The sequence below is a fragment of the Panthera uncia genome, chromosome F2 (assembly GCF_023721935.1).
Source record: "Panthera uncia isolate 11264 chromosome F2, Puncia_PCG_1.0, whole genome shotgun sequence".
NCBI lineage: Eukaryota > Metazoa > Chordata > Mammalia > Carnivora > Felidae > Panthera > Panthera uncia.
The window spans coordinates 41,830,261-41,974,439 of record NC_064812.1 but is presented as its reverse complement, the minus strand read 5'-3'; the positions used below and the strand labels follow the sequence as shown (position 1 = coordinate 41,974,439).

Sequence of the window (144,179 nt, the reverse complement as noted above, 5' to 3'; positions counted from 1 at the left end):
AATAAGTCATAGGCAAGATGAATGCTTCTGAACTCCAGGAGTTCACAGTCTAGGAAGGGAAAGAGACAAGTAAACTGACCTCCTGAACTACAGAGGGGTAAAGTGAGGATACTGCATAAAAGGCTGAAAAATGGCCACCAAAATGTGTCCACAATCATGGAGCACCTGGTTGGCTCAGTCGGTTGAGCGTCCGACTTCGGCTCAGGGCATGATCTCGCGGTCTGTGAGTTTGAGCCCTGCGTGGGCTCTGTGCTGACAGCTCAGAGCCTGGAGCCTGTTTCAGATTCTGTGTCTCCCTCTCTCTCTGCCCCCCACCCCGCTCATGCTCTGTCTCTCTCTCTCTCTGTCAAAAATAAATAAACATTAAAAAAATTTTTTTAATAAATATGTATATTTATATATATTTATATTTATATATAAATATATTTATATTTATATTTAATTTATATATATATTTATTTTATATATATTTTATATATTTATATATATTTATATATTATTTATATATATTATTTATATATTATTTATATTTATATATTATTTTATATATATAAAATAATATTTTATATATATTTAATTAATAAATAATTAATTTATTAATTTATATTTATATTTATATATATAAATATATATATATATATATATATCCACAACCCAATCCCTGGAACCTCCGAATGTTAACTTATATAACAACAACAACAACAAAATGTCTTTGCAGATATAATTAAGGATCTTGAGATGGGGAGTTTATTGTGGATGATGTGTGTGGGTCTTAAATGCATTCACATGGATCCTTATAAAAAGGGAGGCGGAGGGAGATTTAACACACAGAGAAGAGGAGAAGACAATGTGACCAAGAAGCAGAGCCTGGAGTGATGCAGCCACAAGCCATAAGCTGAGGGATGATGGCAGCCATGAGAAGCTGGGAGCCGAAGAAAGAGAAGGAAGGGATTCTCCCTTCCTGGAGGCAGCATGGCCCCGCCAACACTTTGATTTTGGCCCGGTGATACTGACTTTGGACTTCTGGCCTCTAGAACTGTGGGAAACTAAATGTCTGTTGTTTTAATCTACAAAATTCATAATAATTTGTCAGGAAAGCCTTACAAAACTAATAGAGATACCCTGGGAGCTCATGAGAGAGTGGCTCATCCAAGTGTCCCAGGGCAAGCCTGGAAACTACTTCTGGCTGATTTAGGCAAAGAAAAATGCTTGTCTCTGTGTCAGTCACTCACAATCCAAAATTCCAGAAAATAGAATCAGATTGGATGAGACTTGGACTGTCAGAGGGTGAGAGAGAAATCTGCCCTCATTCAGCTTCTTCCATGAGAAGAGGAAGGGATCCCACAAATACTACACATAAGGGAACTCTTCCCCACATTCAGTAGAGGTTTTGGATGTTAACAACCAGAAACAACAACAAATATCCATACCGGGAGACACCTAATCCACTCTTGGGGGGGTTTTAGGGAAAAGTGATATTTAAGCCGAAACCTAAAGAACCAATAGAAGTTAGCCATGGGTTTTGGTAGAGTTAAATTATTTCTCGATACCCACCCCGCCACCCCACCCTAGCCCGGATACATTGATATTTCAGCTAAAGGACATACTAAGCACTAAACAGCTCATCAGTGCCCTCTCCCATTCTTACACATTCTATTTCACTCCTGATTACATAGGGTGAAACCAATCCAAAGGGATTTGGGAAGGAGAAAGGAGAACATGGGGTTCAAACCAAACGATACCCACGTCTGAGCCTTCCAGACCTCACTGTACCCGTGTCATCAGGACCTTAGCTTGGAATCCCCCACTTATCACGTCACTAAGAGCAAACAATTTCACTGCTGCAACTAACGAAGTGTGTATTACATTGCTTAGCAACTCCTCACTGTTTGTGTGACGAACTCCTTGCCTGGACACACATGAATAAAAGTTTCACTCTCTGGAGAATGTAACTGAGTCACAATTCTACTTTTATGAGATCAGGAAAGAATAAAAACATTATTTACCTACGTGGTTCACCACAGCGCCTGAAACGAAGCACAGCTCTAAGATCTTCAGGTAAGATGACTCAGAAGGGTGCGGGAAGGATAATGAGGATGAATGTGGATGGCAAGCTTTAAGAACAGGCTAGAAATAAATGTGATTAACATCAGCCTTCTGAGGAAGCAGAATAAATCCAGTCTGGAGGTCTCTGTCAGCCAAGGCATCAATGATTAGGGCACGAGGGCTGAGACGGTCAGTAGAGTCAGTAAAATTTATGTCAGACACAATCTCCTGCCATTGTTCTTAAATTGGGCCTTTATACCTAGAAGTGTCTTGGGAAGATGTAATACTCATGACCAATGGGTAAGATTAAACGCAGATTTACTGATATTTAGCTAAAGCACACCCAACCATTTATGTGCATCCTATATTGCTATGGCTACAAATGAGCCTAAAAGCAACCAATTCCCATTTAGAGCGCTGGAAGCAGCCCTTCACACCACAGGCTACTCCTTGGCCCCCTGGTCTGTCTCGCCCTTGCCCTGACACCTGTTTCATCATTGAGAGAAGAAAATCAGAGAGCCACTTGGTGCTTGTACACCACGAGCAGCTCTCCAAATCCCAGATTCCTTATCTGTAAACTGGGCAAAATGACAGCAGGTCATAGGGTTGTTCTGGCGACCTAATAAGAGAAAATAAATGAAGCACTCATCACTGCCCAAAACATTCAATAAATGGTAACTATTTACATCAGGTTGGAATCCTAGCTATATGATTTATTGGCTGTTGACCTTGTACAAACTACTTCATCTATATGAGCTTGCATTTTCTCCTCTGTAAAATAGTGATAGCAATGCCTATCTCACAGAATTCCTGAGAATATCCAATGATGTAACATATATAAAAGAGCCTGGCACAGAATGGATAGTCAACTAATATGCAATAACCTGTGGTAACAACTTTTCTGTTTCTACCCATTGTTCCCTTTCATGTGAATTTAGCTAATGCTTGCATAGGTGTGGTTATCTGGCTTTTTCCTCCAAAAAGATAAATTTCTCTAAGTCTCTAAGGCTTTTATAAGCAACTTGAAGAGACCACTTCTTCTATAGCTTGGTGTTCCTGATGCCTGACACAAAGTAGGTACACAATAAAATTAAATTTAAATTTGTCCTCTGTTCCTGACTTTTTGCCCTGCACCATCTCCCAACAGAAAGAATCCCTTACTCCACGTCACTGTTTCTTGAGATTTTATTTACTGCTTTTATGCGATCAAGGGTAGGCTCAGAAAGCACAATACTGATAACAAAGATTAAATTCCAAAAATTATAGATCATTTCTTCTCCCATGATTAGGATTAAAAAAATATTTTTTTTAGTGGCGCCTGGGTGGCTCAATCGGTTAAGCATCCAACTTCGGCTCAGGTCACGATCTTGCGGTTCCTGAGTTGGAGCCCTGCATCAGGCTCTGCGCTGACAGCTCAGAGCCTAGAGCCTGCTTTGGATTCTGTGTCTCCCTCTCTCTCTCTCTGTCCCTCCCCCACTTGTCCTCTCTCTCTCTCTCTCTAAAAAAATAAACATTAAAAGAAATTTTAAAGAAAATATTTTTTTAAAACCTCTTTTTTTTAACTACTTAACTGTTTCAACTATTATGTGAAGTTGTTGGGATCAGTGGGGGAGGGGATTCGTGTATCCCCAAAATATGTAAGTTGAACTATTGAGGTAGTGGGGAAAATATGAGAAGTTTAATTTAATTAGTACAGTAGTAAATGTATACAGTGCATAAATAAATAAACTCCATATATTAGGAGTGCATACTCAAAAGCTGTGATGGAATGGGGCACCTTGGTGGCTCATTCGGCTGAGTCTCTGACTTCAGCTCAGGTCATGATCTCTAGGTTCATGAGTTCAAGCCCCACGTTGGGCTCGCTGCTGTCAGACCAGAGCCTGCTTCAAATCCTCTGTCCTTGCTCTGCGCCCCTCCCCCACATGTGCTCTCTCAAAAATAAATAAAACATTTTTTAAAAATTGGATAGAGTTACAACCTACATAATCAAAAGTGTTTAGAGATCACTGACTTAAATTGTGCATTGAATGTCACAGTTTGCCATTAATCATATACCCAAAACTTATCATGACATTTTAACTTCATTACTTGGGATGTGTAATTAAAAATACCCACATGAAAGCTACATATACAGCTTTAAAAGTCCAATATCTCTCAGTCAAAAAGAATTAAATCTTGCCATTTGTAACAATGTGGTAGCAACTAGAGTGTATTATGCAAAACAAAATAAGTCAGAGAAAGACAAATATATGATTTCACTCCTGTGTGGAATTTGAAGAAACACAACAGATGAACATAGGGGAAAGGAAGGAAAAATGAGATAAAAACAGAGAGGGAGGCAAACCATAAGAGACTTACATACAGAGAACAAACTGAGGGTTGCTGGAGGAGAGGTAGGGATGGGCTAAATGGGTGATGGGCATTAAGGAGGACACTTGTTGGGATGAGCACTGGGTGTTACATGTAAGTGATGAATCACCGGGTTCTATTCCTGAAATCAACAATACACTGTATGTTAACGAACTTGAATTTAAATTAATTAATTAATTAATTAATAGATCCAATATCTTTATTACACATATGGTAGGGGGAGAGAAAGGAAGGGAAGGGAAAGCAAGGGAGGGGAGGAGAAGAGACGGGAAGGGAAAGAAAGAAAGGAAAGAGAGGGGAAAGAGAAGAGGAGTGAAGGGGAGGGAAGGGAAGGGACCAGGGGCTTTAAAATTTTTTTATTTCAAGAGAATAACTTAAGTACTTCATGTGTCCTGCTAACATTTCTACAACTAACACCCAAGTGTTAGCCATTGTAGAATAATATACAAACAAAACCTAAGTTTCGTCAACCAAGGTTGAACAACTCACAAACACTTGGTCCACATGGAGTCACCAGAGATGAGATTTCTCCCACAGTAACACAAAGCTCAATGGATCCTCACCAGATGTCTGATTTGCCATACTCTTTGCCTGCTGGCCTCTCCTGGACTCTAACCTACTCAAGGTCCTTGGCTCTTGGTTCTGAGGTTGTTTGTAATGATCTGCCTCGCTGCCCTCTGCTTGTTCATTCTTTAAAAGGGTGTTAAATCATGGCTGCCCCAAGGTTGCCCCAAGCTTATGTTGGGCAGGAGGCCATTAATTCAAATTGCCTAAACAGAGCAGTTACACAAAACTCTCTTCTTAGAGGAATGTTTTTTGTTCAATATTAAATATTTTTAAAGCTTCCTCCACTTGATTATTGAAGCTTCTCATTCCTCTGTCTAGCCACACAGGTACCAATTTCAGTGCAGTATCTACTGTCTACAACTGCTTAGAGTATGGTAGACACCCCCACTCCCGTGGGCAGTTCTTGCCCCAACATTCAGAGCTACCCAAAGCCTATTAAGTTGGTTTCTAGACATACTCATCATCTGGGAAGTATTCCCTGTTAGTTGAATAATGGTTATTAATAAAACAGGCCACTAATGAATCACCCCAGTCTCAATTGTTTGGGCAAGTCATGACTGACTAAGTCACTTCTCAGACTTGTGACCCAAGGTTTCAGTGCCAACATGGAATAACTGTTTTCTCTATTTTGTCACTTTAAAGTCAAGGGTTTAGCCAGCTGTAATATAAAGTTAACTACTAACAGAGACAAAATTTAAAATCATTTTTCAATTCAAATAAGGTTTTTCATTTAAATGAAATTTCACATTTTGTGTTATTGTTAAAATGCTCTTATAACTCTTTGACACTTCTTTAATGTTCTTCTTAAGGACCTCCAAATTTTCCCCTACCCAACTTCTTACACTTGGGATTCTCACTCTTCTAGAACATTTCTCCTCTCCTCTGATGCCCTGAATCTTGAGCCATCTAATCCACTTGTCCAAAACAACCCAATCACTGACGTCTAATTCACATCACACATCCTCCTGAAGCTTTCTTTCACTGATGTTTGCAGCCCACACTGTTCTTCATATTTGTAACAGCCTCATGCGCAGCCTGTCATTTATGTCACCCTGGGCTGTTCTCCAATGACACTGGGAAATCTGGGATGAATTGAATAATTATGAGCACATTTGCTTTCATCACACTATGAAACTCAACATTCAATACCATACTAAGTGTTTATAAAGCTGCATTTAATCATCATATTTAAAACTCTGACCTTGAGGTTGCCTGTTTCTGTGTGAATCAGAGGAGATGTGCTACCATGCAAAGAGCTGTGGTACGAAGACAATGTTCCTAAACACAAAGCATGCCAGATTATTGGGTTATTAACCTAAACCTTCCTATATGTATATTTTAAGTTTTTATTTTAATTCCAGTTAACATAAAGTGTTATATTACTTTCAGGTGTATGATTCAGCACTTGCATACATCACCCTGTGCTCATCACAACAAGTGCAGTCCATAATCACCACCTATTTAAACCAATCCCCCACCCCACCCCTCCCCCCACTAGTAGCCATCAGTTTGTTCTCTATAATTAAGAGTCTCTGTAATTAAGAGTCTCTATAATTAAGTCTCTATAATTCATTGTTTCTTGCTTTGTCCCCCTCTCTCTCTCTTTCATCCCTTTGCTTTGTTGTTTGTTTTTAAATTCCACATGTGTGAAATCATATTTGTCTTTCTCTGACTGGCTTATTTCGCTTAGCATTATACTCTCTAGCTCCATCCATGTCATTGAAAATGGCAAGACTTCATTCTTTTTTATGGCTGAGTAATATTCCATTGTATATATACACACCACATCTTCTTTACCCATTCATCAGTTGATGGACACTGGAGCTTCTTCCATATATTGGCCATTGTAAATAATGCTGTTATACACATAGGGGTGCACGTATCCCCTTGAATTAGTGTACCTGTATTCTTTGGGTAAATACCCAGTGGTGTGATTGCTGGGTTATAAGGAAGTTCTATTTTTAAATTTCTGAGGAATCTCCATATTGTTTTCCCCAGTGGCTGCACCAGTTTGCATTCCCACCAACAGTACATGAGGGTTCCTTTTTCTCCACATCCTCGCCAACACCTGTTGTTTCTAGTGTTGTGTTTCTAGCCGTTCTGACAGGCGTGAGGTGATATCTCATTGTAGTTTTGATTTGCATTTCCCTGATAATAAGTGATGATGAGCATCTTTTCATGTGTCTGTTGGCCATCTGCATATCTTCTTTGGAGAAAAGTCTGTTCATGTCTTCTGCCGATTTTTAAGTTGGATTATTTGGTTTTGGTTGTTGAGTTGTATCAGTTCTTTATATATTTTGGACACTAACCCTTCATTGGATATGTCACTTGCAAATATCTTCTACCATTCCATAGATTGCCTTTTAGTCTTATTGAATGTTTCCTTTGTTGTGCGGAAGCTTTTTATTTTGATGTAATCTCAATAGTTTATTTTTGCTTTTGTCTCCCTTGCTTCAGGGGACCTATCTAGAAACAAGTTGCTACAGCTGATGTCAAAGAAATTACTGCCTGTGCTCTCTTCTAGGATTTTTATGGTTTCAGGTCTCACATTTAGGTCTTTAACCCATTTTGAATTTATTTTTGTGTATGGCATAATAAAGTGGTCCAGTTTCATTCTTTTGCATGTTGCTCTCCAGTTTTCCCAACACCATTTTTTGAAGAGAGTATCTTTTTCCCATTGGATATTCCTTCCCACTTTGTCAAAGAATAATTGACCTTATGGTTGTGGTTTTATTTCTTGATATTCTATTCTGTTCCATTGATCTACATGTCTATTTTTGTGCCAGTATCATGCTGTTTTGATTATTATAGCTTTGTAATATAACTTGAAGTCCAGAATTGTGATGCCTCTAGCATTGCTTTTCTTTTTCGAAATTGCTTTGGCTATTCATGGTCTTTTGTGATTCCATATAAATTTTAGAACTGTTTGTTCCAGTTCTGTGAAAAATGCTGTTGGTATTTTGATAGAGATTGCATTAAAAGTGTAGATTGTTGGGGCGCCTGGGTGGCTTGGTTGGTTAAGCGTCCGACTTCGGCTCAGGTCATGATCTCACGGTCCGTGAGTTTGAGCCCCGCGTCGGGCTCTGTGCTGACAGCTCAGAGCCTGGAGCCTGTTTCAGATTCTGTGTCTCCCTCTCTCTCTGCCCCTCCCCTGTTCATGCTCTCTCTCTGTCTCAAAACTAAATAAATGTTAAAATAAAAATTTTTTAAAGTGTAGATTGTTTTGGGTAGTATAGATATTTTAACAATATTTGTTGTTCTAATCCATGAGCATGGAATGTCTTTCCATTTCTTTGTGTCACCTTCAATTTCTTTCATCAGTGTTTTATAGTTCTCAGAGCACAGGTCTTTGACCTCTTTGGTTAAGTTTATTCTTAGGTATCTTATTATTTGGGGTACAATTGTAAAAGGGATTGTTTTCTTAATTTCTCCTCCTACTGCTTCATTATTGGTGTATAGAAATGCAACCGATTTCTGTACATTTATTTTGTATCATGCAACTTTACCGAATTCACCAAACCTCCCTACATACTAATAACTATTGTTTAATCAACTTTTTAATTTTTAAAAAAAGTGTGAAGGGTAATGTTTACTTCAGATTTAGTTTTTAGAGAAACACAATGTTATAGGTGTACTGAAAATTCTTTTTTTCCCAGTCCCATACCTCTCCCTTCCTAGCCATTGGCAACTAGTATCATAAATTTGTGTGTATTCTGACTACAATGTGTAGATTCATTACACACACACACACACACACACACACATACACACACACACTGTGGTGCTCTGTTACATTAGCTGCCTCCAATGAGCCACGCCTCCTGGAATTCACACCATTCAGTAGACCCCCTTCCTAGATCCTGAGCTGGTCTGTGAATGATAGGAATGATACTGGGCCAATTCCATAACTAGGCTTTAATAATTCTTGGCTTCTTCTACTTTTGCACTCTTGGGAGCCGTGACCCACCATGTAAGAATACAGCCTATGTGAGAGACTACACATAGGGTCCACAGGTAAATGGGACCACACATGATGACTAAATGGGATTACATGGGAATGAGAAGTCCCAAAACTATACGGAGAAAGAGAAAATTTCAGCTGTCCCAGGTGCCACTGACCCCAGCTCCAGATGACCTTCCAGCCACCAAGTGAGTGACTGACTAGTAAAACCAGCAGAACTGCCCAGCTGAGTTGAGCCCAGAATGCAGAATTTTAGGCCAAAAAAAAAAAAATTGTTGATTTAAGCCATAAGTTTTAGGGTGGTTTATTATGAAGCAATGGATAATTAAATCACATATACTCATAAACAATATATGGTAATATTTTATGTGATATTTTTATTTAACATGAGTGTTATCAGTATATATACATTCTATAATTTGCTTTTTCTTAGCATTATGCTTTTAGGTTTATTACTATTAAAACCATAGATCTAGTTCATTCATTTTAATTCCTATATTTTCCATTGTATGAATAAGCATTGTATGACTTGGATTGTTTCGGGGCACCTGAGTGGCTCAGTCAGTTGAGTGCCTGACTTGGGCTCAGGTCATGATCTCACGGTTTGTGGGTTCAGGCCTCATGTCGGGCTTTTTGCTGACAGCTCAGAGCCTGGAGCCTGCGTTGGATTCTGTGTCTCCCTCTCTCTTTCTCTGCCCCTCCCCCACATGTGCTCTCTCTCTCTCCTCGAAAATAAATGTTAAAAAAATTTTTTTTCTTAAAAAATAAAATAAAAATTGAATTGTTTCCAATTTTTCTCCATTGTAAACAAAGAAGCAATGGACATTCTCATGAAGGTCTCCTGTGCTTATGTGAGAGAATTTCTCTAGTTTAAATACCTTGATATTATTAAAGATTTGCCGTGCACTGACAAGATATTGCCCCCATTCTACCAATGAGGAACCTGAGACTCAGAATTTAAGTGACTGCCTTAAGGTCACACAGCAAATAAGTCACAGAACAAGGATTTAAATAGGCTTATCTGACTCCAGAGCCTACATTTTAAACCTCCATACTGTCCTGTATACAAGTGTCCTATAAAATTATGTCTGCTGATTTTGTTTCTCCACGAGAATTATAAATCCTTTGAGGGTTTATAATTATAACATAATTTATAATAGTAATAGCTTATTATTATAACTTAATAGTTTAATAACCACTTATTATGTAACCTCTTACTATGTGTCAGATGCTGTGCATAACATTTAAAATATTATTTAATTTCATTTAATTCTCACACAATCTGATGATCAGGGCACTATTCCCATTTTACAAAAGAGGAAACTAAAGCACAGTGAATTTTAATACTCTACCCAGAGTCATACAAATAGACAAAGGCCAAGATAGGAATGAACCCAAGTTTTGCAGGGCTTGAAGCTTATCCAAGTTAGATTAGGGAGGCTCTCAAAGAAATAGAATTCAAATGTACACATACAAAACTAGGTATGAAAGTGAATATTCAGAATGAAAACAGAAACTACCACTAATTACTTGACTCTTAGATATGCAAGTCCCTTAGAACAAACAATCCTAAAATTTTGTAAAAACAAAAGACCCCGAATAGCCAAAGTAATATTGAAGAAGAAAACCAAAGCGGAGGCATCACAATCCCAGACTTCAGCCTCTACTACAAGTCTGTAATCATCAAGACAGTATGGTATTGGCACAAAAACAGACACATAGACCAATGGAATAGAATAGAAACCCCAGAATTGGACCCACAAATGTATGGCCAACTAATCTTTGACAAAGCAGTCAAGAGTACCCAATGGAAAAAAAAGTCTCTTTAACAAATGGTGCTGGGAGAACTGGACAACAAAATGCAGAAGAATGAAACTGACCATTTTCTTACACCATTCACAAAAATAAACTCAAAATGGATGAAGGACCTGAATGTGAGACAGGAAACCATCAAAACCCTAGAGGAGAAAGCAGGAAAAAACCTCTCTGACCTCAGCTGCAGCAATTTCTTACTTGACACATCTCCAAAGGCAAGGGAATCAGAAGCAAAAATGAACTATTGGGACCTCATCAAGATAAAAATCTTCTGCACTGCAAAGGAAACAATCAACAAAATTAAAAGGCAACCAACGGAATAGGAAAAGATATTTGCAAATGACATATCGGGTAAAGGGCTAGTACCCAAAATCTATAAAGAACTCATCAAACTCCACAGCGAAAAACAAATAATCCAGTGAAGAAATGGGCAGAAGACATAAATAGACACTTTTCTAAAGAAGACATCCAGATGGCTAACAGACACATGAAAAGATGCTCAAAGTCACTCCTCATCAGGGAAGTACAAATCAAATCTACAATGAGATACCACCTCACACTGGTCAGAGTGGCTAAAATGAACAAATCAGGAGACTATATAGATGCTGGTGAGGATGTGGAGAAATGGGAACCCTCTTGCACTATTGGGAATGCAAACTGGTGCAGCCGCTCTGGAAAACAATGTGGAGGTTCCTTAAAAAATTAAAAATAGATCTACCCTATGACTCAGCAATAGCACTGCTAGGAATCTACCCAAGGGATGCAGAAGTGCTGATGCATAGGGGCACTTGTACCCCAGTGTTTACAGCAGCACTTTCAACAATAGCCAAATTATGGAAACAGTCTAAATGTCCATCAACTGATGAATGGATAAACAAGATGTGGTTTATATATACAATGGAATACTACTTGGCAATGAGAAAGAATGAAATCTGGCCAATTGCAGCAACATGGATGGAACTGGAGGGTATTATGTTAAGTGAAAAAAGTCGGGCAGAGAAAGACAGATACCATATGTTTTCACTCTTATGTGGATCCTGAGAAACTTAACAGAAGGCCATGGGGGAGGGGAAGGAAAAAAAAAATAAGTTAGAGAGGGAGGGAGCCAAAACATAAGAGACTCTTAAAAACTGAGAACAAACTGAGGGTTGATGGGGGTGGGGGGAGAGGGGAAAGTGGGTGATGGGCATTGAGGAGGGCACCTGTTGGGATGAGCACTGGGTGTTGTGTGGAAACCAATTTGACAATAAATTATATTTAATATAAAAAAATAAACATTTAAAAAAAAAGAAAAAAAAGATATGCAAGTCCTTTTCTTCTGGCATAGATTTAAACAATTCACCTGGAATGCTTCCTGGTTGCTACCTGGCTCTCACCACCTAGAACACTCTGCAACTCCCTTCATTCACAAGGGATATGCAAGGGAGGAACTCTGAGTCTGAAGCAATGAACTCATGAGGCTGAAGCTCATGATAAATCTGCTTGCGTCCAGGCAGAGCTATGGATTTAATCCAGGTCTGCTCTTCTCCAAAGCCTGTCGTAGGTGCCATTTTGGATTCACATCCAGAGGGCTCGGCACCGATCCTCAGTATGTATTAGTGAGCCAGGCTCTCGTCTGCTGCCCACTTCAGTCATTCTCTCTCATATTACACAGTTAGTTTTCTTCACAGTATCTGCTATTACCTACAATTATCTCATTTGTGTATGTGTGTGTTCATTGTCTGTTTATTTCACTAGAATAGAACACACAGCCCATGAGTTGAGAGACCTTGCCTTTGTTCCACACTGCATCCTCAACATCTACAACAGTACCTAGGCTTCATTTATAGTGTCAGTGAACATCTGTTGAATAAAGGAGTAGCCAAATGTTAGCTGAGTGAATAAATTAAAATGCTTTTGGATTAAGATAGCTGAAAGCTTAGAGAAGTTATACAGAAAAAAAATTATAACAGAGTTTGCAGTATTTGAAACAAGTTCATGTAATCTTCTTAAAAGCAAATTTATATTTTGCACAAATCATGCATTATATTAAACTCATTTTCTTATGAAAATGTTAAATATCTAAATCCCAGGTGCAATCCACAGTTCTTGAGCAAGAGCTATGCCTCCTCTATAGTAATTATAATAAGGTTGCAATGTAAAATAATAAAATTCAAGAATTATCTTTATTAACATGGTAATCAAAAAGTTCACACCACATACACTGGAAATCAAATCTAAAAGAACTAAGAGTAGCAGCTTCTTTTTCCAGTGGGGAAATGCAAATTTTGCCACTTCATGCATGATTTATCTTAACTTGGGAAGGAGAAATGTTTGTTTCTAAACTATGAATCATATAAGAGAATTGTAGCAAGTCTGTGTTTTATACATTTTCACACTGGTCTACTTGAAAGACTATTTCATTTCTTATCCTCATTTCACATCTAACTAACATGATTAAAATTCAAAATAACAACTTTGTTTTCTTAAATTTCATAATTGTTACTGAGGAAAAAGTACGGACTACATAAAGTTATTGTCTGAGATAAATATTTGAGGTTAAAATGTCTTTTGTTGTCTGTTCTTCTGTTAAGTATGGCAAAAAATATCCTCAAAATAACCATAATTAATGTTTCACTTGGGAATTGTTCACTTCCCTGTTGCCTTTCCAAGCATCCCACAAATCTCTGTTTCTGTTTATTTCAATTAACAAGATTTCCAAATCTTCTTCCAGTATTCTGATGCGTTTCCAAAGTACACTTTAAGTATCAATTTATTTACATTACTGCCAAATGTATGGGATTAATAGTGTTGGGACAATTGATTAACCATATGGAGAAAAATAAGTTAAGATACCTCATTCCATACACCAAAAGAAATTCCAGTGGAATCAGAAACTTAAATAGAAAAAGAAAAAGAAAACAAGGGGTGCCTGGGTAACTCAATTGGTTGAGCGTCCAACTCTTGATTTTGGTTCAGGTCATGATCTCATGGTTCATGATGTCGAGCCCAACATTGGGCTCTGCACTGACAGCGTGGAGCCTGCTTGGGATTCTTTCTCTCCCTCTCTCTCTGTCCCTCCCCTGCTCATGTTCTCTCTCTCTCTCCCTCTCTCTCTCTCTCTCAAAAGAAATAAATACATTTTAAAAAAAGAAAAAGAAAACAAAAAATAGAAACCACAAACATACAAGAAAAACATATAGGGAACTTCTACTTCTTATAATAGTAACTTAAGTAATTCAATTGACAATCCTGGCTGAGACAACAAGGTAAAATATTTTTAAACGCACTCATGCCACTGGACCCAACTATCCCATGCCTAGATATTTGTCTGAGAGAAATAAAAGTATATGTCCACACAAAAGACTTTTAGGTAAATGTTTGTAGCAGGTTTATTTGTAAGAGCCCCAAACTGGAAACAATCCTCCAATGCCTATCAACAGATGAATGTATAAACAAATTGTGGTTACATATACATACCCAGTCTTAAGAAGGAATGAATGATTAGTATATGCAACAACACAGACAAATCTTAATTATGCTGAGTGAAAGAATCCAGACCAAAAAAAAAGGTAAATACTTTCATGCTTTCATTAACATAAAGTTCTAGAAAATGCAAACTAGTTTACCATGACAGAAGGTAGATCAGATCAGTGGTTGCCTGAAGAGGGGGAGTTGGGATGGGCAGAGGGTAGGGAAGGAAGGATTACCAAGGAACACAAGGAAACTTTGGGGAGGGATAAATATGTTCATTATTTTTATTGTGGTAATGGTTTCATGGTTATATACATATACCAAAACTCACCAGGGGTGGCTGGGTGGCTCAGTCAGCTAAGCATCTGACTTCGGCTCATGTCACGGTTCGTCGGTTCCAGCCCCGAATTGGGCTCTGTGCTGACAGCTGAGAGCCTTGGAGCTCGCTTCAGATTCTGTATCTCCTTCTCTCTCTGTCCCTCCCCCTCTTGCATTCTCTCTCTCTCTTTCTCAAATAAATGAGTAAATATTTAAAAATTACCAAATTGTACATTTTACATATAGACCGTTTACTGTATATAGATTATACCTCAATAATTACCTTAGCGATATTTACAACAATGACTTCAACAATATACCTCAACAAAGTAAGTCTACTTGAATGTATTGGGATCTTAAAGAGGCCATGAAGAACGACAAAGCCAAGATTCAGGAGAAGGAACTCCAGAAGGTAAGCCTGGTATTTGGGGTCATTTCTTCCTTTGGGAAGCACTATAAATGTTTGCCTTAAAAAGAAGAAATAGTGAAAATGAATGGACAAAACATTCAACTTAAAAGATTAGAAAAAGAACAGCAGAGCAAGTCCAAAGAAACATAAAGAATAAAAAGTAAAATAAGAAGAGAAATTAATGAATCAGAAAACAAGAAGTTAATAGCATAACCAACAAAACCAAATGTTGGGTTTTTTAAAGACTAATAAAATAGACTGTGGCAAGGTTTATTAGGAAAAAAGAAAAAAGCAAACATACAAGGAATGAAAAAGGGAGCACAACTACAGAGAAAGTAGATGCTAAAAGCACAAGAAATATTCGACTTTATGCCAATATACTTGAAAATGATTTGTAGAAAAATATTACTTATCAAAACTGACTTAAGGACAAAATTTTTAAACCTAAATAAACCAATAACCATTAAAGAAAATGTTTCAACATTTTAAAAATCTACCCCTCTCCAGGCACCTGAATGGCTCAGTCACTTAAGTGTCTGACTCTTGATCTCAGCTCAGGTCATGACCTCTCAGTTTGTGAGATCAAGTCCTGCACTGACAGTGCAGAGGCTGCTTGGGATTCTCTCTCTTTTTTTCTCTCTCTCTCTCTTTCTCTGCTCCTCCCGTGCTTGTGCTTTCTCTCTCTCTCAAAAAAAAAATCTACCCCTCTTGAATACGCGTATACAAAAACTCAAAGAATAGGCAATCTCAATCTTATGTTCCAGAGCATAGAAAACTAAGACAAATTCTACAGTTCATTTAATTAAGCTAATGTAACCATTATGGCAAAACCAACAGAGACTATGACAGAGGAAAACTATAGGCTAATCTCATTTACGAATATAAATGCAAAAGTATTAAAAAATTTTTCTTAAAATGCAAATACATAAAAAATTTCCTTTAAACTGTGTTTACTCTAGGGATACAACCATGGTATAATATTAGAAAATTTATTAATGTAATTTACCTCATTAACAAAGCAAAGAAAGTTATGTAATTCTTTTAATACTTGCAGAAAATGCATTTGCTATAAATGAAAACACATTCATAGTTTTTTTAAATCATCTTAATAAGTATATAAAAGAATACCCTTAACCTGAGGGTGGGAATCAACCAAATACCTACAGCAAATATCTTATTCAATGGTAACTGTTAAAGTAGAAGAAGTGGGAATGCAAACTGGTGCAGCCACTCTGGAAAACAGTATGGAGGTTCCTCAAAAACTAAAAATAGAACTACCTCACGACCCAGCCATTGCACTACTAGGCATTTATCCACGGGATACAGGTGTGCTGTTTCGAAGGGACACATGCACCCCCATGTTTATAGCAGCACTATCAACAATAGCCAAAGTATGGAAGGAGCCCAAATGTCCATCAATGGATGAATGGATACAGAAGATGTGGTATATATATACACACACACACACACACACACACACACTCACACACAATGGAGTATTATTCGGCAATCAAAAAGAATGAAATCTTGCCATTTGCAACTATGTGGATGGAACTAGAGGGTACTATGCTAAATGAAATTAGAGAAAGACAAATATCATATGACTTCACTCATATGAGGACTTTAAGATACAAAACAGATGAACATAAGGGAAGGGAAGCAAAAATAATATAAAAAGCAGGGAGGGGGACAAAACATAAGAGATTCTTAAATATGGAGAATAGGGGCGCCTGGGTGGCTCAGTCGGTTAAGCGGCCGACTTCGGCTCAGGTCATGATCTCACGGTCTGTGAGTTCGAGCCCCGCATAGGGCTCTGTGCTGACAGCTCAGAGCCCGGGGCCTGTTTCGGATTCTGTGTCTCCCTCTCTCTCTGACCCTCCCCTGCATGCTCTGTCTCTCTCTGTCTCAAAAATAAATAAACATTAAAAAAAAATTTTTTTTTAAATATGGAGAACAAGCAGGGGGTTGCTAGAGGGATTGTGGGAGGGGGGGATGGGCTAAATGGGTAAGGGGCATTAAGGAATCTACTCCTGAAATCATTGTTGCACTATATGCTAACTTGGATGTTAATTAAAAAAAATTTTTTTAATAAAATTAAAAAAGAAAGAAAGAAAGAAAAATAAATAAAATAAATAAATAAATAAATAACATAGAAAAAGTAAGGGCACCTGGGTGGCTCAGTCCATTAAGCATCTGACATTGGCTCAGGTCACAATCTCAGTCAGGGTTAGTGAGTTTGAGCCCCACGTCGGGCTCTGCACTGACAGTGTGGACGGAGTCTGCTTGGGATTATCTCCCTCCTTCTCTCTCTCTGCCCCTCCCCTGTTCATGCTCTCTCTCTCAAAAATAAACAGTTTAAAAAAATAATAATTAGCTAAGCAAAAAAAGTAAACGATGCCCGCTATCATTGATTCTATCCAACACTGTACTGGAGGACCTTGCTAACATGGTACAACAAGAAAAAAGTGATGTAAGAGTTACAAATGAGGGGTGCCTGGGTGATTCAGTCAGTTAGCATCCAACTTTCGCTCAGGTCATGATCTCACGGTTTGAGCGTTCAAGTCCCACACTGGGCTCTGTGCTGACAGCTCAGATTCTGTGTCTCCCTCTCTCTCTGCCTCTCTATCTCTCTCTCTCTCTCTCTCTCTCTCAAAAATAAACATTAAAAAAAAAAGAGTTAGAAATGAGTAACAAGACTGTCATTTCTCATGGATGTTATGTCAACATAGACAATCCCAGAGAATTATAAACTATTAGAATTCAACAAGTTGGGGCGCCTGGATGGCTCAGTCGGTTGGGCGTCTGACTTCAGCTCAGGTCATGATCTCACAATCCGTGAGTTTGAGCCCCGCGTCAGGCTCTGTGCTGACAGCTCAGAGCCTGGAGCCTGCTTTGAATTCTGTGTCTCCATCTGTCTCTGCCCCTCCCCTGCTCATGCTCTGTCTCTCTCTGTCTCAGAAATAAATAAAAACATTTAAAAAAAAAAAAAAAAAAGAATTCAACAAGTTATTGGACTACAAGAGCAATAGGCACAAACCAATTACTTTTCTGTGCACCAGCACACCACCTGGAACTGAGGACTAAATCTACAATTTATGTGCAACATTTTTGTGGATTAAAAGTCACAAAACATTATTGAAGGAGTAAATAAATGAAGAAGTAGGTGATGTTCACAGATGGGAAGTCCCAGTATTACCAAGACAGCAAGTCTCCCAAAATGAATCCAGAAAAGTCAGAGAAACGGTAAAATACCAGGAATGTTCTTTGTGCAACTTGACAAGCTAATTCTCAAATTTATATATAAAGGCAAAAAGCCAAGAATAGCCAATACATTTTGAAGAAGAACACATTTGGCTATTAAGCTATAGCCTATTAAACAGCATATATATGAAAAATAATTTCAGGTAGATTAAATACTTAAATGAAAAAGGAAAACATTAAAGCTTTTAAACTAAAATATAGAAAAATGTATTTATGACTTTAGGGTAGGAAAGGACTTTATTTTTTTAACCAAAATACAAGAAGTAAAACCATAGGGAAAGTTTAAATTTAAAAACCTCTGTACACCAAAAGATACTAATAACAAAGTGAAAATACAAGTCACTTGAAAGAAGATACTTGCCATGACAAAAGATTAGTATCCAGAATACATAAAGAATTCAGACCAAAACAAGTTTTAAAAGGAGAAACTTCAATTTAAAGTTTAAGGTTTAAGTGGATTTAAAGTTTAAAGTGAATAATTCTCAGACGAAGAAGTTCTGCCCCTCCCCTGCTCATGCAGTCATTTTTTAATAGTCAATTAAAAAATAATATACTCAGTTCCACTTGTAGCTAAGGGAATGCAAAATTAAATAACAGTAAGAACAATTTCACTCCCATCTAAGTTGACAAAAACCACTTTGGAGAGTAATTTTCCCATAAGGATGGACATATCTTAGGGCTGAGCAATTCCATTAAAAAAATTTTTTTAATGCTTACACCTGTCAGAATGGCTAACATTAACAACTCAGGCAGCAACAGATGTTGGCAAGGATGTGGAGAAAGAGGATCTCTTTTGCGCTGCTGGTGGGAATACAAACTGGTGCAGCCACTCTAGAAAACAGTATGGAGGTTCCTTGAAAAACTAAAAATAGAACTACCCTAGGATCCAGAAATTGCACTACTAGGCATTTATCCACGGGATACAGGTATGCTGTTTTGAAGGGACACATGCACCCCCATGTTTATACCAGCACTATCAACAATAGCCAAAGTATGGAAAGAGCCCAAATGTCCATCGATGGATGAATGGATAAATAAGATATGGTATATATATGCAATGGAGTATTACTTGGCAATCAAAAAGAATGAAATCTTGCCGTTTGCGACTACATGGATGGAACTGGAGGGTATTATGCTAAGTGAAATTAGTCAGAGAAAGACAAAAATCATATGACTTCACTCATATGAGGACTTCAAGAGACAAAACAGATGAACATAAGGGAAGGGCTTAACAAAAATAATATAAAACAGGGAGGGGGACAAAACAGAAGAGACTCATAAATATGGAGAACAAACTGAGGGTTACTGGAGAGGTTGTGGGAGGGGGGATGGGCTAAATGGGTAAGGGGAATTAAGGAATCTACTCCTGAAATCATTGTTTCACTATATGCTAACTAATTTGTATGTAAATTTTAAAAAATAAAAAATTAACTTAAATTAAAAAAATTTTTTTAATGTTTATTTTTGAGAGAGAGAGAGCATGAGCCCATGTGCGCAAGTGGGGGAGGGGCAGGGAGAGAGGGAGACAGAATCTGAAGCAGGCTCCAAGCTCTGAGCTGTCAGGAAAGAGCTCGATGCCAGGCTCAAACTCATGAACCGCAAGATCATGACCTGAGCCCAAGTCGGAGGCCTAACCGACTGAGCCACCCAGGTGCCCCAGAATGATTCCATTTTGAAAGACAGTCTTGTTAATGAGTCAAAGAGACATGTACAAAAATAAATCTGGGAGCATTGTATATATATATGTATCCATATATATATGTATCCATATATATATGTATCCATATATATATGTGTGTGTGTATATATATATATGGATACAACCATATGTATATGTATATGTATGGATACAACCTGAATGTTCACCAATAGGAGAAATAATGAATTGTGGTATATTCACATAATTGAATACTACTCAGCAATTAAAATGAAAAACTAATGCTATTTGTGTCCCCATGGATAATTTTTTTATATGTAGAGCATACAGATTAGGTCGACATAAAGTTATACAAAGTTTTCAGCCTGGAAAACAACACTATAAAAACTTTATGAACAAATATATATATAATCAAAGTCTAAAAATATATATGGGTATGGTAAGTACCAAATTCAGGATATTAATTTTTCTGGGGAGAGGAATGAGGTCAAAATATGGTTTACCACATTTGTTGGGTTTTATTTCTTTTTTTTTTAATTAATCAATTAATTAATTAATTAATTAATTATTTTTGAGAGAGAGTGAGCATGAGTGAGGGAGGTACAGAGAGAGACAGAGACAGAGAATCCCAAGCAGGCTCCATGCTGTCAGCACAAAGCCCGATGTGGGGCTCGAACTCACAAACTGTGAGATTATTACCTCAGTAGAAGTCAGATGTTCAACAAATGAACATTCAGGCACCCCTACGTTTTATTTCTTAATGAAAAAAGATGTAAGCAAACACAGCAAGATGTTATGACTGTGTAAAGTTGTATGAGATGTACAGAGGTAGCTATTACAAGGTTGTGCTATATACCTTTTTGTACATTTAAAGTATTTCACAATTTTAAAAAGAAATAGTTGTATACACAGATGCTGAATATTAGTCTCATGACAGAAACAGTGTTACATTTAAATCCCATTCTTTTGGGGTGTCTGTGTGGCTCAGTCAGTTAAGCATCTGACTTTGGCTGATCATGATCTCATGGTTCATGAGTTCAAGCCCTGTGTGGGGTTCTGTGCTGACAGCTAAGAGCCTGGAGCCTGCTTCAGATTCTGTGTCTCCCTCTCTCTCTGCCCCTTCCCCACTCACACTCTATCTGTCTCTTTCTCTCTCTCAAAAATAAACAAACATTAAAAAAATTGTTTAAATAAAAAATCAATTCCATTCTTTTTATTCATAGGAGAGGTCTCTCCAGTCCTGGAACCATCAAAGGTCTTTACACAGGTATAGTTCATCAGCTTTGCTAGCTTGGAACCCAGATAAAAAGTCTCTGTTGACCGAAATTTTTGCTCATGGCCATGGGGCATGGCGGTGTTTCTCACAATGGGTTTGATAGCACAGAACTCTGAAATTTCCGACCTGAGTCAGTGGTGAAGAAACACAATGTGGCAATGCCAGGAGAAGAAGAAAACTGGATTCTGTTCTGGAAACGAAGGAATTTATTCCAAGGGAGTCACTGAAATCCTCTCTGCGAGGGAATGAAACTTAGCCGATCTGATGATCAGAGCACTGAGAGTTCTCAGAAGAGACAAGTGAAGCTGAGTACCAGCAGAGCACCATCACCCCCCAAATTTGAATTTGGTATCTGTCTAGAAACATCTAGCCACTACTTGTTTATGTGTCCAGATTTCCATGGATTTTATCAACATTATAAAGTATACTCCAAACATCAGTTAAAATTGCATTTTGTATTTACTGGAGAAAAAATACTAACACTGACCTGGACAGAAACTCCTGGAACACAAAATGACCCCATCAGCACTTAAAGCAAAGTAGAAGTTTTAAGCTTTTCGGCATTTTATGGGTGTGTCCAGTTAGCAGGCTTACTAACAGCCAAAGAGACAATAGAATTATAGCATCTTAGAGTATGGAGAAATTCACCTTACTTTCCAGAGAAAACAAATGAACATTCATCCTAAATGTTAGGTTTGTCAGAACCACAAACACTGTTTTACTCAAGATTAAAAAAAAAAAAAAAATTAACGTTTATTCATTTTTGAAGACCGAGAGAGACAAAGCATGAGTGGGGAAGGGGCAGAGAGAGAGGGAGACACAGAATCTGAAGCAGGCTCCAGGCTCTGAGCTGTCAGCACAGAGTTCAACGCAGGGCTTGAACTCATGAACCGTGAGATCATGACCTGAGCCGAAGTCAGACACTCAACCTACTGAGCCACCCAGGAGCCCGTTTTACTCAAGATTTAAAAAAGACTTAGGCTAGACAACAACTAGGTGGAAAGATTATGTCATATGTCAGCTCACAGGAATAAAACATCACAACATGATTTCAACTACTAAGATTTGGGGATGAAGATCACTGTGGGCTATTTTGAGAAAATCTGCATTTAAATAGCTCTACACTGGGATTATAATGTATAACTTGTAGTGGGGCTGAGTTGTTAGAAGATGTTCAAAGACTGACTGAAGCAGAAAGAAGAAAAGAAATAGGGTCATGGATGAAAGTGGAGGAAGGGGAGCAGGGAGAAGAGATTGTCCCAGCCAAGAACAGATGACCAGGCTTATCATTAGGGTAAGCATACAAAATAGAATCCAAGAAAATATACAACTGTATAGTGGTTTTCTGGGGTGATAAGATATTCTTTTCAAATTTTTCTTAATACATTTGTATTACTATTAAAATGGACTAAATAGAGAATGAGTAACCAAAGAAAAATGTCAGTACCTCTGTATAGCTTTATAAGCTGAAACAAATTTATGGAAAAGAGCAAAACGTGAAGAACAAGTTAGTACAGATTTTCAGCCTAATAGGTGAGGCTTTCATTTCATATGTCAAGACTTATTACAAACTTATGATAAGAGAATGGGGTATTTCATCAGGGTTAGGCTAACAAACCAATCTAAAAGAATACAAAATGCAGGGGCGCCTGGGTGGCTCAGTCAGTTCAGCATCTGACTTTGGCTCAGGTCATGATCTCACGGTTTGTGAGTTCGAGCCCCATGTCGGGCTCTGTGCTGACAGCTCAGGGCCTGGACCCTGCTTCGGATTCTGTGTCTCCCTCTTTCTCTGCCCCTCTCCTGCTCATGCTCTCTCTCTGTCTCAAAAATGAAAAAATATTAAAAAAAAAAAAAAGAATACAAAATGTAGAACTTAGGCATGCAACTATGGAAACTTGAACTATGTGTGACATTATATTCCAGTTGGAAGGGACAAATTTGTACACATTTATTGGGGCAATTAATTATGCAAGCAGAAAAAAACACATATAATTCCCATCTCATAGCACTTGGAAAAATAAATTCCAGATGAATTAAAGGCTTAAATACTGAAACTTAAAACTTAACACTTTTAGAAGAAATTATAAAACCTCTTTATGACTTCAGGGCAAGAAAGAATTTCCTCAATAAATGAGCAAATAAGCAAACAAAAAAAAATCACATACTCAAAAAGAAAATATAGATACACTTGGTTACATTAAAATTCAAGAATTCTATATATATAGAAATACACATTGCTGGAAGAAGATACATTTGTAACTCATAAAACTGACAAAGGATTAGTAACCAACTGAAATATTAAATATTATTAAATAAATATTAAATTATTAAATCAACCTAAATATTTAAAGTCTTATATATCAGTAACAGAAAGAAAAACAAGGAAATAGACAACATAAATGAACAGGCAATTCACAGAAGAGGAAATCCAAACATCCTACTTAACACATGAAAATACTTACCCGATTGGTAATCAGGAAAATTAAAAAAAAAAAAAAAAAGATTTCAGTTAAAACCATTAAAACGGAAACTTCAGTCTATGCTATGAACAGAATGTTTGTATCCCCGCAAATTAATATGGTGAAATGCTTTTTAAATTTTTTTTTATGTTTATTCATTTTTGAGAGACAGAGCATGAGCAAGGGAGGGGCAGAGGGAGCGGGAGACACAGAATTCCAAAGCAGGCTCCAGGCTCCCAGCTGTCAGCACAGAGCCCAAAGAGGGGCTGACATTCACGAACTGGAAGATCATGACTTGAGCTGAAGTTGGATACTCAACTGACTGAGCCACCAAGATGCTCCTCATATACTGAAATCCTAACCCCCATATTAGGAGGTAGAGTCTTTGTGAGGTGATTAGGTCATGAGGGTGGAGCCCTCATAAATGGCATTAGTGCCCTTATCAAAGAGACTTCAGAGAGTTCTCTGCCTTCTACCACGTAAGGAGGATACAATGAGAAGTCAGTAGTCCACAACCCCAAGGAGGACCTTCGCCAGCAACTGACCGTGCTCGTACCCTGATCTCAGACTTCCAGCCTCCAGAACAGTGAGAAATAAATTTGTTGTTTATAAGCCAACCAGTCTATGGTACCTTGTTATACAGCAGCCTAAACAGACTAAGACAGTCTATCAGCACTAAGTGTTGGCAAGGATGGGGAGTAAGAAAAGCTCTCATATCTTGTTGGGGTACACCTACTCTACAGATCAGTTTGGCAACGTGTAATAAAGAGGAAGGGACATAGCCAGTTCACTACCAGTATGTACTAGTATCTTCAGTAATTGCAGAATAATTATTCTAAATGTTCACCAATAGGAGAATAAACAAATTGTGTTTCATTAACCTGGTGTTGAAATGAAAGAACTAGAGATCTATATGTCAGCATGGGTAAGTCCCTAAAACATAATGCTGGGGCGCCTGGGTGGCTCAGTCGGTTGGGCGTCTGACTTCGGCTCAGGTCATGATCTCACAGTTCGTGGGTTCAAGCCCCACATCGGGCTCTGTGCTGACAGCTTGGAGCCTGGAGCCTGCTTCAGATTCTGTGTCTCCCTCTCTTTCTCTGCCCCTTCCCCACTCATGCTCTGTCTCTGTCTCTCAAGAATGAATAAATGTTAAAAAAAAATTTTTTTTAATAAAAATAAAAATAAACAAATAAAGCGTAATGCTGACTGAAAAAAAGACAATTAATAAACATATATATGCGTACATACTCACACATATATACATTTACTTACATACATATTTTCCATGAAATGAAAAACTAAGAGCAAACACACCTGAAACCAATGTAACATTGTTTCAACTATACGTCAATAAAAAACAATAAAATAAAAATAAAAGCAAATAGTTGTATATAGTGTTTATATTATGTAAATTTGAAGCAAAAGCACATGAACATTTATTTTAAAAAACTAAATTGTGACTCAAAGAGAGAAGAGGAAGAATAGGATTGGAGATAAATACAAAGCAGCCTTCAACTAGCCTTTTATTTTTTCAAAAACGAATCTGTAACAAATATGGCAAAATGCTAATATTTGAAAAGAATGGGTGGTAAGTACAATTTAGCCAACAAATATTCACAGTAGAATGTGTCAGGCACTTTTGGGAGCTGAAGACACAGCAGTGAGTAGGACATCCAATCTCCTCCCACACAAAGCTTACAACCTACCGGGGAGAAAGACCATATACAACATAAAACAAATATTTATGTCATCTAGAAAGTGCTATAAATAAAAATAAAGCAAAATAAAAAGTTATAGGGGTGGGGGCAATGCTACTTAATGGCAAGGTTAGGAAGGCCTAAGGGGGTGAAGACTGAGCAGACATATGAACTGCTAAGGGAGCCAACAATGTTTTGTGTTTTCTTCCACATAATGAAAACAACACAACATTTCCTAGGAATATAAAAGAAGATCTAGAAATATCTAGAGAGACATCTTACATTCCCAAATGAATACTGTAAACATATCATCTTCCCCCAAAAATCAATTGACAAAATAATTTTAGCCTATCCAGAAAAATAATTGGTATAGAACAACCAATGAAGTATTGAAAAAGAAGAATACTAGGGGCACTTGGATGGCTCAGTCAGTTCAGCATCCGGCTTCGGCTCAGGTCATGATCTTACGGTTTGTGAGTTCGAACCCCGCGTGAGGCTCTGTGCTGATAGCTCAGAGCCTGCAGCCTGTTTCGGATTCTGTGTCTCCCTCTCTCTCTGCTCCTCCCCTGCTCATACTCTGTCTCTCTCTCTCTCTCTCTCTCAAAAATAAATAAAACATTTAAAAAAATTTAAAAAAAAAAGAATACTAAAGATAAATTTGGTCTATGAAATACTAATAAATTTTGTAAACACATGTTAATTTAAAAGACATCATAAAAAGTCCAGAAATAAACCTGTAGGATATGGGTGACATATCATATCAATGGAGAAAGAACGGATTATTTAAGTGTTGTCATTACAACTGGCCAACTATTTTCTAAAACTTAGATCCCAGACTAATTCCTCACACCAAAATGACATATGATAAAACCTGCAGAAATGAAAATAAGCATCCCTGAATCTAAGTGTTTAACAAAAAACCTAGACTATCAAAAGTTTTCAAACAATGTATGACACATGAATGAATAAGTGAATGAGACATAGAGCACCTTACTGAAGAAATGGAAAAAGTTCTCTTGCATTATATTATTTGCCTTATTCATTCATTTCTTCATTTCATTCACATGCATTGAGCACCTGCCTGGTGCCATCAACATCTCAGGGTGTAGGAATGATTGAAGGCTCTACTCGTCCTTCCAGGTCGAGTTCCTTCCAGGAACATTTTTCCTGTCAAATGGCTCCATCCAGATCCAATTCATGCAGATCCCTTTCACCTACAAGGCACTCACATCTCTAAGCCTCAGTGTGTTTGTTCCTTCCACTAGAGGGGCCTAGATGAGATCTGCTGCCTCAGAAAAGGTGGCCCTTCCATGTCTTCTTCCTCGGCAGCACTGTAGTATCAGAAACCAGGCTCAGAGGTAGGGAAGCCTCCGGGGCTAAGTCACACAGAGACCAAGTAACGCCCGGGTCAAAGCATCACTTTCTGACCATGAGAACCTTCCACACTTGGGTGTCTGAGGACACTGAAAAGAGACGGCTCCTGCTGCTGACCTGAGGCTGGCCTTCATCAAAGCTCAGAAGCTGCAAAATTTTCAGTTTCTCTTTAGGAGCACTTCCCCGGGCATAAATAGAAAAACCAAAACATTCATTTATCATCTAGTACTTATGGAATAAACATTAATGTTTCCATGTTTTCAAAGCCATCTGAAAGTCAAAGAATTCCTTAATGATGTTTACAGAAGAAAACTGAATAATCATTATTGGAGATCTCTCAAAACATTCTCAATAAAACAGCAAATCTTTCATCCTGTGCAAGTCAGTTTATGAAACCCATCTTCACCTTACAACAAAATCAGAAGTTAAACTAAGGTGGTGTTACCGATTTCAATGGTCTATTCCATCAGTTTTTTAAAGGCTTGCTCACTTCTCCTTTAATTAATCATTTAATACCCACCCTTTTCGACCCCTTCTATCCAACCCCTTCTAACAACCCATGGGGGGGAAACATGAATCTAAAACTCTGGTAATATAAAATGTTCTGGAAAATAATCCTGTCAGTCATATGGATAGCTAGAATGATTTGCCAATTTTTATAGCTATCATAACAGCAGCCTGTGATTTGGAATCTTATAAAAACAGGAAGCTCTGTGCTTTAAGACGTGCCTGTAATTCCATAATGCAATGAGGGACAAGTGCTGTGAACTGTTGCTGCCACCAGCAGGACATGCTCACAGAATGACATTTTTTCCTTTGTTTTGTTTTCTTTCCAACTCATCTATAGGTATTCCTTGACCACCAAATGCTTTAATAAGGACAAATAATTAGATAAAATAACAAATCTCTTCATGGATATCCTCAGTAACAATTACTTTGCAAAAATCTATGATACACCTTTCTTTTTTTTTCTTTTAGAAATAAGCTTGATCTTTTCTCTTGTCTCCAATTCCTACTTGCATTTTTCTTCATGAACTCCCAAATTCTTGCTTTTTTGAGATCATTTTTCTGGCCAATGTATCTTAATCTGAGAATAAGTAATCCTGGTATGAAAGGCAGAGGCCCACAGTCCATCACATTTGATGACTACTACAAGATAGTCCTTAAATTTCCATTTAGTTTGCAAGTTTAAGGCTGGTGCATACAAGTGAGTTCTAAAGCCACATGGACCTGGGATCAGATCCAGCTTCTACCACTAACCAGCATTTGCTCTTGGAAAGTATTTAAGTTTTCTAGGCCTATGTCTCTCCCCTCTTGCCATAAAATGGGGATTATATATTCATTTTAGGATTGTCAAGGGGAACAAATGAAGGGGAAATGCATACGAAGCATTTAGTAAAATGTCTGGCACATAGTAAGCAATCAATAAATGATTCATCATTATTATTACCAGAAAGTGCAAAAATTAAGTGACTTCCATACAATTGGAAGCCAAATCGATGGGACCATCTGACTAGAATCTCCAGACTGCTGATTCCCACACCAGAGCTCTGACAGTCACACTGCAATGATGCTGACCTTATATTTGTCCAGTTAATATTCAGACTCTGGTTCCCTTGAGATAGGCACAAACATACTGCAAGAATCATTTTTAAAAAGTGAAATCCTTCATAAGCCCAGAATTATACCAGCCATTAGGCCCACTGGACGTCCCTCTAACACCCAACAACAGCTTCCCGATGGATGACAGAAGTGATGTTTCCATGGTGATAGTTCTCATAAGAAGCAACTACATGTGATTTCTCTCTAAGCCTGGAAATTTCCTTCCTTTGTGGAACTTCAGAAAAATAAAACAGCTGTCCACTATTTGTTCCTTCAGATGACACTATTAAATACATCCTTCATGGAGCGTAACCACGAGGGTTGTTCCCCAGTACAATTAGTGGAAATGGTCTCTAATCTAAGCTAAGGCAATAACCAAAAAAGCCATAGTCTCCCTGCTTCCCACTGACTGGGACTGCCTCCTCGGATGGCTCACTGAGGAGTTTCCACGCAGCACAAGACAGGACAATATGAATTCGCATCTAGACTTGCTGCTAAAGATTGGTGGCTTCAGGAGCCAGAGGAAGACCAGAAATGCAAAAGGTTTACTTGGCTACACAGAGAAGGAATGGAGGGTTTTTGTCTCAATAATAGTAAGTCTCATGTAGGTTTCTTTAAAATGTTCTCCTATAATCAGATTTCCATCTTTCCCTTTCTATCTGAATGGTAATCATTCTGGATTCGCCATGTCATCAAATGTTAAATTATTCCTGGGTGCCTGGAATTCCTGGCTCAGTCAGTTAAGCGTCCAACTCTGGCTCAGGTCATGATCTCACGGTTCATGAGTTCAAGCCCTGCATTCGGCTCTGTGCTGACAGCTCAGAGCCTGGAGCTTGCTTCAGATTCTGTGTCTCCCTCTCCCTCTGCCCTCCCCTGGCTCGTGCTCATTCACTCTCTCTCTGCCAAAAATAAATAAACATTAAAAAAAATTTTTTTTAATGTTAAATTATTCCTATATCTGCAGGTACATTCTAACCAAGGATTTCCAAAGGCTTTTCCACACTTTGGAGATTAACTTACTTCATGGAAACTAAATACTGGAGGTGAGTGAGTTCTAGAACTAGGGAGGGAATTTACAAGGTTTGCTTCTCAAACTGACTTCATTAGTTATATAAGTTACATATATAAAACTAGAGAGTTTTATAAAGCATCATGCATCCTTAGCAAGTGGTAGAAAACTCTGGCTATTGATCAATCCCATCTCAGCATACAGGCAACAGGGCTTTCTTGATTGTTCAGTATTTTTTTAAGGCTCTATAGTTAATAGTGGGTCCTAGTGTATAGGGGGAAATGGGTATCAATGTTCTTTGGCATCTCGTCAATGCTCTTTGGCATCTAGTCAACCCTCTGAATCATATAGTTCTTTCTTAATTGCCTTTTAAGAATACAACCAGGGGCTCCTGGGTGGCTCAGTCAGTTAAGCGTCCAACTTCGGCTCAGGTCATGATCTCATAGTCCGTGAGTTCAAGCCCCATGTCAGGCTCTGTGCTGACAGCCCAGAGCCTGGAGCCTGCTTCAGATTCTGTGTCTCCCTCTCTCTCTGACCCTCCCCCATTCATGTTCCTTCTCTCTCTGTCTCAAAAATAAACATTAAAAAATTTAAAAAAAAAAAGGAGTACAACCATACCTGTGAATTTTGTCTCCAGTGACAATATGACAATCTGTGTAACTGACCACAAAAGCCATTTTTCCAGTGCCGTAAGTACAAAGTAAGTCTTAGAACTCATCAAATAGCTTTTTCCTGTCTCACATTTCCCCTTATTTCCATAGAAAATGTTAGGCACCTTTGGCCACTCCTTCCTTCAATTCAATTTCCCAACTAGTTCCTGAGGATCTATAGGCCAGGTCCCAGGGCACCAGGACAGAAGCGTGCCTAGTATTCAAATAACAAGAGGGACAGTGGGAAAAAAATATAGTTGGTAAGGGGGAGATGAGGTCATAAAGATAATGGGGCCAGAGTAGGTCAGACTGTAGGCCATTGTCAGGACTTTGACTTCTATTCTGAGAAGAATGAGGTTTTGAGGGAAAAGATAGTAATTGTTTTTCCTTTGGTGATAAGAGCTAAATTACCAAATGACTAAAAATGGATGCCCCAGGGCACCTGGGTGGCTCAGTTGAGCTTCCACTGTTGATTTTGGCTCAGGTCATGATCTCATGGGTTCACGGGTTGGCTGACAGAGCAGAGCCTGCTTGAGATTCTCTCTCTCCTTCTCTCTCTCTGCCCCTTCCCCACTCATGCATGCTGGCCACACAGTCTCTCTCATTCTCGCTCTCTCTAAATAAATAAACTTACAATTTTTTTTTCTTAAAAAAAAAAAAAAAAAAAGGATGCCCCAGTATTAACTACCATGTCTCCATCACCTTGGGCATTGCCACAGGGCATTGCACAGATACCCTCTAGCACCACAGGATTGAGTCAGAGGTTCGGAGGGGCCCATAGCTTATTCTTATAAATTAGCCCCTAGACTGGAATCTGAACAGGAGCTTTGGCATACCAATCACCTCCTTCTCGCTTTCTTACACTTGCTTAACTCTTCCCTCTTTCCCTAATCTCATCTCCATGAGCTTCTCATAGACTATGAGAGTGAGCACAATGGGGGCTGCTCTGTGGGATGAGCAAAGTCCTTTAGTCCAGTTGGAATGCCAGAGGCATGGGCCCTTCCTCACAGACTATGGATCCTGGTATCCCTGTGAGCTGTCTTAGCTTTGCCTCTGAGTAGAAAGGAGCATAAAGGTCAGGAAGAAGAAAAACATGGTACCCACAGCAACCTCAGTGCTACCTTTTGTTGCTGGCCCATGAATTAGAGAATGATTTCCAAAGCCAATCCTGGGGGGAAACATAGCTACCCCTCCCTCCTGACCATGTTCATTGGGGCCTTACCAAGAAAGCACAAAGCTTCTCCTTAATGGTTTCCTCCTATGGTAGAGGATCTGAAAGAATAAAGGGAGAAAGATGAGAGCAACTGGTTTTGTATAATAAAGCTGGCATTGTCTGCTCTACCAGTGATTGAATTTTAAAATATGAACAGGATTCAGAAGATAAAGGTTAATGTGACACCCTATTGTGATGGTTATTGCTAAGAGTAGAAAATAGTCATTACTGTGTTAACATTTCCAAGTGCTGACATAAGCCACAGGCTATTAGTATTACTGCTGCACTCATTAGGGCAGATTAAATAGCAATCTTATAAATAATCACACTCTCTCCAAAACTTGAAAATTAATTCAACAATGACTAAAAAAAAATCAACCTATACGTACATCAGCCCAAAGTCCTTATATAAGTTACTTTTTCACAGTTTTTTAGATACCACATTTCCCACTCTTCTCAGTTATTTAGAGAACATCTACTTCTGTTGATGTTCATTGAGATTGTGCAAACTGCCCATGATTAGGGGGCTGTGCTTCTTCCCAATCACTCCAGTGAATTAATGTAACCTTTGGCCTTCCTTTGAACCTTCAGTCACCAGAGTCATTGGGAGAAGAAGTGACTTATTTGATTGGTACATTTGTCAGGAATAGCTCCACTTTGGCATGTGACTACTTCCAGCCAATTGGACAGAAGTGAGAGTAGGCATGTAATTTCAAGGACCGGTCCTTAAACAAAGGCCTGCCCATCTCCTTCCTGTCTGCTAAAATGCAGAGAGGATTGCTAGAGCAAGTCTGGACTAGAAGGTGGAAGCTGCATAGTAAGAACAGAGAAGCAGCAGAGAAGTTGAAAGCCTGGGTCCCTGACGACTATTATCACACTAGCCTGAACTGCCAACCCAGACTTATACTTAAGAAATAAAGCTATGCCTCATTTTAGCCCATTATTTTGTATTCTCTGACAATCACAGCCACAGAATGGCAACGGAGAGTCTAGGAATGCAGGGGCATGGGGAGGCACAGCCCAGGAAAAGAACACTCTGGACATTTAGGTCCAAATGAAAGAGTAAAGTAATTTTGGGTGAACAGAAAGTAGATAAATAGGAGAGAAACAACCTTACAAGTCATGAACTAATAGTCATACGCTAAGATTTGTATTCATGTACCCATATAATGGATCCTCATTAGTAAGGATAAGCACATTGAGTTAATGTTTATGAAGCACTTAGAAAAGTCCCTGGCACACAGTAAATACTACACAGGTGCTATTAACTAAAAATAAATAAATAAGAATGAATAGTGCGATGGTTAATTTTGTGTCAACTGGCTAGGCTATGGTGCCTAGCTGTTTTAGTAAAACCCTAGTCTAGAAGTTGCTATGAAGGTATTTTTTTAGATATAAATAATATTTATAGTCAGTTGACTTTAAAATTTTTTTTTTTTCAACGTTTTTTATTTATTTTTGGGACAGAGAGAGACAGAGCATGAACGGGGGAGGGGCAGAGAGAGAGGGAGACACAGAATCTGAAACAGGCTCCAGGCTCCGAGCCATCAGCCCAGAGCCTGACGCGGGGCTCGAACTCACAGACCGCAAGATCGTGACCTGGCTGAAGTCGGACGCTTAACCGACTGCGCCACCCAGGCGCCCCATAGTCAGTTGACTTTAAATAAAGGAGATTACCTTCCAGAGTATGGGTGGACTGATGGCCTTAAGAGCAAAAACTGAGGTTCCCTCAAGAAGGAATTCTGCCTAGGGACGCCTGGGTGGCTTAGTTGGTTTAGCATCCAATGTTGGCTCAGGTCATGATCTCACAGTTTGTGAGTTTGAGCCCCACATTGGACTAGCTGCTGTCAGAGCAGAGCCTGCTTTGGATCCTCTGTCCCCTTCTCTCTCTGCCCCTCTCCTGCCCATGCACACATGTGTGCATGTACACTCTCTCAAAATAAATAATTTTTTTAAAAAATGCAACATAGAAATTTGCCTGCTGTCACAGGTTCTTAGCTTACCCTACAGATTTGACACCTGCCAGCCTCCCTTAATCACATGAGTCAATTTCTTAAAATAGATAGAAACAGAGAGAGGGATCGATTTCCTATTGGTTCTGTTTCTCTGGAGAACCCTAATACAAATGGAAAATTAAACCTGCACTAGAAGTTACTAGAATTTCTGTTCATTGACAACTGGGAAGTGGGATGAAGGACCAGAGTAGAAAGCCTTGTTGAGCATACCATCCCTCCCCATTCCTACCCTTCTCTCATTGTCCTGAGGAAGAACCTCTCCAGGACCCCAAATATTCCATCAGCCTCCTTTCCTTGTCACTGATTTGGAACAGAAGATGAAAAGGACCACCATGATGGTAATAGTCCACCCCAGCACTGAGAACAAATGCTTACAGTGACAGGGCTTTTTTTTTGTGGGGGGGGGGGGGCTGGTGGTGGTGATGAAAATGTTCTAGAATAAGATAGTGGTGATGGCTAAGCAACATTGTGAATACACTGAATGCCACTGAATCGCTCACTTTAAGATGATTAATTTTATGTTATGTGAGTTTCACCACCTCAATAAACTGTTTTAATGGTGAATTTTATGTTTTGGAATGTTATGTTATGTAATGGAATTTTGCCTCAATAAAAAAAATGCAAACACACACAAAAAAACAAAATACATCCACCTCCTTCCTTCTGGGAAGGAGCCTTGAGTCTGCTTATAGAAAGCACAAGCTGTGCTCTGTGCCTCCACATCATGAAGCTTATCCAGGGAAAGCATTTCCTCATGGGCTGGACAGAGTTCTGTATTAAGCCCATCTGGGTAATAGACCTCAAGCCGAGTTCATCAACTAAGCTGTTATCAACAAAGCAAGGGATATGTTGGCCTCCATATTTACTCTTTATTTCCCAACCTTAGCGAGGTACAAAGACTAAAGGGCCCCAAAGCTGTTGGCTTCCAGTAACCGAGGTTGTCCACACCCCCTCGATCCTATCTCACAAGACCACAGATTATCTCAGGGGCAGAGTGACTGGGATATAAAACCTGGCCTAAGTCATGAAACTTCTGCTCTGCTTTTGCAATACATGGTTTCTTGGTACCTGTGTTGTGTGCTTCTCCAAAGAGAAATAAATCTAAAAATGGATGCAGCTTGTTGTATCTTATAAATTTGCTTGTCCATCTGAGCAAAATAGGCAATGTAATCAAATCAAAATCAATTCTAAAATGTCATTTCTATTGTTCTGTGGCAGTATAAATACCAATGGGTACCAAATATTTCTATCAAGATAAAGATAACAACAAAGATGAGGGATAACACTCCTACCCCCTGCTTTTCCCTACCAGTAACATTAAAACGACTCAGAAAACGTCTGCAGGATTTTGCTGAGGATTTTATTTCCTCAAAAAATAAAGGAATTATTTGTTTTGGTCTGCTTTGTTGGCTTTTCATTACTCGAGAAGAGACTTAACAGGATTTTTAATGAATCTAAAAAAAATTCATAAAAATTAAATTATATTTAACGTTTCAGGTTTTCAAGTAGGTGTAACAAACTCCAACAAACCATTCTGTCTGTGTCAATAAGGATTCTTCTTTCACAATTTTTTTTTTAATCATAACAGCTGTATTCTGAATTGGTACTGATTTTGTGGACAACAAAGGATCTCAGGGATGGAAGTTTGTAATGGCTTAAAGCAACAGGCCAGCTATAGAATGCCACAGGAAACTAGTCTAAATCAAAAAGCCCTGTATCATACAAGGTAAGAAGAAAATAATATCCCTTTGTTGAATCCTTCCTTCAATGACAAAAACAGCCAGGTCTACAAACCCCTCTAGAACCCAGTATTAATTTGGGACCAACTCAGAGAAACAGTGCCATCTGCTGATTATACATGCTATTTGCTGCAAATCACAGAATTTCAATTGCCAATATATTATGATACTAAATTGCCCAAGCAATGTGACGTAGGTCAGGACTGCACCAGAGAATGACAGCAGGGTTTTTTGACTTGTTCCTTTATCGTACATCCTGTTAAATGGACAAACAGGCTGTTGGGAAGTTGAATTCTGCTAATCAGAGCTGTTTGCATTTTAATTCATCATTGATTTGGTCTCAATGAGAATGTGATTAATGTATTCATATTATCATTTAGAACTAGAATTCACATGACCATGTGTCAAAGGTGTATTTGTGTAATTAGAAATGACTTAAATGTGACTCAAATCCTACCCATCATACTGAGAACTTTCGTCAGTTCATGCGGCAGATAGTTAGAAATCGTGAAAGCAAAAACGGAAGTCTATTGTTGCCAGAAGGCAAGAAAAAACTGTTGGCTCTGCTTTCTTCAGGGTCCAGCACAGCTCCATGCTCAGCTTAGTAAATACCTTGAAGCTTAGATCTATGAGCAAGGAACCCAATCATGGTGGTTAAGGAAGAAAAAGAATTGAAGTATCTCACTCATTCATTCAATCATTCATTCATTCATTCATTCATCCAATCCCCTACTTTTAAGTAGCCATTTTGTGCCAGAGACCACACAAGGTAATTCAATCCTAGGATGAGTAAAATAAATTCCTATCTTCAAAGAATTCAGCCTGGTGGAAGAAAGAGCCAGGTACACAGTTACAGACCATATGTTAAGTGCTATATCACAGACCTAGGGGCAGGGGAGCACAGAGAAGGGGAAAAGAAGGGAATTCTTATAAACTAAGCATCTGCCACAGGAAAGGTGCTTTATATATGCAACCCATAGGTTAACTGGGTGCCCTTCCACATCTAAATTAAATGAGTTTGAACCCCCACAAACTGGCCTGTCAAAGTCCAAAGCCATCCTCAGTTCCCAAGGGCTTACCATCACCTGTGCTTCTCAGCCTCTGGGGTCCCATGTCACACTTGTCGCCTTTGTCCCGTGTCAAAAGGTTTCCCTGACAAAACTCAGCCTCTTCCAACATTCCATCGAGATTTCATGGTGGGAAAGAGATAAAGGGAGGGCTACTTCCAGAACTATGCAGCAAACAACTACATGGAAAACAACTGTTATTCAAATATCCTCCAGTTCTGTCACTGGGAATTTTTATCTAACCCAGTCCCAGCCTCCCCTCCATATTCTCATTTTTCTTTCTCTTCACCCTTCCTCAGATTGCCTTTAAAATTCCAAATTTTTCTCCTTCATTACACTTTGACAGCAACCAACACCCAAGGCTTACTCTCTCCCACCCAAGTTTTAATAAGGTGTTTTTCCAAATAAAGACTAAGAGAAATTTTGATGCAAGCAGCCAAGATAATATTTCTCTCACTAACCATACATTATTTCACTTAAGTCTCACGACTACCCTTAGACATGTAATTGAACAGTTTAGAAAACTCAGTTCATCTAAGACAATATTAACCCTATCTCATAGGTTGCAAAGCTCTTAGCATTTAGAACACAGCAATAAGTACTTAATAAGTGCTAGCTATCATTATATTTATCCCTACATGTAGCTGCTTTATCTCTTTTCTACCTACACTTACTACCTAAGTAATGGCATCCAATCTCATGACTTTATTAAATACCATACATATACAGACAAAATCCCAAATTTATCTCTAGCTTTGACCAAGGCTCTGAACTCATTTATGAATCTTATTGGACATCTTCCCTGGCCTATCAAACTTGACATAATGAAAACTGAACTTCAGATCTCCCACAAACCTCTTTTCTCAGTCTTCCCATCACACTAACTAGCAATACAATTCCTCCTTCGGCTCAGGCCAAAAATCTTGGGAGTCATTCTTGATTTTCCTCTTTTTCAATCCATTCATAAATCTTGTTGGCTCTGCCTTCAAAAATATTAAGAATCCAACTGTTCCTTAACACTTCACAGCTACCACCTGGTCTAAATCACCATTATCTCTTAACTAGATTATTGCAATAATCTTGTAACTCATCTTGCTTCCACCCCATGTTCCACCATTCCGTTCCATCACCAGAGCAATTCAGATCATGTCTTTCCTTGGCTCAAATCCTGGTGGTTTTCCATCTCCCTCAAGAGTAAAAGCTAAAGCTCTCAAGACCATCTTCAGTGCTCTCTACCATTTGAATTGCCCCCCACCATCACCTCTTTGACCTCATTTTTTACTACTCTTACTCTCTCCACAATGACCTCTGGCTGTTTCTCAAACATGTCATACACTCCTTCATCTGTCTCAAGGCCTTTGCACGAGGTTCCTTCTGTCTGGAACATTTTTCCAACAGAAAGTCATGGTTCTTTCAGGTCTCTGCATAAATTAATCCTATATAAATAGCAATCCACAGCCCCACTTTAATATCTTTCCTTTATTCCACTTATTTTTCTTCATAGCACTTATCATGTGCTGTATTACATATGTGCACTGTTTTCTGTGTGCTAGAATGAAAGTGTCAGGATGGAGACTGCCTGTGGTATTCATTGTTGTATGCACAACCCCAAGGACAATGTCCAACATGTTGCTACCTACTCAATATTTGTGGAGGGACACCTGGGTGGTTCAGTCCGTTGAGCGTCTGGCTCTTGATTTTGGCTCAGGTCAAGATCTCACGACTTCATGAATTTGAGCCCCAAGTCAGGCTCTGTGCTGACAGTGTGGAGCCTGCTTGGGCTTCTCTCTCTCCCTCCCTCTCTGCCCCTCCCCACTCTCTTTCTCTCTCAGAATAAATAAATAAACTTTAAAATTAGGGGTGCCTGGGTGGCTCAGTTGGTTGGCATCTTTAGGCTTAGGTCATGGTCTCATGGTCCATGGATTTGAGACCCACATCGGGCTCTGCATTGATGGCGTGCAGCCTGCTTGGGATTCTCTGTCTCCCTCTCTCTGCCCCTCCCCTGCTTGCTCTCTATATCTATTTCTCAAAATAAATAAACGTTAAAATTTTTTTTAATTTAAAAACTATTTGTGGAATGACAAATGAATATACTCATTTAATCAAAATTAAGGAAGGCAAGAGTTTCAAGAAGAAAGTGTTCGCCAGTATTTAATGTGAAAAAAAGCTGAGATAAAGACTGAAAAGAGTTCACCACATCTATCAGTTAGGATGGAGGCCAACAGCTTTGGGTTGACAGTGCCCAGGAAGAAAGAAAGGAAGACATTAAGAAGAGAACTCTTTTCTGAAAACGGATAGTGGTAGTGACTGCACAACACTGTGAATGTACAAGTGGTAATTCTTTCTGCAGAGTCTAATTTTTCAAATAGTATAAAGCAAAACTTATACTATTTTTTAAACTTTCATATCAGCTCATCCAATTAAATTATTCTGCCTACAAGTATTTACAATTGAATGCCATCAATTATAATTACTAAAATGCTTTTCTTCAGCGATACGTCGTGGATAGTGTCATGGGTCAGCTTCTGCGGAAAACATGCTGAGGCAGATTTGCTTACAGCGAATTTGTTGGGAAGTGCTCTTTGGAACAACATCTGTAAGGGAGTGAGGGAAGCATGACTGAACAGAGAGAGAGGCTGAACTGCACTAAAGCTGCAGCAAAAGCCTCGACTGAGGAGGTCTGGAGCTGGACCGTCCTTTAGACTTGTCCTGAAGAGGTCTGGAGCTGGGCCTTTGCAACCTACATCAACAAATCACTGGATGACAGCTACCCTGCGGAGGGAGCGTAACCTTGGGTGAGGCAGCGCTTTTCAGCTCAGGGCTATACTTAGGCAGGGATTTGGCTAGGAGTGGTGGCAGACACCTAGGGAAACAAACACACTGGCAATCTGGACAGCATGCTCTAGCATCCACTACAGTTTAAGATAGACGATAAAGTTACTAGTCTCTATCATTGTATTTTTTTTAAGGATTTTACACCTGAGAATAACATGATGCAAGATAGATACTGAAAGAAGTTTTATATGGAAAGCCTCATATATGAGGTCTATACATAGGGCCAAGAGACACCATTTTTGCTTATTATTAGTTGACTACTTCCTCACCGACAAATTTGGGCCTATTCATGAATCCTAGATGTACAACTGCCCAGGTATGGCACTAGAAATCTGAAGAACTCAGATTTGCTCATACATAATTATTGGGTCTTTATTCAAGACCTCAAGACAATATTCAGCCTAAAAGAAATTTTCCTAAATGGAAGCAGAAGCTGATTGTAGACGCCCCAGCTGGAGACTGAGAAATTCCTTTCTCCTTGTAGACTTCAGTCTTCTAAAGCTTGCTTTGTACATTAAAATTAAAACTCTCTTTTTAATGTCAAAAATTACTACAGACAACCCTCGACATGAGGGTAGCCGAACCTTTCTTAATTCAGAATACAAACAATGTTTGGTGGACACTGCTTTACAGACTGCTTGTCAGTGCCCCATGTGTCTAAGGTCTCAGATTAGAAGCTGGTGTTCTGAAGTGTCCCATCGTCCTTCATCTCCTGCCCCAACCTACTGACCACGCTCACTCCAACTGCTTTGCAGCAACTATTACATTCAGGATCGTCAGCCTCTGCAGTCCTAGGTGCTGATTCTCTTGCTCCCTAGAGCTATAGTTTAAACTGATCAAGTTTTTCAATGGTCTCACACATCTGTGTCTAATATTCCTAATCAGATCAGATTTCCCAGAGACTGAGACTAGGTATTTTACCTTTTTATAGTCCTTATTAAAATTCTTTAATGGGTATTTAATAAAAGTGCATTAATTATGAAACATTAATTAATAATCTGATGACAGAAGCATGTCTTTAATATTTCAACATTGAAGCATACATACAAAAAATTAAGCAACTCAAATTTTGACCATGTATCAAAATTATATTTTGCAACAAAAAATATAACTTAAATAATTCTATTAGTTTTCAAAAATTACATTTAATTATTATGTTAATTTTTTAAAGAGTTGGCAAGAGAATGTCATGAAGTAATCGCTTTTTATATAACAGTACTTTGGTTGGTTATATTCTGAAAAAAGAATGAGACATTTTCTCTTATTCTTTCAAGAAAAGGATCTGTAAGATTTAAATGATCTCCAGAAAAATGTTTCCATTGCTTCAGCTGTGACATGGAGAGAGGTTTCAGAGAGCTAGACTTCTGGTGATGTGGACCAAGCTGACAATTTCTAGAGATAGGGACTTTTTCCAACGAATCACCTGAAATAAGTAAAACAATGAGAAAATCCTTAGGCCAATCAATACCCTACTATAAATAGTACTTTTTTTATTTTATGACACAATGAGCTTATATAATTTATTACATTTTAGTCTCTGACTTCAAGGGCATCGTGGTCTACATTAAACAAATAATCAAAGAGATGTATTACAGGTATATAATCCCTTACCTAAAACCTTTGGGACAGATATGTTTCCAAATTCAGAATATAATTGGAACGATCTGGGACAGCACTCCATCATCAAACACATTAATATTCTGCAGCAAGTCATATGAATAGTCTTATGAAATTGGTTAATGACTACTTTAAGTCACACTGACTTAAAGTTTTTGCCACCCAATAAGTTTGTTGCAAACTTATAAAGAAAAAAAAAAAAAACAACTTCTGGTCTTTCAATCTTCCTAGATTTCAAAATCGAAGACAAGGCACTGTGCAGCTGTATTACAAACAGTGGTAAGGGTAAGGAATTAAGATACAGGGGACTCTGAGCACATGTAACAAGAACTGACTTGTTTTATTAAGATCTGAAGGATGAGAAGGCAAGAACCAGATGAGGAAAGGAGGTGAAGCACTCTAGGAGAAGGAACGAAAGTGAAGGGAGTCTGGCACAGTCTGACGAACTCACAGGAGCCCAAGGCAACCAGAGAGCCCAGAAAGCAAAGCCAAAGAAAGATGCAAAAAGTTGAGTAATGCAGGGTAAAGTGCATTCAAGGACCAGATGCAAAACACTGTGATCAAATCCTGAATGGCAGAGGCTAGTAGTTACTCATGAAATCCCTATCTCTTTCCTCCAGGCCACTCAGCCACATTTCTCTAGTCTCCCTTACACTTAGATGCAATCATGGAGTCTGGCCTATGGAAGACGGATAGAAGTGCTCTGGTCACTTCCAGGGCTGGCTTAGAAAAATCCCCCATATCACATGGTTTTCTACCTTTCTTCTTCTCTCACCTGCTGGCTGGCAGATGCAGGGATCCCAGCAGCGAACTCTAAGGCCTAAGAGGATGGTAGAATGAAAAGTGGAAGAAGCCTAGATCACTAAATCACCTCCGAGATTTAGTAGTAGTAAATAGCGAGTAATAGTAACTAGCTGTCCACTAGTTAGTTACTATTATGTGCCCTGTGACATGAATGAGAAATACACTTCTATTGTGGTAGGCCACTGTGCTTTCCTGTTACAGCACTACCCTATCCTAACTAACCACTTTAAAGATTTTAGTCTTAAATATATAAACAGGGTATCTGGGTGGCTCAGTCAGTTGAGCATTTGACTCAGGATTTTGGCTCAGGTCACAAGCTCACAGTTTCTGAGATCAAGCCCCGCATCAGGATCTGCACTGGCTACATGGAGCCTGCTTGGGATTCTGTGTCTCCCTCTCTCACTGTCCCCACCCCCCTCACTCTTAAGCTCTCTCTCTCAAAAATAAACATTAAACAAATAATAAAGACTTTTGTCTCAAAAAATCAATTGACTAATTAAAATGAAGGGGTGCCTGAGTGGCTCAGTCAGTTGAGTGTCCAACTTCCGTTTAGGTCATGATCTCACGGTTCATGGGTTTGAGCCCCACACTGGGCTCTGTGCTGACAGATTGGAGCCTGGAGCCTGCTTTGGATTCTGTGTCTCCCTCTCTCTCTGACCTTTCCCTGCTTGCAATCTCTCTCCCTCTCTCAAACATAAATAAATGTTAAAAATTAAAAAAAAAAAAAAAAAAACTTTAATTAAAATGAAGATTTTAGAGGAGGAAGATGGCGGCCACCTTAGAATCCGGTGGAGGAGCGGGGTCTGTCCCAGCCCTGGGTCCCGAGGCTATTGCTCCCGACTGGGAAAGCCAGGAAGTCTCCACAGGGACCACTATTGTGGCCATACAATTTGAAGGGGGCGTGGTTCTCGAAGCCGACTCCAGAACTACCACTGGGTCCTACATTGCCAATCGAGTGACTGACAAGCTGACCCCTATCCATGACCTTATCTTCTGCTGCCACTCACGCTCAGCAGCAGATACCCAGGCAGTAGCTGATGCTGTCACGTATCAGCTTGGTTTCCACAGCATTGAGCTAAATGAGCCTCCGCTGCTGTACACAGCCGCCAGCCTCTTTAAGGAGATGTGTTACCTATACCGGGAAGAATTGATGGCAGGAATCATCACTGCAGGCTGGGACCCCCAAGAAGGAGGCCAGGTGTACTCGGTGCCCCTGGGGGGGTATGATGGTAAGGCAGTCCTTTGCCATTGGGGGCTCTGGGAGCTCCTATATCTAGGACTATGTCGACACTACCTACCGGGAAGGCATGACCAAGGAAGAGTGTCTGCCAATGCCCTCACTTCAGCCATGGAACAGGATGGCTCCAGCAGAGGTGTGATCCGCCTGGCAGCCATCCAGGAGTTAGGGGTGGAGCGGCAGGTACTTTTGGGGGACCAGATTCCCAAATTCACCATTGCCACGTTACTGCCTCCCTGATTCCTAGAATTCTAGGATACAGTAAGAGACACCCCATAGCCACATTAAATTCAATAAACACTTTGTCAAAAAGAAAAAAAAAATGGAGATTTTATAATCTCTATCTTTAAGAGTAATGGAAGCTACTGAAAGGGTTTTTTTTAAACATTTTATTTATGGGGGCACCTGGATGGCTCAGATAGTTGAGCATGTGACTTTGGCTCAGGTCATATTCTCATGGTTCTTGAGTCCAAGCCCCACATCAGGCTCACTGCCATCAGCGTGGAGCCTGTTTTGGATCCTCTGTCCCCTTCTCTCTCTGCCCCCCCCCCCCCCACTCACACTGTCTCAAAACTAAACATTTTTTTTTAAAAAAAAGCATTTTATTTACAGGAAATTTCAAATATATATAAAAGTTGACAAGATAGGGGCGCCTGAGTGGCTCAGTTGGTTAAGCGTCCAACTTCGGCTCAGGTCATGTCTTGCAGTTTATGAGTTCGAGCCCTCCATCGGGCTCTGTGCTGACAGCTTAGAAGCTGGAGCCTGCTTCAGATTCTGTGCCTCACTGTCTCTTTGCCGCTCCCCCCCCCCCCATTCGTTCGCTTTCTCTCTCTCTCTCTCTCTCTCTCTCAAAAATAAACAAACAATAAAAAAGAAAAAGTTGACAAGACAGAAATGAAGAACCTAAAGATTTATTATGCACCCCACCTTCAGTAACCATCAATAGCCAATCCTGTTTTATTTATTAGGCTTTCTCTACTTCCTTATTATTATGAAATCAATACATAGTACATATCATTTCAACTGTACATATCATTTCAACTGTAAATATTTCACTTCACATTTCTAAAAGATAAAGACTTCTTTTAAAATTTCATCACGCTTAAAACTGTCTTTCCTTAATATCTAAATCCTGTCAATGTCAAAAATCATTGAGGTCTTAAGAGATGACAACATTAAGAATCTAGAAGACAGTAGGATAATACCTTCAAAGTACTGACAAAATAAAAACAAAAACACCCTACTGACTAGAATTGTACACCTAGCAAAGACAGCATTTGAGAGAGAGAAAAAAAACAAATATACTTTGAGAAATCAAAGATTGAGAGTTAACCACTAGTAGGCCTTTGTTGGAATAAGCAGAACATGAAAAGACAATAGGGCGCCTGGGTGGTTCAGTTGGTTTAGTGTCTAACTTCAGTTTAGGTCATGATCTCACGGTTTGTGAGTTCAAGCCCCATATTAGGATCTCTGCTGTCAGCACAGAGCCTGCTTTGAATCCTCTGTCTCCCTCTTCTTCTGCTCCTCCTCTGCTGCTTGTGTGCTCTCTCTCTCTCAAAAATAATAAACATTAAAAAAAATAATAATAAAGCAAAATAAAATAAAATTATAAATGTACATATTTTCTGACCCAACAGCACTGATAATTTACCTTATAGATATACTTGAACATATGGAAAAAGATGTATGAATAAAGATATACACTGAGTGGAAAGAACCTAATTGATATACCTAATTATACCCGTAATTATACCTAATGATACCTGTGGGGGACAAGTAAAATGGAGAATTATATAAGGGAAAAAAAGAATAAGGAAACCTTCTGGAATGATATGGAAAGATTTCAAGATATACTATTAAGTGAAAAAGGTACAGACCTATATCTATTTACTATGCTACCCTTTACTGGTAGGAAAACTGGACAAGAATATATATTCAGAGTTATTTGCATGAACATAAAAATATATCTAGAAGGACACACAAAAAGCTAATAATGGTTATGGGATAGGGGCTAGAAATTAGGCAGACAAGGGTATCATAGAGTTTTCATATATACATTTTATATATTTAAATACTTGACCATGTAAATATATTAACAATTTATAAGTTAAAATACTTAACTTTTAAATCTGTAAAACAAGATAAAATTGATTTTAACAGAAAATTTGACTAACATGGCACAACTCTAAACTACGTAATTAAGAGAATATACATGGTTTTCATGCACACAAGAAACATTTACAAAGTGACCACATACCAGGCCACACACATCATTATAGTTACCAAAGAATCATATCTCACAGACCATATATCTATCTGACTACATTGCAGTAGCCGGAACACAATAACAAAAACTAAAATACATTTAAAACATACTTTTATACAACACATGAGTCAAAGCAGAAATCACGGTGGAAAATATGAAACATTTAGAACTGAATAATAAAAAGACTACATATCAAAATTATGAGATTTAGCCGAGAGGAAAATTTACAGCCTTAAATACCCATGTTAGAAAAGAAGACTTAAAATCATCAAGCTAAGCACTCCACTTGAAAAATAAGAAAAAAAAAAAAAAAAACAGAGTAAATACAAGGAAAAATGAAGAGAAAATAAGCAGAAATTATTAAAATAGAAAAAGCATACAAGAGAGAGAATCAAATGTTGACTTACATAAAATATAATTCTTCCATGTCAGTCTTGTACAGTCTAATTTCTTAAACCTTTTCAACACAATTTACCAAGGGACTTCAAACCACTGGATATTACTTGCTCAAGTCCTACTCCTGATCCAGTTCCTATCTGAACAGTGTCAACTCTGAAGGGCTGACATTCTCAGGCTCACTTAAGCAGCACTGGGAGTCTGTCAAGTACTGAGAAGTATGGTGGCCCAAGCTAACTGCCTCAGAAGGTATGACCACATTATAAATAAGCTCTAAACCAAAAAAACACAGTAGGATTATTCTGTCAAGTATGTTTTTTAGGAAATAGAAATAAGGATTAAAAACATTTTTTGTAACTCTGAAGTCATTATACCAGGACTTGAAAGATTTTCCTAAACAAGTTAAACATTTAACAACTAATTCAGAAGACGCTAAATTGAGACAACTAATAAGGTTCTAATTAATATTTTCTCAAATATTCACCTGGCAGGTGCCCTATGACCTGAGAAAAAAAAGAAAAGTAATAAACGCAAATGGTAAATATTTCAGTTATTCTGTATTTAAATGTTTTCAACTGCTAAAGAGAGATAAATTAACTTTACCATCATAACAGAATTAAAATAGAACTAACCTGTATGATCTTTGTCTCCTGTACATTCACAGTCAAGTAGGTCATGGGTAACACAATGTGAACTTTCATGTAATGTAAACAAATTTTTAAGCTCCTCTACTGAGAACTGGATATGTTCAGAGGTCTTGGTTACGTCTACAACTGCCCCTGAAAGATCTTGCTTACTGATTTGTCTCTGATAAATCTTTTCTTCTATTGTACCTGAAGAGAAAACATTGATTAGATTTCCTTCAGATCTTTAAGTCTGTTATTTTTGTAGGGTAAAACATGTTTATTAGCATACTGTTTAACAAAATAACAATATTTCTGATATCAAAGTACAGACTGAGCAAAAAAAAATTGTTTTAACTCTTCAAAAGACTACATTTTTTGTCATACTGAAGGGTTATTACCTGTGGTTAGGAGTCTGTAAATATGTACAGGATGTTTCTGACCATCTCTCCATACTCTAGACATTGCCTATAGAAAACATGAAAATTCTGAGAGTACAGTGGAAACCAGTAGCCCTGTCCACATAAGCATATTGCTTATACTAACAAGATAAGCATATGCTTATCTTAACATATGTAAGATTAGGAATTCTAGATTTCACTTATAGCTTCAGAAAACAAAGCCCAGGCATACCCAAGCATTCTCCACTTCATACTCTTTTCCTGGAAAGAAAGGTAGGGATGAACACTCACTATCGTACTGTAAAAAAGCTGCAGAGTTGTCACACAACAGTGAGGGGATCTATCTGCATCAAAGAACAGGACAGCGAATTTGGACAGCAAGAACTCAAAGAACCAAGTATAGCATGGGCATGGAGGGTTTATTCTCATTCCAAGTAGCTTATGAATCCCTAAGATACCTGCAATCAGTTCAGGCCCTGGGTAGATTCCTGTGGTTTCACAACGTATCAATGATAGTGTAAACAGTTGGTGTTCAAATCCCACACATTCCAAAGAAATGTCTCACTTTCAACCAGCTCCTGGGAGATAAACTCTAAGCCCTTGTCAATTCCTGCCTGATTAGAGCATCTTAGTTTACCTAAGGCCTTGGGCCACAGAAGATAGTTTTTACCAACAATTTGACTCAGGTGTGGGCTATAGACCAGTTTGACCTGTGGTGGGGTTGGAGACTGAGCAACTTAGTCCAGCCACACTGGTACTCCATGCCTACATGTCTGACCTCCAACAAAATCTCTGGACACCAAGACTTGAGCGAACTGCTCTGGATGGCAATACTCCAATATGTGTTGTCACTCATCAGTGCTGGGAGAATTAAGTGTTGTACATACAACGTCAGTGGGAGAGGACAACTGGAGGCTTGTGCCTCATCTCTCCTGAACTCCCCATGTGCCTTTTACCTTTAGTGATTTTAGTCTGTTTCCTCTCACTGTAATAAACCGTAACTATGAGTATAGCTGTTTTTCTGGGTTCTGTGAGTCCTTCTAGTAACCACTGAACCTGAGGGCTGTCTTCGAGTCCCCCAACATAGACACTAAGTGAGTGCAAACTGTAGGTAGAAATCTGAAAATATGTGAAGATAGACTGTATTCCAAAGAAAACAAAAGCTGCTTCTGAAATATTTTCCTAAATCAGTTAACTTAATATCTTTACTACACCCTGCACAAACACTGATCAGAGCATCTATAATACTTTATTTTCCTTCCCTGATGGTCATGAGCATCCTGAAGACCCAACTGTGCAGTAGAGTAGAGAACAGAGAAATACAGGTTTGGGTCTGAATCCTGGCTCTGCCTCTTCTAAGCTATGTGGCCCAGAATAAGCTTCCATATCTTTATCTGTAAAACAGGCTAATAATATCCACATTTGCAGGATTATTGTGAACATTAAACAGATGTAAAGCACCTAGCAGAGTGCCTGATCGAAAGTAAGGGCTCAATATGCAGCAATTATATATCCTCTTCATCTTCATATCCCTGGCAGGCTTTATATCCCCAGTATGCATTCTATAATTTTTTTTTATGTTTATTTATTTGTTTGTTTAGAGAGAAAGAAAGAGTATGTGCATGCACACAAGAGGGGCGGAGAGAGAGAGAATCCCAAGATCCCAAGCAGGCTTCTTGCTGTCAGCGCAGAGCCCAATGCAGGGCTGGAACTCACAAACCATGAGATCATGACCTGAGCCAAAATCAAGAGTCAGATGCTTAACCAACTGAGCCACCAAGCCACCCCATAATGTTTATTTAATTCATAAATAGTCATACCTGGATATCAGTGGCTGGATTCCAATCAATATCATACAGAATTAAGTGAGATCCTCCAATAAGGTTAAGTCCCACACCACCAGCTTTTGAACTTAACAAAAAAATAAAATCAGAAGAGTATTTACTATTAAAGCCATCAACAATTTGCTGTCTTTGAGAGACTGGTGTTTGTCCATCAAGTCTTGTAAAAGCATATCCATGACGCCTGCATACTTCTTGTAGAATATTCAAGGTTTGTGTGTAGTTGGACACCAACACCACCCTGCCAATCAAAAAGAAAGAGTCTTTATATATAATTTTAAAGCAGTATTAGGTTTTTTTAATTGAAAGGAAATACTACAGTGATACTATCAGTGATATTTATAGAACATGCAGCAATGACCTTGTACAACTAAATCACAGGTTCTCCTTAAAATTCAATTTTTAGTTTTTTTTATGTTTATTTTTGAGAGAGAGAGAAACAGAGACAGAGACAGAGTGAAAGCAGGGGAGGGGCAGAGAGAAAGGGACACACAGAATCCAACGCAGGCTCCAGGTTCCAAGCTGTCAGCACAGAGCCCAACACAGGGCTCAAACTCATGAATTGTGAGATCATGACCTGAGCCAAAGTCGGACACTTAACCAACTGAGTCACCCAGGCATCCCTTAAATTCAATTTTTAAATCAATATCTAAGAGATGTCCAGTATTAAGATACTGCTTTCTGCTTTCTTCACCTCTCTGAAGCCACCCTAAAAACATCAGAACAAGAAACAGAAATAACTCTACCTTTGATAAAGCAAGTAGATAGTTATATGTGAAAACAGAGAATGGAATGGTGACCTGCTGAGGAGTGCAGACAATGTAAAACCTAAGTGCCCAAGGAGGTAGATTCTAATAAGAAACAAGCACAAATTTATTCATATCAAGGAATCTTAACATACCTCAGAAGGAAGGTGTTTAGACTGCAGCTATTATAAGAGCACTGGTAAACAGAATCCAAACTCTATTCCCATGACTATTCTTTCTCAGCTAGAATGTTTATATTTTGGAGAAAGTAACGCAAAGAAAACTGAGACCAAGGGACTCTAGAAGGCAAGGTTATAGTGAGAAATCAAAATGAAAGTCTGTATACTGGATGTACGATCCCAGTTCCCTTTTACTGCCAACTCCCAGAACACCAGTAGCCAGGCCTTCTTCTCACATCCCACCTCAAAAAGATAGTATTGGAAGATTCACCTCTGGAATGATTTAAATGACCCTGAAGAAAAGGTCCACAGATAAGGAGTCCCCAAATAAAAAAGCCAGCTCACTGTCTAATTACCCAATGAGGGCCACCAGTCTACCAGCCCTACCCGGGCACATGGAGTGTTCAATTAACGTCTTACTACATCAATCATAAATATGAATGGATCACCAACTATTAGAGGTAAGGTTCCAACATGAAAAATAGAAACTAAAATGAATAAACAACAACAAAAAAAAGAAACCTGTATGAAACAGAGCAATGGAGGAAACAGGAAACAATTTTAAGAACATAATTAATATCCTCAAATAAGAAACACCAGGGGCACCTGGGTGGCTCAGTCAGTTATGAGTCCGACTTCAGGTGAGGTCATGATCTCACAGTTTGTGGGTTCAAGCCTCACGTTGGGCTCTGTGCTGACAGCTCAGAGCCTGGAGCCTGCTTCAGATTCTCTGTTTCTGTCTCTCTCTTCCCCTCCCCTGCTCACACTCTGTCTCTCTCAAAATTAAATAAATATTTAAAACGATTTTTAATAATAATAATAATAATAATAATAATATAAATAAATAAATAAATCCAGAGAGAAATTCTGGAGATGAAAATGTGGATATAACAAGATAGCAGTGACAGCACATGATCTGGCAATACACTAGGGGAGCTGGGGATTGCACTGAGAAACAGGATGCAAAGGCAGAGAGGAAATGGGGGCTGTTGCTTTACAATGAGCTTTTTAACACCTTGAAAAATAAAAATTTTAAAACAATAAAATAATATAAAAAGTAAAAACAGTATTTTTTACAATAGCTAAAGCAAAAAATAAAAATAAGGTAAAGAATCTTTCCTATATATTTATATTATTAGCACTGGAAATCTAAAAACAATAAAGCAAACTTTAACAGTTATAATTTTAAATATCTATGCTAAGAAGGGAAAGATAATCCAACAATATATTTGTATTTCTTATACCAGTTACTTTTTGTTACATAACAAACCATCCCAAAATTCAGTGGCTTAAAACAACAACCATTTATTTTCTACTTAGCTTACAAACTGTAGTATTAAAAAGAAAACCACAGACCGAAAATGGCATCACTTAGGTTAAGACCCCAAGTCAGTAAACAAGACTTGATAACTAACCTAATTGCAATTTCAGTCCCCAAGGAATGTAACCTTTAACCAGTCAACATGGAATTTCCTGATCAATACCAGGAAATTTACTGATAGACCCCTTCAGCTCCCCTTAGGAGGGCAACCCTGCTTAAACAATGCATTCCTTGCTAATAAATTCCTTTCTCCCCACCCCCCAACACTCGGCCTTGAAAACATTTTTGTTAGTTTAGCTCAGGAGAGCTCCTCTGTAGTTACTTGCTAGATGGGATGCTGCCTGATTCAGGAATTGTTTAATAAAGCCAATTAGATCTTAAAATTTACTTGGTTGAATTTTGTTTTTTAACAGTAGATTGGCAATTTAGGCTGGGCTCAGCTAGAAGATTCCTCTGCTGGTCGTGGCTGGGCAAACTCAAGCATCTGCAGTCAGCTGCCAGGTCAACTGGGGACTAGCTGACCTACTCATCAGGCTACCCAAGGTTTATTCACACGGTGACGGAAGGGTTCCAGGAACCCAAAGGAGGAAAAGCCCCAATGCACAAGATCTTTGCAAGTCTCTTTTTTGTGCCATATTTGCCAACACTGCATGGTCCAATGCAAGTCATGTGGCTCAGCTCAGAGTCAGAGTGGGAAATCACTCACAATTACCTAGCAAAGGAACATGGATACATGGAGAAGAACTTAGACCATTTTTGCAATCTACCATAATCCCTATACTACTATTTCAATCATTTTTCCTTCCTCTTTCTCATCTATTATTGTTAGAGTAGGCAGTTAGTCAGGCTTTAACAGGATGCCTGGAAGCCAGCAAAGGGGGAGTCAAGGCCAGTTACCAGGAAAGTTAGCAACCTGTCCCAGCACTATTCCACAAAGTCACAAAAAGCCAGATCAAACCAGACAGGCCCAAAACAAAGAAGGTCAGAGGCCCTGACCAAGTAAGGGGGAAAAGACACAAAATCCTCCTCCCAAAGAAATCCTCTCCCCAAACAATAAATAGCCCACCCCTCAGTTAACAACAGTCAATAGAAGAGAGAGACCCAAACTTCTCCCTTGAGTTCACCCGCTCTCCAGAGTGTACTCTCACTTGAGTAAACTCTTCACTAGCACAACTTAACCACTCTGTCTGGTCTGTCCTTGAATTCTTTTCTTGTGACAAGACTGAGAGACTGCAGTGATGTTTTGGGACAGGCTGGATGGAGGGCCTGGAGGTCTCCCCCAGTTCACCTAGCAACCTTATAGGGATGAATAATATTATCTAAACATAGTTTTTTCTGATCTAACTTCACTAGAAGGAAAAGAAACTCTGGCTTAATATTTTCCCCCAACAAATCCTTACAAGGCTAGGTGCAGATTGATGGGATAGGTGACTGTCTTAGTAAGGACTCTCAGACAAGCCTCTTTTAGAGGTCTCGAGCAGCTCCCCCACACACAAGTACATCCACTTGGAAACAGGCTATTATTTTTATGTTCACTAGACTGTCCCCTAAAGCAACTGAAATGTGTAGGCAAGGCGTCAGGTCTACAGTACAATGCAAGCTGTACCCAGCAGGAGAGTCTCCAACAAAGAGAAGCACGGGTGGGGGGGCGGGGGGGGGGGGGCTGGAATGCAGTATCAAGTCTGCTCACCAAGCCATGAAGCCTAGTGCATGAATGCAACAACCAGGAGGGAAAATAAATGGTTTTAAATTTTGAAGTTTCTTTTTTTTAAATTCCACAAAAGGGTCACCCGGTGGACAAGAGTTCTCAGATATGCCTCCACCCCGTTCTAACACATCTTAACCTACTCAAAAACACCCTATGTGCTAGAAGATGTCTTCCCAGAAGACCTAAAATATAACTATCTGGTTCAAGTCAATGGTAACACAGTAGCCACAGTGAAGACAGTAATACTACTCCTGGAACCAAACACTACAACTTTTTAAAGTTTTGTGCATAGGCAGCCCAGCCTTGGAAAGCCTGGCCTCTACACTCAGTTTTTTATTAAAAAAAAAAAAGGGCCATCACTCAACACCTAAAAAACAACCCAATTAGAAAATGGCAAAGGACTGGAATAAACATTTCTCCAGTGAAAACATAGAAACGGCCAGGGAGTATATGAAAAGGTGCCCAACATCACTAATCATTAGGGAAATGCAAATCAAAACCACAATGAGATATCATTACACATCCAATAGCATGGCTATTATCAAAAAACAGAAAATAACATTGTTGGTGAGAATGTGGAGAAATTAGAAATCTCGTGCACTGTTGGTGGGAATGTAAAATGGTGTAGATGTTATGAAAAGCAGTGTGGGGGAACCTGGGTGGCTCAGTCGTTTAAGCCTCCAACTCTTCTCAGCTCAGGTCATGATCTCACAGTTCGTGAGTTCGAGCCCCGCACTGGGCTCCATGCTAACAGTGCAGAGCCTGCTTGGGATTCTGTCTCCCTCTTTCTCTGCCTCTCCCCTGCTTACACTCTCTCTCTTTCTCTCTCTCTCTCAAAATAAATAAACTTTAAAAAAGAAAAGAAAAACAGTATGGTGATTCCTCAAAAAATTTTTAAAAGAATTCCCAAATGAGCCAACAATTTCACTTCTGGGTATATATCCAAAAGAACTGAAGGCAGGGTATTGAAGGAATATTTGTACACCCATGTTCATAGCAGCATTATTCACAATAGCCAAAAGGTGGAAGCTACCTAAGTGATCTTCAACAGATGAATGGATAAACAAATGTGGAAAATACATACAATGGAATATTATTCAGCCTTAGAAAGAAATTCTAACACATGCTACAACACGGACGAAGCTTGAGAACGTTAAGCTAAGTAAAATAAGCAAGTCACAAAAAGACAATATACTATATGATTTCACTTTTATGAGGTACCTAGAGTAGTCAAATTCACAGAGACAGAAAGTAGAAGGGTAGTTCCCAGGAGCCGAGGGGGAGGCAAGCCTGGGGAGTTGTTATATACTGGGTACAGTCTCAGTTTTGCAAGATGAAAAGAGTTCTGGAGATTGGCTGCACAATAATGTGAATGAACCTACCACTACTGAACAATATACTTAGAAACAGTTAAGATGAGGGGCGCCTGGGTGGCTCAGTCGGTTAAGCATCCGACTTCAGCTCAGGTCACGATCTCACGGTCCGTGAGTTCGAGCCCCGCGTCGGGCTCTGGGCTGATGGCTCAGAGCCTGGAGCCTGCTTCCAATTCTGTGTCTCCCTCTCTCTCTGCCCCTCCCCCATTCATGCTCTGTCTCTCTCTGTCTCAAAAATAAAATAAACGTTAAAAAAAAAAAATTTAAAAGGATCCAGTAACACAACAACAAAAAAAGCAAATAGTTAAGTCTGAGTTGAAGTTTATACTCATAAGATTAAACTAGATCACAATCTGCACATCTATATTATACATGTTCTTTTGTACATATGAAATATTATAAAACATTTTAATCAAACTGTATTAAATACTTTATAGAAAGTTTCCTTATTTTAATTCCTTCATTGTTATGAAAAATAAACCTAAAAATATGCACAAGTCAAATGATAGTATAAATGCTCCAAAGAGGTTATGCCAGATCCCTTGACAATTAAAAGTAATTACTATTTTGCAATCTTTTCTATGTATTTTTGCCTTAATTCACAAACACAGTTTGATACAAAGATAATTAAGACACAGTCCCTGTATTACAAATACTGATATATAAGAGAACTAAAATGAGAACTAATACGATGTGAGAAGAGCTCCAGGAGAGGTAGGTACAGGACACAAAGGGAGTACAGAAGAGGGATATCTAACTCAATCTGAGGCTGGGGGCTTCCAAGAGGAGAAAGCAATGGAGCGGAGTCTTAATGAAGAGAAAAAGCTGGTCAGATGAATGAGAAGTGAAGGCAGCGGAGGCATGAGAGCTTGTAACATGTAAAAGCAGAGGGTGAGAAGCAGAGCAAATGGCAGGTCTGGTAGATGTTTGGTATGACTGAACCACATGTTAAGTGTGAAGAAGTGGTGGCAAATGAGGCTGGAAAAGGAGGCATTAGCCAGTCATGAAGAGCCTTGCCCAATGTGCTACATAGAGTTTAGAAATTCCTGGAAGACAATTAGGAGTCTTTGAAGGACTTTTACGGAAGACAGTGATATGTTAGCATTTGTAGTTTAGAAATATAATTTAGGGCAATGTTGATATGTGATGAGGTTGAAAGAGGGAAGTAGTTTATAAGAGACCATCATACGGGCGCCTGGGTGGCTCAGTCGGTTAGGCGGCCGACTGCGGCTCAGGTCATGATCTTGCGGTCCGTGAGTTCTAGCCCTGTGTCGGGCTCTGTGCTGACAGCTCAGAGCCTGGAGCCTGCTTCATATTCTGTGTCTCCCTCTCTCTGACCCTCCCCTGTTCATGCTCTGTCTCTCCCTGTCTCAAAAATAAATAAATGTTAAAAAAATTAAAAAAAAAAAAAAAGAGAGAGACCATCATAACCCAAATCATTAATTACAAGAGTCAAAACAAAAATCTTGGTACCAGAAAGGAGGTATATTCCAAGATTAAGAGATAACAATCTAGAATTTAGTTACTGACAATGTTGGGTGAGAGAAGAAAAAAAGTGAGTCTAGAATGACTAGATTTTCTGCATGAATCATGGTGCCATTCATCAAGCCAAGGAATGATGAAAAAGGATCAGGTTAAAGGATAAAGCTGTTGGGGATATCTGTACCTTAAAGTCTTACATGACATCAAGAGAGATTTAGATGCCCATTAAACAGTAGGAAATAAGGATGTGGGAATGAGAAGGCAGAGTTGGACCAGAGATAGAAACTTGGAATCAAGACTGTATGAGTGAGAGTTGCAACAATGGAGAGTAGAGGAAACCAAGGAAGGCTGTTTAGAGTAAGAAGAAGGCTATGGAGAAACCCCAAGAAGTATTGACATTTGGGGTGTCTGAGTGGCTCCGTTGGTTGTGTATCTAACTCGTGATTTTAGCTCAGGTCATTGTCTCAATTTTGTGATTTCGAGCCGCACAAGGGCTCTGCTGACAGGGTGGCTCTACTGACAGAGCTGACAGGGTGGAGCTTGTTTGAGATTCTCCCTCTTTCTCTGCCTCTCCCCCACTCGTACTCCCTCTGTCTCTATCAAAGTAAATAAATAAACTTAAAAATTAAAGTATCAACATTTGAGTGACAGAGAAGAAAGGATTCTAAAAGAGAGAGAGGAATAAATTAGTAGGTGTTAGATATCAAAAGATGTCTCCAGGTTTTTGTAAACATATGTATCTACCTTTAGATACAGTTCTTCTTAAATAAAGACCATGATCCCAAAGAAGGAGGGAGAAGAGGAAGTAAGGCTATAGTCTAAACCAAAATTCCACGAGCACTTACAAGCAAGTTTATTAAATTGATCTCTTACTTTTCAGTGGGACGAAGTTCACGGATAACAGCTAAGAGCTTCAACAGCACTTGGAGTTTTCCTGACTCTTCCTCAGTAAACATGAGAGGGTTGTAATCAGCAGGGAACACATTTACCAAGCCTTCATATAGACTCCTTTCTTCATTTTCATCCCACGTTGAGCTACATTCTTTTCCCTATTCAAAAGGATGATTGTTAACTGGCTCATGTTTATTTTGTTAACTGGGAGGGAAAGAAATGCTAAAATTATGGGGGGGAAAGTGAAGATTAATAGCCACCTGAAAAGACCAAGTTAACTATTACGTAAATCTTCATAGGTTACGATGTGATCATTTTTGAAAAAGGTAACATGCATCCTACTGAGTTCATTACAGAGCCATTCAATGCAGTCTCCTAGTGCAAGCGATCTTCACCCTACAAGGGCAGCATCACTGCCCACATGTTCCTTGGGAAGGGGAGGAGGGACAGCAGAGAAATAAGAGAGGAAACTACAGTACAGTGATACAACTGTTCTCTCCAAAACCCTAAGATCTCTCATCACTGATATGTCCTTTCTTCTCTTCTTTCCTTCCCTCTGCTATTACTTCTCTTTCCTGATTTTGGGCTTCACACAGCACCTCCCAGGTTATACTCAGAATCAAGCATAAGAGTTTACTCACTCTTATGAGCAATTTCTCGTAGCCATTTCTTCCACAAGAAGGAATAATTCTGCCATAAGTTAACAGAAATTTATTCTTACTTATATTTTTGTTTACATTACCAATGATTTTTAGAATACTTTTATTCCAAAGTGATTATCAGCACCTTTGAAATTCTTTTTCCAAAAGTGCCTAGATGACATGTGAATACTTAACTAAAAATATACTTATTAATAACTACAGCACTTTTTAGGTTAAATTTCTGAGACTGGCTGGTCTCCTCACTTTGTTCCACATTTACCAGATTTATCACTGTTTTTAAAACTTTGTTCAGTCTACTCCACCTGCCTGGAATGCTTCCTCATTTTTCTGTCCAATTATCCCAATCCTATAGATACTTAAGGACCCAATGTAAATTCCATTTGATTATTTATAGCTCTTTTTTGGGTGGCAAAGGGGGCACTGAGTCTTAACCTTTATGGTTACAAAATACAGTTCAGCTTTGACCTTAGTTAATTGAGAAGTTAACTATATACTTTATTATACTTCCCTATGTTTTCATGGGTGTTGTGTTCCCTCTTTAATAATTCCAGAAACACTTAAAGGCAGTGAATCCTGTAGTGTAAGATGCTAGGCACAAAGTATATTTGGCTTATTTCCAAAATATAATAATAGTTGGGTAAAGTTACTTGATTAAAAATACTTGGAAACCTAAGATACTAATATCACTGGAATATACAAGGGGAAAGAGATGGTTGCTGGCTGCTTCAGCTTAGGTCTGCTAAGATGCCTATACCTTGGAGAGGTCATCAAAAGACCACAGACCCAGGATCTAGTCCACAGCTTTTCACGTTCAGAAACTGAGTAAGTTTAAGCTCTAGGCAAATGAGCCATACTAATCAAATTAAGAAACAAAGTCAGAATATAAATTTATTGACCTTCAAAGGAGACTTGCCTATTTAAACCAAGTGGCCTATACATTCTGTCACATGAAACCACAAGGGAAGCCAAATCATTAGCATAAAGTTGTCTGGTGAATATTAAATAAAAATACAAGGGAAATGGTGATCTTATGGCACAAGTTCTTAGCCAGGAACATGTAATCAGAATCACCTGGGGAGTCACTTTTTCCAAATCCTCATACTTGGGTTCTACTCTCAGAGTTTCTGAATCAGTCCATAGGTGTTGAGGTCTAGACAAATGGAGTTTTAAAAGCTTTCCAGATTGTAATGCATAATACCCCTAATTAAGAATCAACTAATAGATAATATCTTCATTCTGTGACAGCCTGATAAATCACCTCCATCACAGGGGAGTTTACCAGTTAGACTTCTCATATCAGCCTGTCATGGCACTCACTCTTCTGACTCTCTGTAGCCTTTGGTTATCAGTTACACTTCTTTTGGTTATATTCCATTCACATTTCCTGAAAAGAAACCCATCACCTTGACTGAACTTGGGGAAAAAACCTAGTTTCAACAGGAATACCTTTATTAAAAAAAAACTCTGCTTAAAGGTTGTTTATACATGTGGAAGGCTCATTTCAGCCACTTTCTATTGATCCTCATTTGCTATGATGTTAGAGGAAAGGCTTTACCAAACAAGACTCAGATTGTAAGTTATGCACCCTCTTTGAAGCTTGTGGTATCTTGTGCCTATTACTAGTTAACTGGTGCATTCTGGGCTATGATAAAGTCGACCTTTTAAGGAAGAATTTTTGGCTTCTATTTTTGCTGGGCATCATGCCCAAAGGGTTTAATTTTTATCACTGTATATAAAATCTGTTTCTTAAAAAGTTGATTAATAAATTGTTATAATCCTGCTTACTGCAGAGTTACAGAAAGCTGACTTCTCCTATGATAAACTATGTAAATATAACTCATTGAAGGATAAACTTGAAGAATTCTGGTAGAACACTCCATTTTCCAAGTATATAACTAATGACCTCAAGCGTGATGCAGCATCCATGGGTTTTCTTTCGTTTTGTTTGTAAATTATGATTTTACTGTTTAAAGAAAAAAATAAAAGAATAAAAACTGTTCTAAAACAGTGTTAAGAATGAGCTGGGGATAATAGAGTTTTCATAGTTATTGTGTAATTTCTATGGTCAGGCATTCTGCTAGGTTGTTTCCATGCTATTTCATCAAGTTGCCACAGGAACTTGATGAAATAGTATGTTCATAGGAAGTTATTATTGTCTCTTCTTTGGAAATAAGAAAAATAAAGGCCCACAGATGTAACTTGACCATGGTTAAATTTGCCCTTAAAGGGGCACCTGGGTGGCTCAGTCAGTTAAGCATCTGACTTCGGCTCAGGTCATGATCTCACAGTTCATGGCTTCAAGGCCCACATCCAGCTTTGCGCTGACAGCACAAAGCCTGCTTCAGATTCTCTGTCTCCCTCTCTTCCCCTCCCCAGCTCATTAAAAATACAAAAAAAAATTTTTTTAATTTTTAATAAAAATTTGCCCTTAAAGAACTGGTAAGCAGTAGAATAGGAACTGATACCCAGTTCTAACTCCAAAACAGAAAACTCTCACTATACTCTAACTGCCTTATGTTTATTAAATATCCAAATGGTTAGTTCAACTATATAATCATTAAAAATCATACTTGGAGAAGGTATCTAATTGGGAAAATGCTCTCAATTTATTTAGTGGAAAAAAGTAGATTTTAAAATAATAAGCATAACATCATTAAAATTAAGTTTCTCTAGAACTAGATTATATATGCGTATCTTTGAGTCCCTGTTTCCTCACCAATAATGCTAGAAAAACATTTAGTGTTGGGTACATTTATATGCTTAGTAAGTATTGGCTAAGATTATTAATATCGAACTACGGGTTTTTTTTCTGGCTAGAGAGCTTTATTTCTTTATAATAAATTCCTAAAAGTATTGCTAGGCCACAAAATACATACAGTTTTAAAGCTTTGGTACACATTGCCAACTATCTTTCAGTTACACCAATTCACAGTCTAATCAGATGACTTTAATTTTCTTCTGGTTTTCTGAGTTTTATAAATTTCATACAATATGTATCATATATTATTTTTATAATGGGAAAAAATTAAATTATTTTCAATGATAAATTTTCTATTTGTTTGCACCAAACAAAACTGATTGGCTACATATATATAAGATAGGAAGGAGGACCACAGCAAAGTATTAGTTAGACAAGATACCAAAGGGCATGGGGCAAACTCTAGAAGGCAGTGCCTCACATCCATTTCACTCCTTGTTCAGTCCTATATGTATGGACATGTTCTGAACAAATAGAAGCTAGATAAGCTGTACAGATGAAACATATAGGAGAGGCTGGAGAGCTTCTCGAAAACCCACAAATGCAACCCCTGGGGTTGGCCCAATTTGCCCTCTTAGACTCACATGACACAGAACCCTTAGCTCACATCTCTGACACAGTCTCAGATACTACTTACCTTTATAGAGTTGAACAAAAGGCAGGGGTGATTGCACAGCTTTTTAAGAGCTCCTATACATATTAGATGAGGACTATTTCCTAACAACCCTTGAAGGCAGAATCTGACAGCCTGAGAATTCAACAGCTTTCGATAAAGCTCAATCTGTAGTGCTCCTGGTCGGCAAAAGACTACATTCTCTATTTTAGGTGGAAGATACTTATTTATGACTTCTTGGGTTCTTCTAAGGATAAAGAGTCCAGTGAGGCAAGTAAGTTCAGCTGCTCTTTTCTCTCCTAACTCCTTTTCTTCCTATGGAAAAATCGCAGACTTAAAAGTGTTATAAACAAAGAATTATTGCAATTAAAAGGAACATTAAACATTTTATATCAATAAACCATTTACTAATTACATCCCTTCAGATTTTTTTTTTAACAGAATAAATTCAGTTTGAGTTTGGGATAGAAAAACCAATCATATTCTCTTTATTTATTTTTTTTAATTTTAAATGTTTATTTATTTATTTTTGAAAGAGAGAGACAGAGCACAAGCAGGGGAGGGGCAGAGAGAGAGAGAGAGACACGGAATGGGAAGCAGACTCCAGGCTCTGAGCTGTCAGCACAGAGCCCGATGCAGGGCTTGAACCCAAAAAAGATCATGACCTGAGCCCAAGTCAGGCTTAACCAACTGAGCCATCCAGATGACCCATCATCTCTTTAAATGTTCAGCATAACCATTTAACTAAATTAAGCCAGTCTCCTAATCTTTGTTTGGCTATTAGCACCGTTGAGAGCCATCAGCAATCAACAATCTACAAATTAAATTATTCTAAAAGTAAGCTTTTATGTGAAGACTGTCATGGTACACAGTCTTAAAATCATCAACAAAGAACTAACTCAGCAAATTCTTGGAAGCAAATATTTTGACAAGTTATTGACCCTAAAATTAAACCTACAAGAAATTACTGGCACAAAGCACAGCTAATTCTTTCAAAATCATTACAACATTGTTCATTAGAAATGTTTGCTTCCAGTTTGTTTGCTTCTTTTTGTTTGTTTCAAAGTTTTTACCACTGTACTTTTTTAAGTCAAAACACAGTATGATTGAAATATAAGCTTAAATTCTTTTTTGAGCATACATAACTTCACAGTGAAGCTTAAAATAATATCCCATATGTATATATTCATTTCTATATAAATCATAAAAAATTCCCCTCACATTTTAAAACTACTTTCAATTTTTATTACAAAAGAAATAGCTTCACTGAAGAAAAGTCAGAAAACACAGTTATGCAAAACTAAAACTAAAACTGAAACCAAGTTTAATCAATCAGAAACAACCACTACTGTCAACACTTTTATGTGTATCTTCCAAGTCTTTTTCCTTTATATTAACATATAAATGTATTTAACATTTTACTTTTATTTGTAACAAAAACAGGATCTTTATAGTTGAAGCTTCATGGGAACAAGGCGCCATTCAGTTTGGCTTTTCACTGTCTTCCCTAGTATTTAACACTTTACATTTGGCCCACTTTAGATGTTTAACATGTAGGTGTTGGGTAAATAAATGAATGTGATTTTATTTTTAAATAATATATGATTAACATTTTCCATGCTAATAAATATATTCATAAGCTATTATTGTGTATCATTCCTGGTTCATGGGAAATGTTCAATAAATATTTACTAATTATCATTTTATTAATTCTGAGATGTATTTTTTTATACTTTAACTTCTCTCATATAGGATGCTTTTTTAAATTTGTTTTTAATGCTTCTTTTGAGAGAAAGGAAGAGAGAGAGTGGGGAAGGGGCAGAGAGAGATGGAGACAGAGGATCCTAAGTGGGCTCTGTGCTGACAGCAGAGAGCCCAATGCAGGGCTCAAACTGTGAGATCATGACCTGAACCAAAATCGGAACTTAACCAACTGAGCCACCATCAATGACTTCTTAAACTATATTTATTAGCATGTTTTCCTTAGTGGTTCATAAAATAACCATGCACCTTACAATTGGTATTATTTTAGATTCAATGAAATACATTGTGTAAACAACATGCAGACTCTGCTTTAACCATTTTCCTACCTTTAGAAATGTCTGTTTTCAATTAGTTTGTTTCCTTTAGTTTCAGAATTTTCTACCCTTAGAGGTAAATCTTTAAGCACATGTATGATTATTTCTTTATAATAAATTCCTAAAAGTGGTATTGCCGCACCACAAAATATGCACAATTTTAAAGCTTTTGATACATAATACCAAACTATTCTCCAATTATATACCAATTTACATTCCAACCAATAGACAACAGCACTCTCATCTATACTTGCTATTACTATGTAAATCGAACCAACTAAAACACCAATAGAAGAGTGAGACACCTGGGCGGCTCAGTCAGTTGAGCATCCAACTTCGGCTCAGGTCATGATCTCATGAGTTCGTGAGTTCAAGCCTCACATTGGGCTCACTGCTGTTGGCGCAAAGCCTGCTTCGGATCCCTCTCTCTGCCCTTCCCCCACTTTTGCACTCTCAAAAATAAATAAAACATCCTGGGGCGCCTGGGTAGTTCAGTCAATTAAGTGTACGACTTTCGGCTCAGGTCATGATCCGAGTTGGATCAGAGTTGAAGCCCCACATCAGGCTCTCTGCTGTCAGCATGGAACCTGTTTCGGATCCCCCAACCCCACCTCTCTTTGCCCCTCCCCCACTTGTGTGTGCATGTGCACTCCCTCTCTCTCAAAAATAAACATTTAAAAGATAAGTAAATAAAACATTTTAAAAAAATTTTTTAATGTTTTCTTTATTTTTGAGACAGAGAGACAGAGCATGAGTGGGAGAGGAGCAGAGGGTGAGGGAAGCACAGAATCCAAAGCAGGCTCCAGGCTCTGAGCTGTTGGCACAGAGCCCAAGGTGGGGCACAAATCCACAAACTGACAGATCACGACCTGAGCCAAAGTTGGTCACTTAACCAACTGAGCCACCCAGGCACCTCCATAAATAAAACTTTTTTTTTAAGTTATTTTATGGTTACTTTAGTTTACTTTCGTCAATATCAGTAAAAATGAATATTTTTATATGTTTACTGTCAATTACAATTCTTTGTGAAGTGCCTATTTATGATTTTTTTAATGTGATATTATTCTCTAAAATAAAGAATGCAGGAAGAGTTGAAGGATTATGGAAAAATAAAGAATTCACTAATTTAATTTTTCCTGAATTAAAATATTGCCCAAGTTGTGGATGACTTTCCTGAACATAGTCTTTTTTTTTAAACCTATTTATTAACGTAAATTATACCTCAGAAGCAGAAGGTTGTCTCGATAAAATGATGGGTTCTTCATATATTTTTCTATAAGATGACAAAGAGCCTAATATTCCTGGATTTACAAAATCAATTAATGCAAAAAATTCTTGAAGATCATTCTGAACTGGAGTACCTAAGAGAAACAAAAGTGATGAAAGGTCAAGTTTGTGTTTTACAATCACAGGTTATTTGTAGAAATTTGTACTCTCTTCCCTAACAAAGCTAAACTAAAGGCTTTAGAGATGAGAAAGAGCAGCCAACTCCAAGTGAACAAAAAATATTAAGAACCATATAAATTTTTAACTCTGGTTTTAACTTCAGCATAGTGGCTGTGTCCAGGCTCTGCAGTCTGACTTGCCTGGGATCAAATCCCACCTGCATCATTTACTCTCTGAGTGATCCTAAGCAAGTTACATACCTCAGTTTACTTCTAGAAAATGGGGATAATTATAGCAGCTCCTAGGATTGTCAGGATCAAATTAGTTAATCCATATACTAAGAACAGTGCCTAAAGCACAATAAATGTTCCATAACTGTTAATGATTCTTAATATTATAACAGTGTGACTCTGGACAAGATTCTTGAGCTCTTTAAGTTAAATTCAGCATTTTTTCACTTATAAAACTGGGAAGTTAACAATTTCCCAGTGGTATTACAACAAAAAGTAGAGACACTGTATGCACGTTGTAGCACAGTTCCTGACATTTAGTAAATACTCAGTGAATGACACCTGTAATTATTACCTTTCAAAGTTTTCAGATCAAATTGAGATCTTGACTAATCTTAAAGGTTAACACAAATATACCCTGCATAAATTACATACTCAAAAACTTTTGGCTAACTAATTTTCAAAGAAACATTAGCATGTTTCAATAATTATATCAAAAAAACATGTATGGGTGCCTGGGTGTAGCTCAGTCGGTTAGGCATCTGACTTCAGCTCAGATCATGATCTCATGGTTCATGAGTTCGAGACTCGCATCGGGCTCTGTGCTGACAGCTCAGAGCCTGGAGACTGCTTTCAGATTGTGTCTCCCTCTCTGGCCCCTTCCCCACCCATGCTCGCGTGCGCGATCTCTCTCTCACTCTCTCTCTCAAAAACAAACAAAAAAAAAAAACCCATGTAAATCAGCAAAGTCCTACAGTATAATTTCAGATGACATTCAAATGACAGACTAGAAAAGGTTGTCCAAAAATATATGTAAGAGGCATATAAAAATGCACTTATTCATTAACATAGATAACATGAATTTTACAATGCCAGGGAATTTAATGATCATACCCCTCAAATTAAATGGGTCAACCCAAAGGATCAATGCTTATTAATTATATAACACATCTAACTAGTTCTAAATTTTGAGATACATAATAGAATATGATATTTATGTTGGTACGCATTTTGTTAAACTTTTAAATAAATATCCATGACAATGACTAAAAAAGGCAGAATCAAGGGCACCTGGCTGGCTCAGTCGGTAGAGCATTTAACTCTTGATCTCGGGGTCATGAGTTTGAGCCCCATGTTGGGGGCAGAGCTTACTTAATCAAAAACAATTTTTTTTAAGATAGGCAGAATGAGAAAAGCAAGCAAGTAAGAAGGGAAACAAAGGTATAAGGATCCTTGTGGTTGACTTCCAGACATCCAACCCTGGCTAACTAATCCAAGCCATTCATGATAGTCGGATCCCATTTGCCAATGATAGCTGCAGGAAAGGATTTATGTCTTTTGACTGGGTTCTCCAGGAGCAGTGCCCGAGACAGGGATTTGGCTGTACAACATGTATGGAGGGAGTGCTCTGAGGAGAAAGAGAATAATAGAATCAGAGAATAGGAGGGGAAGAAACTAAGCAAGGATGGCCTCCTTGCTTGAGATAAATTATAGCAATCCTCAGAGCATAAATTGCGCTATAAAGCCAGTCCTGAAATTACCCTAAGGCAAGGGCTCTGGCATTTTTCACTTACCTCTATGAGTCAATCATTGACCAAGATGCAGAAGAGAGTGGAGGCTCTCATTCAAACAAGGATAATTCTCCAGAAATTGGAAAGGCCACACAAGGCCAAAATAAGGTGTGGGAGGAAAGCTACATTGAGCTATTCAGGCCTGATTCTAGTCTAGGCTAAAAAGGAATGAGTAGAAAAAGATTCCTGTATTTACATATGGGCCACCCCCTTTCCAGTCTGGGCCAGCAAGTTTGGCCAGCAATAAATTATGCATGCAGCATATACATATATAAACAATGGATACTTAGGCATTAGGCATTTACCATGTGTCAGGTAGTCTTTAAATAACTTTACATTAATTAACTCCTTTGACCTTTACAATAACTCTACAAAGTAGATGGTATTATTATTCCTTATTTCACAGATAAGGAAACTGAGGCACAGAGAAGTTAAATAACTTGCCCAAAGTTGCACAGCTATAAATAGCAGACCTAGGAACCATGAAGAGACAATGCAGACCTATCTCCTACATTCTTTATCATGATAGCATTGTTTATTCTTCAAAAACTCCAAAATCTAAGTGGCGGGAAATTACATAGGGATTTGAAAATTCAGAATCCTACCAAGACTTAATTACCATAGGTTTATTAGTATGAATTCCATCCAGCACCACCAATTCTTTGGATGCCAACATATTACAAATCCTTTATGATAAGAAGACAAAAATTCCATCAAGTCTTCCCCAAAGTAAACACTGACCAGTTAGAATTATTCTTTTCTCACAAGAAAGGCTAATGAGGGCTGTAGTTGTCTTAATGGCACTATTCTTCAAACGATGCCCTTCATCACAGATTAGAAGATCAAATTTAACATTCTTGATTTGATCCAAGGAACGAAGTAACATTTCATAACTGATGATAAGAACAGAATAAAATGGAGATTTGATGAATTCTTCTACTTTGTGGTCCTAAAAAAAAAAAAAAAAAAAAAAAAAAAAAAAAAGACAGTATTTAACAAATCATGGGCTAAAACTGTAAAATCAAATTCAAGCAGCATATTCCTGACAGACATTAATTAGAATATGTGCATTCAAAACCAAATTGTAAGCCAAGATTCCATTTTTCTGCAAAGGAGTTGCAGAGTTACAATACACTTGAAAAACTACCATATAGACAGTGAAAACTTCAGTGCTGATTTGAAAAGCACAGAGATATAATGGGGCACCTGGGTGGCTCAGCTGGTTAAGCGTCCAACTTAAGCTCAGGTCATGATCTCACAGTTAGTGGGTTCAAGCCCCAGGTTAGGATCTGTGCTGACAGCTCAGAGCCTAGAGCCTGCTTTGGATTCTGTGTTCCCTCTTTGTGCTCCTCACCAGCTCACACTGTCTCTTTCTCTCAAAAGTAAATAAACATTTAAAAAAAAATTAAGGGGGTGCCTGGGTGGCTCAGTGAGTTAAGCGTCCAACTTTGGCTCAGGTCATAATCTCATGGTCCGTGAGTTTGAGCCCTGCATCAGGCTCTGCGCTGACAGCTCAGAGCCTGGAGCCTGCTTCAGATTCTGTGTCTCCCTCTCTCTCTGCCCCTCGCCCACTCACACTGTCTCTGTCTCTGTCTCTCTCTCTCTCAAAAATAAATAAATATTTAAAAAAATTTTTTAAACAAAAGAAAAAGAAGAAAAAAAAAAGCACAGAGATTTAGAAAATGACCAAGGCTAAACTGTGTTAAAAATCTCTTACCTGATCAACAGGAAATATCTTGATCCTTTCACTTCCTAGCCATTTTTGAAATTCTTTCCTCCAATTATTCACCAAGCTCCCAGGTGTGACAATAAGTGTCTTCTTTATTACTGGCTTGCCTCCATAGGGTCCCTGACACTGTAGAGTCCAGATGAGTGAAATACATTGCAATGTTTTCCCTAAACCCATTTCATCAGCAAGAATAGCTCCACATCTGCCATTCACTCTGTTAGAAATAATTATACTTCTTTTAGTCACAATAGTTAAATATTTTATGCCCCTAATACTGTCACTTATTAGTCAAAAAATCAGAAACTGATAGTTTTGTAATTAGGACAAACTCTACCCCCTTCTAAATCTTTTTTCTAGGATTTCATGCATGTGATTTACAACATATCTTTTGCATCTTTGATAATTTGTAATTTTTTTCGTGACATATTTACTATCAACTAAATTACTAAAACAAATCTGAAATTTGACAGTTGAATCTAAATCATATGATATTATCATACATATATATTTAGAGAAACTAGAAATGAATCCCAATTTTATATATACATTTGAATAACTATAACTGTGCTTCTTATCACTAACAGTTGAGCAATTTTTATCAGTTTCAGCATCAGTTATCAAAAAAGTTTAAAATATATTATAATCTTAACCAGAAAGACCAATTGAGCTGTATTTATGATTTTCAAGCAGTAAATGAACTCCTCAATCATATAGCTCCCTGCACTATAAGAAAAAACACTAAATATTGATCTAATACATGTAACTTAGTAATAGACTTATCCTACGGACCTACTCAGTTAATACAAATTAAAATTAAATATAATAAAGAATATTAAGTGGCATGTTTATATCACTTCATAGCTTTTAAAGCTCTTCACATATATACGTATATATATACGTATATATGTATATACATGTTATAAAATCAAAAGAATTAAGGATAGTACCAAAATAAGTATGGTTTTGTCTTTCTCTGACTTATTTCACTTATCATAACACTCTAGTTCCAACCATGTCATTGCAAATGGCAAGATTTCATTTTTTTATGGCTAATATTCCATTATATATATATATATATATATATATATATATATATATACACATCTTCTTTATCCATTCACAGTCAATGGACTCTTTCCATAATTTGGCTATTGTAGATAATGCTGCTATAAGCATTGGGGTGCATATATCCCTTTGAATTAGTATTTTTGTATTCTTTGGGTAAATAGCTAGTAATGCAATTGCTAGATCATAGGGTAGATCAATTTTTAGCTTTTTGAGGAATCTCCATACTGTTTGCCAGAGTGCCTGCACCAGTTTGCATTCCCACCAACAGTGTAAGAGGATTCTCCTTTCTGGGGTGCCTGGGTGGCTCAGTTGGTTAAACATCTGACTTCAGCTCAGGTGATCTCATGCTTTGTGGGTTCGAGCCTAACATCGGGCTCTGTGCTGACAGCTTGGAGCCTGGAGCTTACTTTAGATTCTGTGTCTCCCTCTCTCTGCCTCTTCCCCTTTCGCACTGTTTCTCTCTCTCTCTCTCTCTCTCTCTCTCTCTCTCTCTCTCTCTCTCTCAAAAATAAACATTAAAAAAAATTTAGAAAAAGAGAGTTCTCCTTCCTCTGTATCCTCACTGACATCTATTTTGTGTTGTTGATTTTAGCCATTCTGACATGTATGAGGTAATATCTCATTGTAGTTTTGATTTGTATTTCCCTGATGATGAGTGATATTGATTTAACTCATATGTGGAATTTAAGAAACAAAACAAACGAGAAGAGGGGAAAAAAGAGAGAGGGGGACAAACCAAGAAACAGATTTAACTCCAGAGAATAAACTGATGGTCAACAGAGGGAAGGAAGGTGGGGGATGGGTGAAATAGGTGATGGGGATTAAAGAGTATACTTGTGATGAGCAATGAGTGTTGTATGTAATTGTTGAATCACTAAATTGTACACCTGAAACTAATATTACACTGTATGCTAACTAACTGGAACTTAAAATTTTTAAAAAGTGGAGTTTTATTATAGTTTAAATTGTTTTATTTATTTTGAGAGAGAGGGAAAGAGTGCATAGATGCACATGCACGCGAACAGGGAAGGAGCAGAGAGAGAGGGAGAGAGTGCTCAATCTCACAAACCATGAGGTCATGACTTGAGCCAAAATCAAGAGTCAGATATTAACCAACTGGGCCACCCAGAGGCCCCCAGTTTGATTATAGTTTAATTCATTCTATTTCTTATTAGTAAAAATAATAACCAAAATTCAACTATATGTTTTCCATTTCAAAGTACAGAAAAAAGTCACAAACATGAATTACAGTCATTATCATTTTATTTTTTTAAGATTTGTTTTGGGGGTGCCTGGGCGGCTAGGTCGGTTAAGCGTCCGACTTCGGCTCAGATCATGATCTCACGGTTCGAGGGTTTGAGTCTCATGTCGGGCTCTGTGCTGGCAGCTCAGACCCTGGAGCCTGCTTCCCATTCTGTGTCTCCCTCTCTCTCTGCCCCTCTCCCACGCTCACACTCTGTCTCTGTCTCAAAAATAAACATTTTTTTTAAATTAAAGATTTTTAAAAATTTTAATTAAAAATCTTTAATTTTTTAAAAATAATCTCTACACCCAATATGGAGCTCAAACTCACAACCCTGACATCAAGTTGCATGCTTTACCAACTGAGCCAGCCAGCCAGGCACTCCCATTATTACCATTTTAGATCAACAACTTGCCAATGCAAAACCAAATGCCAGCTGAGATATAGAGTGGCAGAGATAAAATAGTGATCCATCCTTCCACAGTGGAGGGAAGAGAACAGGAAGTCTTCACTGAGAAGATGGATCTTGTCAAACAAAGGTAAATAAGATTTCACTATATGAATCAAGTAGTTCAACACAGTGGGAGCTTGAACTGAATTCCAAACAAGGAAATACAAAGGCTATGAACCTGGCAAGATAGCCAGAGACTAAAGATGAGCATACATATCCTTGAAAACTCAGACTGTATCTTGCAAGTCAATGTCTCCCAAACATCAGTCTTTCGTGACTACCATCACAATTTTTGCCATATATGTGATACTATATGTTATTATTTATTTTTCTTTAAGTCAACTCCCTTTTGTACTTAGATTTATTTGAAAAGTCCAAGCATGATTAACGAAACCAAAAATTTTAAATGCTGCTTTTTCTAATAATTCATTAACTAAATATACTACTATCAGAATTAAAAAACAAGGCTTGTCTATGTCCAACTAAAATAATCCCACAAATCACAAGCAGAGTGCATGTTACAGATCAGGTAACACTCCTGTAAGTTCTGAGAGTCTGAAGCATGTTAAGCAAGGGAATGCCATTTTCAGAACTGTTTTTCAGAAAAATCAAGCTGGTGGCAATAAGAGTGAATTTGAGGAGCATCAGAAACAGCTAGATGCCACTGCAAAAATCCAAACGAAACATAATCGTGTAATGTCAATTACTAGCACTGCTGCAGTGTGGTGCCAGAAAAGATTTGGAATCAAAGGATATTTAGGAGTTCAAAATTAAAATTTGAGGTTTGATTAAACTGAGAAAGTGAGAGAGATGAAATTAAAGTTGCTTTCCAGGCCAAATGAGATACGGTCTCCAAAGAAAAGAGCAGATTTGAGAAAGAACAGGAGTCTAGAAAGTTTCTGGGATATAGCATTTCCTTAAGCTGTCATCATGCAAAGGGTTCTTAAGAGTGTGAGGGAATTGGGGCACCTGGGTGGCTCAGTCAGTTGAGTGTCCGACTTCGGCTCAGGTCATGACCTCACAGTTTGTGAGTTCGAGCCCCCCATCAGGCCCCGTGCTGACAGCTCAGAGCCTGGAGCCTGCTTCCGATTCTGTGTCTGCCCCTCCTCTGCTCATGCTCTGTCTCTCTCTCTCTCAAAAATAAATAAACATTAAAAAAAATTTTTTTAATAAAAATTTAAAAACTTAAAAAAAAAAGAGTGTGAGGGAATTTACATTCGCAACTCCCTATTAAATAATCAATTTAAAAATCAAGGGCCTATGCATTAAAAGCAAAACAAAAAGGAAATACATATAGAAATATAACAAGATGTTAGCAGGTTCCTTTGATTCTTTTTTACTTCCTTTATCAAGCTTTTGTGTGCGTGTGTCCTCTAAAATATCTTTAAGAAAGGATGCTACGGGGGCGCCTGGGTGGCTCAGTCGGTTAAGTATCCGACTTCAGCTCAGGTCACAATCTTGTGGTCCGCAAGTTCGAGCCCCGCGTCGGGCTCTGGGCTGATGGCTTGGAGCCTGGAGCCTGCTTCCGATTCTGTGCCTCCCTCTCTCTCTGCCCCCTCCCCCCCCCCCCCCCCCCCCCGTTCATGCTCTGTCTCTCTCTGTCTCAAAAATAAACATTAAAAAAAAAGAAAGAAAGAAAGAAAGGATGCTACAGTTCTTTACCAGAAAACTCCATTTAAAAGGGAATGAGGGAGATTCCTTTTTGGGGGATGGTACCTGGGTGACTCAGATGACTAAAAATCCAGTTCTTCTTTTTCTTTTTTTAGAATACAATTTTTGATGTCTGCTCAGGTCATGATCTTACAGTTCATGAAATCAAGCCCTGAATCTGCATAGGGCTGTGCACTGACAGCACCGAGCCTGCTTGGGATTTTCTCTCTCCCTCTCTCTCTGCCCCTTCCCTGCTTACACTCTCTCTCTCAAAATAAATAAATAAATAAATAAATAAATAAATAAATAAATAAATAAATATTTAAAAGGGAGTAGGGAAGACTCCTTTTTTTTTAAGTAGAAGTGAGATAAGAAGAAAATCTTTTTTCAAAAGTCTCATAAGCAGAATTAACAGCTACTTCAATTTTGCCCTCATAAGCCTTTCTCATACTAGTGAGCTCTTATTGTACCACATTAAGGTTGACTATATTTACCTATTTCTTCAAATACCTTAAAAACTACTTAAGGATAGGACCCATGGTCCTGACTCCTGTATGCCCAGCTCCTAGCAAGATATCTGGCACATGGGATTCCATCAAGAACCACTTTTGGAATAAATGCACACATTAAGCATAATTCATGATATACTGAGACTCATTTTATCAGACTTTTTCTAGAAAACCATTATGTTACAGGTTAAATCAAAAGTCAGAATAAACAAATTATTTTCCTACCTCATTCCCATTACACATTCATATAGGAATAGGATCCCTTCTTTTTGATGTGGTCGAAGATGATATACAAGGTAAGGATCTATCACTACATCCACAATAGGAGAACAGTTCTTATTGAACATCCACTGGTGATTATTGTCTGGTCGTGACATTACAAGAGAATCTTAAGAAAAAGATGATAGTTTACCTATTAATGTATTGCAATTTCACTTTGTCAGCAACTACATTATCTTGCTTTAATTACTCATAACTTAGAACTGTTTGCCATCCTTTGTGGCAAAAAAGTTGAAGTTTAGTAACAGTGATACTAAGCAAGAGTGGAAAATTAAAAAATAAAACCTCATGCCTTATCAATGTAAGATTTCAGGCAGAGAATTTCAAAGGGCTTTCCAAAACCACTGAAATTGGGGCACCTGGGTGGCTCAGCAGGTTATGTGCCTAACTACTCTTAATCTCAGCTCAGGTCATGATCTCATGGTTTATGAACTCCAGCCTGGCCATTGGGCTCTATGCTAACAGTTCAGAGCATACTTGGGATTCTCGCTCTCTCTTTCTCTGCCTCTCCCCTGCTTGCACTCATTCATATATACTCTCTCTCTCTTTCTCACTCTCTCAAAGAGAGACAGAGAGCAGAGCATGAGCATGGAAGGGGCAGAGACAGGGGGAGACACAAAATCCAAAGGAGGATCCAGGTTCCAAGCTGTCAGAACAGAGCCTGGAGCGGGGCTCGAACCCACAAACCATGAGATCATGACTTGAGCCAAAGTCAGATGTCTAACCAACTTAGCCACCCAGGGACCCCACAAACTAAATAAACTTAAAAAAAAAAAAAAGCCACTAAAATTCACTACTGTTTAATAGAGTATTCAGTAAGCCACACATTTAATAGCTCAGTATTCAGAGCAAAGAGAACGATTTCCAACTAAAAGCACAGGTTGGAATTTTGCCAAGTTGCACTTGCGAATGATCACAGCTTCTTATTTTGGAAAGGCACCCCAAATTTAACATAAAGCCTCCCATTATTTTCACTTCTGTACACACTAACAATGACTATTACTTCTTCTATTAACCAGGAGAACTGAGAAAGGATGACAAATTTTCCATTGACTTCACCATCATTATTTCCTTCAAGTTAATTACTACGTTCATGAATGTCAAATGCATTTATCTTTGCAAAGCAGCAAATAAAAGCAACCATTGAATAATAATGTAATTCTTTAGATATATGCTAATACAGTTCAAGATTTATTAAAATATCACCAAAAAATACAAACTCAAATATAACTAGAAAGCAGGTCTCAATTAATCTAAAGTCAGGTAATAAATTCATCAAAATTATTTTTGGGATATATTTATATGTCTGCATCATGGTTAAAAAATGAAATAGATTTTGGGGCGCCTGGGTGGCTCAGTCGGTTGGGTGTCCAGCTTCGGCTCAGGTCATGATCTCACCATCCGTGAGTTCAAGCCCCGCATCAGGTTCTGTGCTGACAGCTCAGAGCTTGGAGCCTGCCTCGGGTTCTGTGTCTCCCTCTCTCTCTGGCCCTCCCCTGTTCATGCTCCATCTCTCTCTGTCTCAAAAATAAACAAACATTAAAAAAAAAATGAAATAGATTTTTTAAATAAACAAAAAGAAAAAAGAGAACAGAAAGGAGAAGGGGAGATAAAGAAAATAGGTTCTAGTAGATTAAAACAATATCCAGCAATGCAGAAATATGCAGTCACAGGAATGAGAGTCTGGTCATGTCTACCATTAGTGATTACCCAGAGGAAAGTTTTCTGTGGATCTTCCTAGATTTCTGAGCAACTAAAAGGAACTCCCATTTCTGAGGTCAATTCCTGGCAGGCAGAGGATTAGGAAGTGAAAATGGAAAACTTAGCTCTTGGCTTTCCTCTATATTCCAGTAGCAGAGCAAGAGTATATTCCTTGTGGATTTCTAACCAAGAAATGGCCCCATTTTTTCTCTTGTGAAAAGCACAAAGGGGAAAAAAGAGAACAGGTGAGGATAATACAAAGGGGAAAAAGAAAAGATAAGAGGGAAGGATAATACACTCAAGCAAGAAGGACCATAGGATCTAAGTCAACTAACAAAGCATCCATCTTCAGGAAAGATAAAACCTAAACCACCACAATAACAGGACACCAGTTCAAATTTTAAGATGCCTCTCTCTATCTTCACAATAATGAGGCACGACTTAATGCTAACAAAATCTTTCATGCTTTCATTTTAAGTCTACAACCTAGTTCTACCCTTGGCAAGATAAATAAATGAGAATCATTAACACAAAGGGCTTTTATTATATTATATACACACACACACATACATACATACATGTACACACATATATATATATGTTATCACAATAAAATTTTTCATTCAGTCAACAAATATTTATTGTACATGGTATATAGCAGACACTCTATGTCTTTATGGTAGTGATTAGAACCCACAATGTAGACTTGAGGAGACATACCCATTTGTGAGACAAGTGACTGCCCCAAGAGGACAAAGAACCAGTTAGTTCAGTGGGAAAATGGGACTCTAACTCAGATCTTTAAATAAGCACATTATTCTTTTTGGTTCCCCACATCCCTCTATTATGTAATAGGAAGGCAGAGAGAAAGAATAAAAGAGAAGGAAGCCTATTGAAAGAGCTGGTGGGACAGATAAAATATTTGGATAAAAGAAAAAACAGAAGCAGAAGCTTCCACTTTCTTTCAATTAAGTCTCAGGTAAGCTCATATAGAGCTAGGAATTTTTAATTTGGGGTTTTATCCCAAAAATGTCAATAGTTCTTTGAATTTAGGCAAGTCGGTTCATCTTTCTGGGCCTTACTTTCTTCAAATGCAAAGGGAAGAGACTGATCTCAACAGTCCCTTTATTTCAAAAATTCTATCTCTATAATACTTGCAAAAAATACTTAATTATGTTGCTTTATGTACTTTTCATTTTACCACTACTATGAAAGCAACCTACTTGATACCCCAAATTCGACATCTACTATTGCTTTACAATCCAAATTTATTTGTCTGTCTTCTCAACAAATGAGAAGATCTCTGATGACAGTTTACACTGCAAAAAAAGGCACTGAAGAAATCCCTGTTAAGTAAACAATCAAAAAACAGGTGAGGTTTTATTTTTAATATTATTTTTAAATTAGACTCATTAATATTAAAATTAAATCATTAAATTTAATGATTATAAGTAAAATTTAAGTTATTTACATGACACCTCATCATTCAATATTTTAATACATTAATGGATGTGATCAAAACATACAGTTGTCAAAAGAGAAGTATAAACATAATCCTGACTCATGCATTGACTAATATTTCTTCTTGCTGAAATATCAGATATTATTCAAAATCATATACATGTATGATGTGTGTATACATCTCCAATTTGTATATTTTTCCTTCAACACAAGTATTCTTCACTACTGTATTCTTAGAATTAGGCATTTATTTATAAAATGATTCCCAAACTATATTGTTATATAGCTTCAACATTATTCCTTATGTCAGTTGTACACCTGAAGAATAATATATACTTTCACCTGAAAACTTTAAACAAAACTTAAATTTTAATTCACATGCCAATATCTTTTGACAGTAAAAACAGAATATTCAAATTATTTTTTACATCTTACTTTGTGCATGTGGGTCATGACGTGGTTTACAATCTTGGAAACCGTTTGGTCTATTTTCCTTTGAACTTGGTTTACAAACACTTTTGAAGGGGTTAGAGAAACACTTCTTGGCAGCCTGAGAAGAACTTGAGATAGCAAGGCTTCCTCCTCCAAGTTGAAAACATCTGCCACTGTTGAAATCATCTGGAGAGATTATGCCCATGACTTCTACTTCTTTTCCACCAATCATCACTCTGTGGCCCTCTTCAATCTTTTCAAGCTCTTTGAATTTATATGCAAGGCCTTTAAATTGAGAAGGGAGTGTGTGAATTTAATTTACTGACCCTCTAAGATGACATAATTAGTGATACCATAGTCACCTTCCCATAACTGTACAGAATGAAAACTGTACTTTGAATGCAAACAGCCTTGTATAACCAAGGAGCAGAATGAAAACATACTTTATCATTTTGGTTAAAAAAAACACAAAACACTAAAAAAATCAGAAGGAATAAATAATAAAACTATAAAAATTAGCCAAGCTTTAGAGAAAGCAAGGCCTTTTTTAATTATCGAAAATATGGCTGGGGTACCTGGGTGACTCCGTTGGTTAAGTGTCCGACTTCGGCTCAGGTCATGATCTCACAGTTAGTGAGTTTGAGCCTCGCATGAGGCTCTGTGCTGACAGCTCAGAGCCTGGAGCCTACTTTGGATTCTCTGTCTCCATTTCTCTCTGTCCCTTCCCCACCCACACTCTGTATTTCTGTCTCTCTCTCTCTCAAAAATAAAAAAAACGTTAAAAAAAAAAAAAATCTAAAGAAAATATAGCCAAGGGTGCCCTAGCTAGCTCAGTCAGTAGAGCATGAGACTCTTGGTCTCAGGGTTGTAAGCTTGAGCCCCTCGATGAGTGTAAAGATTACTTAAAAAAATAAAATATTAGGGGCACCTGTGTGGCTCAGTCGGTTAAGCTTCTGTCTTCGGCTCAGGTCATGATCTCACAGTTCGTGAGTTCAAGCCCAGCATTGGGCTCACTGCTGGTCAGTGCAGTACCTGCTTTGGATCCTCTGTCCCCCTCTCTCTCTGCCCCTCCCCCACTCCTGCTCGCTCAAAAATAAACATTCTTAAAAAATAAAATAAAATTTTTTAAAAAAAAGAAAACATAACTTACTGTACTCACAGTTTTGCCATCTGTTGTCTGTTGAAAATCAAGCCAAGAAGAGTTTTGTAGGCTATATGGGACCTTCCTTTCTTGTGAATAAACTAGAGAAATACCACGGCATCTCTATTTCCACTTAGAAACAAGTGGAAATGTGGAAAACTAGCAATAAAAGCAACTGCTGCCACAATCAGTACTTTACTGTTCCACATGAGATAGCAAAGTAAAAATGCATTTGTGGCAAAAGGTCATTGATAGTCTAAGTTCTAGCTCTTGAATTAAAAAGTGGGGTATTTTATAATATCAAGCTTCTCTGAAGTATTAATTCAACATTTATTAAGTGTTGCCATATGCAAGGTGCTAATGAAATATAAATATGAGTAAGTCAGTCACAGTATGCTCAAAATGAGCTCATTAACCAGATACATAGAGTGGTGGAATCTTTGATTCCTGTGCCTGCCTACATTAAATGTGTAGTTACTGGGCCATTACAAGAGGCAAGAACTGCATACCATAAATGTTTTTAAGTCTCTAAAAATGAAGTAAAAGATTGTCACATTTTAGAAAACATGATAGGACCCTTTTAAATTAGCTATAAAGTGCTACAATTCACCCTATTAAAACTGGGCTAAACCTTACAGTCTGGGCCAAACAGTAGCCAATGTATCTTCTTAAATTATTTATGATAGAACAATTTTTAATTTTAATGCTCTGATATAGGAAGAAATTACTTAGCTGGTGTTCCTAAATGCAAAAGACCCATCCCTCCATTCCCCAAACTATCTCAATTCAACTGCAGTGTTGACCACTCCACATCAATAAAGATTTTCATCTTCATATAGAATCCAATTACTATTCACCTGAGTTACATGTAAATGGGAGACGAGAATAAACTTAATTTTGAGGCATCTTTAGAAGTCTAACTCCAGAATCTCTCCTTTCACTTTGATCTACAGAGATGACTCTCTCAAACATCTCTGAATCTCCAGAAGACTTTCTTAAAAGTCTTGAGCTTTGTTTCCCACAACTCTTTTTTTTCTGGGTATCACGTAATGATGGTCAGATGAACTTAACCAAATTACCATGAGCTATTAGCAACTGCAGCACTCCAGTCTTCGGTTTTTTTCTTGAGGCTCTATCCCTACATTAACAATATATATATATATATATATATATATTTTTTTTTTTTTTTAATGTTTATTTATTTTTGAGAGAGAGAGAGACAGAGTATGAGCAGGGGAAGGGCAGAGAGAGAGGGAGACACAGAATCTAAAACAGGCTCCAGGCTCCGAGCTGTCAGCACAGAGCCCAACGCGGGGCTCGAACTCACAAACTTGAGATCATGACCTGAGCTGACGTTGGACACCTAACCAACTGAGCCAGCCAGGCACCCCCCTACATTAACAATATTTAAATGTTGTACATTCAATTCATTTAAAAGAAAAACTGCCTCCATTAGAGCCAATAACTTACAAAATCAACTCCAAGTTGATACACTTATTGTTATAATTAAGCAATAAAGTCTTATGTTTGGATGTTTTCATTTGGAAAGCCAATAAAATCCTCTTTATTGCTTAAAGCAGTGGTTAGATATTAGATATCACCTGGAAACCAGAGTGCCTAGGTGGCTCAGTCCGTTAAGCATCCAACTTCAGCTCAGGTCATGATCTCACGGTTCATGAGTTCGAGCCCCGGTCAAATCTAGAAACTTAAAATATATTTATGCCAGTGCCTCTCTCCACCATCCAGGCCAAATAAATCACCATCCAGGCCAAATAAATCCTGCCAGGTCAGGACCTGGCACTGGTATTTTTAAAAAACACCTTAGGTGGGGCACCTGGGTGGTTCAGTTGGCTGAGCATCCAACTTCTGCTCAGGTCATGATCTCAGGAGTTCCTGAGTTCCAGCCCCACATCAGGCTTGCTGCTATCAGCACGGAGCCTGCTTCAGATCCTCTGTCTCCTTCTCTCTCTGCCCCTCCTTCACTCGCACTCTCTCTCAAAAATAAACAAACATTTAAAAAATAAATTGGGGCACCTGGGTGGCTCAGTCAGTTAAGCATCCGACTTCGGCTCAGGTCATGATCTCGCAGTTTGTGAGTTTGAGCCCCGCATCAGGCTCTGTGCTGACAGCTCGGAGCCTGGAGCCTGCTCCAGATTCTGTGTCTCCTTCTCTCTCTGCCCCTCCCCCACTTGTGCTCTATCTCTCTCTATCAAAAATAAATAAGTGTATAAAAAAATTAAAATAAAAAATAAATAAAACAGTAGCAGAGACACAGAAATTGGCATTTCCTATGAGCATTATCATTAATAATAATAAATAAAAACACCTTAGGTGATTCTACTTGTGCAGAGTAAAAACCCACTATTTGAAACCTGATTTGCATTTTTTGCTACATGCAACTGAAAGACCATTTTATTATAAACTGCACATACACAAAACCATGTATACTATGCCTTATGGGTAAGGAATATTCCAGGGTAATTTTGATAATTTTACCTCTCTAGCTGGCTTTAGAATGTAATTTCACCATATAGGTATAAACAAGTTCTCCTAAAATCTAGCCCCAATCTACCTTAACCAACAACATGGAATATGAACTGTAATTTTCTTTTTAATTCCTCTAAAAGCTGAGAATAACATATATATAATAGTTGTTCAATATTTTTATAATACAAAAGTTCTGTTGCAGATAATTCAGCTCAGCCTCCACTCATCACTCTGTCCCTGACCTTCACAGACTACATTCCTGAAACACTGAATTAGTTTTACTTCTCTCCTTTCATACCTTTGCATATACTACTCCCTCTTCTGTATGCCCCTTTCTCATACCCTACAAAACTATCCTTCAAATACCACCTTAAGCAATTACTCTTATGAAGCTTTCCCCCAGCCTCCTGGGCAGATCTAAATGGCCTATTTCCTATTGCACTGAGTACAAATTCTCAATGAAACAATTCTATTATTGCCTCCTAATTATCAATTATATTGTCTTGTCCCCACTAAACTATAAATCATATCCATTTTTGAATGTTTACTCCTAGCATAGTGCTTGGCACATAACGGTTACTGAAAACTATTAACTATATTATTGAATGAATGAATGAATGAATGATTGAAGACAATGCCAAAAAGCATGGTTGGTGTTAAGCATTCTGAATTTGTGAGCTAACCTGTATTAGTACAAATCATGCTGGCAACATTTATATCATAACAGAAATGATAACCTCCAATTTATATGTATTAATCTAGGTCATTCCTAGCCATTACCTTTTTTTTTTTCAAAATTTTATTGGATATCATTGAAATTAGATAATATTCCACTCCTGACATCAACATCTTTCTAATTTTAATCATTTAGCATTCTGGGGAGAAAAGTACACTAAGACAAACTGCTTAATCTCAGAAAAATACCAGAATAACTGTATATACCCTGACTAACCATTTCACTTTAGAGAAAATGAATCCATGGAATGGGATTTGCTTCAGTGAGTTAGTATACATAAGACTGTCAGACTGATGAGGCACCTGAGTGGCTCAGTCGGTTGAGCGTATGACTTTGACTCAGGTCATGATCTCACGGTTTGTGGGTTCAAGCCCTGTGTCAGGCTCTGTGCTGACAGCTCAGAGCCTGGAGCCTGTTTCTGAATCTGTGTCTCCCTCTCTCTCTGCACCTCCCCTGCTCATGCTCTGTCTCTCTCTCTCTCTCTCTCTCAAAAATAAACACTAAAAAAATAAAAAGACTGTCAGACTGACTACTATAATTTAGTTAAAGAGCATCTTAAACTAACACTTTATAAAACCCAATCATTTTAATTATGTAACCTCAGATATATACTAATTTTAGGCCAAATCATAAGCATTATGTAATATCACAATACCTCTTCCAATGTCTTTGCCTTCCAAATCCTTTAATGTAAATGACTTTCCTTTTACAATGAGAACAGCATCACCTTCCCACTTTTTGTGTTTTTTCTTTGAAGCCTTACACCAAACAACACTGAAATATTTAACTAGGCTATCAGGTTCTTCCTCTTCTTGTCTCTTAGGCACTGTAATTTCTTTAGGGGCTGAGTGAACTAGAACAAAAAAAATAAAATAAAATAAAACCACATTATTAGAGATGACTTTAAGCAGAAAGATCATTTCAACAAAAATAAGAACATAAGAAAATTAGATGTTACTAAAAAGTATGAAAAAATATTTGGTCATACTCCTGTTAGTATTTTATAAGTTGAGAAATTCAAACATCAGATGCTAGCATTAGCATGAGTACAATGAATACAAATTCTTATCATCTCAAAGTCATACAAACTCAGTTTAAATAGAACAACATGATAATTACCACATTTTATTTTACCGCTAACATTTTAAAGCTCTGGGAACTAAAGATAAATTTTCAACATCCATGGGAAAATATCAACTTCAAATTTTGAATTTTGGTCTTTTCCTGGGCTAGCAATATGTAGTCTAATCCTCTCGTGAAACTGGACAGCAACAGCGAACCACAGCTCCCTGTCTGCCACCAAATCATGAGTGTAAACAACCAATACACTCAAAACCATTGTTTTTCACTCTCACTATTCAATAAATTACAGGAGATAGTCAACACTTTATTACAAAACGGCTTGTGTTACATGATTTTGCCCAGGGCGCCTGGATGGCTCAGTCTTCTAAGCATCTGACTCCTGATTCCGGCTCAGGTCATGATTTCATGAGTTGAAGCCCCATGTCAGGCTCTGTGATGACAGTGCAGAATCTGCTTGGGATTCTCACTCTCTCCTGTTCTCCCTCTCAAAATGAATAAATACAACTTTTTAAAAAAATGATTTTGCCCAACTATAGGCTACTGTAAATGTTCTGAGCATGGTGAAGGTCAGCTGGGCTAAGCTATGATGACTGGTAGGTTAGTTAGGTGTATAAATGCATTTTCAACTTGCAGTATTTTCAACTTATGATGGGTTTATCAGGACATAACCCATCATAAGTCAAGGAAGATCTGTACTCCAATCCGGTTTCCAGTCCAGTCCTCCACCAAAACTATACCGTTAAAGGCTACTGACAAACTCCTTGCCAATAAATCCACAAGATATTTTTTTAGTCCTCATCAGAGTTCTCAAAAGCATTTGACAATGTTGACTACTTCCTACTTGAAATACTAAACCCTATTTTTACTTAGGTTAGCTTCTCTAACACATTTCAATTTTTCCTTACTTCTCTGGTTGCTTCTTCTTGAACATCTTTGCCAGTGCATCAGACTGGAGTTCTACGTCCTCTCAATGTGCCTTTCTCCTTAAGTTGATACTACCACTGCATAAACCTGTATTTTTTTTCTCTAGCCCAGATCATGATTGTAGTTCTGTATATCTGTACATAACTGCCCCTCAGACCAATCTACATGAACATCTCATCAGGCCCACTTGTCTTCTCTCCAAAAATTGCTTCTCCTGCAGTTTTCTCATTTCTCAGTAAGAGTGCCACCACCCTGATTCATGCCAAAAAGTTGGAAATCATCCTTGACATCCTTTATTCTCAGTTCCATAGCCAATCAACCACAAATCCAGGTGATTCTAGATCCCACATAGCTCTCAAAGCTTTGTACTGTTTGCTTTCTCCATAACCTCTACTCTTCAAAGCACCATCTCTGATCTGGACTATTGTAGGATCTTCCCAACAGGTCTCCTGAGATGTCTTGCCACCTCTACTCCCTAAAGCCATTTTCTGTATTTACTGTATTTATCTATTTTTAAATGTAGATCTCATTAAGTATCCTTCTTGCTTAAAATCCATTAGTTTTAATGGTCTCTAAGAAAACATGTTACTTCTAACCTTCTACCTCTTCCTCCAACATGCTATTCCAAATTAACTTCTATTCACCCAGTCATAGACTTTAAATTTCCTGACCACCAAGCTAGATAGATCTTGCTTTATTATTTCAACATTATCTCAGCAATTAATTATGTGACAGATTACTTCCCCACTAAACTATGAAGTCCTGCGAGGAAGGGTCTATTTTGATCTTGCTCATCACCATATGCCCAGAATAATAGGTACTTTTGAAAACTGCCATTTTGAATCAAAGTGCATTTGACTTCATACTTATAAAAATATTGATAGCATTATCTTAAAATTAATTTTCATGTGAAAGTAGCTTTAGGAATTAACTTTGAACTCATCTCCATTATTGACCATTTTAATTTTCATTTTTATTAAGTTGTTACCTTCAGGATTATTTTCCAAGTAAACTTTATAACAAAGATTTGATTCCTTGGTCACTTTTTTATGAATCATATTTTACAGATTACAGCTTTTGCAAACATTAGTTTTTAAAACCATAATTTCTACCAAATGCAGTTTTGCTAAGTCAGATTTTGATTATCTAAATATTACTAAAACTGTATTACTCCATCAATTTTTTAGTCAAGAAAATTTACCAGGTTTTAGATAACTAGTAGTTGTCATTTATTGATTTTTTTTTTTTTTTTAACCAACCTTGATTTTCCCCAGATAAAGTTTGGAGGTTTTTAGGATTAAGAAAAAAGACAGGATACTTGATCAGTTTTTGAACTCCAAAAAATTTTGTGGTGTGCAATTTTAGTTTTGTTTTTGCATTATTTCTACCAGTAGTAGTCAATGTACATTGAATGAAAGACTAATAATACCATTCTGCATTTTTTAAATTTGCTCTTATCTTTTATTACATTATCCAAGAAAAAAATGTGATTCCACAGGATTGCAGTAAAACAAAGGTGAAAAGTATGTCTTCATCCAAATCAAATACCCTGTTGTATTCCCAGAGCCTAAAGAGTTGACTTGTGTCCAAGACCCTTCCTGCACCAAGAAAAAAATGAATAGATAATAAACTGAGAATTCAGAAATTACTTATAATTAACTTTGAAATATCGGAAGATTCTCAGATATACCCTTTCTTTTGCAGAACAGTAGGAGGAAGACAAGAGTATGAACCAATCTGATGGGGTCTGAATTTTGAGACCCTGGACAAGCTATTTCCCATTCTATGCCAGTTCATGAATCTGTAAATGAATGTAATACTAGTACCTACCTCACAGATTTTTTTGTGGGCATTAGATTAGCTAACATATGTAAAACACTTAGAACAGTACTTGACATGTAATACATACTACCTATTAACTACCATCATCATCATCTTGTCTTTGTCCCTTTCCCATTTAGTCCCATTTTAAATATAGGTCATTAAGGCAGGAAAGAGAGAAATTCCAAAAAGAAGAATAAAGATATTGGGAATTAAACACATAAGGAACATAACCTCCTACATCTAGACTATTTGTAATACATAAAATACTAATTTGCTATGTTCCAGACTAATCACCCCCAACAATTCCACTCTAACTATAATTTTTATTTCTTTTTTTTTTGGGACAGAGAGAGACAGAGCATGAACGGGGGAGGGGCAGAGAGAGAGGGAGACACAGAATCGGAAACAGGCTCCAGGCTCCGAGCCATCAGCCCAGAGCCTGACGCGGGGCTCGAACTCACGGACCGCGAGATCGTGACCTGGCTGAAGTCGGACGCTTAACCGACTGCGCCACCCAGGCGCCCCTATAATTTTTATTTCTAAACTTGATCTGATCTATTTCCCCCTTGACCCAATAATGTACTTTACAAATCAAGACCAAAAACAGTCGCATAAACAAAAGACTTAAATGCCTATAAGCCAGATTCACAAGGTAAGCATGATGCTTAAAACCATGCTTTGATAAAAGAGGAAGAGGGAGATATTGTCATTTTAATATTGATAGTGAACATTATCATCTAAATGATTCCTAAGCACAGTTACTCTATAGTTGGATGGCTTAGTTATACATTTCATATACCCAAGTCTCTAATATTCTTCCTTTTCTTTCAAAAATTCCAAATACACAGTTTCAATAGAGCAAATGAAATTTAAAATGTCTCATACAATCAAATTCAACAAAGAATGTAAATACTCTCCCAGATTATATTTTTTGAGTTTTAAAATTACCAAAACCTACCAGAATTTTTAATATAATTAACATATAACTGCAATATAAATTTAAGGTTTGAAACAGTTTTATTACACTAAAAAATTTACAATCATTAATATACAAGTTCCTCCGAACCAGTAATCATCCAGTTTTAATAAGAGAGATTTAATGTCATCTAAATATCATTATGTATAAAATAAACCCAGAAGATATTTCTTTGCATTAAATATCATTTTCAGAATACTTTATGAGCATGACAGGGACTATACATTTCATCACATTTCTCAATACTCTTATCAAAGCATATATGCAGTAGAGGCTAAAATAGAAAAAAAAAAAAAAACTTAAATAAAACTACAATATTCCCAGATATTAAAACTACATGCTCAGCATTTTTCTGCTCAGCATTTTAAATTCATCTAAATATAAGAAAAGTTATGAATTTCAACTCTGACATTCCAATCATTGAGCATGCAAAAAAATTTAAAAAAATAAAAAAAGAAACCCATACACTATTGATGAAAGTGTAAGATGATACAATCACTTTGGGAAAAGGTCTGGCAGTTTCTTAAAAACTTAAACATATAGGTCTTCCCTAATCCAGCATCATGTCTACTAGAAATTTATACAAGAAAACTCAGAATCTTTATACATAATAGCCAAAATCTGGAAATAGGCCAAAAGTCCATCAAAAAATAATGGATACACAAACTGAGGTATACTTCTACAATGGAATACTACTCAACAACAAGAAGTAATGAGCTACTAATAAGAGGATGAATGAACACGGATATTAAAAACATTAAGATAGGTGCAAGAAAACAGAAACAAAGTGAACATAGTATATGAGTCCAATTATATAAAGTTCTAGAACAGGCAAAACTTATCTATGATTTTTGAAAAATTAGAACAATTGCCTGATGTGCCAAGGGACTGATCAGGAAAGGGGAGGAGAGAACTTTCTGGGGTGAGAATAATGTTCTAAATCTTGATAGGGATATAAGCTACACAAGTGGAGTCACCTGTCACAACTCATCATTTAAAACTTGTATATTTCACTGTTTGCAAATCTTACCCAAAACACACACACACACACACACACACACACACACACACACACACAAATACTGAATTCCATTTCACAATACTTATGCTTAATTGTTTAAGGGGAAAGTATTCTAAATAATTATCCAATGTTTTAAATAGCTGTTTTATTTTATAATTGTCTAACATCTTTTTTTAAGGTTATTTATTTTGAGACAGAGAGGGAGGGAGCGCAAGTATGAGCCAGTGGGAGAGGGGCAGAAAGAGAGGGAGAGAATCCCAAGTAGGTTCAGCACTATCAGCGCAGAATTGACACGGGGCTCAATCTCATGAACTGTGAGATCATGACCTGAGCTGAAAAGAGTTGGACGCTTAAACAACTGAGCCACCCAGGCACCCCATCGTTTTATTTTTAAAAATGAACTGATGGATGGATACACGATAAAGCAAATATGGCAAAACAATAATCGCAGAATTTAGGTGGCAGGCATATAAAGGTTTACTGCAAAATGCTTTTAACTTTTCCTATTTGAAGAGTTTCTTAATCTTTTTAACGAGGTGAATTCACACATAATTTAAGACCTTAAAGATCTACTAACAAAGTGTAAGTCTAATGATATATCTCTTTTAATTTAAATTTTGGGGCTAACTTTGGGTGGTAATTTTATTTTAATTTATATGGCTTTCCACTACTTACGAAGCAACTGAACACTAAAAATGATATAAATTCAAATTATACCTACTAGGTTTAATCAATTTAAAAAATATATAAAAATATACTGAGTCAATTTCTCAAAATCATATGCAAACATTTAATATGACTGTTAACATTTAATTAGATTGTATATCTTAAGAACTCACTTTTTTGTATTTAAGTATTACAACCATATTTCATCTAATTATTTTTACATATTTACAATCAAATTCACCATCAAATACTTAACTGATTTTGAGAATTTGTGGATCTTAACATCTAAAAAAAATATATTATGACATTTAGACACGGTACATTTAGTATCCACTATAAACACAATTATTTAAATAAATGTATTTCAATTGCGCCCCATCCAAAAAATTTTCTCAGTAGTACTGAATTCTTTGTCTTATGACACATAAAGAGTACACAAATCAGTACAATGCATCACCCTGTATTTAAAAGATATGTATTAACAAAGCATTTAACCACCATCATCTACAGTATATATTAAATACAATATGTCACACTCTATTTGCATGTCTATTTAAAATTTGACATTACTCTAAAAGAAGGCACGTGGAAATAATTCATAGTCTAAACATTTTCACATAAATAAAGATGCAACAGGGTAGAATGAAATCTTTCAAAAATAACACTCAATGTCTCATACAAAAAAAGCCAAGTACTTAATTTGAAATTTTTAAGAAATCTAATGGTATGTTTAGAAATGAAAAGAGCTTTGTTAAGTTTTTCAGGATGCCATTATAAATCATACCTAGTTTAGAAAAATCAAGTTGTAAAAGTAACAATGTATCATTTAAGTTCATGTGGATAAGATACAAAGGTGGCAAAAATAACCTGTTATCCAAATTACTAATATACTCAATGAAAGGATATTTTGACTTAGCTTATTTTTCAATTTTAGTATGCTTTTACAGAATCAAGTCTACATTTTAAAAATAAAATCACTCTTACCTATGTTTTTCAGCATTACATTTCGTAGGTAAAGTTCATGGCATTTAAATTTTTGCAAATTACAATTAAACAAGATTGACTCAGAAAAATGCTGCAGTAAACTCACTGCAATAAGTACAATTCTGGTGTTTAAATGTATATAAAAATAAAGTTTTTTCTTCTACGCAGTCCCTAAATTCTAAGGAGTCTGTCACCTGACACAACCAAAGAAACAACAATCTTGAACAATGCTGAAGGAAAATATGACTGTAGAAGACTATTACGGGCAGCAAAAAAACTTTCAAGGGCAATTTTGTATATTAATTTGTTACCTACCACAGTGATTTTAGAACCTAACCACACACAAAAATAAATGTGTTGCACTTTTTTGAACACAAAGCTCTCCTAGAAAACATCTCACAAATTTAATGTTGCACAGAGCAGAGTCTGGAAAACTGATCTGGCTGCACAAAGTCAACATTCAAATTGAACATTAACATCAATTCTGAGGAGCAGCATGCTAAGATTATAATATGAATTACATTACATATGGTAATATGCTTCCAATAATTTCAAAAGTTAAAACTGACTACTTCAAGGATGTATTTACTAAAATTATATTGTAAAAACATTAAATTAGAATTATAAGATTCTAATCTCTTGAGTCCAGTTTAGACTTAAAGAAAAATCACAGCATAAAGATGGAAGTACTGAAAAGAGGTATATCATGCATGCAAGGCATTTTCATAATAAAATATTTAGCTCTAATAGCAGACATAAAATGCCAATGAAATTAAGCAATCTACAAACTAAAATAGTACCAGGAGAGGTTTTTTTAATTCTATTTCAATAGCCATAACCTAATTCTGGATTTAATTTCCTCTCACTAAATGCCCAACCCACAAATGCTATTATAATGCTAACTCAGATATCTAATTTATATCCCTCTAATTAAAAGTGTTCAATGACTACTTATTGTACATTCAACTGTGATTATTTAAAAACAGCATTCAGTGTCATCCATAATCTGGATCAATCAACCAATCAACTTCCAAACTAATGTCCCTCAATTCACCTTCACCCACCTCCTCTTTTCAGCAAAATTTTTTGAGAATCTAGTATGATTTAGGCATCAAGCTACATTCCAAATACTCTGTTCTAGTGGTTCTCAAACTTTAGCTTCCATCAGAATCTCTAGAGGGTTTATAACAGATTGCTGGATTCACCTCCAGAGTTTCTGATTCAAAAGGAAATGGATTTACATTTCTAACAAAGTTCTCAAGTGGTGGCGATGTTGCTGGTCAACGCTACTCTTGGTGAACCATTACTCTACTCCAAAGGCAACAAACTGGAAGCCCAGTGGCCGAATGAGGCCCACTCACATGTTTTGTCTATGTAGTTTTTAAAACATTTTGAATTATTTGCAAACATTTTTAAGTTGAAAATCTTCACATAAAAATGCAAATTCCTGGAGTACTGCATGTAAAAATTTTGCTGGAGCTAATAGTAGCTATTCATTTAATCCTAGTCTAGGTAACTAAGTCCTAATTGGCCCTCTCTGTATCCACTTAAAATCACCTGGCCTACCACTGTGCTTGTATTCCCTGATTCACTTCTCCCCATTCTCTAAACCTTTTCCCATGTTGTTCATTCTGACTTAAACATCCTTTTTCCACTGTAATGAAATACTGAAATTCCACCTACCCATTTCTAAAGATTGGCTTAAAAATCCTTCCTCAACAAAGCACCAACAAAAATATACATATTAAAAATTTCACTTAAATTTAAAATGTGCTTTCAGAATTGGGATTTTATTTCTGCAAATACTAAAATAGCAGTATTTACAATAATATATATTAAATCATAACTATTTTTTGCTATTTCTATGTAAAATTTTAATTTTGTTCATTAACTTTTTTACTGTGAAATAAATCTTTTTCAGAATAAGATATGAAAAATGATTACGACATTAAATCTTATAGCCAAAATATATAAGTCCAGACAGAGAACATCTTATTTTGCTGGACAAAAAAGGGAAGAAGGCTAGGGGTAACTGATAGAAGTCCCCTGATTTCATAACTATGAATCTTTAAAAGCAATTTTGATGAAATAAACACTTCTATAATTTTTTCATATGGAATATATTTTAGTGGATTTTTACTTCTATGGAATAGCAGGGGAGAAACCTACAGAGAAATGAAAACTGAATGCTGGTCCTTGCTCTGCCATAAACAGCTCTGTTACATCAAGTCACTGAGTTCTCCAATTGACCTCAGTTTCATATCTCTAAACTGAAGAGGTGGAAAAAAGTGATTTCCAAATACCTTCCCTCTCTAAAATTCTACCACTTCTTCAAAACACAGGGAAGCATAAAAATCAATGTCATACAGACAAGCTTCTCTTATCAGGCCTGTACTGTTTCTAAATTAGACGGACTTAAAAACCTTGAACTACAGTTTTCAAAGCTCTAATTTAAAATGCTGAAGACTCAGAACTTTGAAAGAATATGTTTGTATATCTTTTTCATGTATGTTCTATTTTAATGATCAAAATAAGACATCTTTTGTAAGGCCATCAATTAAACTTCTTAGAAAAAAAAATTGAAGACAAAAAATATATAACCATGCCAACCAATGCATACGTTTTAATATATGTCAAAAGAAAATTAAATAATTGGATAATGTCAAAAAAAAAGGCTTTTTCACAATTGAGACTAACAACACTTTTTAAGAGTATATGTATCCTGCTTAGGATATTACCAAATGAAAGTAATTGGGCCAAAATTAAAATTATCAAATTGCAAGATTAAAAAAAAATATTAGAGACTATTACATTCAGGCAGATCATGCCGTAAGCGAACTGCTTTCAACTTCTCCACTTCAATTTTTGCTCTTAGCAGCTCTTCCTCTAGCTGCTGCCTTCTTTTCAATCCATCCCTCTTCTCCTGAACGTACAATCCAAAATTTTTTTGATTTTCTAAAATTATCTGATGCTCTTCTTTCAGCATTTGCAGAATCTGAGGGTCATACCCTAACTGTGACCTAAAGTGTTCTCCACGCTCATGCCGAAAAAAATCATCTCTCCTTGGGATAGAAGATGGAGACGAGGTCATTCTCATGTCAACAGAGGAAAGTGACGGCGACAAAGATCTTTCCATAACATGTACTAATTCATGGTCTTCTCTTTGCTCTAAAATATCACTCTGTTGAGAATTTAAAACCAGTGGAGGAGGGGGCTTAATGTCTTCTTCTTGCTTCACCTCCACTGTAATAGCAACTGGATGGTGATCCAACATTACCTGTAGTGAACTCGTACCAGCCTGTGCTTCCTCATCCAAGTTTGCACTACAGCACACAAAAAAGCATTAAATGTAAATCAAATGAAGACAAGAGCATATTTATAGCATCATTTCATAATTAGTATACATCAAATTGTCAAGCTTTAGAGCTATAAAGAAAATTGGAAACAAAAAAATTTAATCCTTGAAATTTAAAATGACTAAATTTAAAATTTCAATAATATATATATACAGCTCTCACTGCATCCTTAACTTTAAAATCAAGCTCTTAAAAGGACAAAAAATTGCAAATACTACCTAAGGCCAATGAAGTAAATAAAAAAGAAAGGCCTTTCTTAATGCTCTCAAAGAGATGCCACATGTTCCCACAAGCCCGACATTCTTAAATGGTATAAAGGGACATTTACCGCACTTTGGGCCTTGCTATTCCCACACCTTAGCCCTAGATCCCCTGCTCCTGCTCTCCTGGGCTGATCTAAAAATCACCAAGGTCCATGATTTCTAGGATAGTAGAAGACCATAGATAGGAGGTACTGTCCTCCTATAGGATTTCTATATCTGTCCAAAAAAAACCAAAATCAAGTTCTTGTATGGCTTTGGGTATGCCCAACTATCAGAATGTTATCCTAACTATACAATTTTAGATACCATGGTGTTTATTCTTTACAGATCCTAAACCACATGACTCTGTTGGCCTTTCAGTCTTTCAACCATTGGTCAGGTAAAGTTCACAGGGAAAGGTTTCATATCCACTACTGTATCCCCAGCAGAGCATAATACTGTACTTGGAACCTAGCAGGTATTTATCACATGTTGAATGATTAAACAAAAGGCATTTTTAATGAAGTATTTTTAAATGGCTTATATACTATATACTGAAAGCCTGTTAAATTTACATGTAACTTTCATAAAATACGCACTTCTATCAGAGAAAACTAGTTTTAGCGTAATTTAAACTGTGACATAACAATATTTGTTATGACATAAAACACAATGTATCTAAAAATTCTACTTTTTCAACAAACAAATTTCATGAGTAACATGAAGCTACTGATTAAGAATATGTAATTTTTTTCTTGGGTTTTTTTAAATTTATGCTTCTGCCTAACTTAAAAATAAGTTATAGAGGGGAAAGGGAGTATCGGACCATTAGTGAAAAAAACACTACATTCAACATTAGAGAACACTTTCCAAATGATAAATAAGTAACATAGTTAAGAATGCACTCTATATGGATGATTAAAATGCTGGAATAAGTTCAAGTAGAACATGAGGAACAAAATTAAAACTCTCCATATGTCACTTACTAATGAAATTAAATTGCCAGAAATTATCAGATATTTAAGAGATACAAATGAAATAATAAGATATATAGTATGTTATGAAAAATTTGTAGATTATATAAATTCCTTACTTTTCATTCTTTTTGTCATCTTACAATTTTCAAAAGTAAAACAATACAATATCAATGTAATTCAAAGTAGCAAGTCTTCCCTTTATTAACTCTAAAACCTAGCAAGAAGGAAGGTTAAAACTACAGACAAAAATGAAACTTTTAAAAACCCACATAATTGCTATTCCAAATTAGTATGTATAAAGGAGTATAAGAACCACTATTATATACAGACATTACACTCCCATGTAAATTTTAAAATGCTTTTATCAGAAATATTCATTTTCATTGAAACATTACAAGTAAGCATAACGAAGTAAAAAATAAAAAATGTTTTAGAGAAGGTCACAAAAATTATAAGCAGAAGGACTTCTAAAATTTATGAATTTTGAAGGTCAAATAGACTGCAAAAACACAAAATATAATCTGATATTAGAGAAAAGTAAAAATAAAGACATATATCAATGTGTTATAGAGGTAGCCTTACAAAACAGGTATATATCTTTAAATATGTTAAATATAAGCAGTAATATTTACCTTATTAAGAATGGGAGAGTTTGGTGAGATTAACAGGCATATTTTATACTGAAGCATAACTAAGATTATAGATTATAAACTTCTGAGAATTATGAAGATTCAAGATGATGTCAAATCAAGTAAAAGCACATTAAATATACAAATATGTTAAATAAAAATGCTAATACAGAGAAAATGGCAATGTGCACACTGACACAAGCACTTAAAAGGCTTATTTCTAATAATAAATTCTTCCCTTTAAAATATGAAAAGTTGTTCTTGTTTAAATAGTGGGTTTTGTAATGTATAAATTAACAAATTCATTTATCAGAGCAATGTTGTTATCCCAAAAGATTGACTGTATGTTCACAAAGTCATAATGTAAACAGATACTTGTATATTACTTCTCTTCTATACTCACTGTATTTTTAAAATACACCACTAATTAAAACTACAGTTTATATATGTAGTTTTCAAATTACAAAAGCCTATACTTAATACCCAAAAGGTAGTTTTATACCTGTAACACGAAAGCCACTTTGCGGGGGCAGGGGGGTGGTTAATAAGCAGTACAGTATAAAAGTCTCACTGTGGAGTTTTTTGGACACCCAGCAAATTAGGATTTAATCATTTCTCTTCACAGAGAACATTTTAAGCACTGATGAATTAATACACTGTGTATCCAAGTTCCAGATTCCCCCTGATTTTTTTTTTTTTTTACTATGTTATCTACCAGAAATAAGCAGTGTATGATAAGAAGCTGGTCTCAAAAAAACTACCCTAATAAATTATAAAAATAACAAGTTTGGTTAAAAAAGTTTTTCTCCCCTGTTTCTCTCCTAACTTCAAAAGGATTTCACAGGTAATCAATAATTTAGCTTATATAATGACTCTTCCACCAAGAAGAAAGCACTGTAAATCTTTGTTTGAAATGTCCCTCAACTCACAAGTTTACAATTTGTTTAAATAACCCTAAATGGTTCAGAAGAATGCAGCTGCCATTTTTATCTTTTGTCAGGGGTTAAAATTTGAATTAGTAATAAGATAACAGTTTTGAAGATTCCCAGTTATTCCCAGACCATAAATTTAACCAAACAACTGTTTCTAACCCTGTAAGAACTTAGTTGCTTACTCATATATTAAAATTCATAGTTTATATCTTTGCAAAATAGGAGTGCTTACCCTTCTTTCCTATATGATTCAAGATCAAAGTGAAACTACACCATTAATGAACAAAAACAACAAAAACTTTTAATTTTATTAAGTAATCTGAATCCCTAATTAGGCATTAACTCCTTGTATTTATCTTTCTTATTTTGAATATGTTGGAAAATAATTTAAACTGTCTTAGTATATACAATCATGCCATTAATAAATTTACTTAATTTTTTATTTTAGGCTTTTAGCTCAATTAATATTCACTAAGTGTAGACAGTAATAATTCATTAAAAAACAAGGGTTCTTCCATTTCTCTTGAAACTGCTAACTTTACATAAAATTGAAAATTCCAATGAAATATAATCTTAAATAAGAAAAAGATATCTCTCAGAAGCTAATTAGCAATTTAAATTTTAAGCTTAAAAAGTTTATGAGGTTATGTTACAAATTTCATCCCATTTATTACTCCCTAACCTTTACTTTTAGAAACTATAGAGAGAAGGAAGGGGGAGGGGAAGACAATAAAAAGTGGCTTAAATCAAATGCAGCAGAAAAATTCCTTATAGCCTCACTTTTCTTTTTTAAGAAAGCAAAACAAAGACACTATTCATTGCTCCCGTAGTGGGGATGCTTACTATGCATATCTCTATCACAACTAAGCCAGAGCCCAATAGATAGGAGGCGCCATAATTTTCCACAAGAAAATAAAATAAAGCTTACCTTTGAATGTGGTTCCTGTCTCTTACCAGGCAAAAACTGGAAATCTGGGGAATCATCTCCATAACTTTCTTGGTTGGCTCAGAAATATTGCTTTTAAAATCTGATTGGGTCTCTTTTTGCTGCAATAGCTCCTGTTTGGCATATTCTTTGAGCCTTTTGTAAAGGGTGCGTAGGCCCTGGGCTGTTCGAGGAGGGCGATCTACTCCAATTGCATTATAGTTTACTGCTATGATATCCCAACATCTATTCTTTTCCACTATTACTGAATGTTTATTAGTGTGTTCTTCGAGAATTTTAACATATGGCTTCACAAGCTTTAGCAAATCAAGCTTTTCAGATAAGGTAAAATTGGAAGATCTAGCCTTTCCTACCATTGTTCTTTTCAAATTAAGTAGGCAGTTTCTGAAACCACCATGCAGCCTTCAGCTCTGCCCAGCTCTTTTCACAAACAGAAAAAGATCAGGCTTAACTAGGCTAGCCTCATTTAGGCCCACGCCTACAGGGGAGGGTTTATTAAAATTCCTCCAGCTTAAGCTGACGCAGGTTCAGGAAATCTGCTTAAGCCAAGCCTGACCTACATAAAGCTTCTCACTGAAGAAGACAGGAAGGCACAAGCAAAACACACTTGTGTATAAAGAGAACAGCTCGAGATAGGATTTAATACACAAAGGTCTAGAGATAAACAGGGAACACAGCTAAAAATTAGCTAATTTAGTGAGAATATCGTATTTCCACACATGTATGCCTAGCTGATAGACTGAAACTGCATTGCAGTACCACTTTAATAAAAACAAAAGAGGAACTGTTTTGTGCTATTTGTTTACAAATCCAGTAGACAGGGAAATGAAAAACTAAAGATGAGTGATGAATGTAGTGATTCCTAACAGAGCCCCTAATCACTGTTTTCTGAGCTGCTGTTCTCTTACAAAATCTGCATAATGCTGGTCCTGCTGTCAATCAGGAATTGCATATCCTCTAGCTAGTTAGGTTACACCCAGACTCAGACTTCACAGTAAAGCTAAGCTTCTCCTTCATTTACAGTCTACAGTAGCCACTACATTTTTTTCAGTTACTTATGAAAAAATTTTTGTTGAACATTAAATCTAAAAAACACTTAAAAATTATATGTTTAAAGCAATGGATTATTCTAGCTGGAACGTATGTGAATATGCTAGCCTGCTTTATCATGTGTAAAAAACACCATTCACAGTGAGAACAGAATAATCATGCCTGAAGACCGCACACAACAAAATGGCATTTGCTATTATTACAGAGCAGGATTTTTATTTAGCTATATTCATATAATTTGGACTATTTAAAAACGAGACACCAGGAGGCGCTTTGGGTGGCTCAGACAGTTAAGCGTCTCACTCGATTTAATTTCAGTTCAGGTCATGATCCCACGGTTCGTGGGATCAAGCCCTGAGTCTGACTCTGCACTGGAAGTTCAGAGCCTGCTTGGGATTCTCTCTCTCTGCCCCTCCCCCTCCTGCAGTATCTCTCTCTGGCTCTCAAATAAACATTAAAAAAGAGAGAAAGAGAGAGAGACTTCAGGCTCAAAATAGAGTCACTTATGCTAAGTCCCATGTCACCTAATTGCAACTTAATTACAGTTTTGGCTCTTCCAAAAATGGGATTTTAAACCAATCGAGAACTATGTGATCAGCACTAGTGAAGCAATCTGCCTGACAGACCCCTGCCAGACCCTTAAGGAAAATGAACACAACCAATCCACTTTTTCCTAGGATAATTTCCTTGTTCGCACTCACTTCTGCCTATTAAAGTCATTCATTTTGTATAGTTCCTCAGAGTTCTCTTCTGTCTGTTAAATGGGATGCTACCTAATTCATAAATCATTGAATAAAATCAATAAGACCTTCAAAACTTATTCAATTGAATGTTGTTTTTTAACAAATGTAAACAGCTAGTCTAGCCATTTGCAAGGCCACCAGGTGGAGTTTAGAATGTACTTTCTAATCCCTGTCAGAAAACATAATAAATGTATGCATAACAATTTTAACAATGTAACATAAACAAGGTAAAAAAAAAAAAAAAAGCCTATTTTCCCTTCATATACAAGTATAGGGGCTAAGGGCAAGCTGCTCCAAAAATGGGCCACTTTGGATGAAGACTGTTTTGACCTAAAAGCAATCAAAACTCAGCAGATTCAGGAAAAGCTCTTAACCTCCCCCTCAACTGCCTAAATTTACATTGAAAAGGAGAACCTGTACCAAGAAGAAAAGCTACTAACAGATTGTTCCTTACTTAAGAAAGGTATCTACAGTAACAGGGCAACCTTTGTTTTCCATACATATACTCTTACCTTCCTGCTAAAGGTCTTCCTCCTCTTTGTTTTCCCAGACCACTAAACCCCCTCCTTAGCTCAGGATGTTATGTAAGTCTCAAATTCCCTGTCTTTGAAATCTCATGTCTGTGTGGATTCCCCGTATGCATAAAACTAAATTTGATTTTCTCATGCTAATCTATCTCCTGTCAATTTAATTCTTAGTCCAGTGAAAAAGACCTAAAGGGCAGAAGATACTTATTCCTCCCTAACATAGCCGTTAGGCAGTTTTATTGCTCAGTAAATTGCAGAAAATAGAAATGCAAATAATATTTGTCCACAGAGATGCAAACTAAAAACTGACCCACCTAACAACCTGATCAAAGGAACTCAAAGGAAACCCAAGAATACAGGATATATGCCATCTTTAGATAATAAACTTAGTTAATTTCAGAAGAAATAACTGGTGATGTATTAAAAAATGAAATGCTGGGGCACCCGGGTGGCTCAGTCGGTTAAAGTGTCCGACTTCAGCTCAGGTCATAATCTCACGGTTCGGTTCTTGAGTTCAAGCCCTACATTGGGCTCCCTGCTGTCAGCACAGAGCCCTCTTCAGATCCTCTGTTACCCCTCTCTCTAACCATTCCACACTCATACTCTCTCAAAAATAAACAAACATTAAAAATTTTTAATAAAAAATGAAATACTAATAAAAATATGAAAAATCAATAAATCTCATAAAATTATCTCAAAGAATGTATACTAAAAATAATTTTCATCCACAAGACTGGCAAAATTCTTAAAGATTGAAAATGTCAAGTAGACGATGGTGCAGGGCAAAGGGTTCTCTTTGGTACTATCATGGGAGTGTAAAACAGCATTCTGGATGGCGGTGTGAGAGTATTAATATTTCACATGTGTAAAACCTTCTAAAATTGCAGTAATCTTACTTCTCAGAATCTAACTTAGAAAAAATATTCAAATACAGGGAAGAATAAACCATTCCCTGTAATACTATACTGTTGGAAGCAATCTAAGGGCATTTCAGGTGGGGACAATTAAAATCACTAGAATAGGGGCGCCTGGTGGCATAGTTGGGAAAGCATCCAACTCTTGGTTTAGGCTCAGGTCATGATCTTGCAGTTCGTGCGTTTAGACCCCACATTAGGGTCTGTGCCTGACAGCATGGAGCCTACCTGGTATTCTCTCTCTGCTCCTCCCCACCCACCTCTCTCTCAAAATAAATAAAATTTAAAAAAAAAATTTTTTTTAATCACTAGAATACATCCATAACTCTAGGCAGCACTAAAATAAAAGAGGCAGATTTTTATGTATTGACACAGAATAAGCTCCAAGATATATGGTAGGTGAAATGAGCAAGTAAAAGAAAAATACATACTCTATAGTCCCATTATGTTTACCAAAAACAACCAAAGCTAAATAACTGTAGGTACAGAAAAAATATACACAGGTACAAAACATGTAGGCAGGCATAAACACATGTATGAAAACATACTCCCAAAAGGTCTAGAACTCCACTGTCCAATACAGTAATGTTAAGAAAAGAAAACCACAGGCCCTAATGGTATCACTTTGACTGAGTTCCCAAACCGGGGCTTAATACCTAAACTTAGCTGCAGTTTCAACCTCCCCCCAGAAGTGTGGCCTTAACCAGTCAGTCAGAAAATTTTTCTTTCCACCAGTGCCAATGACTCTGTCATCTGGGTCCTCTCTCTCTCAAAGAAAGATGAGGTACTCTGCATGGTAAGACCCCTCCCCTAGAAAACAACCTTGTCAATCCTTTAATTTCGCTAATAACTTTCTTAACCCTCCTTCCTTCCTTCTATAAAAACCTTTCATTTTATACAACTCTTTGGAGTGCCTCTCTACTAGCTAGAGGAGGTGGGGCCCAAGGCATGAATTCTTTAATAAAGCCAATTAGATCTTCAAACTTACTTGGCCTGATTATTTAGCATAGCCATGAATCATGTGTGGCTACTGAGCATTTTAAATGTTGTTAATGGAACCGAGAAAGTGAATTTTAAATTTTATTGAATTTTAATTTAAAGTTAAAAAATTTAAATTGAAGAAACATATTTTTTCCATGAAATACTACTTTACTGTTTTGGTAGGATTACATTTTACATAACATTTTGATCCCATATACTACTATTTCTACATTACTGACAAGAACAACCCCCTTGACCAAACTTCAGTCAGGCTCCTCTGAGCCCTCTTCTCAACTACGCTTTGGCCTTGGCAGCCTGCCAGGCCCAGATTGGCAAGAATCTCTCCACTCTTGATACCTAACCAAATTCTTCATACCTTCACCCCGATCCTAACCAAGTTCCTCTCAGTAATTTTTCATTCACTCACTTCTATATCCTGCCCCTTGGCTATAAATCCCTGCTGTGTTGGGAGTTCAATTCAATCTCTACCCTCTACTGCAATAGTTTTGAGTAAAGTCTTCTTGCTTATTTTACTTTTCCAATACAATTTTTCTTTGACATTACACATAATCACATCACCAGTGTAGACAATGTTTCTTTCTTTCTTTTTTTTTTTTATAAAGTAATCTCTACACCTAATAAAGGGCGTAAACTCACAAACCTGAGGGTCAAGAGTCGCATGCTCTACCAACTGAGCCACCCAGGGCCCTTCCACCAGTGTATTCAATCTTAACAAATTGATTACGTTTGAATGATTTTTTTCTATGCACTGATGTAACATTTAATGGACTTGTTTGAATATTTTATGCAGACAGTACAAATTACAGTGATATCCTGTGTAACTGTAATTGATTACTGTTCTGAAATATTTATTACAGTTTTAATTGCATTATAATTAAACTCTTTTTCTAGCCAAAAACATTTAAGAATGGACAAAAAAAATTTTTTTTAATGTTTATTTATTTTTGAGAGACAGAGAGAGACAGAGCACAAGCAGGGGAGGAGCAGAGAGAGAGGGAGACACAGAATCCAAAACAGGCTCCAGGCTCTGAGCTGTCAGCACAGAGCCCAGCGCGGGGCTCGAACCCACAAACCGTGAGATCATGACCTGAGTTGAAGCCAGACGCTCAACCAACTGAGCCACCCAGGCACCCCAAAAATGGATAAATTTTTTAATATAAAAAGAAAATACACTACTGATGCAGAATCAAATGGACATGCAGAAGCTAGTACTCTCACTGGAACAATGAAGAATAAAGACTGGACTAAGGCACATCACAAATTTCACAATAAACACTAAATACAATTTGATACAAGAGAACAGAAATAAGCTGTTCATTGTGTAAAAAAATTTTAGATTATAAACCAGACAATACTATGTGACACTGTCAACAAATACATAGTAAATCTAACAAGAAATTTCCTCTCAACAAACAAAAATGAAGTTTAATCTAAAAAAAGAATTAAATATCCAGAAACATTTTTAAATAATATATAACAAGGTGTGAGCTTGTCACTTTGGCCAGCCATAAAATGGCTTGGTTTCTTGCACAAAAAAGGAAAACCATTTCTAGATGAAGACCTGGTGAAAAAACCTTTATTTCAGGTATGGAAATTTTGTTTAGAACATTACGGGAAAATTTTTTTAAAGATATTTTTAGGGGTGTCTGACTGGCTCAGTCAGAAGAGCATGCAATTTTTGATCTTGGGCTCATGAGCTCAAGCCCCATGTTGAGTGCAGAGATTACCAAAAAAAAAAACAAAAAACAAACAACAATATATACTTTTAAAAGGATTAATTAAGCAAACAATTGTCTGCAGAATACAAGACCTAACACACTGATTCAATGATTCAGTATTTTTAAAATACAAATACTTTTCTTTAGATTTAAATAAGTTGTACAATTAAAAGATAAACTTTACTATGAATATTTGGGTCACATCTTATCTCAAAGGACTTCCAAACTGATAAGAAATGCTATCAATTCATGACCAAATATTCATGGCATAGATATTTGTGTATCTTCTATATCTGTAAAAAGAAGAATTTCAGTGAGAAATGGAAAAAAAAAAGTTCCACCACAACCGATCATTGCTCTCTTAGGTTAGGTTAAAACTGATCTATTGAAATTTTAAAACAAAAAACTAATGTTTTGGGGTGTCTGGCTGGCTCAGTCAATAGAGCATGCAACTCTTGATCCTGGGGTCGTAAGTTCAAACCCCGTGTTGGGTGTACAGTTTACTTTAAAAGATAATTAATTAATGACAGATAAATAAACTCATGAATGTTTTACTTATTACTTTGTTCCAGATATACTATAAAAATTTTGTACTTCATTTTCATAAGTAGACTCTAAGGAAACTATCTTGAATATAGTTGTTAAAATCATTTGGAATATGTATGCAACTGCTATGACCACTGCCAGTTTATAGAAAAAGAAACAGAACACATTTCATTTAATGATGTTTTTTTGTTCTTCACCAGTGCTCACTGGTTGAGTCACAAAGTTTTGTAAAGAATTATAGTACTGTGAACTCCAATTCAACATTTGTTTGAAACAAAAGGAATGCTTGCCAAACATTCAATAATTAAAAACGAAAAAATGATACTTTACATTTTCTTACCAATATCACAGTTATATATGAATGAGCTAAATTTGAAGCTCTGACAAAAAAGTATCTGTGACCTGGTTAGATAGGTAAGAGAATTATGTTTAAAGTGAAAATTTTCGGGGTGCCCGGGTGGCTCAGTCGGTTGGGCAGCCGACTTCGGCTCAGGTCATGATCTCGCGGTCCGTGAGTTCGAGCCCAGCGTCAGGCTCTGTGCTGACAGCTCAGAGCCCGGAGCCTGTTTTGGATTCTGTGTCTCCCTCTCTCTCTCTGACCCTCCCCCATTCATGCTCTGTCTCTGTCTCAAAAATAAATAAACGTTAAAAAAAATTTTAAGTGAAAATTTTCATAATGATACAAATCAGTAAGTGACATACACATTTTTCCAACATGAATCAATGGAAAACTTTAATTGCAATTCAGAGTGATATGCAAATTGCATGCAAAAGCTATAAAATTTTTGAAAAGTACTTTGTTGGGGCGCCAGGGTAGCTCAGTTAATCATCCGACTGGATCTCAGTTTAGGTCTTAATCTCACAATCATGAGTTCAAGCCCTGTGTTGGGCTCTGCACTGAGCCTGGAGCCTGCTTAAGATTCTACCTCTCTCTCTCTCCCTCTGCTCCTCTCCCCCGCTCAGGCTCTCTCTCCAAAAATAAAAAAATATTTTGTTGATATTCATAAATTTAGAGCTGCCTTTTAATTTACACAATGACCGTGTGAAATCAATGTTAATAATATTAACATTGAAAATGTGACATAGTAAATTTACTTAACTTTGACATACTTTTGAATCTGATGTGGTTTTTTTTTTAATGTTTATTTATTTTTGAAGGAGAGAGACACAGAACGTGAGCAGGGGAGGGGCAGAGAGAGAGAGAGAGAGAGAGAGAGAGAGACATAGAATCCCTAACAGGCTCCAGGCTCTGAGCTGTCAGCACAGAGTCCAACGTGGGGCTCAAATTCACGAGCTGTGAGATCATGACCTGAGCTGAAGTCGGACGCTCAACTGACTGAGCCACCCAGGTGCCCTGAAACTGATACTTTTAATTCCCAGTCAAATCAATTCTTCTAAAACAGATGGAATTAGTTTTGCAGATCTAGATATGAATATAAACAAAATTTTTAAAAACTCTATTCAGATAGTAAACAACTTTTAACTATGTTTAGAACTTGGGTATACAAATCTGTTTTTTCAATTGTACTATGCAATCTAAATAATGATCAAGAATTCACAATAAAAATTCAGCATCCAAACTGAGATGTAAATGTAAAATATATACCAACTTTTTAAAACTTAGTACAAATAATAACATATTAATTACATGTTGAGATGATATAAATTTTGGGTTAAATAAAATGCATCATAAATATTAATTTCATCTGCTTTTTACTTTTTCTTAATGTGGCTACTAGAAAATTTTATAATCTATGTACATGATTTGTATTATATTTCTATTGACACAATGGTCTAGAAGGATAGCCATCAAATTATTGACAGTAACTATTACTGGGAGGAGACTGAAATGGAGAATAGTAAAGAACTATTAATTTAACTGTATTATTAGAAAATGTATAAAAATATGTTCATGTATCACTTATATAACCAAAATCAAATTGTAAGTAACTCTTACAAACTAAGAAAAACAATGCTATAGAATACCGGATGTAGAATAGAAAAAAATTTAAAGAATAAAAGAACATCCAACATATAGAACTTGACCTCATAAGCAATTAGGGAGATAGAAATGAAAAGATCACAGTAGATTTTACCGATTCAACTGGCAAAAGTTAAAAAAAGTTAGGGGCGCCTGGGTGGCTCAGTCGATTGAGCGTCTGACTTTGGCTCAGGTCATGATCTCACGGTTTGTGAGTTTGAGCCCCGCGTCGGGCTCTGTGCTGACAGCTCGGAGCTGGGAGCCTGTTTTGGATTCTGTCTCCTTCTCTCTCTGCCCTTCCCCACTTGTGCTCTGTCTCTCAAAAATAAATAAATGTAAAAAAAAAAAAAATTTTTTTTTAAAGTTAAAAAGGTTTAATTTAGCAGGATGTGTTAAAAAAGATGGGGAGGAGGCTCCTGGGTGGCTCAGTCGGTTAAGCGTCAGACTTCAGCTCAGGTCCTGATCTCACGGTCCGTAAGTTCAAGCCCCGCGTTGGGCTCTGTGCTGTCAGTTGAGTCTGGAGCCTGCTTCCGATTCTGTCTCCCTCTCTCTCTGCCCCTCCCCCACTCACTCTCTGTCTCTATCAAAAAATGAATAAATGTTAAAAAAAAAAACTTAAAAAAAAAAGATGGGGAAATAAATTCTCTCAGACGCTAATGATGGCAGAGTCATTTTGGAAGGCAGTTTGGCAGACCATATTAAAATGTAATGCAAGGGGCGCCTGGGTGGCTCAGTCGGTTAAGCGTCCGACTTCAGCTCAGGTCACGATCTCGCAGTCTGTGAGTCAGAGCCCTGTGTCGGACTCTGGGCTGATGGCTCAGAGCCTGGAGCCTGTTTCAGATTCTGTGTCTCCCTCTCTCTCTGCCCCTCCCCTGTTCATGCTTTGTCTCTCTCTGTCCCAAAAATAAATAAACGTCAAAAAAAAAAAAATTAAAATGTAATGCAAAAATAATAATTAAAAAAAGTAATGCAAACACATTATGATTCTGACTACTATTTGCATAAGTTCGTAAGACCACATGCACAATGATATACACTGCAGGATTGTTTTTAACAAAAATCCTAAATAAACTATGATATAATCATACCACTGTTACTCTGCAGCGATTAAAAGAATGAGGTACCTCTATATGTTCTAAAATTAAAACAAGTATCTCCAAAGCATACTAGTGAAAACTGCAGGGGCACCTGGGTGGCTCAGTCAGCTAAGCGTCCGACTTCAGCTCAGGTCATGATCTCGCAGTTTGTGAGTTTGAGCTGTGTGCCGGGCTCTGTGCTGACAGCTCGGAGCCTGGAACCTGCTTCAGATTCTGTGTCTGCCTCTGCCTCTCTCTCTCTCTCAAAAATAAAAAAAAAAATTAAAAAAAATTAAAAATTAAAAAAAAAAACTGCAAAGAATCCTCAACACAGAACAAAACAAAAAGCAACCTTTTCATTTTGGGAGTAGATATTTGCAAATGATACATCTGATAATGGGTTAAAATCCAAAACATATAAAGAATTTATATAACTTAACACCAAAAAAGAAACCCCACAAATAACCCAATTTAAAGTGGGCAGAGGACCTGAATACACATTTCTCCAAAGAAGACATCCAAATGACCAATAGACACATGAAAAGATGCTCAATATCACTAATCATTAGGGAAATGCAAATCGCCTCACACCAGTCAGAATGGTTGGTATCAAAAAGACAGACATAACAAGTGTTGGCAAGAATATAAAGAAAAAAACCTTCATGCACTGTTGTGGGAATGTAAATTGGTGCAACCAATGTGGAATACAGTATGGAGGTTCCTCAAAAAATTAAAAATAGAATTACCATATGATACAGTAATTCCACTACAAGAAATTTACCCTAAGAAAACAAAAACATTAATTCAACAAGACATATGCACCATGTTTATTGCAGCATTATTTACAACAGCCAAGATACAGAAGCAACCTAAGTGCCCACTGATAGATGTATGAATACAGAATATGTGGTACACACACACACACACACACACACACACACTAGAATATTACTCAGCCATAAAAAAAAAAGAATGAGATCTTGCCATTTGTAACAACATAGATGGTCACAAAGGGTATCATCTTAAGTAATGTAAGTCAGACAAAAACAAAAACCATGATTTCACTTCCATGTGCATCTAAAAAACAAATGAACAAACAAAAGAAAACAGAAACAGACTCATGAAAACTGAGAATAAACTAGTAGTTGCCAGAGGGGAGGGGAGTAGGGGAATGGGCAAAATAGGTGAAGCGGATTAAGAGGTATAAACTTTAAGTTATAAAATAGGTCATGGAAATAAAAATATATAGCATTGGGAATACAGTGAATAATATTGTAATAATGTTGTATGGTGACAGATGGTGACTACATTTTATCATGGTGAGCACTGAATAATGTACAGCTTGTCAAATCACTATGCTGTACACCTGAAACTAATATAACTAATGAAATCAACTATACTCCCAACAATAAAAGTTTTCTTGTATCAATTTTTAAAAGTAAGCTAGACTGGGCTGCCTGGGTGGCTCAGTAGGTTGAGTGTCCAACTTTGGCTCAGGTCATGATCTCATGGTTTGTGGGTTTGAGTCCCATGTCCGGCTCTATGCCGACAGCTCAGAGCCTGGGGTTCTTAGGTATTCTGTGTCTCCCTCTCTCTCTGCCCCTCCCCTGGTCACGTTCTGTCTCTGTCTCTCACTCAAAAATAAATATTTAAAAATAATAATAATAATAATAATAATAAAGTAAATAAATAAAAGTAAGAAAGACTGGGGTACCTGGCTGGCTCAGTCAACAGAGTATGTGACCCTTGATTTGGGGTTGTGAGTTCAAGTCCCATGTTGGGCATAAGCTTCCTAAAAAAAAATTTTTTTTAAACAAGACCAATGAATAGATGGGTATGTAATAAAGCAAATATAGTAAAACTTTAATTGTAGAATCAGGTAATGGGTATAAGGGTGCTCAGTACATGGGTACAATTCTTTCAACTTTTCTTTATGTTTAATAATTACCAAAATTATCGTTAAGAATAAAAATGAGTTATGGGGCGCCTGGGTGGCTCAGTCGGTTGGGCGTCCAACTTCGGCTCAGGTCATGATCTCGTGGTCCGTGAGTTCGAGCCCCGCGTCAGGCTCTGTGCTGACAGCTCAGAGCCTGGAGCCTGTTTCAGATTCTGTGTCTCCCTCTCTCTCTGACCTTCCCCCATTCATGCTCTGTCTCTCTCTGTCTCAAAAATGAATAAACGTTAAAAAAAAAAATTTTTTTTAAAAAGAATAAAAATGAGTTAATATATTTTAACTCTTTAGTCATTAAAAATAGAATGTGGACAATTACAGCTATTAAATTTAACAATAAGAAATAACTGTGGAGTAGGGGTGATTTTTTTTTCCATGAACTTTAAGCAATAAAAGCACTGTGACTACTGAAATTATTTCTACATCTTAGGATAGTCAAAAAAAAAAAAAAAAGGTGAGAAATTATACCTTATTAATCTGTCTTAGCCCAAATTCTCTGGCAACCAGAGCCTAAAGCAATGATTAGAGTGCTGGTGGCTTTATTTGGGAGTTTCTTACCCAGGACACCAAAGGTTAATAAAAAAAAAAAGGAGGTGGTAGCTGAGGCAAGAACTGTGTAAAGCAAAGTCAGTGACTAGCACTTTACAACAAGCTATGAAAAGATACAGTAGGTCACTTGGCAAATGCATTTACTTGGTACCCTCCTTGGAACATTTACTGATAATAGTCTACAAAAAAGAACATACCTCAGAGTGGTCCACAGAGGAAAAAGAGGAATATATCTGGAAGGTTCTCTCCTGTCTCCTATTTCCCATTAGTCAAAGTTGATCCCACACACAGTAAACTTCACTCTACTTCCAGATTGTGTCATCCAGCCTCCACAAATGTGCAGGGTACTAAGCCCTGTGCTATGGTATTTCATCCAAGATTGGAAATGGCAGGAGGAACAGACACTCCCAAAATGTCAGTCTGGTTGGAAGGTAGCCACTAAGGAATAGGGCCCTGCTGCCCAGGTTATGCAACAGATCAGCCTATAGAGACAGAAGAGCAGTCTAGGAGCCAGGTGGTATTGAGAGAATCTGAGGAGGCACACAAAATTATATTCAATATTTTATAAGACCATAATATAACATGTAAGGAAGACGAAACAAACAAACAAACAAACAAAAAAACACAAAATCTGCCACAAAAATAGGGTAAAAATGAGGGTGAATGCAAACCCTAAGAGTCATTCTGCTATAGCATTTATATCTCATACTTCATTGCTGTGCTTTGGTGATGACATTCTGTGATATTAAGCACCTGAGACAATCAAAAATTAGATTTCAGGGATCTTAACAAACCTTACAGAACTGAAGGAGTCTGAGGAAGAAAAACTCAGTCCTCTTCCTGTGTTACACCCTTCTCTCAGACAACCACCACACTCACACTTCTGATGTAAGATGTGAGGTTTTCCCCACCAAGTGATTCTGTGACACCACCTGGGTGTCCTACAATTTAACTCAATTTTAACACTATCTACCTGCAGATAGCATCAGATCCCACAGGTTAAGGAATCAGTCCCACAAACCTACTGCCTCCCTTCAGACGCGAATCGCATCTGTGCTTCTGACCAACAGGCTATAAATGTGAGGTTCCCATAATCCCAGGGATTCAAGTAATTTGCTAGAGCAGCTCACAGAACCCAAGACAACAGTTTACTTACTATTTACCAACTTATCATAAAAAGATATGGCAAAGGATACAGATGAACATCCAGATGGAAGAAATGCACAGAGCAAGTTACGTGGGAAGGGACGCAGAGCTTCCATGCCCTATCCAGGCAGCCAGTCTCCCAGCATCTCCACATGTTCACCAACCTAAAATCTCTCCAAACCTCATACTATTTATAGAGACTTCCTCATGTCAGGCATGATGTATTATTTAACTCCATTTCTAACTCTCTTCCCATGTGTGAAGAATGGAAGTGGAGCTGAAAATTCCCAGCCTGTAATCATGGACTGGTCTTCCTGAAAACCAGCCCCCATTTTGGAGCCCACCAAGAATCACCTCATTAGAATAAAAGACACTACTATCACCCAGGAAATTCCAAAGGATTTAGGAACTCTATGTCAGGAACCAGGGTCAAAGACCAAATACTAGAATGAGAAAATGTTCTTAGTATTGTCATTAATGAGGAAATTAGAAGAGTTTTAGGAGCTCTATGCCGGCAACCAGGGTCAGAGGCCAATAAATATATTTTATATTATCTCACAGAGTCAAATTATAGATTTTACCACAACCATGCTACATGAATCACAGACCTACTCTATATAATCTAGATTTACATTCATCTTCACAGAATACCTCCCTGTCTGGCCACATCATATTCTTGGGACAAAAAAATATTTTGAACTAGGGGCACCTGGCTCAGTTGGTAGAGCATGTGATTCTTAAAATCGGAGTTGTGAGTTCGAACCCCACACTGGGTATGGAGACTTCTTAAAAATAAAATCTTTAGGGGCGCTTGGGTTACTCAGTCAGTTAAGTATCCCACTCTTCATTTCAGTTCAGCTCATGATGTCATGATTCAAGGGATCGAGCCCCGCATCAGGCTCTGCACTGACAGCATGGAGCCTGCTTGGGATTTTCTCTCTCTCTCTCTCTCTCTCTCTCTCTCTCTGCCCCTCTCCCACTCATTCTCTCTCACTCAAAACAAATAACCTTAAAAAAATTTTAGTAAAATCTTTAAAAAATGTATTTTTTGAACTAAAGGAGCCTCTGTCCCAGAAGCTGGTTGGCAGAAACTTAGCCTTCAGTTAAATTTTATATACTAAAAATGTTGCTAAACTACTCATATTTACTTTAGCCATTTTTTCAACTAATCACTTATCAGTATAGTTAACATTATGGATATTGGAGGTATCTAACATCCATTCCATTCCTCCTCCATTGTGCAGCAGCCAGGAAATTAGGATGAGATAGCTCTCACTCCCAAGGACAGAAATGAAGAATGTGTATCTGACTGGTACATTGATGATTCTCAGAAACCAGTAAATCTTCCTTACAGCGGTAATATAGGTCTAAAGTTAGGAATCCCTCTGGTCACAATAAAGTGGCACAATATCAGCATGAAGTTAAGAAAAGTTATTTAATGATTATGAGTAGGGCACATCTGCCTGCCAACAGATAGATGAGAAAAAAAGAAGTATATGGCCCCAATGATTGCTGAAATCTATTACTTAACATGAGGGGAACCAGTTTAACAATGAAGCCAATCCTGTGGATGACAGATGAGAAAAAGAGAAAGAACTGGGCTCATGATGACATCCTTTAAACTGCTAGACCAGTCAACCGTGAAGCCTAGAATTTCTAGCTACACATGCCAATAAAATTCAATTATATAAGCCAGTATTTTTATTAATACATAAACTAAAAGCATATCAACTGGTATCTAAAGAACTGTGTTATCTTTCTTTCCATTGTGCTTATCCCATTTGCCTATTTTATCTTGCTTAAGTCACCACTTCACATTTTGTTTTTAAATGAGCCTTCAAAGAAGAGCCAACATATGAACACACACAATTCATTCCCCCAAAACTAGACACTGAACACCATTATTTCAATTATTCTACATCAGTCCTCCAAAAGCATAAAGCAAATTCCCAGTTTAAAGCTCTGTTCAAACAGGAATACTTCCATTTTGCACCCAATCCAAGTAACTGAGGAAATTTAGACCAAACTTAACATGCTTAATATGCTAGACAATGAAGAAACTTTCCAAAAGAGCTTAGTAAATACATCCCACAAAGTTTATACACCAGTAATTTTTAGCCCTGGGAGGAGGGATAGTAAGAGTTGTAAGACTCTCAGAGAAACTGAGTAAAGCTCCTTAGAAAAACACGTCTCCTTGTTTTAACTGCCTCTATTTATCTAGTTGGTGAGGAAAGGATTCCTGTTCTAGGGTTATAGGGATGGCCAAACACATAACACCTGACACTGAACAGGTACAAAAAACAGTAGTCACATATACTCACAGTGTCAGGGAGGAAGACTGCCATATTCATGTAGGGTCACAAAGGGGTTGCCCTCCAGAACACAGTGAACTACTAGGGGTGTGGGAGGCAGGCTTTGCAGTACCAAGAGGGTGAGGTGTCCCCCAGCTCCTACAGGCTTATTTAAATAATTCTGCAGACAGGAGGGAAATGAAAGCTGCTATTCACAGATAAGCAGAAACTGTACCTGATCTATCTAATAAGGAGGGATGTTTAGCAAGGGGATCTTATCCTCAGGAGCAAAGTAGGGAACATTCTCAAGACATAACATTAAAAAGTTTAACTTAAAAGGCACAACAAAATAATATTTTTTAACAATTAGATTATCAAATACCAAAAAGTATAAGTATATACTCATATACAGATTAAGCATCACAATAAATGATACAAACATTACTCATTGCTGGTAGAAGGATAAACTTCTAACCTCTGCAGAGGGTAAATGACTATTATCCATCAAAATGTTAATGCACATACCTTGAAACCAGCACCCTACTCCAAGGTATTTATCCTATGGATAAATGGATATTTATGGACATATCCTCACATATGTATGTAATATATAGACATTAGTTGTAGCTTTGCTTGTAACAACAAAAGACCTCAAATAACATAAATATCCTTTAATAAAGCACTAGTTAAGTATATTTGGCATACCCATACAATGAAATATTGGTAACTTTTAGGGGCGCTTGGGTGGCTCAGGTCATGATCTCATGTTTGGGGGGTTCAGGCCCGACATCATGCTCTGTGCTGACAGCACAGAGCCTGGAGCTTGCTTTGGATTCTGCATCTCCCTCTCTCTGCCCCTCTCCCACTGGCTCTCTCTCTCTGCCCCTCTCCCACTGGCTCTCTCTCTCAAAAATAAATAAGCATTAAAAAAAATTTTTTTTAAAGCATAAGGTAGAGGGGCACCTGGGTGGCGCAGTCGGTTAGGCGTCCGACTTCAGCCAGGTCACGATCTTGCGGTCCGTGAGTTCGAGCCCCGCATCAGGCTCTGGGCTGATGGCTCGGAGCCTGGAGCCTGTTTCCGATTCTGTGTCTCCCTCTCTCTCTGCCCCTCCCCCGTTCATGCTCTGTCTCTCTCTGTCCCAAAAATAAATAAAAAACGTTGAAAAAAAAAATTAAAAAAAAAAAAAGCATAAGGTAGAGGAATTGTAGGAGAGGGGAAAATGGGTGGTGGGCATTGAGGAGGACACTTGTTGGGATGAGCACTGGTTGTTGTATGTAAGCAATGAATCAAGGGAATCTGCCCCCAAAACCAAGAGCACACTATACACAGTATGTTAACCAACTTGACAATAAATTATATTTGAAAAATAAAAATAAATAAAAAATAAAATAAACAGCATAAGGTAGTTCTAAATGTACTGACAAAAAGATTTCTAAGATATACTGTTACAGTAAAAATGCAATGTATAGAACATTGCAGCAGGTGAACAATCATTTGTATGGGGAGAATATATACACACAAATATGATTCAAAATGTAGGGGCGCCTGGGTGGCTCAGTCGGTTAAGCGTCCGACTTTGGCTCAGGTCATGATCTCGCGGTCCGTGGGTTTGAGCCCCGCGTCGGGCTCTGTGCTGACAGCTCAGAGCCTGGAGCCTGTTTCAGATTCTGTATCTCCCTCTCTCTGACCCTCCCCCATTCATGCTCTGTCTCTCTCTGTCTCAAAAATAAATAAAGGTTAAAAAAAAAATTTTTTTTCAAAATGTATAGAATATCTCCAAAAAGATACCCTAAAATTGAAAACTAGTTTGCCTCTAGAGAACTAGATGGCTACGGATCAGGGAAGGGAGTTTTTTTTATTATATTCTTCACGCCTTCTAAATTCCTTACCATGTGATGCATTACTTGTTGTTTTAAGTCATGAAGAACTACATTTTATAATTCTATTCATATGAAATATCCAAAACAGGCAAATCCATAGAGACAGGAAGCAGACTGGTGGTTGCCAGGGGCTATGTAGAAGTGGGGAGTGGAGAACTGATTGCTTAATTGGTCTGGGTTTTCTTTTAGCATCATGAAACTGGAATTAGATAGTGGTGACTGTTGCAAAACATTGTAAATATGCTAAATGCCACTCAGTTGTACACTTTAAATAGTTAAAATGGTGAATTCTATGTTATGCATATTTTATTACAATAAAAAATTAAACATTTATAAACTAAATATAAAACAAATAAAATTAAAAATCACAATAATTTAATATGATAGTGATACCTTACTGAAATTAAACCGTTATTCATGACATAAATATAATACCAACAGATTTGGCACAGGTTATTTTCAACAAGTTTTCTTTTCAACAAGATATATAATGGGTCAATTGTTAGATCATCTTAAGTGAATATATAAAAACTGCATTTGGTAGGAGTAGACCACTAACACATTCTGTTCAGCCCTCTTCTCATTTGAAGACATGAAAACTTATAATAATTATATAAGGTGGCCATCTAAAAGATCCAGCATATGTTTACATGCATTTATTCACATCAGTTAAAAGAAAATACAAAATTCTAAGCTTCTCTAAGAATTTATAAACACCTGAGAATACACCCAACCATCTCCAGGGACTTCAAACCCAATTGAAAAATACTTATCTAATATCTACACCGAGAAAGATTTTATCACTCCCTTTTTATATCCTTAATCTTCCCCTCTTCACTACCTCATTCCTGACAGCCTATACCATACTACTTTTAAACAAGATTGGCTCAGTCAGTAGAGAGTGCAACTTTTTTTTTTAAGTTTATTTATTCTGAGAGAGACAGAGACAGCGTGAGCAGGGAAGGGTTAGAGAGAGAGGGAGAGAGAGGGAGAGAGAGGGAGAGAGAGGGAGAGAGAGGGAGAGAGAGGGAGAGAGAGGGAGAGAGAGGGAGAGAGAGAGGGAGAGAGAGGGAGGGAGAGAGAGGGAGGGAGAGAGAGGGAGGGAGAGAGAGGGAGAGAGAGAGGGAGAGAGAGGGAGAGAGACAAGCCCAAGCAGGCTCCACACTGTCAGTGCAGAGCCCAACACGGGGTTGGAACTAAAAAAAAACATGAGATCATGAACTGAGCCAAAACCAAGAGTCGGACACTCAACCAACTGAGCCACCCAGGGGACCCAAGCGTGCAACTTTGGATCTCGGGGTTGTGGATTCAAGCCCCATGTTGGATGTAGAGATTACTTAAAACATAGAATCTCAAAAACAACAACAACAAAAAACAACAACTACCACCTCCTGGAACCCTGCTCTCTCTCAGGATACTATTCCTTCCCTTCACAACCAAATTTATTTTTACATACTTCATTTACTTATATTAACTTCATTTGCCTGTTTCCACTCATTAGTTCCCTACTACAATATGACTTTTGTTCCACTTTTTGGAACTGTTCTCTCAAATATCACCAAACCCTGAAAACTATAATGTTCCAGTAGCTTCTTCTTGACTACTGGACTTCTCTGAAGCATTTCAAAGCCAAAAGACTTACCCAAAGGACTTAATTACAAGTTTTCTAAGATCCTTTCATTCAGTCATAAATTATTTTTGAATTCATACTATTTGATTTAAAACCTGAACAACAGGGGTGCAACAGGGGTGCCTGGGTAACAGAGTCAGTTGGGCATCCGACTCTTGATCTCGGCTTAGGTCATGATCTCACGGGTTTGTGAATTCAAGCCCCACATCAAGTTGTGCACTGATGGCGTGAAGCCTGCTTGGGATTCTCTCTCTCCCCTTTGCTTCTCCCCCGCTTGTGCTCATTCTCTCTCAAAGTAAAAAAATAAACTTAAAAATTTTTGTTTTAAAACCTGAAGAGAAAGTTCTTGCCTTAGGTGAAACAGGGTCAGGTAAATACATACAACACAAGATAGTGTGGTTGAACAGTTTGAGGGAGAACTAAGTCTCACCTTATAGTTCATCAGAATGAGAAGGAATCAGAAAAAATGAAACAATTTCTCTGTTTCTGAAGAAAGTAAATACAGTTCTGAATATCAGGAGGTCTAGAACTTCCTATATTAATTTTCAAAGACTGCCACAACAAAGTACCAAAAACCAGGTGGCTTAAGCAAAAGAATTTACTCTCTCAAAATCTGGAGACCAGATATTCAAAATTAAGGTGTCAGCAAAGCCTTTTGCTCTCTGAAGATTTTAGGGGAGGATCCTTCCTTGCCACTTTCTAGAAAGCTTCTGGTGGTTGCCAACAATCCTTGGTGCTCCTTGGCTTGCAGCTACTCCAATCTCCGCCTTCGTCATCATGTGGTCTTTCTCTCTGTGTTTCTGGGTCTCTCTCTCCTCACAAGGACACCAGCTTTGTGATTTAGGGCCTAACACAGTATGACCTCATCTTAAGTTGATTACAACTGCAAAGACCCTATTTCCAAATAAGGTCACATTCGCGGGTACCATAGGTTACGACTTAAAGACATCTTTTTAGGGGACACAATTCAACCCATTATATATTTCCCCTCTTCCAGGCTTTAATTTTCTCAAGACTAGGCAAACAGCAGAGGCTGTAGACAAAAATAATAAATGAATGAATGAATGAATGAATGAATAAAATAATTTTTTTAAGACAGAGTGGGCCCTTCTAGCACATCTCCAAATAAGGCACATACCCTGAGCCATAGGTGAAGTCATTAGTGGTAGATCTACATCTTCTTTCTCACATAGGGACTATTATCTGCAAAGGAACAGGGTTTATAAAGAGACCTGAAGCGCTCAGTGAAGTTCAATGGAGTGAAAATATACTCATCAGGGAACTTTCAGTTGAGAAAGAAACCAAACTTAAATCAGCTTATGCAAAAATGATATTAATGATGAAGTATATATTAAATATTATGAATTACTACTAAGAAATTTTAAGAAACATAAGCTGAAGTATTTAGAGATGATGTGGCATGACATCTGCAACTTATTTTCAAATGATCCAGAAAAAAAAGGGACATATAAGGGAGGGAGAAGCAAAAGATTAACAAATGCAGAATTTAGGATAATAATTATTCTTTCAACTTCTCTACATATAGGAAATTTTTCAAAATAAAAAGTGATAGGGGAAAATGACGACATATTTTAACTGGGACAAACAGATTTGGACCGTACTTCAAGATGGATTATGTGTAGGATTAAAAAGATGTGAAAAGGTGAATGTATACTACATGGATCTCTCATCTCCATACTTCTCCTCACACAACATCCTTCTCTAGTAGTTCACCACAGAAAGCAAGATGTTTCTCACAATGCTCTTTTCCCCAATTAGCCTCTCTCTGAATGAGAGGCAGGAGGGTGTCAGGAGGTTGGCAAAGGTTCCCCAGTCCAGTGAATGTACCAAATCAGAGAAGGGATTAAGGGATTAAGGGTTGAGTAAATTAACTCCCTCTTCAATTTATCTTAACTCTTAACTCCCTCCTAATATTTAGCAGGTTAGAGAGTGAGAAACTATAGAACAAAAATAAAGCAGCAAATCAGTAACACAGAACATATTACAGAGTCTAAATATCACTCTCTGGTGAAGATTAGCTACCGTAATAGAAAAGAAAAAGGCATACATGGATCATTATCTGCCACCAGCTTGACAGTAGAGAAGAAAACCTGGGAAAACAGGATATCCACTTAACAAAGATGGAAGGAAAATAAGAGGAAGGGAGAAAAGGAAAAAAGAAGGAGAGACTAAATCAGTGAGACAGCGCAGCAGCTAAAGTGCCATAGCCAGAGCTGTCTCTAGGGATTTCAGATCCCTAGATCCAGCTCCAAAAGCCCTTTTCAACTTTGTCTTGACTCCAGTAACAACTTTTGAAAAGTTACAAGGAGCACATAAATGAAACTGAAGATCCTAGCCAGCTAGTAAAACACAGGATTCCTTTCTCCCACAAGAAGAAACTAACCCATTCAGAGGTAAAATGTACTAATCATCACAAAGCTCAAGAAGTTCCTTCAAAAAGGGTTAAGTGCTTAAGGAATCTTATTGATTAGCACTGGTATCTTGAGAATGACAATTACTCTTCTATAGACCAGCAGATGGGGCTCTCTCCCTGAATCTGTTTATTCAAGCAAAAAATGAATAAAAGGTCATTTGGAAAAATGTAGTCTTAATGTTGTCTTTCACAAGGTCAAATAAACACTAGTAAACAACTCTATTCTTTTAATTACTTGTAGAATATTAATCTCTGACAGGTACAAAAAGAAACATAATCATTATTTTAACCCAATTCAACAATGCAGGGAGGGAGCATCTGTTAAATCCTTGGTTCTCCTTCAATTACATACCCTCATAATACAAATCTGATTTGGAGGTACTCTATGGACTATTATGAATTAACAATTTTATTCATTTCAAGTTCACCTCTCCAACTTAGCACTGTTAACATGGTTTTAAAATTTTTTTTAATTTTTTTTTAAAGTAGGCTCCATGCTCAACATGGGGCTTGAACTCATGACCCTGAGATAAAGAGTTGTATACTCTACCTACTGAGCTAGCCACGTGCCCCAACATGGTTTTTAAAAAAATTTTTAATCAAACCTTTAAACAGAATTTATTGGGGCGCCTGGGTGGCTCAGTCGGTTAGGCGGCCGACTTCGGCTCAGGTCATGATCTTGCAGTCCGTGAGTTCTAGCCTCGCGTCGGGCTCTGTGCTGACAGCTCAGAGCCTGGAGCCTGCTTCATATTCTGTGTCTCCCTCTCTCTGACCCTCCCCTATTCATGCTCTGTCTCTCCCTGTCTCAAAAATAAATAAACGTTAAAAAAATTTTTTTAAATAAACAGAATTTATTTTGGTACTTGAGGAAAAGACCATGTTTGACCAACAAGTTTACAATTAACAGTCTTAGATACCTACTATAAAGTACAAGATTTGAATTACATGGTTATCAATCCAATAATTAAAGAAATTATGACAACATAGGGTGCCTGGGTAGCTCAGTTAAGCATCTGACTCTTGGATTTGGCTTAGGTTGTGATCTCATGGTTCATGGGTTCAAGCCTCACGTCGGGCTTTTCACTGACAGTGTGGAGCCTGCTTAGGATTCTCACTCTCCCTCTCTCTCTCTGCCCTTCTCCTGCACATGCTCTCTCTCAAAATAAATAAAAATTAAAAAAAAATTAAAAAAAAAAGAAAGAAAGACTGAAAAAAGAAATTATGGCAACAAAAAAACGAATTGCCAAGAACCTAGGGGTATTTCAACACTTTTCAAATAGAACATTCAATTTTGAAAATAGTCAACTTAAATAATACTGTACTACAACTGGTCAAGTGTAAACCTAATCAATAAAAAGCAGTCTTACCTGTATGAGGTGGATCTAATGTTGCCATTACAGATACTTCAAGACAGTGTTTTCCATTGTAATTATGCCCATGATTAATTTCTCTAGCACTTCCGTCAGTAGGCAGATTTAAACTGCATATTTGGGTATTATTTTGTAACTGAAGAAAGGTATTCTTATTTGCAGCAACCTAAAAGAAGGAAATATGTATTTTATGCAGAAATTAAATCTAATTTTCCATATTTTTATATAATAAATTCCTAATTTAAAATATGAACTACCAACTTCTCTATATCTTAAAAGGAAATAGGCATTTTAAAATAAATTAAAAATCCAATTTTACTGTCTACTAAACTATTAAACTTTTAATTATGTTATAAAAGCTAAAGACATAATAAAATGAAAATTATGCTTATAATTATAGTGTAAACAATGTATCAGAAGAGTTTTTAAACATGTCATAACAAGCCATTCTCAGAATCAACTGTGTTTTTTTCTTGCCAAATTTCTCAATATTAAAATCAATATTTAAATATTCTCCATTTTTATGCGGGATAATGGTACTGTCACTGTGTTGGTTACAGAGACAAATACTGAACTGTTTACAAATGAAAAGATATTCCTGGGATTTGCATCAAAATAATGAGTAGATTGCACCAAAAATAATAAGACACCTAGGAATAAACCTAACCAAAGGTAAAAGGTAAGAGGTAAAAGACCTATACTCTGAAAATTATGAACACTGATGAAAGAAACTGAAGATAACACAAAGAAATGGAAAGACATTCCATGCTCATGGATTAGAAGAACAAATATTGTTCAAATGTCTATACTACCCAAAGCAATCCACACATTTAAGGCAATCTCAATCAAAATACCACCAGAGGAGCCTGCATGGCTCAGTAAGTTAAGTGGCTGATTTCCACTTAGGTCATGATCTCACAGTTCATGAATTCAAGCCCCACATGGGGCTCTGTGCTGACAGTGTGGGGCCTACTTAGGACTGTCTCTCTCTCCCTCTCTCTCTGCCCCTCTCACACACAAACATGTCTCTCTCTCTCTCTCTCTCAAAATTTTTGTTTTAAAAAAACAAAATTACCACCAGCATTTTTCACATTACTAGAACAAACAATCCTAAAATTTATATGGACTCCAAATAGACAAAGCAACCCTGAAAAATCAGAGCTGGAGAGATCACAATTCCAGACCTCAAGTTATATTACAAAACTGTAGTAATGAAAAGAATATAGTACTGCCATAAAAACAGACACATAGTTCATAGAACAGAATACAAAACCCAGAAACAAACTCACAATTATATGGTCAATTAATCTTCGACAAAGCAGGAAAGAATATCCAATGGAAAAAAGGCAGTCTCTTCAGCAAATGGTGCTGGGAAAACTGGACAGCTCCATGCAAAACAATGAAACTGGACCACCTTCCTACACCATACACAAAAATAAATTCAAAATGGATTAAAGACCTAAATGTGAGACCTAAAACCATAAAAATGCTAGAAGAGAGAGCACAGACGGTAATTTCTCTGACACTGGCTGTAGCAACTTTTTTCTAGATAGGTCCCCTAGGGCAAGGGAGACAAAAGCAAAAATAAACTACTGGGACTACATCAAAGTAAAAAGCTTCTTACACAGCAAAGGAAACAATCAACAAAACTAAAGGGTAACCTACAGAATACGAGAAGATATTTGCAAATGCTATATCAAATAAACGGTTAGTATCTAAAATATATTTTAAAAAAACTTATACAATACACCCAAAACAAATAATCCAATCAAAAATGGACAGAAGACATGAATAAAAACTTCTGCAAAGACATACAAATAGCCAACATACACATGAAAAGATGCTCAACATCACTCATCATCAGGGAAACGCAAATCAAAACTACAATAAGGCATCACCTCACACCTGTCACAATGGCTACACAATCAACAACACAGGAAACAAGAGATGCTGGTGAGGATATAGAGAAACAGGAACCCTCATGTATTATTGGTGGAATGCAAACTGCTGCAGCAACTGTGGAAAACAGTATGGAAGTTCCTCAGAAAGTTAAAAATAGAACTATCCTATGATCCAGTAATTACACTACTAGGAATTTACCCAAAGAATACAAAAACACTAATTCAGCCAGGTGTGGTGGCATGCACCTGTAGTCTCAGCTACTCAGGCTGAAACAGGAGGATTGCTTGAGCCCAGGAATTCTGGGCTGTGGCGTGCTATTCCAACCGGGTGTCTGCACTAAGTTTGGCATCAATATGGTGGCCTCCTGGGAGTGGGGGACCACTAGGTTGCCTAAGGAGGGGGTGAACCAGCCCAGGATGCAAAAACACTAATTCAAAGTATTATGCATCCCTACATTTACAGCAGCATTATTTACAATGGCCAAGATATGGAAGCATCCCAAGTGTCCATCAAATGATGAATGGATAAAGAAAATGTGGTGTGTACACGCACATACACACACACACACACACACACACACACACACACACAGGAATACTATTCAGCCTTAAAAAAAAGAATGAAATCTTGCCATTTGCAACAACATGGATGGCGATAAAGAGTATAATGCTAAGTGAAATAAGTCAGAGAAAGACAAATACCACATGATTTCACTCATATGTGGAACTTAAGAAACAAAACAAATGATGTACCAAAAACCATAAAATGCCTAGGAATAAACCTAAACAAAGAGGTAAAAAATCTAAAGTTCATGAAAAAAATTGAAGATGACACAAAAAAATGGAAAAACATTCCACGCTCATGTATTGAAGAACAAATATTGTTAAAATGTCGACACTACCCAAAGCAATCTACATAGTCAATGCAATCCCTATCAAAAATAACATCAGCATTCTTCACAGAGCTAGAATAAACAACCTTAAAATTCATATGGAACCTGAAAAGACACGAAGAGCCAAAGCTATCCTGAAAAAGGAAACCACAGCTGAAGGCATCACAATCCCAGACTTCAAACTGTATTACAAAGCTGTAATCATCAAGACGGTATGGTACTAACACACAAACAGACACATAAATCAATGGAGAACCCAAAATAGAGAACCCAGAAATGGACCCACAAACATATGGCCAACTAATCTTTGACAAAGCAGGAAAGAATATCCAATGGAATAAAGACCATCTCTTCAGCAACTGGTGCTGGGAAAATGGACAGTGACATGCAGAAAAATGAACCTGGACCATTTTCCTACACCATGCACAAAAATAATCTTGAAACGGATGAAAGACCTAAATGTAAGACAGGAAGCCATCAAAATCCTAGAGGAGAAAACAGGCAAAAACCTCTTTGACCTTGACAGCAGCAACATCTTACTTGACATGCCTCCAGAGGCAAGGGAAACCAAAGCAAAAATGAACTATTGGGACCACATCAAGATAAAAAAGCTTCAGGGCACCTGGCTAGCTTAGTTGGATAAGCGTCTGACTTTGGCTCAGGTCATGATCTCACGGTTTGTGAGTTCAAGCCCATGTCAGGCTCTGTGCTAACAGCTGAGAGGTTGGAGCCTGCTTCCGATTCTGTGTCTCCCTCTCTCTCTGTTCCTCCCCTGCTTGCACTCTGTCTCTCTCTCTCTCAAAAGTAAAAAATAAAGATTAAAAAAAAAAAGATAAAAAGCTTCTGCACAGTGAAGGAAATAATCAGCAAAACTAAAAGGTAACCAATGGAATGGGAGAAGATATCTGCAAATGAAGTATCAGATAAAGGATTAGTATCCAAAATCTATAAAGAACTTATGAAACTCAACACCCAAAACAGAAATAATCCAGTGAAGAAATGGGCAAAAACAGGTCTTCTCCAAAGAAGACATCCAAATGACTAACAGACACATGAAATACTGCTCAACATCACTCATCATCAGGGAAATACAAATCAAAATCACAATGAGAGATCACCTCACACCTGTCAGAATGGCTAACATTAACAACTCAGGCAACAACAGATGTTGGTGAGGATGCAGAGAAAGAGGAACCCTTTTGCACTGCTGGTGGGAATGCAAACTGGTGCGGCCACTCTGGAAAACAGTATGGAGGTTCCCCAAAAAATTAAAAATAGAACTACCCTATGACCCAGCAACTGCACTACTAGGTATTTATCCAAGGGATACAGGTGTGCTGTTTCAAAGGGACACATGCACCCCAATGTTTATAGCAGCACTACCTACGACAGCCAAAGTATAGAAAGAGCCCAAATATCCATTGACTGATGAATGGTTAAAGATGTGGTACATATATACAATGGAATATTACTCAGCGATCAAAAAGAATGAAATCTTGCCATTTGCAAATGAAACTAGAGTGTATTATGCTAAGCGAAACAAGTCAGTCACAGAAAGGTAAGTATCATATGACTTCACTCATGTGTGGAATTTAAGATACAAAACAGATTAACATAAAGGAAGGGAAACAAAAATAATACAAAAACAGGGAGGGAGACAAACCATGAGAACAAACTGAGGGCTGTTGGAGGGGTTTGGGCGGTGGGATGGGCTAAATGGGCAAGGGGCATTAAGGAGGGCACTTGTTGGGATGAGCACTGGGCGTTATACGTTAAGCAATGAATCACTAAATTCTATTCCTGAAACCATTATTACACTACATGTTAACTAACTTGGATGTAAATTAAGAATGCTAATGATGATAATAAGAAACGCGCAAAGGGGAATTAAAAAAGAACAAGAGACAAACCAAGAAACAGACTCTTAACTATAGAGAACAAACTTATGGTTATCAGAGCAGAGGTGGGGGTGGTGAGGATGGGTGAAATAGGTAATAGGGATTAAGGGGTGCACGTGTCATGACAAGCATTGGGTGATTAAAATAAAAACTTAAGGGGCACCTGGCAGGCAACTCTTAATCTCAGGGTTGTAAATTCAAGCAGCATATTGAGTGTAGAGATTACTTAAAAATAAAATATTTAAAAATAAAAACTTTACAAAATTAATGAGTAAAGAGGAACTAGGGAGGGAACTGAAGAGGTAAAAATGAAACAAGACTGGCCATGAACTGATGATCACTGAAGCTAAATAATGGGTGCATAAAGGTTATATATATTTTTTCTCTATTTCTGTACATGTATTTGTTTTCTATTGCTGCTATAACAAATGAACACAAATTTAGTGGCTTAAAAACAATGCAAATCTATCATTTTGCAATTCTGTATGTTAGAACTCTGACTTGAATCTCACCAGGCTAACATCAAGGTGATCAGCAAGGATGCACCCCTTTCTTGAAGTTCTAGAATACATTTCCTTGTCTTTGCAAACTTTTTTTTTAATTTATTTTTTAGGGGCACCTGGGTGGCGCAGTCGGTTAAGCGTCCGACTTCAGCCAGGTCACGATCTCACGGTCCGTGAGTTCGAGCCCCGCATCGGGCTCTGGGCTGATGGCTCGGAGCCTGGAGCCTGTTTCCGATTCTGTGTCTCCCTCTCTCTCTGTCCCTCCCCCGTTCATGCTCTGTCTCTCTCTGTCCCAAAAATAAAATAAACGTTGAAAAAAAAAAAAAATAAATAAATAAATTTATTTATTTTTTAATTTACATCCAAGTTAGTTTGCATATAGTGCAACAATGATTTCAGGAGAAGATTACTTAATGTCCCTTATCCATTTAGCCCATCCCCCCTCCCACAACCCCTCTAGCAACCCTCTGATTGTTCTCCATATTTAAGAGTCTCTTATGTTTTGTCCCCCTCTCTCTGTTTATATATGTTACTTTTGCTTCCCTTCCCTTATGTTCATCTGTTTTGTATCTTTAAGTCCTCATATGAGTCATACGATATTTGTCTTTCTCCAACTAATTTCACTTAGCATAATAGCCTCTTGTTCCATCCACATGGTGGCAAATGGCAAGATTTCATTTTTGTTGACTAGTAATACTCCATTGTATATATATATATACCACATCTTTTTATCCATTCATCCATCATTGGGCATTTGGGCTCTTTCCATACTTTGGATGTTGTTGATAGTGCTGCTATAAACATTGGGGTGCATGCGTCCCTTCGAAACAGCATACCTGTATCCCTTGGATAAATACCTAGTAGTGCAGTTGCTGGGTCATAGGGCAATTCTATTTTTAATTTTTTGAGGAACCTCCGTACTGTTTTCCAGAGTGGCCGCACCAGTTTGCATTCCCACCAGCAGTGCAAAAGGGTTCCTCTTTCTCTGCATCCTCGCCAACATCTGTTGTTGCCTGAGTTGTTAATGTTAGCCATTCTGACAGGTGTGAGGTGATATCTCATTGTGGTTTTGATTTGTATTTATTTCCCTGATGATGAGTGATGTTGAGCAGTTTTTCATGTGTCAGTTGGCCATCTGGATGCCTTCTTTGGAGAAGTGTCTACTCATGTCTTTTGCCCGTTTCTTCACTAGATTATTTGTTTTTTGGGTGTTGAGTTTTATAAGTTCTTTATAGATTTTGGATACTAACCCTTTATCTGATCTTTATCTGATACTTCATTTGCAGATATCTTCTCCTATTCCGTTGGTTGCCTTTTAGTTTTGGTGATTACTTCCTTCATTGTGCAGAAGCTTTTTATCTTGATGAGGTCCCAATAGTTCATTTTTTGCTTTGGTCTTCCTTGCCTCTGGAGGCATGTCACGTAAGAAGTTGCTGCTGCCGAGGTCAAAGAGGTTTTTGCCTGTTTTCTCCTCTAGGATTTTGATGGCTTCCTATCTTACATTTAGGTCTTTCATCCATTTTGAGTTTATCTTTGTGAATGGTGTAAGAAAGTGGTCCAGGTTCATTTTTCTGCATGTTGCTGTCCAGTTTTCCCAGTACCATTTGCTGAAGAGACGGTCTTTATTCCATTGGATATTCTTTCCTGCTTTGTCAAAAATTAGTTGGCCATACATTTGTGGGTCCATTTCTGGGTTCTCTATTCTGTTCCACTGATCTGAGTGTCTGTTTTCATGCCACGTCTTTGTGAACTTCTAAGTCATCCACATTCCCTGGATTGTGGTCCCCTTCCTCCTTCTTCAAAGCCAGCTACTCTGTATCTCTCTGACCCTGCTTACATAACCACATTTCCTTAACACTCTCTTCTGTCTCCCTCTTCTACTTTTAAGAACTTTTGTCATTAAACTGAGCGGACCCAGATAATCCAGGATAACCTCCCCACCTCAGGGTCTTCTTTAACATTAATCACCTAGTCCAAGTTCCTTTAGCTATGTAAGGTAACATATTCACAGGTTCCAAGAATTAAAATATGGATGTTTTGGGAGGTCCATTTTTCTGCCTACCAGAGTATATGTTTGAATTTTTTTAAATATAACTCACAATAACAGACATAGTTGCCATATCTTTATAAATATTTATCAAAATAAGTTTCAGAGGCAATCAAAAAACCTATAAGATTCCAAAGTCAAAACAATGAACAGAGGCCATAAATTTATTTTTACATACTTTCAAACTTAAAGAAACATTACAAAAATACAAGGAAATCCCTGATAGCATTTACCCAGATTCACCATTTATTTACATTTTGCTCCATTTGTTTTCCCTTCTTCCCTCTCTTTATGTGTATATGTGTGTTTATATTTGAGATAGAGCTGGAGACACTGTGCTCCTTTACCTCTAAATATTTCCAGATGTGTTCCCAAAGAGCAAAGACATTCTCTTCCACAATCACAGTAAAATTACCAAAATCAAGATTTAACATTGCTATATTATTATCTAACCCACAGTCCACATTCAAATTCAGCCACTTATCCCAATAATGTCTTTTATAGTTTTTTCCCTGAGCCATGGCCAATATCAGATCATATATTATATTTAGCAAGCATGGTTCTGTAGTCTCTAATCTAGAATAATTCCTCAACGTTTATTTGTCTTTTGAGACTTTGACACTTTTGAAGAGTACAGGCCATTTTGTAGAATGTCCCAATATGGATTGTCTGATATTTCTTATGATTAGCTTCAGGTTATACAATTTGGACAGAAATACCACTGTTCATCATACCAAGAGGCACATACTACTGATTTGCCCCATCACTTAAGTATATATTTGATAAAGGTGTCATTAGCCAGGTCTCCCTGAAAAGTTAGTATTTTTCCTTTTATTATTTATTTTTGAAAAAAAGAACAAGCAAGCAGGGGAGGGGCAAGGAGAAAGAAGGAGAGAGAATCCCAAGCAAGATCCAGTGCCCAGGACAGAGCCCAATGTGCAGTTTGAACCCACGAACCAAGACCCGAAATCAAGAGCCAAACGCTTAACCAAGTGAGACACCCAAGTGCCCAACCTTTGTAAGTCTTAAAAGCATGTTGTGGGACACCTGGGTAGCTCAGCGGTTAAGCGTTTGGCTCTTGGATGTCAGCTCAGGTCATGATCTCAAAGTTCCGTGAGTTTGAGCCCAGCATCGGGCTCTGTGCTCACAGCACAGAACCTGCTTGGGATTCTCTCTCTCTCCCTCTCTCTCTCTGCTCTCCAACCCACGTTGTCTTTGTCTCTCTCAAAAATAAACTTAAAAAAAAAAAGTCATCTAGGGGCACCTGGGTGGCTCAGTTAAAGTTTCTGACTTCAAAGTCAGTTAAGCATCTGACTTTGGCTCAGGTCATGATCTCACAGTTCGTGGGTTCAAGCCCTGCATCGGGCTCTGTGCTGACAGCTCAGAGCCTGGAGCCTGGTTCAGACTGTGTCTCCCTCTCTCTCTGCCCCTCCCCTACTTGCACTCTATCTCTCTCTCAAAAATAAATAAATATTTTTAAAAATCATCGTAAAAAGTATGTTGTGAGAAGATGCTTGAATCTATTCAAATATCTTATTTCCTCAAACATTCATGCACTAGTTTGGGTATCCATTGAACTTTTTTTTTATGGACAAGTAAACACAGCTGTCTAAGGCCAACAACTGCTATGGAAAGCAAGGCAGGTAAGGAGGAAAAAAAGTCATTCTAGCCAATGTCCAAATATCTAGGAGGTATTTATGGTTCTCCATGCCTCAAACTTCCTTCTAGAGTTCATACTAACCAGTCCAGTCCCTTACATTGTTGTAGAAATTACACAAATTGGGGGTGCTGGGTGGCTCAGTCAGTTAACCATCTGACTCTTGATTTCAGTTCAAGTCATGATCTCATGGTTCGTGGGATCAAGCCCCACATCAGACAGCACAGAGCTGGCTTTGCATCCTCTCTCTCTTTCTCTGCCCATCTCCTGCTGGTGCTCTCTTTTTCTCTCGCTCTGTCTCTCTCAAAGTAAATAAATAAACTTAAAAAAAAAAATCACACAGATTGATTCTGTTCCATGGATTAAGAACTAATGTGCAAACTCTTTGTTATAGAGTACACTAATATTAAATGTATTAATTCCCTTTAAAATCCTGTCATATTGGGGTCCCTGGGTAGTTCAGTCAGTTAAGCATCTGACTTCAGCTCAGGTCATGATCTCATGGTTTGTGAGTTTGAGCCCCACATCAGGCTCTCTGCTGTTAGCACAGAGCCTGCTTCTGATCCTCTGTCCCTCTCTCTTTCTGCCCCTCCCCCGTGAATGCACACTCTCTCTCAAAAATAAATATTAAAAAAATTATATAAAAAATAAAATCCTGCCATATTGTAGGTGCTTAAATGTGTTCCCATGTAATAAACATGCAACTTAAAATTCTTCCTTTATCCCCACAAATCATTCTTAAGCATATATTGTTGTATGCTAATAAGCTCCTTTAATTGGAGTACTGAAGGCAGTTTTCTCTTCAGCCCTGGCTTAAGAAACGGCTAAACTTTTGTTTTAATTGAGGCTTAACTGAGATATAACATATTAGTTTCAAGTGTACAGTGGAATGCTTCAAGATTTGAATATATTTCAAATTGATCACCACAATAAACATAGTTAACATCCATCACCATACATAGTTACAAAAAATTTTTCTTGTGATGAGAATTTTTAAAGTCTACTTCTTAGGGGCGCCTGGGTGGCTCAGTTGGTTAAGCAGCCAACTTCGGCTCAAGTCATGATCTTGCAGTTCATGAATTCTAGCCCTGCATCAGGCTCCATGCTGACGGCTCAGAGTCTAGAGCCTCTTCAGATTCTGTGTCTCCCTCTCTCTGCCCCTCCCCCACTCACATTCGGTCTGTCTCTCTCTCTCAAAAATGAATAAACATTAAAAAAATTTTTTTAAAAATAAAGTCTACTTCTTAGCAACTTATGGCATCCATTTTATTTTCTAACACTGTCACTTCTATTATGATTTAGCATTCCACTTTAAGGAAGAGCTTACTCTTCTCCCCATTTACTTACTTACTTATCTCACTATATATTCAGACTCTATTATTTAATGAATTACTACCCACAAGCACATTTATTTTGACAATTTGTTCCAGATTTTGTATTTATCAGACCAAATAAAAACTCCTGAGGTTACCAAAACAGTACTTTTTAGTATGGAATAACTCAATCTAAGATAAATATTCTAAGAACAAAAGTTAGGAATGGAATAGACTAAGGTAAAGTTAATTGCCAAAGGTTCTCATGTTGCCTTGCTTAAAATAGCTGTATAATTTCAAAAATGCCTACTTAGAAAATGTCTAGTTTTAAAAAATAACTATTTAGTTTCCTGATATAATTCAAAGAGTAAATCGGTGGTTTTGGTCTCAAATTAGTCCTCAGAAACAACATTTAAAAAAAAAAAGGGGGGGGGGTGCCTGGGTGGCTCAGCTGGTTAAGCGTCTGACTTCAGCTCAGGTCATGATCTCGAAGTTTGTGGGTTCAGCCCCACATCGGGCTCTGTGCTGACAACTCAGAGCCTGGAGCCTGCTTTGGATTCTGAGTCTCCCTTTCTCTCTCTGCCCCTTCCCTGTATGAACTCTGTCTCTCTCTCTCTCTCTCCCTCTCAAAAATAAACAAACATTAAAAAAAAAATTTTTTTAAACAAACAAAAAAAAAACTACATCAAAAATTAAACCTTAAGTCAAGGGTGTCAAAATGATTAATGGGTAAAGAAAGTCTTTTTAACATCCTGGAACAACAAGGTATCCACATACAAAAGAATGAATTTGCACCCCTATCTCACACCATGCACAAAAAGGAACTCAAAATGGGTCACAGACCAAAATGTAAGAACTAAAACTACAAAACTCTTAGAAGAAAATATGAGACAAGAAAAAAAAATTCTGTAACTATGTGCAGTGACAGATGATAACTAGACTTATCATGATCATTTCACAGTATATACAAATATCATTATGTTGTATACCTGGATATAATGCTGTATGTCAATCATACCTCAATAAAAAACAAATTAGTTTTTTTTTTTTTAGGTTCTAATTTTAAGTCATCAATACACCCAACATGGGGCTCAAACTCACAACTTCGAGATCAAGAGTCGCATGCTCTACCACCTGACCCAGCCAGGCACAACAAAAAAAAAGTTCTTTAAAAAACAAAATACAGGGGCAGCTGGGTGGCTCTGTCAGTTAAGTGTCTGACTTCGATTCAGGTCATGATCTCACTGTTCACGAGTTCAAGCCCTGCGATGGTCTCTATGATGACTGCTCAGAGCCTGAAGCCTACTTTGGATTCTGTGTCTTCCTCTCTCTCTGTCTCTCTCTGTCTCTCTCTGTCTCTCTCTCTCAAAAATAAACATTAAAAAACTAAAAATTAAAAAACAAAAATACAGGAGTAACTATTCATGACCTTCTTAGATATACTACCAAAATCACAAGGACTAACATCAAAAAAATTAGATAAATCTAACTTAGTCAAAATTAAAAACTTCTGTGCTACAAATGATACTATCTAAAAAGTGAAGAATAACCAACAAAATGAGAAAACGTTTGCAATTAATGTATCTGATAAGAAGCTGTAGCTAGAATATATTTTTTTTAAAAACACTCTAGTGGCACCTGGCTGGCTCTGTCAGTGAAGTGTGAGACTCATGTTCTTGGGTTGTAAGTTCAAGCCCCGCATTAGGTGTAGAGATTACTTAAAAAATTAAAAATCTTAAAGAAAAAAAACTCTTACAACTCTATAATAAAAAGCAAATAATCCAGTTTTACAAGGGTCAAAGGATCTGAACAGACAGTTCTCCAAATAAAATACACAAACGGCCAATAAGCACATATAAAGATGCTCAACAACATTTAGCCACCAGTGACACACAAATCAAAACCACAAATGACATACTACTTCACCCACTAGTATGGCTACAATCAAAAAGATCTTAAGTGTTGACAGGGATGTGGAGAAACTGAAATCCTCATACACTGATGGTACAAATGAAACTACTGCAGCTACCTTGAAAAAGAGTCTGGCAGTTTATTAATGAAAGATTAAACAGAGTTATCATATGATCCAGCAATTCCAAACCTAGGAATATAACTAAGAAAAATGAAAACATATGTCTACACAAAAACTTACACACAAATGTTCATAAGCATTATTAATAACTCATAATTTAAGGAGCACCTGGATGGCTCAGTTGGTTAAGCGTCTGACTTTGGCTCAGATCAGGATCTTGTGGCTCATGGCTTCAAGCCCCTCATTGGGCTCTGTGCTGACAGCTCAGAGCCTAGAGCCTGCTTTGGATTCTGTGTCTCCCTCTCTCTCTGACCCTCCCCCACTCACCCTGTCTCTCTCTCTCTCTCTCTCTCTCTCTCTCTCTCAACAATAAACATTAAAAAACTTACAATAACTCATAATTTGAAAAGTGGAAACGATCCAAATGCCTGTCAACTGATGAACAGATAAATAAAATGTGGTGTATTAATATTAATATTATACAGTATGGTAGGCAGAATAATGCTTCCCAAAGACATTTATACTAATCCCCAGAATCTGTGAATATGTTACAAGGCAAAAGAACTTTGCAGATGTAAAATGTGCTCAAAGTAATCTCTCCTGGAATGGAGACTGTCCTGGATTATCCAGGTGGCGCAATCTAATCAAATGATTCCAGTTTGAGAGAACCAGAGACATAACAACATGGCAACAGAAATTATCATTGCTGGCTTTGAAAATTAAAGAAGGGGGCCAGGAGCAAAAAATAAATTCAGGTGGCCTATCAAACCTAGAAAAAGCAAAGGAAATAGATTATCGCCTAAAACTTCCAGAAATTAATGCAGCCCTGCCAACACCTTGATCTTAGCCCAGTGAGACCTGTTTTGGACTTCTGACCTATAGAAGTTTAATAGACTTGTGTTTCTTTAAGCCACTAAACTTGTGGTAATTTTTTATAGCAGGAATAGAAAACTAATAAATTTGGCAATAAAAAGAAATAAATTATTGATACGTACTAAAACATGGATAAGGAAACCATTACACTAACTGGAAAAAGCCAGTCACAAAAAGCAATGAGTATGATGAACGTATGATTCCATTTATATGAAATGTCCCTAATAGGCAAATCTACAGAGATGGAAAAATGATTAGTGGTTGCAAAGCACTGAAAGAGTTTGGGAAAAATGGAGAATGACTGTTAATATATTTAAGTTTTCTTTCTGGAGTGATGAAAATGTTCTTTTTTTTTTTCTTTTTTTTTTTTTTTTTTAGAGAGAAAGAGATTGCACCCGCACAGGAGAGGGAGAAAAAGAAATAATCCCAAGCAAGCTGCACATTTAGCATGGAACCTGACATGGGGCTTGATCCCATGACCCTGGGATCATGGCCTGAGCCAAAATCAAGAGTCAGATGCAACTGAGTCACCCAGGCGCCCAGTGATGAAAACGTTCTAAAATTGATTTCTGTGATCACCGTACAACTCTGTGAATATGGTAAAGACCAATGACAGGGCGTCTGGGTGGCTCAAGCAGTTGGTTAAGCAGCCAACTTCAACTCAGGTCAGGATCTCAAGGTTCATGAGTTCAAGCCCTGCATCAGGCCTGCTTTGGATTCTGTGTCTCCCTCTCTGTCCCTCCCCCTCTCATGCTCGCTCTCTCTCTCTCTCTCTCTCTCTCTCTCAAAAATACAAAAACAAAAAACAAAAAACAACAAAAAAAAAAACAACAAAAAAAAGATCCACGAATTGTAGTAGTGGGACTGTGTGGAATGTGAACTGTATCTAATTAAAGCTGCTTTTAAAAAAAGAAAGAAAGAAAGAAAAAAAGAAAGGAACCTTATTAAAAAAACAGAAACCTATGTTTTCTTCTGACATTGTGGCCAGAAAGAAATGTAGGCTAAAACAAACACATGCAGACCAAAAAACAAGTTAAAAACTAGCAGAGTTTTTGGAGCACCTGGGTGGCTCAGTCAGTTAAGCATCTGACTCTTGGTTTAGGCTCAGGTCATGATCTCATTGAGCCCCACATCGGGCTCTGCCCTGAACCTGCTTGAGATTCTCTCTGCTTCTCTTTCTGCCCCTCCCACCTCAAAATAAACTTTAAAAAATATTAGACCTTTTTAACCACAAAAAGACACAAAATAAATTAGAACAACCTATTAAAAACCAGGCAAAGGGGGTGCCTGGGTGGCTCAGTCAGTTAAGCAGCCAACTTAAGCTCAGGTCATGATCTCACAGTGAGTTCAAGCCCCGTATCAGGCTCACTGCTGTCAGTGTAGAGTGCATTTTGGATCCTCTGTCCCCATCTCTCTCTGCCCCTCCCCGTTTGTTCTTGTGGGCTCTAATAAATTAAAACTTAAAAAAAAAAAAAAAAAAAAAACAGGCAAAGAACTTGAATAGGTATTTCTCCAAATCAGATCTACAAAGAGCCAATTAACATATGAAAAGATGCTCAGCACCACTTTTCATAAGAGAAATGCAAATCAAGACCACAATGAAATACCACTCTTACTACCATCACCTACTAGGATGGCTATAATCAAATAAATAAATAAATAAATAAATAAAATAACAAGTGTTGCTGAAGAAGTGGAGAAAAGGAAACCCTCACACAGTGCTGATGAAAACGTAAAACGGTGCAGCAGTTGTGGAAAACAGTTTGGTAATTTCTCAAAAAATTAAACACAGAATTACCTCATTACCCAGCAATTCCACTCCTAGAAAAATGAACACAGGGATTCAAATAGAAACTTGTATGCCAATGTTCATAGCAGCATTATTCACAACAGCCAAAAAGTGAAAACACAAGTATCCACCAATAAATGAATGGATAAATAAAATGTGGTATATACATACAACTAAATATTGTTCAACCTTATAAAGTTATGAAGTTTTGACACATGCTACAACACGGATGAACCTTGAAACATGCTAACTGAAATAAGACAGAAATAAAGGGTAAATATCGTATTATTCCACTTCTATAAGGTAACTAGAAGTCAAATTTATGAAGAGAGAAAGTACAATAAATAGTGCTTACAAGGGAGTAGGTGAAGGAGGGAATAAGGAATTACTGTTTAATGGTTATAGAATTTCTGTTTGGGGTAATGAAAAAGTTTTCAAGTGAAAACAGTGATGATGGCTGCAAAACAGTGTGAGTATAATTAATGCCATTTATCTGGCACACTTAAAAATGGTAATATAGGGGGTGCCTGGGTGGTTCAGTCTATTAAGCAGCCGACTTTGGCTAGGGTCATGATCTCATTGTTCCTGAGTTTGAGCCCCCCCCCCCCATTGGGCTCTGCACTGACAGTTTGGAGCCTGCTTGGGATTCTCTCTCTCTGCCCCTCCCCCACTTGTGCTCTCTCAAAATAAACTTTTACAAACAATGGTAAAACGGGAAGGGGGGGGGGGCCTGGGTGGTTTGGTCAGTTGAGCACCAACTCTTGATTTCAGCTCAACTCAAAATTCCAGGGTTGTGGGATCAAGCCCCGCCTCCTGCTCCTCGCCGAGGATGGAGCCCGCTTGAGATACTCTCTTTTTCTTTCTCCCTCTCTCTCCCCTCCCCACTCCGCCCCTCTCCCTGCCTCGCACTCTAAAAATAAATCTTCTAAAAAACAAAAAAGGTAAAATAGCAAATTTTCTGTTATATATACTTTATCGCAATAAAAAAAAAAAGGAGAGGCGCCTGGGCAGCTCAGTCAGTTAATCGTCTGACTCTTGATTTCGGCTCAGTCACGATCTAGAGGTTCTCAGGGTTGAGCCCTACATTGGACTGCAGGGTGTTGGTGTGGAACCTGCTTGGCATTCTCTCTCTCCCTCCTCTGTCTGCCCCTCCCCCATGCTCACTTGCGTGCTTGCACTCTCTCCCTCTCAAAATAAGTAAATAAACCTAAAAAAAATAAAAGGAAAAGAAAAAAGGAAACATACAAAATAGTGACTGTAATCATTACTTACATAGTCTCCTCAAATCACCTTACCTAAGGTTTTCACTTATATGGTAGTTTTAAAAAGAACACTGGTTACAATAATTTATTTTTACAATTCCTTCACAGAGGTTATTTTTTACTGTTAACAGTTTACTCTAGAGATCCAACTGCGTATCATTCCTTTAAAAAAATGATTTTGGGGCGCCTGGGTGGCGCAGTCGGTTAAGCGTCCGACTTCAGCCAGGTCACGATCTCGCGGTCCGTGAGTTCGAGCCCCGCGTCAGGCTCTGGGCTGATGGCTCGGAGCCTGGAGCCTGTTTCCGATTCTGTGTCTCCCTCTCTCTCTGCCCCTCCCCCGTTCATGCTCTGTCTCTCTCTGTCCCAAAAATAAATAAAAAATGTTGAAAAAAAAATTTAAAAAAAAAATAAAAAAATGATTTTAACCATTATTTTAAGGTTTTGGGAAGACTTTGTCAGAGACAGTAAAAACTCCTTCAGGCGATAAGTGTCGTTAACTCCTTAAATGACATGTTAAAAAAAAAAAAAAAAAAAACATGCTTCTCTATATTATGCTTCTTTTATTTTATTTACTTATTTATTTTATTTTTACCTGAAGTAATTTTACATCTGGACTCATCTTTGTAATCTCTTCATCTGGACTTGGATTACTCCTTCCTGGTGGTATAAATTTTACTTTTTTGAAGGAATTCCCCTGCAACTGACTCGGTGCTGCAGATCGTCTCATATTCAGCAGTACCAACCTAAAAAACACCCAAAACAGAAATCATCTACGAATCTGACAGATTTAACCCCAAACATAAAAACAGTTCATCCCTACAACCCTATCTTTAAAAATATAAGAGAATAAACCTGTAAAAAGCCTTAGAAAACAAGTTTAACAGCTAGTAACATTTTATTTTCATCACAACGAGCTACTGAAAAGAATATAAGATTTAAATTGAACGGTGTAAACTTGAGGATGTGGATTTTGATAATACTATGGATTAGATAACGATGATGTAGTCTTTGAAGAATGCAACCATTAAACCTCTAGGATACAACAACGTTAATAAAACAGCCAAGAACCAGCAACAGACCTGCTGTTTCTGCTTTTGGCCTTCCAACTACCATAGGCAGCAGCTACACTTCGTGACTTAAGTCGTTCCTCTCCTTTGTGGCCCCGCTAAACGTGCCTACAGACATCGTCTATTAATTAATCGGTTTGTACCGTGCAACATAATGTAGACTAGCCCTGGGGGAAAGAAACCCAAGACCCACAGAAGCAAAGCAGGTGGACAGCTGGGGGACCACTGCCCAGAGTCGACTCTCCCTGGGACACTACCCCTCCCCATCACAAACGCACCCCTACCGCCGGCCTTGGCACCAGCCACCCCGGAACCAAGAGCGAGGGCGTCCTTTACACTTCAGACCGCTCTCCCCCCCGCCCGCAGGAGACGGCCGCGGCCGCTCCACCGCCTTCCTTCCCTCCTCCCCGGAGGCCTGCTCCAGCGCCTCTCCTGTTTTGTCCCACACAAGCGCACACACCACCGCAGTCTCACAAGCCTTCCCCTCCAAGGACGCACCGGCGACGACCCAATAGAAGCCGCACATCCAGGGAAGAAAAACTCGGGTAAACAGAAAACACCTCGCCACCCGAGGAGCTTAAGGCTCCCGCCTCAGCGCAGCCTATCGCGAACGAGCTAGCCGCGCGTGCGTACCACCTTCCTGCAGCTGCGCCTTGTTCAGCCCGACTCTGATTGGACGACCTTAACTGCGCATGTCTCTATGCGTTTCCCTTTATTTGTAGTTTGGTTCAATTCAAAAATATTTGGTTGGAAAAATATTTATTTGTTTATTTGTTACTTATGTCCTATAATCAGACATGCTGTAGGTGCTGAGGCTACAGACTTCATTTTCAACAGACGACCCATCTTAAATCTGAGACCACCTACATGGATATGTTCATACAGTTAGATGGTCTGCTTAGAAAAATAATATGCAAATATGCCGATTTTACCATAAAGCTCCTAAATTATGCAGCATTTTAAGAATAAAGTGACTTCAGCAACGTGGTTAAAATAATATAGGCCCTTAAAGTACCTAACCCAAATAGGTAAACTAACCTTTTAAAAGTGGTGTGACACCTTTTAATATAGTGACAAGCCATGTATAGGTCATAGGCCTTTTAATGTAGAAGTATCTCCAAACCATGTCACTGTCTGTAGTATCTACAAAAATACTCCAGTTTGAACAAAAAACTTAGAAATGTGTGAATAGAATAATTTTTATTATTTAGCCTGATTTTGGAAAACACTTAACTCTAAAATATAGGTAAAGAATTAGAGAATATTAAATTTTACCTAACTGTGGTAGACTAGTATTCTTTTTTGAAATTTTGTATTTTATTTTAAACTTTTATTTTGAGAGGGGTGCCTGGGTAGCTCAGTTGATTAACCTGACATCAGCTCAGGTCATGATCTCCTGGTTTGTGAGTTCAAGCCCCACCTTGGGCTCTGTGCTAACAGCTCAGAACCTGGAGCCTGCTTCAGATTCTATGTCTTCCTCTCTCTCTGCCCCTCCCCCTGCTCACACACTCTCTCTCTTTCTTTCTCTCTCTCTCTCTCTCTCTCTCTCAAAAATAAACATTGAAAAAAAAATTTTTAATAAAAGTTTATTTTGAGAGACAGAGTGTGTGGGGAGGGGCAGAGAGAGAGAGTGAGAGCCAAAGAGAGAGAGAGAGAGAGAGAGAGAGAGAGAGTTCCAAGCAGGCCTCTCTCTCTCTCAGCACAAAGCCCAATGTGGGGCTCAAACTCACAAACAATGAAATCATGACCTGAGCCAAAGTCAGACACTTAAACGACAGAGCCACTCATGCACCCTGTATTTTATTTTATTTTTAAGTGAACTATAAGCCCAATGTAGGACTTGAATTCAGACCCTGAGATCAAGAGTCACATGCTCTACCAACTGAGCTAACCAAGTGCCCCTGTATCATTTTTTATATACTAAATTGTTACAATTCTTTGGACTTTATTTTAGCAAAATTCGTGTTTTAAATAAAGATGTTATGAATTGCATAACAGCAAAAGTTAGGATTAATTTTCTACAATAAAGATAAGGACAAACAGCAAAATTATAACTGATGAGCATAAACCAAAAGAAATATAGTCCTAGTTAGAATACAGCAGATAAAATAACTTTTCTTTGAAACAGTAAATTTCAAAATTTCAAAAGGCTTATTTATATTTTATAGGAATTGTCTATGGAAGAGAAATCAATCTCACTTTTTATTCTTTCTAATAAAAATTATCATCATGAAATATTTAGTTTACTTCACTTAATTGTTTTATGGTATTAGATAATGGTGGGCTAGAAAAAAAAAGATAGTGTAGAAAGATACCTGTCATTTTTGTCAGAACGATTACAACTACTTCTCAATACTAACATAACTTATTACATAAATGATTTTAATTTTCTGCATTTTAATGACAAAGTCTACTACTTGCACCTAATGATAAAGAAGATAAGTGAGTGCTAGATAGTGAAAAGGCATAAGAAGAGTAAAGCAGAGATGGGGGGTATTGAAACTCTAGATAGGGTAGCCAGGGAAGGCCTCTTTGAACAAAGGTCCTGAAGCAATAGTGTATTTAGGGCTGGTAGGAACAGTCAGAAGGTGGTAGCTGGAGCAAAGTGAGCTCAGAGAGTAGTAGATGAGGCCAAAGAAATACCAAAGAGGGGTGAAAACAGGGGTAGAAACCTGTGGACTATTGTAAGAATTCCAGCTTTTATTCTGAAATGGGAGGCCATTGACGGGTTTTGAGATGAATTAGGAAGCTATTACCATAACTCAGAAAAGAGACAATGGTGGTTTGGCAGCAGAGGTGGAACAATTAGAGTCTAGAAGTCAAGATCTAAGCGGAGTATGAGAGAAACACAGTAGGGAAGAATGACTCTAAGCGTTTTGGTGTGAGAAATTTGAAGTATGGAGTTGCTATTTATTGAAAATTTAAAAAAGAAGACAGCAAAGGAGTAATGATCACAGCAGGGGAATATTCAGAGCTCAATTTGAGTATGTCAAATTTAAAGTGATTGCTAGAAAACTGGTGGAGATGTCGAGATGCAAATCTGGGTGTCACAGGACAGGTCTGGGTTGGAAATTTAGAGGAACCAATATGTAGAGATGCTATTTAAAGTTACGACACTGAAGGGTGCCTGGGTGGCTCAGTAGGTTTAAGCATCTGACTCTGAGTTTCAGTTCAGGTCATGATCTCACGGGTTCGTGAGTTTGAGCCCCGTGTCAGACTCTGTGCTGACAGTTTGGAGCCTACATAGGATTCTCTCTCTCTGCCCTCCTTTGCTCATGTACTCTCTCACTCTCTCTCTCAAAAATAAATAAATTTAGGGGTGCCTGGGTGGCTCAGTCGGTTAAGCATCCGACTTCAGCTCAGGTCATGGTCTCATGGTTGGTGAGTTCAAGCCCCATGTTGGGCTCTGTGCTGGCAGCCCAGAGCCTGGAGCCTACTTCACATTCTGTGTCTCCCTCTCTCTCTGCTCTTCCCTCCCTCGCTCTCTCTCTCTCTCAAAAATAAACATTAAAAATAAATAAACTTAAAAAAAATTCTTCATCTAGGCAATTTTGTGGATGCAGATATCTTTGTAAACAAATGTTTTGATAAACTTTAGTTCATTTCCTTCCCTTCTTTACTCATTGAGTAAGTACTAAAATTTTATCACCACTACTTTCTGTAAGGACATTGTACTGTGTCCCAGGTTCAGTTAACATTAGACCTATCAGAAGTAAAAGTTTCTGGGGCAGCTGGGTGGTTCAGTCGGTCAAATATCCGACCCTTGATTTCAGCTCAGGTCATGATCTCATGGTTCGTGAGTCCACACTGCCAGTGCAGAGCCCACTTGGGATTCTCTCTCTCCCTCTCTTTCTCTGCTCCTCCCCCCCCACTCTCTCAAAATAAATAAACTTTAAAAAGTAAAATAATAAAATGAAAGCCAAGAACTCAGCATAATTTTTTCCAAATACCTCAAAACTATGTTCCATTTAAAACCCAAGAATATATAATGATATACTAACCAGAATAGGGTCATTAAAAAAGTATACCTCCAAGATATTTATGCAGCATGAAACAATGCAGCATAGTTAAGAACATCTTAGATATGAAAGACATCGACAGAAGAACTTAGAATACAACAATCAGAAATGCAATTTCCAGGGTGCGTGGGTGGCTGAGTCAGTTAAGTGACCAACTCTTAGTTTTGGCTCAGGTCATAAACTTTTGGTTTGTGGGTTTGAGCCCCACATCAGGCCCCATGCTGACAGTGCAGGGCCAGCTAGGAATTCTTTCTCTGCCCCTTCCCCACTCGCACACTCTGTCTCTCTCTCAAAATAAATAAGTAGAAAGAAAGAAAGAAAGAAAGAAAGAGAGAAAGAAAGAAAAAGAAAAGAAGGAAGGAAGGAAGGAAGGAAGGAAGGAAGGAAGGAAGGAAGAAATGCAATTTCCAAAGCAGTCTGTAGTCAAGTATGGAAGCACAGAAAACAAAACTAGATTCTGCAGATGCGGTCTAGCACCACAAACATAAAGGCAAACTTTATACATAACATGTTAGGGAAGGAGTGGCTTTGGTACACAGAGCTTTTAGCAATCTCTCCTCTGTTCCCCACCAGATTGAAAAACTATTCACTGCCCATAGTTTCTCACTTCTCTATAATTCAACAAACAGCATTGTGGATTCTGCTTACCTTTCTCCAAATTCACACTCCAAAAAAACTACCATCACAGAAATTATAAAATCTTTCAAACTGCCCAATCTAGTAGTCTTTTCACCTTCACCTTTTGAGGACTTGTGTAGCAACTTGTGTAGCTGTCCCTCCCTTCTCCCACTAGAAAGGTATTTCAGAGCAGTAACTGCTTTGTACTATTTTATGCCATCGTGGCCTAATATAACTCTAGAGGCATTACAGTATCTGGGAAACATCTTTTGTATTTGATCCCTCCATTTCCATTACCATTGTCTTAGCTTAGGACATTACTTTTCATTTGGGTCACTGGATCCAAACCTGGCTGATTATCAGAATCTCCTGAAAAGCTTTTTAAAAACAGATTAGTAGGTCCCTGGAACCTCTATTTTTAAGTTTTTTATTTATTTTGAGAGAGAGCGAGCATGCATGCACACCTGTGCACAAGATGGGGAGGAGCGGAGAGGAGGAGAGAGAGAATCTCAAGCAGGCTCTGCACTGTCAGCAAGAAGCCCAATGTGGGGCTTGAACTCACAAACTGTGAGAGCATGACCTGAGCCAAAACGAAGAGCCGGATGGTTAACCCGATGAGCCAACCCAGGAGCCTCCTGGAACCTGCGTATTTAATGACCTCCCCAGATGATTCCTAAATTTTAAAACCACTGAGAACATATCAGTGGTTCTCAAAGTGTTAGGGTGCATCAAATTTTAGCAGAATTGTGTGCAGGGCTTGTTAAAGCACACATTGCTGGGCCCCAGTTCCAATTTCTTAGGTCTGGGATTGTGCCTGGGAATGTGCATTCCTAACAAATTCCCAGGTGATGCCAAGCTGCTGGTCTGAGGACCACTCTAGAAATCACTGATTTAGATCTTTGCTGTAATTGCTTAATTGCTGTTTCTGCTTGGGCTCTTCCCTCTCTAATCCATTCTTACTGCACTAGAGCTGTCTTTCTACTTTTTAAATGTTTTTATTTATTTTTGAGAGGCAGACAGACAGAGCACAAGCGGGGAAGGGGCAGAAAGAGGGAGACACAGAATTCAAAGCAAGCTCCAGGCTCCAAACTGTCAGCACACAGCCCGACGTGGGGCTCGAACTCACAAACCGCAAGACCATTACCTGAGCCGAAGTTGGATGCTTAACTGACTGAGCCACCCAGGCGCCCCAATATCTTTCTAAAGCATAAATCTGATTATGATTAACTTATGGAAAACATCTTTCAGTCACTCACCAATAGTAGATGCTTATAAAGGTGTGCCAAGTTTAAAAATGTCATTCATATTAACAAAAATTCTTATTTTGTTGCTGAGCACAGCAAATAAGAGACCTTTCGCAATTTAGCCCTAGTCTCCAAGTACACATTCCCTCCACTTCTTCTACCCTTGATCCCAGCATCCAATACTGGCCAAAGTAGACTACTCACTGTTCCTTGCATTTTCGTATCATCTACCACCTCCTTATATTTAAAAAATATTACCACATGCTCCTGAGCATCCTGGAACTTATTAGAAACTGGACTATCTTCACTTAGAATGTATACTACAGAACTATTATAAAAGTATCCCCAAACTAAAAACTTCCCTAAAGTCCCATCAAAATGCTTCAGTAGATCTACAGAGCTGTAACTCTATTCCTATAACTTCCACATTATTTCTCAAGCAGGCACTAATTCCTATGACTTCAGAAATAATTTGGTTAAATAACAATTTAGTAAATAATATTGCTCTACACATCAAAAAAGAAAAAAGTCAAATATATACTTTCTTTAATCTTCAAGACATAGTGAGGTAGGTAAAAGGAGATAGATTTAGGATAAGAGATTAAAGTTTATTAAAGTTGCACAGCTAATAGATGATAAAGCTGTTCTCAAATCCAAGCTTTTTGGCTCCAAAGAGCTCCATAGCATCATGTCCTACCACAAATTTACTTGGTAAATTTTACTGTCTCAAATGAGGTAAGTTTTTGCAATAATCCAGTTCCAATTTCTAAAACAGATGTTATCAAACTCTTCAGGATGGAATCCTCTGGCCACATTTTGCCCTGCACTTGTGTTTTTTTGGCTCATATAGTTATTAACTGCTGCATTTGGAAAATGCTTATGTACACACAAAGAAAAAAAATTGTTCACACAATGGTCCAAATTTTTGACTTCTCTGTTTTAAGTTTATGTATTTTGAGAGAGAGCAAAAAGCGGGAGGAAGGGGGAGACGGAGAGAGAATCCCAAGCAGGATCCGTACTGCCAGTGCAGAGCCTGACAAGGGGCTTGGTCCCACAAACCATGAGATCATGACCTGAGGCTAAAACAAGTTCACCACTTATCTGCTTGAGCCACCCAGGTGCCCCTTGGCTTCTTTGAAAGAATCAGAAGTGAAGCCCCTGAGTAATAAAAAAAAATTTTTTTAATAAAATCAGAAAATGGGCCACCTGGGTGGCTCAGTCAGTTAAATGTCCGACCTCAGCTCGGGTCATGACCTCACCATTCTGTGCTGACAGCTTGGAGCCTGGAGCCTGCTTCAGATTCTGTATCTCCCTCTCTCTCTGCCCCTCCCCCACTCACACTGTGTCTCACTCTCTCAAAAACAAACATTAAAAAAAATTTTTTTTAATAAAAAATAAAAAAAGTCAGAAGATGCATCAGCATTGGACCTATCAGTCTTCCAAGTTACTGATCAGCTGAAGCTGAAGCCTAGTCTCCTTTAACACTGCAGGCACTCTCCAGAGCCACCTGCTTCAACTTTCCCTATTTTCACTCTGGAACTGAAGCCAAAATACCAACTAACAACTCTTCTCCAGTTTTCACTGTCTGTTCTTCAACTGATTCTCTTCCCACATTTGTTACTTTCCAGGCCATTGCTAGTAGTTGAGTTTGCAACCTTTTCTCTAGCTTATGAATTTATAGGACCCTTATAAAATCTTGCTCATTAATTATTGATCTATCTGGCCTATGAATTTAAAAATAAAAATCACGTTTTTCATCTGAACTAGTCTTTATGCAAAAATAATTCCAGAGATGTTATATATGATCTAACATACAACTCTAATGTCTTTTTTTTTATTTAGCTATTTTAAAAAGTTACTTTAAAAACTTATTTGAGTTTTCACAAATTTTTTTGTTTATTTTTGAGAGACAGAGTGTGAGTGGGGGAGGGACAGAGAGAGGGACACACAGAATCCAAAGCAGCCTCCAGGCTGAACTGTCAGCACAGAGCCCAATGCAGGGCTTGAACTCACGAACCCTGAGATCATGACCTGAGCAGAAGTCGTATGCTTTACCTACTGAGCCAGCCAGGCGCCCCTCTTTTTTCTTATACTTATGAAAAAATACAAATCATTCAATTAAAGACTTAACTCAGTAACTCCTTGTATTATATGTTAAATAGAATATAAGTTTTATTCTTAAAGGTATTCTCCATTTTCATTAATTTCTAAATACCATTCAAAACTTTTCCTGAAATGTCTTATGTAAAACAAAGTAGTTTTGCAAATAACGCATATACCCATTTTACCAAAGTACATATAATATAAAATTGATTTATTTTTGAAGGTATGTGACCTTCCATAGAGATCTAAATATATATGACAGCAAACATCCCCCAGTTATCTATCTGGCTCACTTTAGAAATGACTAAAACAGAGTGTTAAGCCTTTGGAATTAACACTTCCCTATGATAAATTAATTTTTATCTTTATTATCATTCAACCTAAAACGTAGCTTCATACTTCTCCAAGATGGAAAAAAAGAGGTATAGAATTACAAGCTAGCCAACCTGGTTCTAAATCCTGTTTCTTTCACTTTTGAGTCAAGCTCCTCTTCAGCTTTCTCTATCTATAAAATTATGGTATATCTCCTTTGCTGGATTGCTATAAAAACTGAGTGATGCATGCATGAAAGGGATAGTCAACATGTTTATCTAAGACTCTTAATTACTCAAGACGTTTTAAATTTGTCTGGTATTAATTTGCATTTATGTTAATTTATTATCTTGGCTGGTCTGAAATATTGGCCTGAATCATCTAAGGCAAACAGCAGAAACAACTCTGATTATTTCTCAGAGATTATATTCAACTTAAAGCTAAAAAACTAGTCAAGTAATTATGTATTTGTATATAGCCATATGTTATTATTTAAGAAATGCAGTTACTTAAAAAACAACGATTTTTCTGTGTACTTATGTCAGACATGAGGGACAAACTTTGAATTCTAGCTAATGTGAAAAATGCATCTTTAGAGAGAATGAACTCATTAGGTTTCAGGAATGAAAGAGATTTAAGTTACCTTGGATTTTTTGAGGCTACTATAGTTATGAAAAGATTTCCATTACCTTTTCCTTAAATCAGAGTCTTTAGAGCTCAGAGCTCAGAGTTCTTTAAAGTATTTTCCAAACAAACATACTTTATATTCCCACAAATAGTTTGGCAAAACAGTGATATAGGGATGGCATGAGACTCATACACTCCTGTTGTTTAAGAACTCTATATTTTATGCCAGTTATATAGGCTGAGTCAAGATACCCTTGGGGAAAATATGGCTATTTTCTCAAAGTTATCAACTTTATTTCTGTATGTAAAGTCCAGACTTTATTAGATGTTTCTGACTCTCAAAAGACCATTATTAGGCTATGTCTCATTTAGGCTTTAAAAAATTGCATAATAAAATAGCATAAGTAGGTATAAAGTTGAAACACAAAGTACGTACATATTTCTTTCTAATATGAAGAAGAGTGTCAGGTTTCTTTTGGTACAGCCAAAAGATTCCCAGCACCAGGGCATCCTAGTAAATTAACAGAGATGTCACAGGGTATTTTAAATTTTTGAGAGTAACACATCTGTTGGACACAACACAAACTACTACTTCAAGGTACTTTAATTAGCACTAAATTTTCTCATGACAGTGTATCTTTGCAAAACCAGGTTTTCAGCAGTTCTGATAAAAAGTACTATGCAAAAAGCACTGTGGAACAGGAAATGATACTGATGGTGTCCAAGCTGGTTCCAAAGTCTAAGAAGGTGGCAGTGTTCACAGTTACTCATGGTTATGATATAAATTCT

At 37.6% G+C, this 144,179-nt stretch overlaps 1 protein-coding gene and 1 pseudogene across 4 annotated transcripts; one reads left to right on the top strand and one right to left on the bottom strand.

The window, feature by feature from the left end:
• Positions 1-39,787: 39,787 nt before the first annotated feature.
• On the bottom strand, positions 39,788-135,101 carry RAD54B (RAD54 homolog B). Of its 4 annotated transcripts, XM_049633142.1 has the most exons (15): positions 134,966-135,101; positions 133,993-134,143; positions 117,230-117,398; positions 80,519-80,716; positions 75,503-75,784; positions 71,852-72,014; positions 66,694-66,919; positions 65,718-65,925; positions 63,011-63,150; positions 59,736-60,026; positions 55,661-55,836; positions 47,958-48,219; positions 46,138-46,204; positions 45,746-45,946; positions 39,789-40,216 (listed from the first exon to the last, which is right to left on the bottom strand). In XM_049633142.1, the coding sequence occupies exons 2-15, from the start codon at positions 134,125-134,127 to the stop codon at positions 39,999-40,001; spliced, it is 2,736 nt and encodes a 911-aa protein (XP_049489099.1). In that variant the 5' UTR covers positions 134,128-134,143; positions 134,966-135,101; the 3' UTR covers positions 39,789-39,998. The 4 variants fall into 4 exon arrangements, with proteins under 4 accessions (XP_049489100.1, XP_049489098.1, XP_049489099.1 ...); XM_049633143.1 differs by lacking the exons at positions 133,993-134,143; positions 134,966-135,101 and adding an exon at positions 114,567-114,631 and having other exon boundaries at positions 39,788-40,216; positions 117,230-117,319; XM_049633141.1 differs by lacking the exons at positions 133,993-134,143; positions 134,966-135,101 and adding an exon at positions 90,153-90,664 and having other exon boundaries at positions 39,788-40,216; positions 117,230-117,278.
• On the top strand, positions 41,981-42,985 carry LOC125924539 (proteasome subunit beta type-6-like; annotated as a pseudogene).
• Positions 135,102-144,179: the final 9,078 nt, after the last annotated feature.

Excerpts from the sequence above, each read along its gene's own strand:
- RAD54B (XM_049633140.1), bottom strand. The coding sequence starts at position 94,779 with ATGGTAGGAAAGGCTAGATCTTCCAATTTTACCTTATCTGAAAAGCTT. Across the intron at positions 72,015-75,502 it reads TCATGACCCACATGCACAAA|ATTCTCTTGTAATGTCACGA; the intron begins GTAAGATGTAAA and ends CTTTTTCTTAAG. Across the intron at positions 55,837-59,735 it reads TTTTGTTCAACTCTATAAAG|GGAAAAGAATGTAGCTCAAC; the intron begins GTAAGTAGTATC and ends CCTTTTGAATAG.